We start from the raw sequence: 139869 nt of genomic DNA, 5'->3' as shown, positions 1-139869 counted from the left end.
CCTTTCCCCAGTGCTCTGCAAGCTCTCCAGGACAACATAGAATCTGGGGCTCTGTGCTTTCTTTCGTTCTGAACAAGTGTTACTGTTTTCTGCACAAAAGCGATTCTGCGAAGCAATGTGAACAGGCACAGAGAAGGTGCTAGCAGGGAATTCTCTGCCTGCCTTTCCCCAGTGCTCTGCAAGCTCTCCAGGACAACATAGAATCTGGGGCTCTGTGCTTTCTTACGTTCTGAACAAGTGTTAGTGTTTTCTGCACAAAAGCGATTCTTGCGAAGCAATGTGAACACTTCTGCTTCCCAGGCACAGAGAAGGTGCTAGCAAGGAATTCTCTGCCTGCCTTTCCCCAGTGCTCTGCAAGCTCTCCAGGACAACATAGAATCTGGGGCTCTGTGCTTTCTTTCCTTCTGAACAAGTGTTAGTGTTTTCTGCACAAAAGCGATTCTTGCGAAGCAATGTGAACACTTCTGCTTCCCAGGCACAGAGAAGGTGCTAGCAGGGAATTCTCTGCCTGCCTTTCCCCAGTGCTCTGCAAGCTCTCCAGGACAACATAGAATCTGTGGCTCTGTGCTTTCTTTAGTTCTGAACAAGTGTTACTGTTTTCTGCACAAAAGCGATTCTGCGAAGCAATGTGAACAGGCACAGAGAAGGTGCTATCAGGGAATTCTCTGCCTGCCTTTCCCCAGTGCTCTGCAAGCTCTCCAGGACAACATAGAATCTGGGGCTCTGTGCTTTCTTTCCTTCTGAACAAGTGTTACTGTTTTCTGCACAAAAGCGATTCTGCGAAGCAATGTGAACACTTCTGCTTCCCAGGCACAGAGAAGGTGCTAGCAGGGAATTCTCTGCCTGCCTTTCCCCAATGCTCTGCAAGCTCTCCAGGACAACATAAAATCTGGGGCTCTGTGCTTTCTTTCCTTCTGAACAAGTGTTACTGTTTTCTGCACAAAAGCGATTCTTGCGAAGCAATGTGAACACTTCTGCTTCCCAGGCACAGAGAAGGTGCTAGCAGGGAATTCTCTGCCTGACTTTCCCCAGTGCTCTGCAAGCTCTCCAGGACAACATAGAATCTGGGGCTCTGTGCTTTCTTTCGTTCTGAACAAGTGTTACTGTTTTCTGCACAAAAGCGATTCTGCGAAGCAATGTGAACAGGCACAGAGAAGGTGCTAGCAGGGAATTCTCTGCCTGCCTTTCCCCAGTGCTCTGCAAGCTCTCCAGGACAACATAAAATCTGGGGCTCTGTGCTTTCTTTCCTTCTGAACAAGTGTTACTGTTTTCTGCACAAAAGCGATTCTGCGAAGCAATGTGAACACTTCTGCTTCCCAGGCACAGAGAAGGTGCTAGCAAGGAATTCTCTGCCTGCCTTTCCCCAGTGCTCTGCAAGCTCTCCAGGACAACATAAAATCTGGGGCTCTGTGCTTTCTTTCCTTCTGAACAAGTGTTACTGTTTTCTGCACAAAAGCGATTCTGCGAAACAATGTGAACAGGTACAGAGAAGGTGCTATCAGGGAATTCTCTGCCTGCCTTTCCCCAGTGCTCTGCAAGCTCTCCAGGACAACATAGAATCTGGGGCTCTGTGCTTTCTTTCCTTCTGAACAAGTGTTAGTGTTTTCTGCACAAAAGCGATTCTTGCGAAGCAATGTGAACACTTCTGCTTCCCAGGCACAGAGAAGGTGCTAGCAGGGAATTCTCTGCCTGCCTTTCCCCAGTGCTCTGCAAGCTCTCCAGGACAACATAGAATCTGGGGCTCTGTGCTTTCTTTCCTTCTGAACAAGTGTTAGTCTTTTCTGCACAAAAGCGATTCTGCGAAGCAATGTGAACACTTCTGCTTCCCAGGCACAGAGAAGGTGCTAGCAGGGAATTCTCTGCCTGCCTTTCCCCAGTGCTCTGCAAGCTCTCAAGGACAACATAAAATCTGGGGCTCTGTGCTTTCTTTCCTTCTGAACAAGTGTTACTGTTTTCTGCACAAAAGCGATTCTTGCGAAGCAATGTGAACACTTCTGCTTCCCAGGCACAGAGAAGGTGCTAGCAAGGAATTCTCTGACTGCCTTTCCCCAGTGCTCTGCAAGCTCTCCAGGACAACATAAAATCTGGGGCTCTGTGCTTTCTTTCCTTCTGAACAAGTGTTACTGTTTTCTGCACAAAAGCGATTCTGCGAAGCAATGTGAACACTTCTGCTGCCCAGGCACAGAGAAGGTGCTATCAGGGAATTCTCTGCCTGCCTTTCCCCAGTGCTCTGCAAGCTCTCCAGGACAACATAGAATCTGGGGCTCTGTGCTTTCTTTCCTTCTGAACAAGTGTTACTGTTTTCTGCACAAAAGCGATTCTGCGAAGCAATGTGAACAGGCACAGAGAAGGTGCTATCAGGGAATTCTCTGCCTGCCTTTCCCCAGTGCTCTGCAAGCTCTCCAGGACAACATAAAATCTGGGGCTCTGTGCTTTCTTTCCTTCTGAACAAGTGTTACTGTTTTCTGCACAAAAGCGATTCTGCGAAGCAATGTGAACACTTCTGCTTCCCAGGCACAGAGAAGGTGCTAGCAAGGAATTCTCTGCCTGCCTTTCCCCAGTGCTCTGCAAGCTCTCCAGGACAACATAGAATCTGGGGCTCTGTGCTTTCTTTCGTTCTGAACAAGTGTTACTGTTTTCTGCACAAAAGCGATTCTGTGAAGCAATGTGAACAGGCACAGAGAAGGTGCTAGCAGGGAATTCTCTGCCTGCCTTTCCCCAGTGCTCTGCAAGCTCTCCAGGACAACATAGAATCTGGGGCTCTGTGCTTTCTTTCGTTCTGAACAAGTGTTAGTGTTTTCTGCACAAAAGCGATTCTTGCGAAGCAATGTGAACACTTCTGCTTCCCAGGCACAGAGAAGGTGCTAGCAGGGAATTCTCTGCCTGCCTTTCCCCAGTGCTCTGCAAGCTCTCCAGGACAACATAAAATCTGGGGCTCTGTGCTTTCTTTCGTTCTGAACAAGTGTTACTGTTTTCTGCACAAAAGCGATTCTGCGAAGCAATGTGAACACTTCTGCTTCCCAGGCACAGAGAAGGTGCTAGCAAGGAATTCTCTGCCTGCCTTTCCCCAGTGCTCTGCAAGCTCTCCAGGACAACATAGAATCTGGGGCTCTGTGCTTTCTTTCCTTCTGAACAAGTGTTAGTGTTTTCTGCACAAAAGCGATTCTTGCGAAGCAATGTGAACACTTCTGCTTCCCAGGCACAGAGAAGGTGCTAGCAGGGAATGCTCTGCCTGCCTTTCCCCAGTGCTCTGCAAGCTCTCCAGGACAACATAGAATCTGGGGCTCTGTGCTTTCTTTCGTTCTGAACAAGTGTTACTGTTTTCTGCACAAAAGCGATTCTTGCGAAGCAATGTGAACAGGCACAGAGAAGGTGCTATCAGGGAATTCTCTGCCTGCCTTTCCCCAGTGCTCTGCAAGCTCTCCAGGACAACATAGAATCTGGGGCTCTGTGCTTTCTTTCCTTCTGAACAAGTGTTAGTGTTTTCTGCACAAAAGCGATTCTGCGAAGCAATGTGAACACTTCTGCTTCCCAGGCACAGAGAAGGTGCTAGCAGGGAATTCTCTGCCTGCCTTTCCCCAGTGCTCTGCAAGCTCTCCAGGACAACATAAAATCTGGGGCTCTGTGCTTTCTTTCCTTCTGAACAAGTGTTAGTGTTTTCTGCACAAAAGCGATTCTTGCGAAGCAATGTGAACACTTCTGCTTCCCAGGCACAGAGAAGGTGCTAGCAAGGAATTCTCTGCCTGCCTTTCCCCAGTGCTCTGCAAGCTCTCCAGGACAACATAAAATCTGGGGCTCTGTGCTTTCTTTCCTTCTGAACAAGTGTTACTGTTTTCTGCACAAAAGCGATTCTGCGAAGCAATGTGAACACTTCTGCTTCCCAGGCACAGAGAAGGTGCTAGCAAGGAATTCTCTGCCTGCCTTTCCCCAGTGCTCTGCAAGCTCTCCAGGACAACATAAAATCTGGGGCTCTGTGCTTTCTTTCCTTCTGAACAAGTGTTAGTGTTTTCTGCACAAAAGCGATTCTTGCGAAGCAATGTGAACACTTCTGCTTCCCAGGCACAGAGAAGGTGCTAGCAGGGAATTCTCTGCCTGCCTTTCCCCAGTGCTCTGCAAGCTCTCCAGGACAACATAGAATCTGGGGCTCTGTGCTTTCTTTCGTTCTGAACAAGTGTTACTGTTTTCTGCACAAAAGCGATTCTTGCGAAGCAATGTGAACAGGCACAGAGAAGGTGCTAGCAGGGAATTCTCTGCCTGCCTTTCCCCAGTGCTCTGCAAGCTCTCCAGGACAACATAGAATCTGGGGCTCTGTGCTTTCTTTCCTTCTGAACAAGTGTTAGTGTTTTCTGCACAAAAGCGATTCTTGCGAAGCAATGTGAACACTTCTGCTTCCCAGGCACAGAGAAGGTGCTAGCAGGGAATTCTCTGCCTGCCTTTCCCCAGTGCTCTGCAAGCTCTCCAGGACAACATAGAATCTGTGGCTCTGTGCTTTCTTTAGTTCTGAACAAGTGTTACTGTTTTCTGCACAAAAGCGATTCTGCGAAGCAATGTGAACAGGCACAGAGAAGGTGCTATCAGGGAATTCTCTGCCTGCCTTTCCCCAGTGCTCTGCAAGCTCTCCAGGACAACATAGAATCTGGGGCTCTGTGCTTTCTTTCCTTCTGAACAAGTGTTAGTCTTTTCTGCACAAAAGCGATTCTGCGAAGCAATGTGAACACTTCTGCTTCCCAGGCACAGAGAAGGTGCTAGCAGGGAATTCTCTGCCTGCCTTTCCCCAGTGCTCTGCAAGCTCTCAAGGACAACATAAAATCTGGGGCTCTGTGCTTTCTTTCGTTCTGAACAAGTGTTACTGTTTTCTGCACAAAAGCGATTCTTGCGAAGCAATGTGAACACTTCTGCTTCCCAGGCACAGAGAAGGTGCTATCAGGGAATTCTCTTCCTGCCTTTCCCCAGTGCTCTGCAAGCCCTCCAGGACAACATAAAATCTGGGGCTCTGTGCTTTCTTTCCTTCTGAACAAGTGTTACTGTTTTCTGCACAAAAGCGATTCTGCGAAGCAATGTGAACACTTCTGCTTCCCAGGCACAGAGAAGGTGCTAGCAGGGAATTCTCTGCCTGCGTTTCCCCAGTGCTCTGCAAGCTCTCCAGGACAACATAAAATCTGGGGCTCTGTGCTTTCTTTCGTTCTGAACAAGTGTTACTGTTTTCTGCACAAAAGCGATTCTGCGAAACAATGTGAACAGGTACAGAGAAGGTGCTATCAGGGAATTCTCTGCCTGCCTTTCCCCAGTGCTCTGCAAGCTCTCCAGGACAACATAGAATCTGGGGCTCTGTGCTTTCTTTCCTTCTGAACAAGTGTTAGTGTTTTCTGCACAAAAGCGATTCTTGCGAAGCAATGTGAACACTTCTGCTTCCCAGGCACAGAGAAGGTGCTAGCAGGGAATTCTCTGCCTGCCTTTCCCCAGTGCTCTGCAAGCTCTCCAGGACAACATAGAATCTGGGGCTCTGTGCTTTCTTTCCTTCTGAACAAGTGTTAGTCTTTTCTGCACAAAAGCGATTCTGCGAAGCAATGTGAACACTTCTGCTTCCCAGGCACAGAGAAGGTGCTAGCAGGGAATTCTCTGCCTGCCTTTCCCCAGTGCTCTGCAAGCTCTCAAGGACAACATAAAATCTGGGGCTCTGTGCTTTCTTTCCTTCTGAACAAGTGTTACTGTTTTCTGCACAAAAGCGATTCTTGCGAAGCAATGTGAACACTTCTGCTTCCCAGGCACAGAGAAGGTGCTAGCAAGGAATTCTCTGACTGCCTTTCCCCAGTGCTCTGCAAGCTCTCCAGGACAACATAAAATCTGGGGCTCTGTGCTTTCTTTCCTTCTGAACAAGTGTTACTGTTTTCTGCACAAAAGCGATTCTGCGAAGCAATGTGAACACTTCTGCTGCCCAGGCACAGAGAAGGTGCTATCAGGGAATTCTCTGCCTGCCTTTCCCCAGTGCTCTGCAAGCTCTCCAGGACAACATAGAATCTGGGGCTCTGTGCTTTCTTTCCTTCTGAACAAGTGTTACTGTTTTCTGCACAAAAGCGATTCTGCGAAGCAATGTGAACAGGCACAGAGAAGGTGCTATCAGGGAATTCTCTGCCTGCCTTTCCCCAGTGCTCTGCAAGCTCTCCAGGACAACATAAAATCTGGGGCTCTGTGCTTTCTTTCCTTCTGAACAAGTGTTACTGTTTTCTGCACAAAAGCGATTCTGCGAAGCAATGTGAACACTTCTGCTTCCCAGGCACAGAGAAGGTGCTAGCAAGGAATTCTCTGCCTGCCTTTCCCCAGTGCTCTGCAAGCTCTCCAGGACAACATAGAATCTGGGGCTCTGTGCTTTCTTTCGTTCTGAACAAGTGTTACTGTTTTCTGCACAAAAGCGATTCTGTGAAGCAATGTGAACAGGCACAGAGAAGGTGCTAGCAGGGAATTCTCTGCCTGCCTTTCCCCAGTGCTCTGCAAGCTCTCCAGGACAACATAGAATCTGGGGCTCTGTGCTTTCTTTCGTTCTGAACAAGTGTTAGTGTTTTCTGCACAAAAGCGATTCTTGCGAAGCAATGTGAACACTTCTGCTTCCCAGGCACAGAGAAGGTGCTAGCAGGGAATTCTCTGCCTGCCTTTCCCCAGTGCTCTGCAAGCTCTCCAGGACAACATAAAATCTGGGGCTCTGTGCTTTCTTTCGTTCTGAACAAGTGTTACTGTTTTCTGCACAAAAGCGATTCTGCGAAGCAATGTGAACACTTCTGCTTCCCAGGCACAGAGAAGGTGCTAGCAAGGAATTCTCTGCCTGCCTTTCCCCAGTGCTCTGCAAGCTCTCCAGGACAACATAGAATCTGGGGCTCTGTGCTTTCTTTCCTTCTGAACAAGTGTTACTGTTTTCTGCACAAAAGCGATTCTTGCGAAGAAATGTGAACAGGCACAGAGAAGGTGCTAGCAAGGAATTCTCTGCCTGCCTTTCCCCAGTGCTCTGCAAGCTCTCCAGGACAACATAAAATCTGGGGCTCTGTGCTTTCTTTCCTTCTGAACAAGTGTTAGTGTTTTCTGCACAAAAGCGATTCTTGCGAAGCAATGTGAACACTTCTGCTTCCCAGGCACAGAGAAGGTGCTAGCAGGGAATGCTCTGCCTGCCTTTCCCCAGTGCTCTGCAAGCTCTCCAGGACAACATAGAATCTGGGGCTCTGTGCTTTCTTTCCTTCTGAACAAGTGTTACTGTTTTCTGCACAAAAGCGATTCTGCGAAGCAATGTGAACACTTCTGCTTCCCAGGCACAGAGAAGGTGCTAGCAGGGAATTCTCTGCCTGCCTTTCCCCAGTGCTCTGCAAGCTCTCCAGGACAACATAAAATCTGGGGCTCTGTGCTTTCTTTCCTTCTGAACAAGTGTTAGTGTTTTCTGCACAAAAGCGATTCTTGCGAAGCAATGTGAACACTTCTGCTTCCCAGGCACAGAGAAGGTGCTAGCAAGGAATTCTCTGCCTGCCTTTCCCCAGTGCTCTGCAAGCTCTCCAGGACAACATAAAATCTGGGGCTCTGTGCTTTCTTTCCTTCTGAACAAGTGTTACTGTTTTCTGCACAAAAGCGATTCTGCGAAGCAATGTGAACACTTCTGCTTCCCAGGCACAGAGAAGGTGCTAGCAAGGAATTCTCTGCCTGCCTTTCCCCAGTGCTCTGCAAGCTCTCCAGGACAACATAAAATCTGGGGCTCTGTGCTTTCTTTCCTTCTGAACAAGTGTTAGTGTTTTCTGCACAAAAGCGATTCTTGCGAAGCAATGTGAACACTTCTGCTTCCCAGGCACAGAGAAGGTGCTAGCAGGGAATTCTCTGCCTGCCTTTCCCCAGTGCTCTGCAAGCTCTCCAGGACAACATAGAATCTGGGGCTCTGTGCTTTCTTTCGTTCTGAACAAGTGTTACTGTTTTCTGCACAAAAGCGATTCTTGCGAAGCAATGTGAACAGGCACAGAGAAGGTGCTAGCAGGGAATTCTCTGCCTGCCTTTCCCCAGTGCTCTGCAAGCTCTCCAGGACAACATAGAATCTGGGGCTCTGTGCTTTCTTTCCTTCTGAACAAGTGTTAGTGTTTTCTGCACAAAAGCGATTCTTGCGAAGCAATGTGAACACTTCTGCTTCCCAGGCACAGAGAAGGTGCTAGCAGGGAATTCTCTGCCTGCCTTTCCCCAGTGCTCTGCAAGCTCTCCAGGACAACATAGAATCTGTGGCTCTGTGCTTTCTTTAGTTCTGAACAAGTGTTACTGTTTTCTGCACAAAAGCGATTCTGCGAAGCAATGTGAACAGGCACAGAGAAGGTGCTATCAGGGAATTCTCTGCCTGCCTTTCCCCAGTGCTCTGCAAGCTCTCCAGGACAACATAGAATCTGGGGCTCTGTGCTTTCTTTCCTTCTGAACAAGTGTTAGTCTTTTCTGCACAAAAGCGATTCTGCGAAGCAATGTGAACACTTCTGCTTCCCAGGCACAGAGAAGGTGCTAGCAGGGAATTCTCTGCCTGCCTTTCCCCAGTGCTCTGCAAGCTCTCAAGGACAACATAAAATCTGGGGCTCTGTGCTTTCTTTCGTTCTGAACAAGTGTTACTGTTTTCTGCACAAAAGCGATTCTTGCGAAGCAATGTGAACACTTCTGCTTCCCAGGCACAGAGAAGGTGCTATCAGGGAATTCTCTTCCTGCCTTTCCCCAGTGCTCTGCAAGCCCTCCAGGACAACATAAAATCTGGGGCTCTGTGCTTTCTTTCCTTCTGAACAAGTGTTACTGTTTTCTGCACAAAAGCGATTCTGCGAAGCAATGTGAACACTTCTGCTTCCCAGGCACAGAGAAGGTGCTAGCAGGGAATTCTCTGCCTGCCTTTCCCCAGTGCTCTGCAAGCTCTCCAGGACAACATAAAATCTGGGGCTCTGTGCTTTCTTTCGTTCTGAACAAGTGTTACTGTTTTCTGCACAAAAGCGATTCTGCGAAACAATGTGAACAGGTACAGAGAAGGTGCTATCAGGGAATTCTCTGCCTGCCTTTCCCCAGTGCTCTGCAAGCTCTCCAGGACAACATAGAATCTGGGGCTCTGTGCTTTCTTTCCTTCTGAACAAGTGTTAGTGTTTTCTGCACAAAAGCGATTCTTGCGAAGCAATGTGAACACTTCTGCTTCCCAGGCACAGAGAAGGTGCTAGCAGGGAATTCTCTGCCTGCCTTTCCCCAGTGCTCTGCAAGCTCTCCAGGACAACATAGAATCTGGGGCTCTGTGCTTTCTTTAGTTCTGAACAAGTGTTACTGTTTTCTGCACAAAAGCGATTCTGCGAAGCAATGTGAACAGGCACAGAGAAGGTGCTATCAGGGAATTCTCTGCCTGCCTTTCCCCAGTGCTCTGCAAGCTCTCCAGGACAACATAGAATCTGGGGCTCTGTGCTTTCTTTCGTTCTGAACAAGTGTTAGTGTTTTCTGCACAAAAGCGATTCTGCGAAGCAATGTGAACACTTCTGCTTCCCAGGCACAGAGAAGGTGCTAGCAGGGAATTCTCTGCCTGCCTTTCCCCAGTGCTCTGCAAGCTCTCCAGGACAACATAAAATCTGGGGCTCTGTGCTTTCTTTCCTTCTGAACAAGTGTTAGTGTTTTCTGCACAAAAGCGATTCTTGCGAAGCAATGTGAACACTTCTGCTTCCCAGGCACAGAGAAGGTGCTAGCAAGGAATTCTCTGCCTGCCTTTCCCCAGTGCTCTGCAAGCTCTCCAGGACAACATAAAATCTGGGGCTCTGTGCTTTCTTTCCTTCTGAACAAGTGTTACTGTTTTCTGCACAAAAGCGATTCTGCGAAGCAATGTGAACACTTCTGCTTCCCAGGCACAGAGAAGGTGCTAGCAGGGAATTCTCTGCCTGCCTTTCCCCAGTGCTCTGCAAGCTCTCCAGGACAACATAAAATCTGGGGCTCTGTGCTTTCTTTCCTTCTGAACAAGTGTTAGTGTTTTCTGCACAAAAGCGATTCTTGCGAAGCAATGTGAACACTTCTGCTTCCCAGGCACAGAGAAGGTGCTAGCAAGGAATTCTCTGCCTGCCTTTCCCCAGTGCTCTGCAAGCTCTCCAGGACAACATAAAATCTGGGGCTCTGTGCTTTCTTTCCTTCTGAACAAGTGTTACTGTTTTCTGCACAAAAGCGATTCTGCGAAGCAATGTGAACACTTCTGCTTCCCAGGCACAGAGAAGGTGCTAGCAAGGAATTCTCTGCCTGCCTTTCCCCAGTGCTCTGCAAGCTCTCCAGGACAACATAAAATCTGGGGCTCTGTGCTTTCTTTCCTTCTGAACAAGTGTTAGTGTTTTCTGCACAAAAGCGATTCTTGCGAAGCAATGTGAACACTTCTGCTTCCCAGGCACAGAGAAGGTGCTAGCAGGGAATTCTCTGCCTGCCTTTCCCCAGTGCTCTGCAAGCTCTCCAGGACAACATAGAATCTGGGGCTCTGTGCTTTCTTTCGTTCTGAACAAGTGTTACTGTTTTCTGCACAAAAGCGATTCTTGCGAAGCAATGTGAACAGGCACAGAGAAGGTGCTAGCAGGGAATTCTCTGCCTGCCTTTCCCCAGTGCTCTGCAAGCTCTCCAGGACAACATAGAATCTGGGGCTCTGTGCTTTCTTTCCTTCTGAACAAGTGTTAGTGTTTTCTGCACAAAAGCGATTCTTGCGAAGCAATGTGAACACTTCTGCTTCCCAGGCACAGAGAAGGTGCTAGCAGGGAATTCTCTGCCTGCCTTTCCCCAGTGCTCTGCAAGCTCTCCAGGACAACATAGAATCTGTGGCTCTGTGCTTTCTTTAGTTCTGAACAAGTGTTACTGTTTTCTGCACAAAAGCGATTCTGCGAAGCAATGTGAACAGGCACAGAGAAGGTGCTATCAGGGAATTCTCTGCCTGCCTTTCCCCAGTGCTCTGCAAGCTCTCCAGGACAACATAGAATCTGGGGCTCTGTGCTTTCTTTCCTTCTGAACAAGTGTTAGTCTTTTCTGCACAAAAGCGATTCTGCGAAGCAATGTGAACACTTCTGCTTCCCAGGCACAGAGAAGGTGCTAGCAGGGAATTCTCTGCCTGCCTTTCCCCAGTGCTCTGCAAGCTCTCAAGGACAACATAAAATCTGGGGCTCTGTGCTTTCTTTCGTTCTGAACAAGTGTTACTGTTTTCTGCACAAAAGCGATTCTTGCGAAGCAATGTGAACACTTCTGCTTCCCAGGCACAGAGAAGGTGCTATCAGGGAATTCTCTTCCTGCCTTTCCCCAGTGCTCTGCAAGCCCTCCAGGACAACATAAAATCTGGGGCTCTGTGCTTTCTTTCCTTCTGAACAAGTGTTACTGTTTTCTGCACAAAAGCGATTCTGCGAAGCAATGTGAACACTTCTGCTTCCCAGGCACAGAGAAGGTGCTAGCAGGGAATTCTCTGCCTGCCTTTCCCCAGTGCTCTGCAAGCTCTCCAGGACAACATAGAATCTGGGGCTCTGTGCTTTCTTTCCTTCTGAACAAGTGTTACTGTTTTCTGCACAAAAGCGATTCTGCGAAACAATGTGAACAGGTACAGAGAAGGTGCTATCAGGGAATTCTCTGCCTGCCTTTCCCCAGTGCTCTGCAAGCTCTCCAGGACAACATAGAATCTGGGGCTCTGTGCTTTCTTTCCTTCTGAACAAGTGTTAGTGTTTTCTGCACAAAAGCGATTCTTGCGAAGCAATGTGAACACTTCTGCTTCCCAGGCACAGAGAAGGTGCTAGCAGGGAATTCTCTGCCTGCCTTTCCCCAGTGCTCTGCAAGCTCTCCAGGACAACATAGAATCTGGGGCTCTGTGCTTTCTTTCGTTCTGAACAAGTGTTACTGTTTTCTGCACAAAAGCGATTCTGCGAAGCAATGTGAACAGGCACAGAGAAGGTGCTAGCAGGGAATTCTCTGCCTGCCTTTCCCCAGTGCTCTGCAAGCTCTCCAGGACAACATAGAATCTGGGGCTCTGTGCTTTCTTTCCTTCTGAACAAGTGTTAGTGTTTTCTGCACAAAAGCGATTCTGCGAAGCAATGTGAACACTTCTGCTTCCCAGGCACAGAGAAGGTGCTAGCAGGGAATTCTCTGCCTGCCTTTCCCCAGTGCTCTGCAAGCTCTCCAGGACAACATAAAATCTGGGGCTCTGTGCTTTCTTTCCTTCTGAACAAGTGTTAGTGTTTTCTGCACAAAAGCGATTCTTGCGAAGCAATGTGAACACTTCTGCTTCCCAGGCACAGAGAAGGTGCTAGCAAGGAATTCTCTGCCTGCCTTTCCCCAGTGCTCTGCAAGCTCTCCAGGACAACATAAAATCTGGGGCTCTGTGCTTTCTTTCCTTCTGAACAAGTGTTACTGTTTTCTGCACAAAAGCGATTCTGCGAAGCAATGTGAACACTTCTGCTTCCCAGGCACAGAGAATGTGCTAGCAAGGAATTCTCTGCCTGCCTTTCCCCAGTGCTCTGCAAGCTCTCCAGGACAACATAGAATCTGGGGCTCTGTGCTTTCTTTCCTTCTGAACAAGTGTTAGTGTTTTCTGCACAAAAGCGATTCTTGCGAAGCAATGTGAACACTTCTGCTTCCCAGGCACAGAGAAGGTGCTAGCAGGGAATTCTCTGCCTGCCTTTCCCCAGTGCTCTGCAAGCTCTCCAGGACAACATAGAATCTGTGGCTCTGTGCTTTCTTTAGTTCTGAACAAGTGTTACTGTTTTCTGCACAAAAGCGATTCTGCGAAGCAATGTGAACAGGCACAGAGAAGGTGCTATCAGGGAATTCTCTGCCTGCCTTTCCCCAGTGCTCTGCAAGCTCTCCAGGACAACATAGAATCTGGGGCTCTGTGCTTTCTTTCCTTCTGAACAAGTGTTAGTCTTTTCTGCACAAAAGCGATTCTGCGAAGCAATGTGAACACTTCTGCTTCCCAGGCACAGAGAAGGTGCTAGCAGGGAATTCTCTGCCTGCCTTTCCCCAGTGCTCTGCAAGCTCTCAAGGACAACATAAAATCTGGGGCTCTGTGCTTTCTTTCGTTCTGAACAAGTGTTACTGTTTTCTGCACAAAAGCGATTCTTGCGAAGCAATGTGAACACTTCTGCTTCCCAGGCACAGAGAAGGTGCTATCAGGGAATTCTCTTCCTGCCTTTCCCCAGTGCTCTGCAAGCCCTCCAGGACAACATAAAATCTGGGGCTCTGTGCTTTCTTTCCTTCTGAACAAGTGTTACTGTTTTCTGCACAAAAGCGATTCTGCGAAGCAATGTGAACACTTCTGCTTCCCAGGCACAGAGAAGGTGCTAGCAGGGAATTCTCTGCCTGCCTTTCCCCAGTGCTCTGCAAGCTCTCCAGGACAACATAAAATCTGGGGCTCTGTGCTTTCTTTCGTTCTGAACAAGTGTTACTGTTTTCTGCACAAAAGCGATTCTGCGAAACAATGTGAACAGGTACAGAGAAGGTGCTATCAGGGAATTCTCTGCCTGCCTTTCCCCAGTGCTCTGCAAGCTCTCCAGGACAACATAGAATCTGGGGCTCTGTGCTTTCTTTCCTTCTGAACAAGTGTTAGTGTTTTCTGCACAAAAGCGATTCTTGCGAAGCAATGTGAACACTTCTGCTTCCCAGGCACAGAGAAGGTGCTAGCAGGGAATTCTCTGCCTGCCTTTCCCCAGTGCTCTGCAAGCTCTCCAGGACAACATAGAATCTGGGGCTCTGTGCTTTCTTTCGTTCTGAACAAGTGTTACTGTTTTCTGCACAAAAGCGATTCTGCGAAGCAATGTGAACAGGCACAGAGAAGGTGCTAGCAGGGAATTCTCTGCCTGCCTTTCCCCAGTGCTCTGCAAGCTCTCCAGGACAACATAGAATCTGGGGCTCTGTGCTTTCTTACGTTCTGAACAAGTGTTTGTGTTTTCTGCACAAAAGCGATTCTGCGAAGCAATGTGAACACTTCTGCTTCCCAGGCACAGAGAAGGTGCTAGCAAGGAATTCTCTTCCTGCCTCTCCCCAGTGCTCTGCAAGCTCTCCAGGACAACATAGAATCTGGGGCTCTGTGCTTTCTTTCGTTCTGAACAAGTGTTAGTGTTTTCTGCACAAAAGCGATTCTTGCGAAGCAATGTGAACACTTCTGCTTCCCAGGCACAGAGAAGGTGCTATCAGGGAATTCTCTTCCTGCCTTTCCCCAGTGCTCTGCAAGCCCTCCAGGACAACATAAAATCTGGGGCTCTGTGCTTTCTTTCCTTCTGAACAAGTGTTACTGTTTTCTGCACAAAAGCGATTCTGCGAAGCAATGTGAACACTTCTGCTTCCCAGGCACAGAGAAGGTGCTAGCAGGGAATTCTCTGCCTGCCTTTCCCCAGTGCTCTGCAAGCTCTCCAGGACAACATAAAATCTGGGGCTCTGTGCTTTCTTTCGTTCTGAACAAGTGTTACTGTTTTCTGCACAAAAGCGATTCTGCGAAACAATGTGAACAGGTACAGAGAAGGTGCTATCAGGGAATTCTCTGCCTGCCTTTCCCCAGTGCTCTGCAAGCTCTCCAGGACAACATAGAATCTGGGGCTCTGTGCTTTCTTTCGTTCTGAACAAGTGTTAGTGTTTTCTGCACAAAAGCGATTCTTGCGAAGCAATGTGAACACTTCTGCTTCCCAGGCACAGAGAAGGTGCTAGCAGGGAATTCTCTGCCTGCCTTTCCCCAGTGCTCTGCAAGCTCTCCAGGACAACATAGAATCTGGGGCTCTGTGCTTTCTTTCGTTCTGAACAAGTGTTACTGTTTTCTGCACAAAAGCGATTCTGCGAAGCAATGTGAACAGGCACAGAGAAGGTGCTAGCAGGGAATTCTCTGCCTGCCTTTCCCCAGTGCTCTGCAAGCTCTCCAGGACAACATAGAATCTGGGGCTCTGTGCTTTCTTACGTTCTGAACAAGTGTTTGTGTTTTCTGCACAAAAGCGATTCTGCGAAGCAATGTGAACACTTCTGCTTCCCAGGCACAGAGAAGGTGCTAGCAAGGAATTCTCTTCCTGCCTCTCCCCAGTGCTCTGCAAGCTCTCCAGGACAACATAGAATCTGGGGCTCTGTGCTTTCTTTCGTTCTGAACAAGTGTTAGTGTTTTCTGCACAAAAGCGATTCTTGCGAAGCAATGTGAACACTTCTGCTTCCCAGGCACAGAGAAGGTGCTAGCAGGGAATTCTCTGCCTGCCTTTCCCCAGTGCTCTGCAAGCTCTCCAGGACAACATAGAATCTGGGGCTCTGTGCTTTCTTTCCTTCTGAACAAGTGTTACTGTTTTCTGCACAAAAGCGATTCTGCGAAGCAATGTGAACAGGCACAGAGAAGGTGCTATCAGGGAATTCTCTGCCTGCCTTTCCCCAGTGCTCTGCAAGCTCTCCAGGACAACATAGAATCTGGGGCTCTGTGCTTTCTTTCCTTCTGAACAAGTGTTAGTGTTTTCTGCACAAAAGCGATTCTGCGAAGCAATGTGAACACTTCTGCTTCCCAGGCACAGAGAAGGTGCTAGCAGGGAATTCTCTGCCTGCCTTTCCCCAATGCTCTGCAAGCTCTCCAGGACAACATAAAATCTGGGGCTCTGTGCTTTCTTTCCTTCTGAACAAGTGTTACTGTTTTCTGCACAAAAGCGATTCTTGCGAAGCAATGTGAACACTTCTGCTTCCCAGGCACAGAGAAGGTGCTAGCAGGGAATTCTCTGCCTGACTTTCCCCAGTGCTCTGCAAGCTCTCCAGGACAACATAGAATCTGGGGCTCTGTGCTTTCTTTCGTTCTGAACAAGTGTTAGTGTTTTCTGCACAAAAGCGATTCTGCGAAGCAATGTGAACAGGCACAGAGAAGGTGCTAGCAAGGAATTCTCTGCCTGCCTTTCCCCAGTGCTCTGCAAGCTCTCCAGGACAACATAAAATCTGGGGCTCTGTGCTTTCTTTCCTTCTGAACAAGTGTTAGTGTTTTCTGCACAAAAGCGATTCTGCGAAGCAATGTGAACACTTCTGCTTCCCAGGCACAGAGAAGGTGCTAGCAAGGAATTCTCTGCCTGCCTTTCCCCAGTGCTCTGCAAGCTCTCCAGGACAACATAAAATCTGGGGCTCTGTGCTTTCTTTCCTTCTGAACAAGTGTTAGTGTTTTCTGCACAAAAGCGATTCTTGCGAAGCAATGTGAACACTTCTGCTTCCCAGGCACAGAGAAGGTGCTAGCAGGGAATTCTCTGCCTGCCTTTCCCCAGTGCTCTGCAAGCTCTCCAGGACAACATAGAATCTGGGGCTCTGTGCTTTCTTTCGTTCTGAACAAGTGTTACTGTTTTCTGCACAAAAGCGATTCTTGCGAAGCAATGTGAACAGGCACAGAGAAGGTGCTAGCAGGGAATTCTCTGCCTGCCTTTCCCCAGTGCTCTGCAAGCTCTCCAGGACAACATAGAATCTGGGGCTCTGTGCTTTCTTTCCTTCTGAACAAGTGTTAGTGTTTTCTGCACAAAAGCGATTCTTGCGAAGCAATGTGAACACTTCTGCTTCCCAGGCACAGAGAAGGTGCTAGCAGGGAATTCTCTGCCTGCCTTTCCCCAGTGCTCTGCAAGCTCTCCAGGACAACATAGAATCTGTGGCTCTGTGCTTTCTTTAGTTCTGAACAAGTGTTACTGTTTTCTGCACAAAAGCGATTCTGCGAAGCAATGTGAACAGGCACAGAGAAGGTGCTATCAGGGAATTCTCTGCCTGCCTTTCCCCAGTGCTCTGCAAGCTCTCCAGGACAACATAGAATCTGGGGCTCTGTGCTTTCTTTCCTTCTGAACAAGTGTTAGTCTTTTCTGCACAAAAGCGATTCTGCGAAGCAATGTGAACACTTCTGCTTCCCAGGCACAGAGAAGGTGCTAGCAGGGAATTCTCTGCCTGCCTTTCCCCAGTGCTCTGCAAGCTCTCAAGGACAACATAAAATCTGGGGCTCTGTGCTTTCTTTCGTTCTGAACAAGTGTTACTGTTTTCTGCACAAAAGCGATTCTTGCGAAGCAATGTGAACACTTCTGCTTCCCAGGCACAGAGAAGGTGCTATCAGGGAATTCTCTTCCTGCCTTTCCCCAGTGCTCTGCAAGCCCTCCAGGACAACATAAAATCTGGGGCTCTGTGCTTTCTTTCCTTCTGAACAAGTGTTACTGTTTTCTGCACAAAAGCGATTCTGCGAAGCAATGTGAACACTTCTGCTTCCCAGGCACAGAGAAGGTGCTAGCAGGGAATTCTCTGCCTGCCTTTCCCCAGTGCTCTGCAAGCTCTCCAGGACAACATAAAATCTGGGGCTCTGTGCTTTCTTTCGTTCTGAACAAGTGTTACTGTTTTCTGCACAAAAGCGATTCTGCGAAACAATGTGAACAGGTACAGAGAAGGTGCTATCAGGGAATTCTCTGCCTGCCTTTCCCCAGTGCTCTGCAAGCTCTCCAGGACAACATAGAATCTGGGGCTCTGTGCTTTCTTTCCTTCTGAACAAGTGTTAGTGTTTTCTGCACAAAAGCGATTCTTGCGAAGCAATGTGAACACTTCTGCTTCCCAGGCACAGAGAAGGTGCTAGCAGGGAATTCTCTGCCTGCCTTTCCCCAGTGCTCTGCAAGCTCTCCAGGACAACATAGAATCTGGGGCTCTGTGCTTTCTTTCGTTCTGAACAAGTGTTACTGTTTTCTGCACAAAAGCGATTCTGCGAAGCAATGTGAACAGGCACAGAGAAGGTGCTAGCAGGGAATTCTCTGCCTGCCTTTCCCCAGTGCTCTGCAAGCTCTCCAGGACAACATAGAATCTGGGGCTCTGTGCTTTCTTTAGTTCTGAACAAGTGTTTGTGTTTTCTGCACAAAAGCGATTCTGCGAAGCAATGTGAACACTTCTGCTTCCCAGGCACAGAGAAGGTGCTAGCAAGGAATTCTCTTCCTGCCTCTCCCCAGTGCTCTGCAAGCTCTCCAGGACAACATAGAATCTGGGGCTCTGTGCTTTCTTTCGTTCTGAACAAGTGTTAGTGTTTTCTGCACAAAAGCGATTCTTGCGAAGCAATGTGAACACTTCTGCTTCCCAGGCACAGAGAAGGTGCTATCAGGGAATTCTCTTCCTGCCTTTCCCCAGTGCTCTGCAAGCCCTCCAGGACAACATAAAATCTGGGGCTCTGTGCTTTCTTTCCTTCTGAACAAGTGTTACTGTTTTCTGCACAAAAGCGATTCTGCGAAGCAATGTGAACACTTCTGCTTCCCAGGCACAGAGAAGGTGCTAGCAGGGAATTCTCTGCCTGCCTTTCCCCAGTGCTCTGCAAGCTCTCCAGGACAACATAAAATCTGGGGCTCTGTGCTTTCTTTCGTTCTGAACAAGTGTTACTGTTTTCTGCACAAAAGCGATTCTGCGAAACAATGTGAACAGGTACAGAGAAGGTGCTATCAGGGAATTCTCTGCCTGCCTTTCCCCAGTGCTCTGCAAGCTCTCCAGGACAACATAGAATCTGGGGCTCTGTGCTTTCTTTCCTTCTGAACAAGTGTTAGTGTTTTCTGCACAAAAGCGATTCTTGCGAAGCAATGTGAACACTTCTGCTTCCCAGGCACAGAGAAGGTGCTAGCAGGGAATTCTCTGCCTGCCTTTCCCCAGTGCTCTGCAAGCTCTCCAGGACAACATAGAATCTGGGGCTCTGTGCTTTCTTTCGTTCTGAACAAGTGTTACTGTTTTCTGCACAAAAGCGATTCTGCGAAGCAATGTGAACAGGCACAGAGAAGGTGCTATCAGGGAATTCTCTGCCTGCCTTTCCCCAGTGCTCTGCAAGCTCTCCAGGACAACATAGAATCTGGGGCTCTGTGCTTTCTTACGTTCTGAACAAGTGTTTGTGTTTTCTGCACAAAAGCGATTCTGCGAAGCAATGTGAACACTTCTGCTTCCCAGGCACAGAGAAGGTGCTAGCAAGGAATTCTCTTCCTGCCTCTCCCCAGTGCTCTGCAAGCTCTCCAGGACAACATAGAATCTGGGGCTCTGTGCTTTCTTTCCTTCTGAACAAGTGTTAGTGTTTTCTGCACAAAAGCGATTCTTGCGAAGCAATGTGAACACTTCTGCTTCCCAGGCACAGAGAAGGTGCTAGCAGGGAATTCTCTGCCTGCCTTTCCCCAGTGCTCTGCAAGCTCTCCAGGACAACATAAAATCTGGGGCTCTGTGCTTTCTTTCGTTCTGAACAAGTGTTACTGTTTTCTGCACAAAAGCGATTCTGCGAAACAATGTGAACAGGTACAGAGAAGGTGCTATCAGGGAATTCTCTGCCTGCCTTTCCCCAGTGCTCTGCAAGCTCTCCAGGACAACATAGAATCTGGGGCTCTGTGCTTTCTTTCCTTCTGAACAAGTGTTAGTGTTTTCTGCACAAAAGCGATTCTTGCGAAGCAATGTGAACACTTCTGCTTCCCAGGCACAGAGAAGGTGCTAGCAGGGAATTCTCTGCCTGCCTTTCCCCAGTGCTCTGCAAGCTCTCCAGGACAACATAGAATCTGGGGCTCTGTGCTTTCTTTCGTTCTGAACAAGTGTTACTGTTTTCTGCACAAAAGCGATTCTGCGAAGCAATGTGAACAGGCACAGAGAAGGTGCTAGCAGGGAATTCTCTGCCTGCCTTTCCCCAGTGCTCTGCAAGCTCTCCAGGACAACATAGAATCTGGGGCTCTGTGCTTTCTTACGTTCTGAACAAGTGTTTGTGTTTTCTGCACAAAAGCGATTCTGCGAAGCAATGTGAACACTTCTGCTTCCCAGGCACAGAGAAGGTGCTAGCAAGGAATTCTCTTCCTGCCTCTCCCCAGTGCTCTGCAAGCTCTCCAGGACAACATAGAATCTGGGGCTCTGTGCTTTCTTTCGTTCTGAACAAGTGTTAGTGTTTTCTGCACAAAAGCGATTCTTGCGAAGCAATGTGAACACTTCTGCTTCCCAGGCACAGAGAAGGTGCTATCAGGGAATTCTCTTCCTGCCTTTCCCCAGTGCTCTGCAAGCCCTCCAGGACAACATAAAATCTGGGGCTCTGTGCTTTCTTTCCTTCTGAACAAGTGTTACTGTTTTCTGCACAAAAGCGATTCTGCGAAGCAATGTGAACACTTCTGCTTCCCAGGCACAGAGAAGGTGCTAGCAGGGAATTCTCTGCCTGCCTTTCCCCAGTGCTCTGCAAGCTCTCCAGGACAACATAGAATCTGTGGCTCTGTGCTTTCTTTAGTTCTGAACAAGTGTTACTGTTTTCTGCACAAAAGCGATTCTGCGAAGCAATGTGAACAGGCACAGAGAAGGTGCTATCAGGGAATTCTCTGCCTGCCTTTCCCCAGTGCTCTGCAAGCTCTCCAGGACAACATAGAATCTGGGGCTCTGTGCTTTCTTTCCTTCTGAACAAGTGTTAGTGTTTTCTGCACAAAAGCGATTCTGCGAAGCAATGTGAACACTTCTGCTTCCCAGGCACAGAGAAGGTGCTAGCAGGGAATTCTCTGCCTGCCTTTCCCCAATGCTCTGCAAGCTCTCCAGGACAACATAAAATCTGGGGCTCTGTGCTTTCTTTCCTTCTGAACAAGTGTTACTGCTTTCTGCACAAAAGCGATTCTTGCGAAGCAATGTGAACACTTCTGCTTCCCAGGCACAGAGAAGGTGCTAGCAGGGAATTCTCTGCCTGACTTTCCCCAGTGCTCTGCAAGCTCTCCAGGACAACATAGAATCTGGGGCTCTGTGCTTTCTTTCGTTCTGAACAAGTGTTAGTGTTTTCTGCACAAAAGCGATTCTGCGAAGCAATGTGAACAGGCACAGAGAAGGTGCTAGCAGGGAATTCTCTGCCTGCCTTTCCCCAGTGCTCTGCAAGCTCTCCAGGACAACATAAAATCTGGGGCTCTGTGCTTTCTTTCCTTCTGAACAAGTGTTAGTGTTTTCTGCACAAAAGCGATTCTTGCGAAGCAATGTGAACACTTCTGCTTCCCAGGCACAGAGAAGGTGCTAGCAGGGAATTCTCTGCCTGCCTTTCCCCAGTGCTCTGCAAGCTCTCCAGGACAACATAGAATCTGGGGCTCTGTGCTTTCTTTCCTTCTGAACAAGTGTTACTGTTTTCTGCACAAAAGCGATTCTGCGAAGCAATGTGAACAGGCACAGAGAAGGTGCTCGCAGGGAATTCTCTGCCTGCCTTTCCCCAGTGCTCTGCAAGCTCTCCAGGACAACATAGAATCTGGGGCTCTGTGCTTTCTTTCGTTCTGAACAAGTGTTACTGTTTTCTGCACAAAAGCGATTCTGCGAAGCAATGTGAACACTTCTGCTTCCCAGGCACAGAGAAGGTGCTAGCAGGGAATTCTCTGCCTGCCTTTCCCCAGTGCTCTGCAAGCTCTCCAGGACAACATAGAATCTGGGGCTCTGTGCTTTCTTTCGTTCTGAAAAAGTGTTAGTGTTTTCTGCACAAAAGCGATTCTGCGAAGCAATGTGAACACTTCTGCTTCCCAGGCACAGAGAAGGTGCTTGCAGGGAATTCTCTGCCTGCCTTTCCCCAGTGCTCTGCAAGCTCTCCAGGACAACATAGAATCTGGGGCTCTGTGCTTTCTTTCGTTCTGAACAAGTGTTACTGTTTTCTGCACAAAAGCGATTCTTGCGAAGCAATGTGAACAAGCACAGAGAAGGTGCTATCAGGGAATTCTCTGCCTGCCTTTCCCCAGTGCTCTGCAAGCTCTCCAGGACAACATAGAATCTGGGGCTCTGTGCTTTCTTTCGTTCTGAACAAGTGTTACTGTTTTCTGCACAAAAGCGATTCTGCGAAGCAATGTGAACACTTCTGCTTCCCAGGCACAGAGAAGGTGCTAGCAGGGAATTCTCTGCCTGCCTTTCCCCAGTGCTCTGCAAGCTCTCCAGGACAACATAGAATCTGGGGCTCTGTGCTTTCTTTCGTTCTGAACAAGTGTTACTGTTTTCTGCACAAAAGCGATTCTTGCGAAGCAATGTGAACAGGCACAGAGAAGGTGCTATCAGGGAATTCTCTGCCTGCCTTTCCCCAGTGCTCTGCAAGCTCTCCAGGACAACATAGAATCTGGGGCTCTGTGCTTTCTTTCCTTCTGAACAAGTGTTAGTGTTTTCTGCACAAAAGCGATTCTGCGAAGCAATGTGAACACTTCTGCTTCCCAGGCACAGAGAAGGTGCTAGCAGGGAATTCTCTGCCTGCCTTTCCCCAGTGCTCTGCAAGCTCTCCAGGACAACATAAAATCTGGGGCTCTGTGCTTTCTTTCCTTCTGAACAAGTGTTAGTGTTTTCTGCACAAAAGCGATTCTTGCGAAGCAATGTGAACACTTCTGCTTCCCAGGCACAGAGAAGGTGCTAGCAAGGAATTCTCTGCCTGCCTTTCCCCAGTGCTCTGCAAGCTCTCCAGGACAACATAAAATCTGGGGCTCTGTGCTTTCTTTCCTTCTGAACAAGTGTTACTGTTTTCTGCACAAAAGCGATTCTGCGAAGCAATGTGAACACTTCTGCTTCCCAGGCACAGAGAAGGTGCTAGCAAGGAATTCTCTGCCTGCCTTTCCCCAGTGCTCTGCAAGCTCTCCAGGACAACATAAAATCTGGGGCTCTGTGCTTTCTTTCCTTCTGAACAAGTGTTAGTGTTTTCTGCACAAAAGCGATTCTTGCGAAGCAATGTGAACACTTCTGCTTCCCAGGCACAGAGAAGGTGCTAGCAGGGAATTCTCTGCCTGCCTTTCCCCAGTGCTCTGCAAGCTCTCCAGGACAACATAGAATCTGGGGCTCTGTGCTTTCTTTCGTTCTGAACAAGTGTTACTGTTTTCTGCACAAAAGCGATTCTTGCGAAGCAATGTGAACAGGCACAGAGAAGGTGCTAGCAGGGAATTCTCTGCCTGCCTTTCCCCAGTGCTCTGCAAGCTCTCCAGGACAACATAGAATCTGGGGCTCTGTGCTTTCTTTCCTTCTGAACAAGTGTTACTGTTTTCTGCACAAAAGCGATTCTTGCGAAGCAATGTGAACACTTCTGCTTCCCAGGCACAGAGAAGGTGCTAGCAGGGAATTCTCTGCCTGCCTTTCCCCAGTGCTCTGCAAGCTCTCCAGGACAACATAGAATCTGTGGCTCTGTGCTTTCTTTAGTTCTGAACAAGTGTTACTGTTTTCTGCACAAAAGCGATTCTGCGAAGCAATGTGAACAGGCACAGAGAAGGTGCTATCAGGGAATTCTCTGCCTGCCTTTCCCCAGTGCTCTGCAAGCTCTCCAGGACAACATAGAATCTGGGGCTCTGTGCTTTCTTTCCTTCTGAACAAGTGTTAGTCTTTTCTGCACAAAAGCGATTCTGCGAAGCAATGTGAACACTTCTGCTTCCCAGGCACAGAGAAGGTGCTAGCAGGGAATTCTCTGCCTGCCTTTCCCCAGTGCTCTGCAAGCTCTCAAGGACAACATAAAATCTGGGGCTCTGTGCTTTCTTTCGTTCTGAACAAGTGTTACTGTTTTCTGCACAAAAGCGATTCTTGCGAAGCAATGTGAACACTTCTGCTTCCCAGGCACAGAGAAGGTGCTATCAGGGAATTCTCTTCCTGCCTTTCCCCAGTGCTCTGCAAGCCCTCCAGGACAACATAAAATCTGGGGCTCTGTGCTTTCTTTCCTTCTGAACAAGTGTTACTGTTTTCTGCACAAAAGCGATTCTGCGAAGCAATGTGAACACTTCTGCTTCCCAGGCACAGAGAAGGTGCTAGCAGGGAATTCTCTGCCTGCCTTTCCCCAGTGCTCTGCAAGCTCTCCAGGACAACATAAAATCTGGGGCTCTGTGCTTTCTTTCGTTCTGAACAAGTGTTACTGTTTTCTGCACAAAAGCGATTCTGCGAAACAATGTGAACAGGTACAGAGAAGGTGCTATCAGGGAATTCTCTGCCTGCCTTTCCCCAGTGCTCTGCAAGCTCTCCAGGACAACATAGAATCTGGGGCTCTGTGCTTTCTTTCCTTCTGAACAAGTGTTAGTGTTTTCTGCACAAAAGCGATTCTTGCGAAGCAATGTGAACACTTCTGCTTCCCAGGCACAGAGAAGGTGCTTGCAGGGAATTCTCTGCCTGCCTTTCCCCAGTGCTCTGCAAGCTCTCCAGGACAACATAGAATCTGGGGCTCTGTGCTTTCTTTCGTTCTGAACAAGTGTTACTGTTTTCTGCACAAAAGCGATTCTGCGAAGCAATGTGAACAGGCACAGAGAAGGTGCTAGCAGGGAATTCTCTGCCTGCCTTTCCCCAGTGCTCTGCAAGCTCTCCAGGACAACATAGAATCTGGGGCTCTGTGCTTTCTTACGTTCTGAACAAGTGTTTGTGTTTTCTGCACAAAAGCGATTCTGCGAAGCAATGTGAACACTTCTGCTTCCCAGGCACAGAGAAGGTGCTAGCAAGGAATTCTCTTCCTGCCTCTCCCCAGTGCTCTGCAAGCTCTCCAGGACAACATAGAATCTGGGGCTCTGTGCTTTCTTTCGTTCTGAACAAGTGTTAGTGTTTTCTGCACAAAAGCGATTCTTGCGAAGCAATATGAACACTTCTGCTTCCCAGGCACAGAGAAGGTGCTAGCAGGGAATTCTCTGCCTGCCTTTCCCCAGTGCTCTGCAAGCTCTCCAGGACAACATAGAATCTGTGGCTCTGTGCTTTCTTTAGTTCTGAACAAGTGTTACTGTTTTCTGCACAAAAGCGATTCTGCGAAGCAATGTGAACAGGCACAGAGAAGGTGCTATCAGGGAATTCTCTGCCTGCCTTTCCCCAGTGCTCTGCAAGCTCTCCAGGACAACATAGAATCTGGGGCTCTGTGCTTTCTTTCCTTCTGAACAAGTGTTAGTGTTTTCTGCACAAAAGCGATTCTGCGAAGCAATGTGAACACTTCTGCTTCCCAGGCACAGAGAAGGTGCTAGCAGGGAATTCTCTGCCTGCCTTTCCCCAATGCTCTGCAAGCTCTCCAGGACAACATAAAATCTGGGGCTCTGTGCTTTCTTTCCTTCTGAACAAGTGTTAGTGTTTTCTGCACAAAAGCGATTCTTGCAAAGCAATGTGAACACTTCTGCTTCCCAGGCACAGAGAAGGTGCTATCAGGGAATTCTCTGCCTGCCTTTCCCCAGTGCTCTGCAAGCTCTCCAGGACAACATAGAATCTGGGGCTCTGTGCTTTCTTTCGTTCTGAACAAGTGTTACTGTTTTCTGCACAAAAGCGATTCTGCGAAGCAATGTGAACAGGCACAGAGAAGGTGCTAGCAGGGAATTCTCTGCCTGCCTTTCCCCAGTGCTCTGCAAGCTCTCCAGGACAACATAAAATCTGGGGCTCTGTGCTTTCTTTCCTTCTGAACAAGTGTTAGTGTTTTCTGCACAAAAGCGATTCTTGCGAAGCAATGTGAACACTTCTGCTTCCCAGGCACAGAGAAGGTGCTAGCAGGGAATTCTCTGCCTGCCTTTCCCCAGTGCTCTGCAAGCTCTCCAGGACAACATAGAATCTGGGGCTCTGTGCTTTCTTTCGTTCTGAACAACTGTTACTGTTTTCTGCACAAAAGCGATTCTGCGAAGCAATGTGAACAGGCACAGAGAAGGTGCTCGCAGGGAATTCTCTGCCTGCCTTTCCCCAGTGCTCTGCAAGCTCTCCAGGACAACATAGAATCTGGGGCTCTGTGCTTTCTTTCGTTCTGAACAAGTGTTACTGTTTTCTGCACAAAAGCGATTCTGCGAAGCAATGTGAACACTTCTGCTTCCCAGGCACAGAGAAGGTGCTAGCAGGGAATTCTCTGCCTGCCTTTCCCCAGTGCTCTGCAAGCTCTCCAGGACAACATAGAATCTGGGGCTCTGTGCTTTCTTTCGTTCTGAACAAGTGTTACTGTTTTCTGCACAAAAGCGATTCTTGCGAAGCAATGTGAACAGGCACAGAGAAGGTGCTATCAGGGAATTCTCTGCCTGCCTTTCCCCAGTGCTCTGCAAGCTCTCCAGGACAACATAGAATCTGGGGCTCTGTGCTTTCTTTCGTTCTGAACAAGTGTTACTGTTTTCTGCACAAAAGCGATTCTGCGAAGCAATGTGAACACTTCTGCTTCCCAGGCACAGAGAAGGTGCTAGCAGGGAATTCTCTGCCTGCCTTTCCCCAGTGCTCTGCAAGCTCTCCAGGACAACATAAAATCTGGGGCTCTGTGCTTTCTTTCGTTCTGAACAAGTGTTACTGTTTTCTGCACAAAAGCGATTCTTGCGAAGCAATGTGAACAGGCACAGAGAAGGTGCTATCAGGGAATTCTCTGCCTGCCTTTCCCCAGTGCTCTGCAAGCTCTCCAGGACAACATAGAATCTGGGGCTCTGTGCTTTCTTTCCTTCTGAACAAGTGTTAGTGTTTTCTGCACAAAAGCGATTCTGCGAAGCAATGTGAACACTTCTGCTTCCCAGGCACAGAGAAGGTGCTAGCAAGGAATTCTCTGCCTGCCTTTCCCCAGTGCTCTGCAAGCTCTCCAGGACAACATAGAATCTGGGGCTCTGTGCTTTCTTTCCTTCTGAACAAGTGTTACTGTTTTCTGCACAAAAGCGATTCTGCGAAGCAATGTGAACAGGCACAGAGAAGGTGCTATCAGGGAATTCTCTGCCTGCCTTTCCCCAGTGCTCTGCAAGCTCTCCAGGACAACATAGAATCTGGGGCTCTGTGCTTTCTTTCCTTCTGAACAAGTGTTAGTCTTTTCTGCACAAAAGCGATTCTGCGAAGCAATGTGAACACTTCTGCTTCCCAGGCACAGAGAAGGTGCTAGCAGGGAATTCTCTGCCTGCCTTTCCCCAGTGCTCTGCAAGCTCTCAAGGACAACATAAAATCTGGGGCTCTGTGCTTTCTTTCGTTCTGAACAAGTGTTACTGTTTTCTGCACAAAAGCGATTCTTGCGAAGCAATGTGAACACTTCTGCTTCCCAGGCACAGAGAAGGTGCTATCAGGGAATTCTCTTCCTGCCTTTCCCCAGTGCTCTGCAAGCCCTCCAGGACAACATAAAATCTGGGGCTCTGTGCTTTCTTTCCTTCTGAACAAGTGTTACTGTTTTCTGCACAAAAGCGATTCTGCGAAGCAATGTGAACACTTCTGCTTCCCAGGCACAGAGAAGGTGCTAGCAAGGAATTCTCTGCCTGCCTTTCCCCAGTGCTCTGCAAGCTCTCCAGGACAACATAAAATCTGGGGCTCTGTGCTTTCTTTCGTTCTGAACAAGTGTTACTGTTTTCTGCACAAAAGCGATTCTGCGAAACAATGTGAACAGGTACAGAGAAGGTGCTATCAGGGAATTCTCTGCCTGCCTTTCCCCAGTGCTCTGCAAGCTCTCCAGGACAACATAAAATCTGGGGCTCTGTGCTTTCTTTCCTTCTGAACAAGTGTTAGTGTTTTCTGCACAAAAGCGATTCTTGCGAAGCAATGTGAACACTTCTGCTTCCCAGGCACAGAGAAGGTGCTATCAGGGAATTCTCTGCCTGCCTTTCCCCAGTGCTCTGCAAGCTCTCCAGGACAACATAGAATCTGGGGCTCTGTGCTTTCTTTCGTTCTGAACAAGTGTTACTGTTTTCTGCACAAAAGCGATTCTGCGAAGCAATGTGAACACTTCTGCTTCCCAGGCACAGAGAAGGTGCTAGCAGGGAATTCTCTGCCTGCCTTTCCCCAGTGCTCTGCAAGCTCTCCAGGACAACATAGAATCTGGGGCTCTGTGCTTTCTTTCCTTCTGAACAAGTGTTAGTCTTTTCTGCACAAAAGCGATTCTGCGAAGCAATGTGAACACTTCTGCTTCCCAGGCACAGAGAAGGTGCTATCAGGGAATTCTCTGCCTGCCTTTCCCCAGTGCTCTGCAAGCTCTCCAGGACAACATAGAATCTGGGGCTCTGTGCTTTCTTTCGTTCTGAACAAGTGTTACTGTTTTCTGCACAAAAGCGATTCTGCGAAGCAATGTGAACACTTCTGCTTCCCAGGCACAGAGAAGGTGCTAGCAGGGAATTCTCTGCCTGCCTTTCCCCAGTGCTCTGCAAGCTCTCCAGGACAACATAAAATCTGGGGCTCTGTGCTTTCTTTCGTTCTGAACAAGTGTTACTGTTTTCTGCACAAAAGCGATTCTTGCGAAGCAATGTGAACAGGCACAGAGAAGGTGCTATCAGGGAATTCTCTGCCTGCCTTTCCCCAGTGCTCTGCAAGCTCTCCAGGACAACATAGAATCTGGGGCTCTGTGCTTTCTTTCCTTCTGAACAAGTGTTACTGTTTTCTGCACAAAAGCGATTCTGCGAAGCAATGTGAACACTTCTGCTTCCCAGGCACAGAGAAGGTGCTAGCAAGGAATTCTCTGCCTGCCTTTCCCCAGTGCTCTGCAAGCTCTCCAGGACAACATAGAATCTGGGGCTCTGTGCTTTCTTTCGTTCTGAACAAGTGTTACTGTTTTCTGCACAAAAGCGATTCTGCGAAGCAATGTGAACAGGCACAGAGAAGGTGCTATCAGGGAATTCTCTGCCTGCCTTTCCCCAGTGCTCTGCAAGCTCTCCAGGACAACATAGAATCTGGGGCTCTGTGCTTTCTTTCGTTCTGAACAACTGTTACTGTTTTCTGCACAAAAGCGATTCTTGCGAAGCAATGTGAACACTTCTGCTTCCCAGGCACAGAGAAGGTGCTAGCAGGGAATTCTCTGCCTGCCTTTCCCCAGTGCTCTGCAAGCTCTCCAGGACAACATAGAATCTGGGGCTCTGTGCTTTCTTTCGTTCTGAACAAGTGTTACTGTTTTCTGCACAAAAGCGATTCTGCGAAGCAATGTGAACAGGCACAGAGAAGGTGCTAGCAGGGAATTCTCTGCCTGCCTTTCCCCAATGCTCTGCAAGCTCTCCAGGACAACATAGAATCTGGGGCTCTGTGCTTTCTTTCCTTCTGAACAAGTGTTACTGTTTTCTGCACAAAAGCGATTCTTGCGAAGCAATGTGAACACTTCTGCTTCCCAGGCACAGAGAAGGTGCTATCAGGGAATTCTCTGCCTGCCTTTCCCCAGTGCTCTGCAAGCTCTCCAGGACAACATAGAATCTGGGGCTCTGTGCTTTCTTTCCTTCTGAACAAGTGTTACTGTTTTCTGCACAAAAGCGATTCTGCGAAGCAATGTGAACAGGCACAGAGAAGGTGCTAGCAGGGAATTCTCTGCCTGCCTTTCCCCAGTGCTCTGCAAGCTCTCCAGGACAACATAGAATCTGGGGCTCTGTGCTTTCTTTCCTTCTGAACAAGTGTTACTGTTTTCTGCACAAAAGCGATTCTGCGAAGCAATGTGAACAGGCACAGAGAAGGTGCTATCAGGGAATTCTCTGCCTGCCTTTCCCCAGTGCTCTGCAAGCTCTCCAGGACAACATAGAATCTGGGGCTCTGTGCTTTCTTTCGTTCTGAACAACTGTTACTGTTTTCTGCACAAAAGCGATTCTTGCGAAGCAATGTGAACACTTCTGCTTCCCAGGCACAGAGAAGGTGCTAGCAGGGAATTCTCTGCCTGCCTTTCCCCAGTGCTCTGCAAGCTCTCCAGGACAACATAGAATCTGGGGCTCTGTGCTTTCTTTCGTTCTGAACAAGTGTTAGTGTTTTCTGCACAAAAGCGATTCTGCGAAGCAATGTGAACACTTCTGCTTCCCAGGCACAGAGAAGGTGCTAGCAAGGAATTCTCTTCCTGCCTTTCCCCAGTGCTCTGCAAGCTCTCCAGGACAACATAGAATCTGGGGCTCTGTGCTTTCTTTCGTTCTGAACAAGTGTTAGTGTTTTCTGCACAAAAGCGATTCTGCGAAGCAATGTGAACACTTCTGCTTCCCAGGCACAGAGAAGGTGCTATCAGGGAATTCTCTGCCTGCCTTTCCCCAGTGCTCTGCAAGCTCTCCAGGACAACATAGAATCTGGGGCTCTGTGCTTTCTTTCGTTCTGAACAAGTGTTACTGTTTTCTGCACAAAAGCGATTCTTGCGAAGCAATGTGAACAGGCACAGAGAAGGTGCTATCAGGGAATTCTCTGCCTGCCTTTCCCCAGTGCTCTGCAAGCTCTCCAGGACAACATAGAATCTGGGGCTCTGTGCTTTCTTTCCTTCTGAACAAGTGTTACTGTTTTCTGCACAAAAGTGATTCTGCGAAGCAATGTGAACACTTCTGCTTCCCAGGCACAGAGAAGGTGCTAGCAGGGAATTCTCTGCCTGCCTTTCCCCAATGCTCTGCAAGCTCTCCAGGACAACATAAAATCTGGGGCTCTGTGCTTTCTTTCCTTCTGAACAAGTGTTACTGTTTTCTGCACAAAAGCGATTCTTGCGAAGCAATGTGAACACTTCTGCTTCCCAGGCACAGAGAAGGTGCTAGCAGGGAATTCTCTGCCTGCCTTTCCCCAGTGCTCTGCAAGCTCTCCAGGACAACATAGAATCTGGGGCTCTGTGCTTTCTTTCGTTCTGAACAACTGTTACTGTTTTCTGCACAAAAGCGATTCTGCGAAGCAATGTGAACACTTCTGCTTCCCAGGCACAGAGAAGGTGCTAGCAGGGAATTCTCTGCCTGCCTTTCCCCAGTGCTCTGCAAGCTCTCCAGGACAACATAGAATCTGGGGCTCTGTGCTTTCTTTCGTTCTGAACAAGTGTTAGTGTTTTCTGCACAAAAGCGATTCTGCGAAGCAATGTGAACACTTCTGCTTCCCAGGCACAGAGAAGGTGCTATCAGGGAATTCTCTGCCTGCCTTTCCCCAGTGCTCTGCAAGCTCTCCAGGACAACATAGAATCTGGGGCTCTGTGCTTTCTTTCGTTCTGAACAAGTGTTACTGTTTTCTGCACAAAAGCGATTCTTGCGAAGCAATGTGAACAGGCACAGAGAAGGTGCTATCAGGGAATTCTCTGCCTGCCTTTCCCCAGTGCTCTGCAAGCTCTCCAGGACAACATAAAATCTGGGGCTCTGTGCTTTCTTTCCTTCTGAACAAGTGTTACTGTTTTCTGCACAAAAGCGATTCTGCGAAGCAATGTGAACACTTCTGCTTCCCAGGCACAGAGAAGGTGCTAGCAAGGAATTCTCTGCCTGCCTTTCCCCAGTGCTCTGCAAGCTCTCCAGGACAACATAGAATCTGGGGCTCTGTGCTTTCTTTCCTTCTGAACAAGTGTTACTGTTTTCTGCACAAAAGCGATTCTGCGAAGCAATGTGAACAGGCACAGAGAAGGTGCTATCAGGGAATTCTCTGCCTGCCTTTCCCCAGTGCTCTGCAAGCTCTCCAGGACAACATAGAATCTGGGGCTCTGTGCTTTCTTTCGTTCTGAACAACTGTTACTGTTTTCTGCACAAAAGCGATTCTTGCGAAGCAATGTGAACACTTCTGCTTCCCAGGCACAGAGAAGGTGCTAGCAGGGAATTCTCTGCCTGCCTTTCCCCAGTGCTCTGCAAGCTCTCCAGGACAACATAGAATCTGGGGCTCTGTGCTTTCTTTCGTTCTGAACAAGTGTTACTGTTTTCTGCACAAAAGCGATTCTGCAAAGCAATGTGAACAGGCACAGAGAAGGTGCTAGCAGGGAATTCTCTGCCTGCCTTTCCCCAGTGCTCTGCAAGCTCTCCAGGACAACATAGAATCTGGGGCTCTGTGCTTTCTTTCGTTCTGAACAAGTGTTAGTGTTTTCTGCACAAAAGCGATTCTGCGAAGCAATGTGAACACTTCTGCTTCCCAGGCACAGAGAAGGTGCTAGCAAGGAATTCTCTTCCTGCCTTTCCCCAGTGCTCTGCAAGCTCTCCAGGACAACATAGAATCATAGAATCTGGGGCTCTGTGCTTTCTTTCGTTCTGAACAAGTGTTATTGTTTTCTGCACAAAAGCGATTCTGCGAAGCAATGTGAACACTTCTGCTTCCCAGGCACAGAGAAGGTGCTATCAGGGAATTCTCTGCCTGCCTTTCCCCAGTGCTCTGCAAGCTCTCCAGGACAACATAGAATCTGGGGCTCTGTGCTTTCTTTCGTTCTGAACAACTGTTACTGTTTTCTGCACAAAAGCGATTCTGCGAAGCAATGTGAACACTTCTGCTTCCCAGGCACAGAGAAGGTGCTAGCAGGGAATTCTCTGCCTGCCTTTCCCCAGTGCTCTGCAAGCTCTCCAGGACAACATAGAATCTGGGGCTCTGTGCTTTCTTTCGTTCTGAACAAGTGTTAGTGTTTTCTGCACAAAAGCGATTCTGCGAAGCAATGTGAACACTTCTGCTTCCCAGGCACAGAGAAGGTGCTATCAGGGAATTCTCTGCCTGCCTTTCCCCAGTGCTCTGCAAGCTCTCCAGGACAACATAGAATCTGGGGCTCTGTGCTTTCTTTCGTTCTGAACAAGTGTTACTGTTTTCTGCACAAAAGCGATTCTTGCGAAGCAATGTGAACAGGCACAGAGAAGGTGCTATCAGGGAATTCTCTGCCTGCCTTTCCCCAGTGCTCTGCAAGCTCTCCAGGACAACATAGAATCTGGGGCTCTGTGCTTTCTTTCCTTCTGAACAAGTGTTACTGTTTTCTGCACAAAAGCGATTCTGCGAAGCAATGTGAACACTTCTGCTTCCCAGGCACAGAGAAGGTGCTATCAGGGAATTCTCTGCCTGCCTTTCCCCAGTGCTCTGCAAGCTCTCCAGGACAACATAAAATCTGGGGCTCTGTGCTTTCTTTCCTTCTGAACAAGTGTTACTGTTTTCTGCACAAAAGCGATTCTGCGAAGCAATGTGAACAGGCACAGAGAAGGTGCTATCAGGGAATTCTCTGCCTGCCTTTCCCCAGTGCTCTGCAAGCTCTCCAGGACAACATAAAATCTGGGGCTCTGTGCTTTCTTTCCTTCTGAACAAGTGTTACTGTTTTCTGCACAAAAGCGATTCTGCGAAGCAATGTGAACACTTCTGCTTCCCAGGCACAGAGAAGGTGCTAGCAAGGAATTCTCTGCCTGCCTTTCCCCAGTGCTCTGCAAGCTCTCCAGGACAACATAGAATCTGGGGCTCTGTGCTTTCTTTCCTTCTGAACAAGTGTTACTGTTTTCTGCACAAAAGCGATTCTGCGAAGCAATGTGAACAGGCACAGAGAAGGTGCTAGCAGGGAATTCTCTGCCTGCCTTTCCCCAGTGCTCTGCAAGCTCTCCAGGACAACATAGAATCTGGGGCTCTGTGCTTTCTTACGTTCTGAACAAGTGTTTGTGTTTTCTGCACAAAAGCGATTCTGCGAAGCAATGTGAACACTTCTGCTTCCCAGGCACAGAGAAGGTGCTAGCAAGGAATTCTCTTCCTGCCTCTCCCCAGTGCTCTGCAAGCTCTCCAGGACAACATAAAATCTGGGGCTCTGTGCTTTCTTTCGTTCTGAACAACTGTTACTGTTTTCTGCACAAAAGCGATTCTTGCGAAGCAATGTGAACACTTCTGCTTCCCAGGCACAGAGAAGGTGCTAGCAGGGAATTCTCTGCCTGCCTTTCCCCAGTGCTCTGCAAGCTCTCCAGGACAACATAGAATCTGGGGCTCTGTGCTTTCTTTCGTTCTGAACAAGTGTTACTGTTTTCTGCACAAAAGCGATTCTGCAAAGCAATGTGAACAGGCACAGAGAAGGTGCTAGCAGGGAATTCTCTGCCTGCCTTTCCCCAGTGCTCTGCAAGCTCTCCAGGACAACATAGAATCTGGGGCTCTGTGCTTTCTTTCGTTCTGAACAAGTGTTAGTGTTTTCTGCACAAAAGCGATTCTGCGAAGCAATGTGAACACTTCTGCTTCCCAGGCACAGAGAAGGTGCTAGCAAGGAATTCTCTTCCTGCCTTTCACCAGTGCTCTGCAAGCTCTCCAGGACAACATAGAATCTGGGGCTCTGTGCTTTCTTTCGTTCTGAACAAGTGTTATTGTTTTCTGCACAAAAGCGATTCTGCGAAGGCATGTGAACACTTCTGCTTCCCAGGCACAGAGAAGGTGCTAGCAGGGAATTCTCTGCCTGCCTTTCCCCAGTGCTCTGCAAGCTCTCCAGGACAACATAGAATCTGGGGCTCTGTGCTTTCTTTCGTTCTGAACAAGTGTTACTGTTTTCTGCACAAAAGCGATTCTTGCGAAGCAATGTGAACAGGCACAGAGAAGGTGCTATCAGGGAATTCTCTGCCTGCCTTTCCCCAGTGCTCTGCAAGCTCTCCAGGACAACATAGAATCTGGGGCTCTGTGCTTTCTTTCCTTCTGAACAAGTGTTACTGTTTTCTGCACAAAAGCGATTCTGCGAAGCAATGTGAACACTTCTGCTTCCCAGGCACAGAGAAGGTGCTAGCAGGGAATTCTCTGCCTGCCTTTCCCCAATGCTCTGCAAGCTCTCCAGGACAACATAAAATCTGGGGCTCTGTGCTTTCTTTCCTTCTGAACAAGTGTTACTGTTTTCTGCACAAAAGCGATTCTTGCGAAGCAATGTGAACACTTCTGCTTCCCAGGCACAGAGAAGGTGCTAGCAGGGAATTCTCTGCCTGACTTTCCCCAGTGCTCTGCAAGCTCTCCAGGACAACATAGAATCTGGGGCTCTGTGCTTTCTTTCCTTCTGAACAAGTGTTACTGTTTTCTGCACAAAAGCGATTCTGCGAAGCAATGTGAACAGGCACAGAGAAGGTGCTAGCAGGGAATTCTCTGCCTGCCTTTCCCCAGTGCTCTGCAAGCTCTCCAGGACAACATAAAATCTGGGGCTCTGTGCTTTCTTTTGTTCTGAACAAGTGTTACTGTTTTCTGCACAAAAGCGATTCTTGCGAAGCAATGTGAACACTTCTGCTTCCCAGGCACAGAGAAGGTGCTAGCAAGGAATTCTCTTCCTGCCTTTCCCCAGTGCTCTGCAAGCTCTCCAGGACAACATAGAATCTGGGGCTCTGTGCTTTCTTTCGTTCTGAACAAGTGTTAGTGTTTTCTGCACAAAAGCGATTCTGCGAAGCAATGTGAACACTTCTGCTTCCCAGGCACAGAGAAGGTGCTATCAGGGAATTCTCTGCCTGCCTTTCCCCAGTGCTCTGCAAGCTCTCCAGGACAACATAAAATCTGGGGCTCTGTGCTTTCTTTCGTTCTGAACAAGTGTTACTGTTTTCTGCACAAAAGCGATTCTTGCGAAGCAATGTGAACAGGCACAGAGAAGGTGCTATCAGGGAATTCTCTGCCTGCCTTTCCCCAGTGCTCTGCAAGCTCTCCAGGACAACATAGAATCTGGGGCTCTGTGCTTTCTTTCCTTCTGAACAAGTGTTACTGTTTTCTGCACAAAAGCGATTCTGCGAAGCAATGTGAACACTTCTGCTTCCCAGGCACAGAGAAGGTGCTAGCAAGGAATTCTCTGCCTGCCTTTCCCCAGTGCTCTGCAAGCTCTCCAGGACAACATAGAATCTGGGGCTCTGTGCTTTCTTTCCTTCTGAACAAGTGTTACTGTTTTCTGCACAAAAGCGATTCTTGCGAAGCAATGTGAACACTTCTGCTTCCCAGGCACAGAGAAGGTGCTAGCAGGGAATTCTCTGCCTGCCTTTCCCCAGTGCTCTGCAAGCTCTCCAGGACAACATAGAATCTGGGGCTCTGTGCTTTCTTTCCTTCTGAACAAGTGTTACTGTTTTCTGCACAAAAGCGATTCTGCGAAGCAATGTGAACAGGCACAGAGAAGGTGCTAGCAGGGAATTCTCTGCCTGCCTTTCCCCAGTGCTCTGCAAGCTCTCCAGGACAACATAGAATCTGGGGCTCTGTGCTTTCTTTCGTTCTGAACAAGTGTTAGTGTTTTCTGCACAAAAGCGATTCTGCGAAGCAATGTGAACACTTCTGCTTCCTAGGCACAGAGAAGGTGCTAGCAAGGAATTCTCTTCCTGCCTTTCCCCAGTGCTCTGCAAGCTCTCCAGGACAACATAGAATCTGGGGCTCTGTGCTTTCTTTCGTTCTGAACAAGTGTTACTGTTTTCTGCACAAAAGCGATTCTGCGAAGCAATGTGAACACTTCTGCTTCCCAGGCACAGAGAAGGTGCTATCAGGGAATTCTCTGCCTGCCTTTCCCCAGTGCTCTGCAAGCTCTCCAGGACAACATAGAATCTGGGGCTCTGTGCTTTCTTTCGTTCTGAACAAGTGTTACTGTTTTCTGCACAAAAGCGATTCTTGCGAAGCAATGTGAACAGGCACAGAGAAGGTGCTATCAGGGAATTCTCTGCCTGCCTTTCCCCAGTGCTCTGCAAGCTCTCCAGGACAACATAGAATCTGGGGCTCTGTGCTTTCTTTCCTTCTGAACAAGTGTTACTGTTTTCTGCACAAAAGCGATTCTGCGAAGCAATGTGAACACTTCTGCTTCCCAGGCACAGAGAAGGTGCTAGCAGGGAATTCTCTGCCTGCCTTTCCCCAATGCTCTGCAAGCTCTCCAGGACAACATAAAATCTGGGGCTCTGTGCTTTCTTTCCTTCTGAACAAGTGTTACTGTTTTCTGCACAAAAGCGATTCTTGCGAAGCAATGTGAACACTTCTGCTTCCCAGGCACAGAGAAGGTGCTAGCAGGGAATTCTCTGCCTGACTTTCCCCAGTGCTCTGCAAGCTCTCCAGGACAACATAGAATCTGGGGCTCTGTGCTTTCTTTCGTTCTGAACAAGTGTTACTGTTTTCTGCACAAAAGCGATTCTGTGAAGCAATGTGAACAGGCACAGAGAAGGTGCTAGCAGGGAATTCTCTGCCTGCCTTTCCCCAGTGCTCTGCAAGCTCTCCAGGACAACATAAAATCTGTGGCTCTGTGCTTTCTTTCGTTCTGAACAAGTGTTACTGTTTTCTGCACAAAAGCGATTCTGCGAAGCAATGTGAACAGGCACAGAGAAGGTGCTAGCAGGGAATTCTCTGCCTGCCTTTCCCCAGTGCTCTGCAAGCTCTCCAGGACAACATAAAATCTGGGGCTCTGTGCTTTCTTTCGTTCTGAACAAGTGTTACTGTTTTCTGCACAAAAGCGATTCTTGCGAAGCAATGTGAACACTTCTGCTTCCCAGGCACAGAGAAGGTGCTAGCAAGGAATTCTCTTCCTGCCTTTCCCCAGTGCTCTGCAAGCTCTCCAGGACAACATAGAATCTGGGGCTCTGTGCTTTCTTTCCTTCTGAACAAGTGTTACTGTTTTCTGCACAAAAGCGATTCTGCGAAGCAATGTGAACACTTCTGCTTCCCAGGCACAGAGAAGGTGCTAGCAGGGAATTCTCTGCCTGCCTTTCCCCAGTGCTCTGCAAGCTCTCCAGGACAACATAGAATCTGGGGCTCTGTGCTTTCTTTCGTTCTGAACAAGTGTTAGTGTTTTCTGCACAAAAGCGATTCTGCGAAGCAATGTGAACACTTCTGCTTCCCAGGCACAGAGAAGGTGCTATCAGGGAATTCTCTGCCTGCCTTTCCCCAGTGCTCTGCAAGCTCTCCAGGACAACATAGAATCTGGGGCTCTGTGCTTTCTTTCGTTCTGAACAAGTGTTACTGTTTTCTGCACAAAAGCGATTCTTGCGAAGCAATGTGAACAGGCACAGAGAAGGTGCTATCAGGGAATTCTCTGCCTGCCTTTCCCCAGTGCTCTGCAAGCTCTCCAGGACAACATAGAATCTGGGGCTCTGTGCTTTCTTTCCTTCTGAACAAGTGTTACTGTTTTCTGCACAAAAGCGATTCTGCGAAGCAATGTGAACACTTCTGCTGCCCAGGCACAGAGAAGGTGCTATCAGGGAATTCTCTGCCTGCCTTTCCCCAGTGCTCTGCAAGCTCTCCAGGACAACATAAAATCTGGGGCTCTGTGCTTTCTTTCCTTCTGAACAAGTGTTACTGTTTTCTGCACAAAAGCGATTCTGCGAAGCAATGTGAACAGGCACAGAGAAGGTGCTATCAGGGAATTCTCTGCCTGCCTTTCCCCAGTGCTCTGCAAGCTCTCCAGGACAACATAAAATCTGGGGCTCTGTGCTTTCTTTCGTTCTGAACAACTGTTACTGTTTTCTGCACAAAAGCGATTCTTGCGAAGCAATGTGAACACTTCTGCTTCCCAGGCACAGAGAAGGTGCTAGCAGGGAATTCTCTGCCTGCCTTTCCCCAGTGCTCTGCAAGCTCTCCAGGACAACATAGAATCTGGGGCTCTGTGCTTTCTTTCGTTCTGAACAAGTGTTACTGTTTTCTGCACAAAAGCGATTCTGCAAAGCAATGTGAACAGGCACAGAGAAGGTGCTAGCAGGGAATTCTCTGCCTGCCTTTCCCCAGTGCTCTGCAAGCTCTCCAGGACAACATAGAATCTGGGGCTCTGTGCTTTCTTTCGTTCTGAACAAGTGTTAGTGTTTTCTGCACAAAAGCGATTCTGCGAAGCAATGTGAACACTTCTGCTTCCCAGGCACAGAGAAGGTGCTAGCAAGGAATTCTCTTCCTGCCTTTCCCCAGTGCTCTGCAAGCTCTCCAGGACAACATAGAATCTGGGGCTCTGTGCTTTCTTTCGTTCTGAACAAGTGTTATTGTTTTCTGCACAAAAGCGATTCTGCGAAGAAATGTGAACACTTCTGCTTCCCAGGCACAGAGAAGGTGCTATCAGGGAATTCTCTGCCTGCCTTTCCCCAGTGCTCTGCAAGCTCTCCAGGACAACATAGAATCTGGGGCTCTGTGCTTTCTTTCGTTCTGAACAAGTGTTACTGTTTTCTGCACAAAAGCGATTCTTGCGAAGCAATGTGAACAGGCACAGAGAAGGTGCTATCAGGGAATTCTCTGCCTGCCTTTCCCCAGTGCTCTGCAAGCTCTCCAGGACAACATAGAATCTGGGGCTCTGTGCTTTCTTTCCTTCTGAACAAGTGTTACTGTTTTCTGCACAAAAGCGATTCTGCGAAGCAATGTGAACACTTCTGCTTCCCAGGCACAGAGAAGGTGCTAGCAGGGAATTCTCTGCCTGCCTTTCCCCAATGCTCTGCAAGCTCTCCAGGACAACATAAAATCTGGGGCTCTGTGCTTTCTTTCCTTCTAAACAAGTGTTACTGTTTTCTGCACAAAAGCGATTCTTGCGAAGCAATGTGAACACTTCTGCTTCCCAGGCACAGAGAAGGTGCTAGCAGGGAATTCTCTGCCTGACTTTCCCCAGTGCTCTGCAAGCTCTCCAGGACAACATAGAATCTGGGGCTCTGTGCTTTCTTTCGTTCTGAACAAGTGTTACTGTTTTCTGCACAAAAGCGATTCTGCGAAGCAATGTGAACAGGCACAGAGAAGGTGCTAGCAGGGAATTCTCTGCCTGCCTTTCCCCAGTGCTCTGCAAGCTCTCCAGGACAACATAAAATCTGGGGCTCTGTGCTTTCTTTTGTTCTGAACAAGTGTTACTGTTTTCTGCACAAAAGCGATTCTTGCGAAGCAATGTGAACACTTCTGCTTCCCAGGCACAGAGAAGGTGCTAGCAAGGAATTCTCTTCCTGCCTTTCCCCAGTGCTCTGCAAGCTCTCCAGGACAACATAGAATCTGGGGCTCTGTGCTTTCTTTCGTTCTGAACAAGTGTTAGTGTTTTCTGCACAAAAGCGATTCTGCGAAGCAATGTGAACACTTCTGCTTCCCAGGCACAGAGAAGGTGCTATCAGGGAATTCTCTGCCTGCCTTTCCCCAGTGCTCTGCAAGCTCTCCAGGACAACATAAAATCTGGGGCTCTGTGCTTTCTTTCGTTCTGAACAAGTGTTACTGTTTTCTGCACAAAAGCGATTCTTGCGAAGCAATGTGAACAGGCACAGAGAAGGTGCTATCAGGGAATTCTCTGCCTGCCTTTCCCCAGTGCTCTGCAAGCTCTCCAGGACAACATAGAATCTGGGGCTCTGTGCTTTCTTTCCTTCTGAACAAGTGTTACTGTTTTCTGCACAAAAGCGATTCTGCGAAGCAATGTGAACACTTCTGCTTCCCAGGCACAGAGAAGGTGCTAGCAAGGAATTCTCTGCCTGCCTTTCCCCAGTGCTCTGCAAGCTCTCCAGGACAACATAGAATCTGGGGCTCTGTGCTTTCTTTCGTTCTGAACAAGTGTTACTGTTTTCTGCACAAAAGCGATTCTGCGAAGCAATGTGAACAGGCACAGAGAAGGTGCTAGCAGGGAATTCTCTGCCTGCCTTTCCCCAGTGCTCTGCAAGCTCTCCAGGACAACATAGAATCTGGGGCTCTGTGCTTTCTTTCGTTCTGAACAACTGTTACTGTTTTCTGCACAAAAGCGATTCTTGCGAAGCAATGTGAACACTTCTGCTTCCCAGGCACAGAGAAGGTGCTAGCAGGGAATTCTCTGCCTGCCTTTCCCCAGTGCTCTGCAAGCTCTCCAGGACAACATAGAATCTGGGGCTCTGTGCTTTCTTTCCTTCTGAACAAGTGTTACTGTTTTCTGCACAAAAGCGATTCTGCGAAGCAATGTGAACAGGCACAGAGAAGGTGCTAGCAGGGAATTCTCTGCCTGCCTTTCCCCAGTGCTCTGCAAGCTCTCCAGGACAACATAGAATCTGGGGCTCTGTGCTTTCTTTCGTTCTGAACAAGTGTTAGTGTTTTCTGCACAAAAGCGATTCTGCGAAGCAATGTGAACACTTCTGCTTCCTAGGCACAGAGAAGGTGCTAGCAAGGAATTCTCTTCCTGCCTTTCCCCAGTGCTCTGCAAGCTCTCCAGGACAACATAGAATCTGGGGCTCTGTGCTTTCTTTCGTTCTGAACAAGTGTTACTGTTTTCTGCACAAAAGCGATTCTGCGAAGCAATGTGAACACTTCTGCTTCCCAGGCACAGAGAAGGTGCTATCAGGGAATTCTCTGCCTGCCTTTCCCCAGTGCTCTGCAAGCTCTCCAGGACAACATAGAATCTGGGGCTCTGTGCTTTCTTTCGTTCTGAACAAGTGTTACTGTTTTCTGCACAAAAGCGATTCTTGCGAAGCAATGTGAACAGGCACAGAGAAGGTGCTATCAGGGAATTCTCTGCCTGCCTTTCCCCAGTGCTCTGCAAGCTCTCCAGGACAACATAGAATCTGGGGCTCTGTGCTTTCTTTCCTTCTGAACAAGTGTTACTGTTTTCTGCACAAAAGCGATTCTGCGAAGCAATGTGAACACTTCTGCTTCCCAGGCACAGAGAAGGTGCTAGCAGGGAATTCTCTGCCTGCCTTTCCCCAATGCTCTGCAAGCTCTCCAGGACAACATAAAATCTGGGGCTCTGTGCTTTCTTTCCTTCTGAACAAGTGTTACTGTTTTCTGCACAAAAGCGATTCTTGCGAAGCAATGTGAACACTTCTGCTTCCCAGGCACAGAGAAGGTGCTAGCAGGGAATTCTCTGCCTGACTTTCCCCAGTGCTCTGCAAGCTCTCCAGGACAACATAGAATCTGGGGCTCTGTGCTTTCTTTCGTTCTGAACAAGTGTTACTGTTTTCTGCACAAAAGCGATTCTGTGAAGCAATGTGAACAGGCACAGAGAAGGTGCTAGCAGGGAATTCTCTGCCTGCCTTTCCCCAGTGCTCTGCAAGCTCTCCAGGACAACATAAAATCTGGGGCTCTGTGCTTTCTTTCCTTCTGAACAAGTGTTACTGTTTTCTGCACAAAAGCGATTCTTGCGAAGCAATGTGAACACTTCTGCTTCCCAGGCACAGAGAAGGTGCTAGCAAGGAATTCTCTTCCTGCCTTTCCCCAGTGCTCTGCAAGCTCTCCAGGACAACATAGAATCTGGGGCTCTGTGCTTTCTTTCGTTCTGAACAAGTGTTACTGTTTTCTGCACAAAAGCGATTCTGCGAAGCAATGTGAACAGGCACAGAGAAGGTGCTATCAGGGAATTCTCTGCCTGCCTTTCCCCAGTGCTCTGCAAGCTCTCCAGGACAACATAGAATCTGGGGCTCTGTGCTTTCTTTCGTTCTGAACAAGTGTTAGTGTTTTCTGCACAAAAGCGATTCTGCGAAGCAATGTGAACACTTCTGCTTCTCAGGCACAGAGAAGGTGCTAGCAAGGAATTCTCTTCCTGCCTTTCCCCAGTGCTCTGCAAGCTCTCCAGGACAACATAGAATCTGGGGCTCTGTGCTTTCTTTCGTTCTGAACAAGTGTTACTGTTTTCTGCACAAAAGCGATTCTGCGAAGCAATGTGAACAGGCACAGAGAAGGTGCTATCAGGGAATTCTCTGCCTGCCTTTCCCCAGTGCTCTGCAAGCTCTCCAGGACAACATAAAATCTGGGGCTCTGTGCTTTCTTTCCTTCTGAACAAGTGTTACTGTTTTCTGCACAAAAGCGATTCTTGCGAAGCAATGTGAACACTTCTGCTTCCCAGGCACAGAGAAGGTGCTAGCAAGGAATGCTCTGCCTGCCTTTCCCCAGTGCTCTGCAAGCTCTCCAGGACAACATAGAATCTGTGGCTCTGTGCTTTCTTTAGTTCTGAACAAGTGTTACTGTTTTCTGCACAAAAGCGATTCTGCGAAGCAATGTGAACAGGCACAGAGAAGGTGCTAGCAGGGAATTCTCTGCCTGCCTTTCCCCAGTGCTCTGCAAGCTCTCCAGGACAACATAAAATCTGGGGCTCTGTGCTTTCTTTCGTTCTGAACAAGTGTTACTGTTTTCTGCACAAAAGCGATTCTTGCGAAGCAATGTGAACACTTCTGCTTCCCAGGCACAGAGAAGGTGCTAGCAAGGAATTCTCTTCCTGCCTTTCCCCAGTGCTCTGCAAGCTCTCCAGGACAACATAGAATCTGGGGCTCTGTGCTTTCTTTCCTTCTGAACAAGTGTTACTGTTTTCTGCACAAAAGCGATTCTGCGAAGCAATGTGAACAGGCACAGAGAAGGTGCTATCAGGGAATTCTCTGCCTGCCTTTCCCCAGTGCTCTGCAAGCTCTCCAGGACAACATAGAATCTGGGGCTCTGTGCTTTCTTTCGTTCTGAACAACTGTTACTGTTTTCTGCACAAAAGCGATTCTTGCGAAGCAATGTGAACACTTCTGCTTCCCAGGCACAGAGAAGGTGCTAGCAGGGAATTCTCTGCCTGCCTTTCCCCAGTGCTCTGCAAGCTCTCCAGGACAACATAGAATCTGGGGCTCTGTGCTTTCTTTCGTTCTGAACAAGTGTTACTGTTTTCTGCACAAAAGCGATTCTGCAAAGCAATGTGAACATGCACAGAGAAGGTGCTAGCAGGGAATTCTCTGCCTGCCTTTCCCCAGTGCTCTGCAAGCTCTCCAGGACAACATAGAATCTGGGGCTCTGTGCTTTCTTTCGTTCTGAACAAGTGTTACTGTTTTCTGCACAAAAGCGATTCTGCGAAGCAATGTGAACACTTCTGCTTCCCAGGCACAGAGAAGGTGCTAGCAAGGAATTCTCTTCCTGCCTTTCCCCAGTGCTCTGCAAGCTCTCCAGGACAACATAGAATCTGGGGCTCTGTGCTTTCTTTCGTTCTGAACAAGTGTTATTGTTTTCTGCACAAAAGCGATTCTGCGAAGCAATGTGAACACTTCTGCTTCCCAGGCACAGAGAAGGTGCTATCAGGGAATTCTCTGCCTGCCTTTCCCCAGTGCTCTGCAAGCTCTCCAGGACAACATAGAATCTGGGGCTCTGTGCTTTCTTTCGTTCTGAACAACTGTTACTGTTTTCTGCACAAAAGCGATTCTGCGAAGCAATGTGAACACTTCTGCTTCCCAGGCACAGAGAAGGTGCTAGCAGGGAATTCTCTGCCTGCCTTTCCCCAGTGCTCTGCAAGCTCTCCAGGACAACATAGAATCTGGGGCTCTGTGCTTTCTTTCGTTCTGAACAAGTGTTAGTGTTTTCTGCACAAAAGCGATTCTGCGAAGCAATGTGAACACTTCTGCTTCCCAGGCACAGAGAAGGTGCTATCAGGGAATTCTCTGCCTGCCTTTCCCCAGTGCTCTGCAAGCTCTCCAGGACAACATAGAATCTGGGGCTCTGTGCTTTCTTTCGTTCTGAACAAGTGTTACTGTTTTCTGCACAAAAGCGATTCTTGCGAAGCAATGTGAACAGGCACAGAGAAGGTGCTATCAGGGAATTCTCTGCCTGCCTTTCCCCAGTGCTCTGCAAGCTCTCCAGGACAACATAGAATCTGGGGCTCTGTGCTTTCTTTCCTTCTGAACAAGTGTTACTGTTTTCTGCACAAAAGCGATTCTGCGAAGCAATGTGAACACTTCTGCTGCCCAGGCACAGAGAAGGTGCTATCAGGGAATTCTCTGCCTGCCTTTCCCCAGTGCTCTGCAAGCTCTCCAGGACAACATAAAATCTGGGGCTCTGTGCTTTCTTTCCTTCTGAACAAGTGTTACTGTTTTCTGCACAAAAGCGATTCTGCGAAGCAATGTGAACAGGCACAGAGAAGGTGCTATCAGGGAATTCTCTGCCTGCCTTTCCCCAGTGCTCTGCAAGCTCTCCAGGACAACATAAAATCTGGGGCTCTGTGCTTTCTTTCCTTCTGAACAAGTGTTACTGTTTTCTGCACAAAAGCGATTCTGCGAAGCAATGTGAACACTTCTGCTTCCCAGGCACAGAGAAGGTGCTAGCAAGGAATTCTCTTCCTGCCTTTCCCCAGTGCTCTGCAAGCTCTCCAGGACAACATAGAATCTGGGGCTCTGTGCTTTCTTTCCTTCTGAACAAGTGTTACTGTTTTCTGCACAAAAGCGATTCTGCGAAGCAATGTGAACAGGCACAGAGAAGGTGCTATCAGGGAATTCTCTGCCTGCCTTTCCCCAGTGCTCTGCAAGCTCTCCAGGACAACATAGAATCTGGGGCTCTGTGCTTTCTTTCGTTCTGAACAACTGTTACTGTTTTCTGCACAAAAGCGATTCTTGCGAAGCAATGTGAACACTTCTGCTTCCCAGGCACAGAGAAGGTGCTAGCAGGGAATTCTCTGCCTGCCTTTCCCCAGTGCTCTGCAAGCTCTCCAGGACAACATAGAATCTGGGGCTCTGTGCTTTCTTTCGTTCTGAACAAGTGTTACTGTTTTCTGCACAAAAGCGATTCTGCAAAGCAATGTGAACAGGCACAGAGAAGGTGCTAGCAGGGAATTCTCTGACTGCCTTTCCCCAGTGCTCTGCAAGCTCTCCAGGACAACATAGAATCTGGGGCTCTGTGCTTTCTTTCGTTCTGAACAAGTGTTAGTGTTTTCTGCACAAAAGCGATTCTGCGAAGCAATGTGAAAACTTCTGCTTCCCAGGCACAGAGAAGGTGCTAGCAAGGAATTCTCTTCCTGCCTTTCCCCAGTGCTCTGCAAGCTCTCCAGGACAACATAGAATCTGGGGCTCTGTGCTTTCTTTCGTTCTGAACAAGTGTTATTGTTTTCTGCACAAAAGCGATTCTGCGAAGCAATGTGAACACTTCTGCTTCCCAGGCACAGAGAAGGTGCTATCAGGGAATTCTCTGCCTGCCTTTCCCCAGTGCTCTGCAAGCTCTCCAGGACAACATAGAATCTGGGGCTCTGTGCTTTCTTTCGTTCTGAACAAGTGTTACTGTTTTCTGCACAAAAGCGATTCTTGCGAAGCAATGTGAACAGGCACAGAGAAGGTGCTATCAGGGAATTCTCTGCCTGCCTTTCCCCAGTGCTCTGCAAGCTCTCCAGGACAACATAGAATCTGGGGCTCTGTGCTTTCTTTCGTTCTGAACAAGTGTTACTGTTTTCTGCACAAAAGCGATTCTGCGAAGCAATGTGAACACTTCTGCTTCCCAGGCACAGAGAAGGTGCTAGCAGGGAATTCTCTGCCTGCCTTTCCCCAATGCTCTGCAAGCTCTCCAGGACAACATAAAATCTGGGGCTCTGTGCTTTCTTTCCTTCTGAACAAGTGTTACTGTTTTCTGCACAAAAGCGATTCTTGCGAAGCAATGTGAACACTTCTGCTTCCCAGGCACAGAGAAGGTGCTAGCAGGGAATTCTCTGCCTGACTTTCCCCAGTGCTCTGCAAGCTCTCCAGGACAACATAGAATCTGGGGCTCTGTGCTTTCTTTCGTTCTGAACAAGTGTTAGTGTTTTCTGCACAAAAGCGATTCTGCGAAGCAATGTGAACAGGCACAGAGAAGGTGCTAGCAGGGAATTCTCTGCCTGCCTTTCCCCAGTGCTCTGCAAGCTCTCCAGGACAACATAAAATCTGGGGCTCTGTGCTTTCTTTTGTTCTGAACAAGTGTTACTGTTTTCTGCACAAAAGCGATTCTTGCGAAGCAATGTGAACACTTCTGCTTCCCAGGCACAGAGAAGGTGCTAGCAAGGAATTCTCTTCCTGCCTTTCCCCAGTGCTCTGCAAGCTCTCCAGGACAACATAGAATCTGGGGCTCTGTGCTTTCTTTCGTTCTGAACAAGTGTTAGTGTTTTCTGCACAAAAGCGATTCTGCGAAGCAATGTGAACACTTCTGCTTCCCAGGCACAGAGAAGGTGCTATCAGGGAATTCTCTGCCTGCCTTTCCCCAGTGCTCTGCAAGCTCTCCAGGACAACATAAAATCTGGGGCTCTGTGCTTTCTTTCGTTCTGAACAAGTGTTACTGTTTTCTGCACAAAAGCGATTCTTGCGAAGCAATGTGAACAGGCACAGAGAAGGTGCTATCAGGGAATTCTCTGCCTGCCTTTCCCCAGTGCTCTGCAAGCTCTCCAGGACAACATAGAATCTGGGGCTCTGTGCTTTCTTTCCTTCTGAACAAGTGTTACTGTTTTCTGCACAAAAGCGATTCTGCGAAGCAATGTGAACACTTCTGCTTCCCAGGCACAGAGAAGGTGCTAGCAAGGAATTCTCTGCCTGCCTTTCCCCAGTGCTCTGCAAGCTCTCCAGGACAACATAGAATCTGGGGCTCTGTGCTTTCTTTCGTTCTGAACAAGTGTTACTGTTTTCTGCACAAAAGCGATTCTGCGAAGCAATGTGAACAGGCACAGAGAAGGTGCTATCAGGGAATTCTCTGCCTGCCTTTCCCCAGTGCTCTGCAAGCTCTCCAGGACAACATAGAATCTGGGGCTCTGTGCTTTCTTTCGTTCTGAACAACTGTTACTGTTTTCTGCACAAAAGCGATTCTTGCGAAGCAATGTGAACACTTCTGCTTCCCAGGCACAGAGAAGGTGCTAGCAGGGAATTCTCTGCCTGCCTTTCCCCAGTGCTCTGCAAGCTCTCCAGGACAACATAGAATCTGGGGCTCTGTGCTTTCTTTCGTTCTGAACAAGTGTTACTGTTTTCTGCACAAAAGCGATTCTGCGAAGCAATGTGAACAGGCACAGAGAAGGTGCTAGCAGGGAATTCTCTGCCTGCCTTTCCCCAGTGCTCTGCAAGCTCTCCAGGACAACATAGAATCTGGGGCTCTGTGCTTTCTTTCGTTCTGAACAAGTGTTAGTGTTTTCTGCACAAAAGCGATTCTGCGAAGCAATGTGAACACTTCTGCTTCCCAGGCACAGAGAAGGTGCTATCAGGGAATTCTCTGCCTGCCTTTCCCCAGTGCTCTGCAAGCTCTCCAGGACAACATAGAATCTGGGGCTCTGTGCTTTCTTTCGTTCTGAACAAGTGTTACTGTTTTCTGCACAAAAGCGATTCTTGCGAAGCAATGTGAACAGGCACAGAGAAGGTGCTATCAGGGAATTCTCTGCCTGCCTTTCCCCAGTGCTCTGCAAGCTCTCCAGGACAACATAGAATCTGGGGCTCTGTGCTTTCTTTCCTTCTGAACAAGTGTTACTGTTTTCTGCACAAAAGCGATTCTGCGAAGCAATGTGAACACTTCTGCTTCCCAGGCACAGAGAAGGTGCTAGCAGGGAATTCTCTGCCTGCCTTTCCCCAATGCTCTGCAAGCTCTCCAGGACAACATAAAATCTGGGGCTCTGTGCTTTCTTTCGTTCTGAACAAGTGTTACTGTTTTCTGCACAAAAGCGATTCTTGCGAAGCAATGTGAACACTTCTGCTTCCCAGGCACAGAGAAGGTGCTATCAGGGAATTCTCTGCCTGCCTTTCCCCAGTGCTCTGCAAGCTCTCCAGGACAACATAGAATCTGGGGCTCTGTGCTTTCTTTCGTTCTGAACAAGTGTTACTGTTTTCTGCACAAAAGCGATTCTGTGAAGCAATGTGAACAGGCACAGAGAAGGTGCTAGCAGGGAATTCTCTGCCTGCCTTTCCCCAGTGCTCTGCAAGCTCTCCAGGACAACATAAAATCTGGGGCTCTGTGCTTTCTTTCGTTCTGAACAAGTGTTAGTGTTTTCTGCACAAAAGCGATTCTTGCGAAGCAATGTGAACACTTCTGCTTCCCAGGCACAGAGAAGGTGCTAGCAAGGAATTCTCTTCCTGCCTTTCCCCAGTGCTCTGCAAGCTCTCCAGGACAACATAGAATCTGGGGCTCTGTGCTTTCTTTCGTTCTGAACAAGTGTTACTGTTTTCTGCACAAAAGCGATTCTGCGAAGCAATGTGAACAGGCACAGAGAAGGTGCTATCAGGGAATTCTCTGCCTGCCTTTCCCCAGTGCTCTGCAAGCTCTCCAGGACAACATAGAATCTGGGGCTCTGTGCTTTCTTTCGTTCTGAACAAGTGTTAGTGTTTTCTGCACAAAAGCGATTCTGCGAAGCAATGTGAACACTTCTGCTTCTCAGGCACAGAGAAGGTGCTAGCAAGGAATTCTCTTCCTGCCTTTCCCCAGTGCTCTGCAAGCTCTCCAGGACAACATAGAATCTGGGGCTCTGTGCTTTCTTTCGTTCTGAACAAGTGTTACTGTTTTCTGCACAAAAGCGATTCTGCGAAGCAATGTGAACAGGCACAGAGAAGGTGCTATCAGGGAATTCTCTGCCTGCCTTTCCCCAGTGCTCTGCAAGCTCTCCAGGACAACATAGAATCTGGGGCTCTGTGCTTTCTTTAGTTCTGAACAAGTGTTACTGTTTTCTGCACAAAAGCGATTCTGCGAAGCAATGTGAACAGGCACAGAGAAGGTGCTAGCAGGGAATTCTCTGCCTGCCTTTCCCCAGTGCTCTGCAAGCTCTCCAGGACAACATAAAATCTGGGGCTCTGTGCTTTCTTTCGTTCTGAACAAGTGTTACTGTTTTCTGCACAAAAGCGATTCTTGCGAAGCAATGTGAACACTTCTGCTTCCCAGGCACAGAGAAGGTGCTAGCAAGGAATTCTCTTCCTGCCTTTCCCCAGTGCTCTGCAAGCTCTCCAGGACAACATAGAATCTGGGGCTCTGTGCTTTCTTTCCTTCTGAACAAGTGTTACTGTTTTCTGCACAAAAGCGATTCTGCGAAGCAATGTGAACAGGCACAGAGAAGGTGCTATCAGGGAATTCTCTGCCTGCCTTTCCCCAGTGCTCTGCAAGCTCTCCAGGACAACATAGAATCTGGGGCTCTGTGCTTTCTTTCGTTCTGAACAACTGTTACTGTTTTCTGCACAAAAGCGATTCTTGCGAAGCAATGTGAACACTTCTGCTTCCCAGGCACAGAGAAGGTGCTAGCAGGGAATTCTCTGCCTGCCTTTCCCCAGTGCTCTGCAAGCTCTCCAGGACAACATAGAATCTGGGGCTCTGTGCTTTCTTTCCTTCTGAACAAGTGTTACTGTTTTCTGCACAAAAGCGATTCTGCGAAGCAATGTGAACACTTCTGCTGCCCAGGCACAGAGAAGGTGCTAGCAGGGAATTCTCTGCCTGCCTTTCCCCAGTGCTCTGCAAGCTCTCCAGGACAACATAAAATCTGGGGCTCTGTGCTTTCTTTCCTTCTGAACAAGTGTTACTGTTTTCTGCACAAAAGCGATTCTGCGAAGCAATGTGAACAGGCACAGAGAAGGTGCTATCAGGGAATTCTCTGCCTGCCTTTCCCCAGTGCTCTGCAAGCTCTCCAGGACAACATAAAATCTGGGGCTCTGTGCTTTCTTTCCTTCTGAACAAGTGTTACTGTTTTCTGCACAAAAGCGATTCTGCGAAGCAATGTGAACACTTCTGCTTCCCAGGCACAGAGAAGGTGCTAGCAAGGAATTCTCTTCCTGCCTTTCCCCAGTGCTCTGCAAGCTCTCCAGGACAACATAGAATCTGGGGCTCTGTGCTTTCTTTCCTTCTGAACAAGTGTTACTGTTTTCTGCACAAAAGCGATTCTGCGAAGCAATGTGAACAGGCACAGAGAAGGTGCTATCAGGGAATTCTCTGCCTGCCTTTCCCCAGTGCTCTGCAAGCTCTCCAGGACAACATAGAATCTGGGGCTCTGTGCTTTCTTTCGTTCTGAACAACTGTTACTGTTTTCTGCACAAAAGCGATTCTTGCGAAGCAATGTGAACACTTCTGCTTCCCAGGCACAGAGAAGGTGCTAGCAGGGAATTCTCTGCCTGCCTTTCCCCAGTGCTCTGCAAGCTCTCCAGGACAACATAGAATCTGGGGCTCTGTGCTTTCTTTCGTTCTGAACAAGTGTTACTGTTTTCTGCACAAAAGCGATTCTGCAAAGCAATGTGAACAGGCACAGAGAAGGTGCTAGCAGGGAATTCTCTGCCTGCCTTTCCCCAGTGCTCTGCAAGCTCTCCAGGACAACATAGAATCTGGGGCTCTGTGCTTTCTTTCGTTCTGAACAAGTGTTAGTGTTTTCTGCACAAAAGCGATTCTGCGAAGCAATGTGAACACTTCTGCTTCCCAGGCACAGAGAAGGTGCTAGCAAGGAATTCTCTTCCTGCCTTTCCCCAGTGCTCTGCAAGCTCTCCAGGACAACATAGAATCTGGGGCTCTGTGCTTTCTTTCGTTCTGAACAAGTGTTATTGTTTTCTGCACAAAAGCGATTCTGCGAAGCAATGTGAACACTTCTGCTTCCCAGGCACAGAGAAGGTGCTATCAGGGAATTCTCTGCCTGCCTTTCCCCAGTGCTCTGCAAGCTCTCCAGGACAACATAGAATCTGGGGCTCTGTGCTTTCTTTCGTTCTGAACAAGTGTTACTGTTTTCTGCACAAAAGCGATTCTTGCGAAGCAATGTGAACAGGCACAGAGAAGGTGCTATCAGGGAATTCTCTGCCTGCCTTTCCCCAGTGCTCTGCAAGCTCTCCAGGACAACATAGAATCTGGGGCTCTGTGCTTTCTTTCCTTCTGAACAAGTGTTACTGTTTTCTGCACAAAAGCGATTCTGCGAAGCAATGTGAACACTTCTGCTTCCCAGGCACAGAGAAGGTGCTAGCAGGGAATTTTCTGCCTGCCTTTCCCCAATGCTCTGCAAGCTCTCCAGGACAACATAAAATCTGGGGCTCTGTGCTTTCTTTCCTTCTGAACAAGTGTTACTGTTTTCTGCACAAAAGCGATTCTTGCGAAGCAATGTGAACACTTCTGCTTCCCAGGCACAGAGAAGGTGCTAGCAGGGAATTCTCTGCCTGACTTTCCCCAGTGCTCTGCAAGCTCTCCAGGACAACATAGAATCTGGGGCTCTGTGCTTTCTTTCGTTCTGAACAAGTGTTACTGTTTTCTGCACAAAAGCGATTCTGCGAAGCAATGTGAACAGGCACAGAGAAGGTGCTATCAGGGAATTCTCTGCCTGCCTTTCCCCAGTGCTCTGCAAGCTCTCCAGGACAACATAAAATCTGGGGCTCTGTGCTTTCTTTCGTTCTGAACAAGTGTTACTGTTTTCTGCACAAAAGCGATTCTTGCGAAGCAATGTGAACACTTCTGCTTCCCAGGCACAGAGAAGGTGCTAGCAAGGAATTCTCTTCCTGCCTTTCCCCAGTGCTCTGCAAGCTCTCCAGGACAACATAGAATCTGGGGCTCTGTGCTTTCTTTCGTTCTGAACAAGTGTTAGTGTTTTCTGCACAAAAGCGATTCTGCGAAGCAATGTGAACACTTCTGCTTCCCAGGCACAGAGAAGGTGCTATCAGGGAATTCTCTGCCTGCCTTTCCCCAGTGCTCTGCAAGCTCTCCAGGACAACATAAAATCTGGGGCTCTGTGCTTTCTTTCGTTCTGAACAAGTGTTACTGTTTTCTGCACAAAAGCGATTCTTGCGAAGCAATGTGAACAGGCACAGAGAAGGTGCTATCAGGGAATTCTCTGCCTGCCTTTCCCCAGTGCTCTGCAAGCTCTCCAGGACAACATAGAATCTGGGGCTCTGTGCTTTCTTTCCTTCTGAACAAGTGTTACTGTTTTCTGCACAAAAGCGATTCTGCGAAGCAATGTGAACACTTCTGCTTCCCAGGCACAGAGAAGGTGCTAGCAAGGAATTCTCTGCCTGCCTTTCCCCAGTGCTCTGCAAGCTCTCCAGGACAACATAGAATCTGGGGCTCTGTGCTTTCTTTCGTTCTGAACAAGTGTTACTGTTTTCTGCACAAAAGCGATTCTGCGAAGCAATGTGAACAGGCACAGAGAAGGTGCTATCAGGGAATTCTCTGCCTGCCTTTCCCCAGTGCTCTGCAAGCTCTCCAGGACAACATAGAATCTGGGGCTCTGTGCTTTCTTTCGTTCTGAACAACTGTTACTGTTTTCTGCACAAAAGCGATTCTTGCGAAGCAATGTGATCATTTCTGCTTCCCAGGCACAGAGAAGGTGCTAGCAGGGAATTCTCTGCCTGCCTTTCCCCAGTGCTCTGCAAGCTCTCCAGGACAACATAGAATCTGGGGCTCTGTGCTTTCTTTCGTTCTGAACAAGTGTTACTGTTTTCTGCACAAAAGCGATTCTGCGAAGCAATGTGAACAGGCACAGAGAAGGTGCTAGCAGGGAATTCTCTGCCTGCCTTTCCCCAGTGCTCTGCAAGCTCTCCAGGACAACATAGAATCTGGGGCTCTGTGCTTTCTTTCGTTCTGAACAAGTGTTAGTGTTTTCTGCACAAAAGCGATTCTGCGAAGCAATGTGAACACTTCTTCTTCCTAGGCACAGAGAAGGTGCTAGCAAGGAATTCTCTTCCTGCCTTTCCCCAGTGCTCTGCAAGCTCTCCAGGACAACATAGAATCTGGGGCTCTGTGCTTTCTTTCGTTCTGAACAAGTGTTACTGTTTTCTGCACAAAAGCGATTCTGCGAAGCAATGTGAACACTTCTGCTTCCCAGGCACAGAGAAGGTGCTATCAGGGAATTCTCTGCCTGCCTTTCCCCAGTGCTCTGCAACCTCTCCAGGACAACATAGAATCTGGGGCTCTGTGCTTTCTTTCGTTCTGAACAAGTGTTACTGTTTTCTGCACAAAAGCGATTCTTGCGAAGCAATGTGAACAGGCACAGAGAAGGTGCTATCAGGGAATTCTCTGCCTGCCTTTCCCCAGTGCTCTGCAAGCTCTCCAGGACAACATAGAATCTGGGGCTCTGTGCTTTCTTTCCTTCTGAACAAGTGTTACTGTTTTCTGCACAAAAGCGATTCTGCGAAGCAATGTGAACACTTCTGCTTCCCAGGCACAGAGAAGGTGCTAGCAGGGAATTCTCTGCCTGCCTTTCCCCAATGCTCTGCAAGCTCTCCAGGACAACATAAAATCTGGGGCTCTGTGCTTTCTTTCCTTCTGAACAAGTGTTACTGTTTTCTGCACAAAAGCGATTCTTGCGAAGCAATGTGAACACTTCTGCTTCCCAGGCACAGAGAAGGTGCTAGCAGGGAATTCTCTGCCTGACTTTCCCCAGTGCTCTGCAAGCTCTCCAGGACAACATAGAATCTGGGGCTCTGTGCTTTCTTTCGTTCTGAACAAGTGTTACTGTTTTCTGCACAAAAGCGATTCTGTGAAGCAATGTGAACAGGCACAGAGAAGGTGCTAGCAGGGAATTCTCTGCCTGCCTTTCCCCAGTGGTCTGCAAGCTCTCCAGGACAACATAAAATCTGGGGCTCTGTGCTTTCTTTCGTTCTGAACAAGTGTTACTGTTTTCTGCACAAAAGCGATTCTTGCGAAGCAATGTGAACACTTCTGCTTCCCAGGCACAGAGAAGGTGCTAGCAAGGAATTCTCTTCCTGCCTTTCCCCAGTGCTCTGCAAGCTCTCCAGGACAACATAGAATCTGGGGCTCTGTGCTTTCTTTCGTTCTGAACAAGTGTTACTGTTTTCTGCACAAAAGCGATTCTGCGAAGCAATGTGAACAGGCACAGAGAAGGTGCTATCAGGGAATTCTCTGCCTGCCTTTCCCCAGTGCTCTGCAAGCTCTCCAGGACAACATAGAATCTGGGGCTCTGTGCTTTCTTTCGTTCTGAACAAGTGTTAGTGTTTTCTGCACAAAAGCGATTCTGCGAAGCAATGTGAACACTTCTGCTTCTCAGGCACAGAGAAGGTGCTAGCAAGGAATTCTCTTCCTGCCTTTCCCCAGTGCTCTGCAAGCTCTCCAGGACAACATAGAATCTGGGGCTCTGTGCTTTCTTTCGTTCTGAACAAGTGTTACTGTTTTCTGCACAAAAGCGATTCTGCGAAGCAATGTGAACAGGCACAGAGAAGGTGCTATCAGGGAATTCTCTGCCTGCCTTTCCCCAGTGCTCTGCAAGCTCTCCAGGACAACATAGAATCTGGGGCTCTGTGCTTTCTTTCCTTCTGAACAAGTGTTACTGTTTTCTGCACAAAAGCGATTCTGCGAAGCAATGTGAACACTTCTGCTTCCCAGGCACAGAGAAGGTGCTAGCAGGGAATTCTCTGCCTGCCTTTCCCCAATGCTCTGCAAGCTCTCCAGGACAACATAAAATCTGGGGCTCTGTGCTTTCTTTCCTTCTGAACAAGTGTTACTGTTTTCTGCACAAAAGCGATTCTTGCGAAGCAATGTGAACACTTCTGCTTCCCAGGCACAGAGAAGGTGCTAGCAAGGAATGCTCTGCCTGCCTTTCCCCAGTGCTCTGCAAGCTCTCCAGGACAACATAGAATCTGTGGCTCTGTGCTTTCTTTAGTTCTGAACAAGTGTTACTGTTTTCTGCACAAAAGCGATTCTGCGAAGCAATGTGAACAGGCACAGAGAAGGTGCTAGCAGGGAATTCTCTGCCTGCCTTTCCCCAGTGCTCTGCAAGCTCTCCAGGACAACATAAAATCTGGGGCTCTGTGCTTTCTTTCGTTCTGAACAAGTGTTACTGTTTTCTGCACAAAAGCGATTCTTGCGAAGCAATGTGAACACTTCTGCTTCCCAGGCACAGAGAAGGTGCTAGCAAGGAATTCTCTTCCTGCCTTTCCCCAGTGCTCTGCAAGCTCTCCAGGACAACATAGAATCTGGGGCTCTGTGCTTTCTTTCCTTCTGAACAAGTGTTACTGTTTTCTGCACAAAAGCGATTCTGCGAAGCAATGTGAACAGGCACAGAGAAGGTGCTATCAGGGAATTCTCTGCCTGCCTTTCCCCAGTGCTCTGCAAGCTCTCCAGGACAACATAGAATCTGGGGCTCTGTGCTTTCTTTCGTTCTGAACAACTGTTACTGTTTTCTGCACAAAAGCGATTCTTGCGAAGCAATGTGAACACTTCTGCTTCCCAGGCACAGAGAAGGTGCTAGCAGGGAATTCTCTGCCTGCCTTTCCCCAGTGCTCTGCAAGCTCTCCAGGACAACATAGAATCTGGGGCTCTGTGCTTTCTTTCCTTCTGAACAAGTGTTACTGTTTTCTGCACAAAAGCGATTCTGCGAAGCAATGTGAACACTTCTGCTGCCCAGGCACAGAGAAGGTGCTATCAGGGAATTCTCTGCCTGCCTTTCCCCAGTGCTCTGCAAGCTCTCCAGGACAACATAAAATCTGGGGCTCTGTGCTTTCTTTCCTTCTGAACAAGTGTTACTGTTTTCTGCACAAAAGCGATTCTGCGAAGCAATGTGAACAGGCACAGAGAAGGTGCTATCAGGGAATTCTCTGCCTGCCTTTCCCCAGTGCTCTGCAAGCTCTCCAGGACAACATAAAATCTGGGGCTCTGTGCTTTCTTTCCTTCTGAACAAGTGTTACTGTTTTCTGCACAAAAGCGATTCTGCGAAGCAATGTGAACACTTCTGCTTCCCAGGCACAGAGAAGGTGCTAGCAAGGAATTCTCTGCCTGCCTTTCCCCAGTGCTCTGCAAGCTCTCCAGGACAACATAGAATCTGGGGCTCTGTGCTTTCTTTCGTTCTGAACAAGTGTTACTGTTTTCTGCACAAAAGCGATTCTTGCGAAGCAATGTGAACAGGCACAGAGAAGGTGCTATCAGGGAATTCTCTGCCTGCCTTTCCCCAATGCTCTGCAAGCTCTCCAGGACAACATAGAATCTGGGGCTCTGTGCTTTCTTTCCTTCTGAACAAGTGTTACTGTTTTCTGCACAAAAGCGATTCTGCGAAGCAATGTGAACACTTCTGCTTCCCAGGCACAGAGAAGGTGCTATCAGGGAATTCTCTGCCTGCCTTTCCCCAGTGCTCTGCAAGCTCTCCAGGACAACATAAAATCTGGGGCTCTGTGCTTTCTTTCCTTCTGAACAAGTGTTACTGTTTTCTGCACAAAAGCGATTCTTGCGAAGCAATGTGAACACTTCTGCTTCCCAGGCACAGAGAAGGTGCTAGCAGGGAATTCTCTGCCTGACTTTCCCCAGTGCTCTGCAAGCTCTCCAGGACAACATAGAATCTGGGGCTCTGTGCTTTCTTTCGTTCTGAACAAGTGTTACTGTTTTCTGCACAAAAGCGATTCTGCGAAGCAATGTGAACAGGCACAGAGAAGGTGCTAGCAGGGAATTCTCTGCCTGCCTTTCCCCAGTGCTCTGCAAGCTCTCCAGGACAACATAAAATCTGGGGCTCTGTGCTTTCTTTCGTTCTGAACAAGTGTTACTGTTTTCTGCACAAAAGCGATTCTTGCGAAGCAATGTGAACACTTCTGCTTCCCAGGCACAGAGAAGGTGCTAGCAAGGAATTCTCTTCCTGCCTTTCCCCAGTGCTCTGCAAGCTCTCCAGGACAACATAGAATCTGGGGCTCTGTGCTTTCTTTCGTTCTGAACAAGTGTTAGTGTTTTCTGCACAAAAGCGATTCTGCGAAGCAATGTGAACACTTCTGCTTCCCAGGCACAGAGAAGGTGCTATCAGGGAATTCTCTGCCTGCCTTTCCCCAGTGCTCTGCAAGCTCTCCAGGACAACATAAAATCTGGGGCTCTGTGCTTTCTTTCGTTCTGAACAAGTGTTACTGTTTTCTGCACAAAAGCGATTCTTGCGAAGCAATGTGAACAGGCACAGAGAAGGTGCTATCAGGGAATTCTCTGCCTGCCTTTCCCCAGTGCTCTGCAAGCTCTCCAGGACAACATAGAATCTGGGGCTCTGTGCTTTCTTTCCTTCTGAACAAGTGTTACTGTTTTCTGCACAAAAGCGATTCTGCGAAGCAATGTGAACACTTCTGCTTCCCAGGCACAGAGAAGGTGCTAGCAAGGAATTCTCTGCCTGCCTTTCCCCAGTGCTCTGCAAGCTCTCCAGGACAACATAGAATCTGGGGCTCTGTGCTTTCTTTCGTTCTGAACAAGTGTTACTGTTTTCTGCACAAAAGCGATTCTGCGAAGCAATGTGAACAGGCACAGAGAAGGTGCTATCAGGGAATTCTCTGCCTGCCTTTCCCCAGTGCTCTGCAAGCTCTCCAGGACAACATAGAATCTGGGGCTCTGTGCTTTCTTTCGTTCTGAACAACTGTTACTGTTTTCTGCACAAAAGCGATTCTTGCGAAGCAATGTGATCATTTCTGCTTCCCAGGCACAGAGAAGGTGCTAGCAGGGAATTCTCTGCCTGCCTTTCCCCAGTGCTCTGCAAGCTCTCCAGGACAACATAGAATCTGGGGCTCTGTGCTTTCTTTCGTTCTGAACAAGTGTTACTGTTTTCTGCACAAAAGCGATTCTGCGAAGCAATGTGAACAGGCACAGAGAAGGTGCTAGCAGGGAATTCTCTGCCTGCCTTTCCCCAGTGCTCTGCAAGCTCTCCAGGACAACATAGAATCTGGGGCTCTGTGCTTTCTTTCGTTCTGAACAAGTGTTAGTGTTTTCTGCACAAAAGCGATTCTGCGAAGCAATGTGAACACTTCTGCTTCCTAGGCACAGAGAAGGTGCTAGCAAGGAATTCTCTTCCTGCCTTTCCCCAGTGCTCTGCAAGCTCTCCAGGACAACATAGAATCTGGGGCTCTGTGCTTTCTTTCGTTCTGAACAAGTGTTACTGTTTTCTGCACAAAAGCGATTCTGCGAAGCAATGTGAACACTTCTGCTTCCCAGGCACAGAGAAGGTGCTATCAGGGAATTCTCTGCCTGCCTTTCCCCAGTGCTCTGCAACCTCTCCAGGACAACATAGAATCTGGGGCTCTGTGCTTTCTTTCGTTCTGAACAAGTGTTACTGTTTTCTGCACAAAAGCGATTCTTGCGAAGCAATGTGAACAGGCACAGAGAAGGTGCTATCAGGGAATTCTCTGCCTGCCTTTCCCCAGTGCTCTGCAAGCTCTCCAGGACAACATAGAATCTGGGGCTCTGTGCTTTCTTTCCTTCTGAACAAGTGTTACTGTTTTCTGCACAAAAGCGATTCTGCGAAGCAATGTGAACACTTCTGCTTCCCAGGCACAGAGAAGGTGCTAGCAGGGAATTCTCTGCCTGCCTTTCCCCAATGCTCTGCAAGCTCTCCAGGACAACATAAAATCTGGGGCTCTGTGCTTTCTTTCCTTCTGAACAAGTGTTACTGTTTTCTGCACAAAAGCGATTCTTGCGAAGCAATGTGAACACTTCTGCTTCCCAGGCACAGAGAAGGTGCTAGCAGGGAATTCTCTGCCTGACTTTCCCCAGTGCTCTGCAAGCTCTCCAGGACAACATAGAATCTGGGGCTCTGTGCTTTCTTTCGTTCTGAACAAGTGTTACTGTTTTCTGCACAAAAGCGATTCTGTGAAGCAATGTGAACAGGCACAGAGAAGGTGCTAGCAGGGAATTCTCTGCCTGCCTTTCCCCAGTGGTCTGCAAGCTCTCCAGGACAACATAAAATCTGGGGCTCTGTGCTTTCTTTCGTTCTGAACAAGTGTTACTGTTTTCTGCACAAAAGCGATTCTTGCGAAGCAATGTGAACACTTCTGCTTCCCAGGCACAGAGAAGGTGCTAGCAAGGAATTCTCTTCCTGCCTTTCCCCAGTGCTCTGCAAGCTCTCCAGGACAACATAGAATCTGGGGCTCTGTGCTTTCTTTCGTTCTGAACAAGTGTTACTGTTTTCTGCACAAAAGCGATTCTGCGAAGCAATGTGAACAGGCACAGAGAAGGTGCTATCAGGGAATTCTCTGCCTGCCTTTCCCCAGTGCTCTGCAAGCTCTCCAGGACAACATAGAATCTGGGGCTCTGTGCTTTCTTTCGTTCTGAACAAGTGTTAGTGTTTTCTGCACAAAAGCGATTCTGCGAAGCAATGTGAACACTTCTGCTTCTCAGGCACAGAGAAGGTGCTAGCAAGGAATTCTCTTCCTGCCTTTCCCCAGTGCTCTGCAAGCTCTCCAGGACAACATAGAATCTGGGGCTCTGTGCTTTCTTTCGTTCTGAACAAGTGTTACTTTTTTCTGCACAAAAGCGATTCTTGCGAAGCAATGTGAACACTTCTGCTTCCCAGGCACAGAGAAGGTGCTACCTGCCTTTCCCCAGTGCTCTGCAAGCTCTCCAGGACAACATAGAATCTGTGGCTCTGTGCTTTCTTTAGTTCTGAACAAGTGTTACTGTTTTCTGCACAAAAGCGATTCTGCGAAGCAATGTGAACAGGCACAGAGAAGGTGCTAGCAGGGAATTCTCTGCCTGCCTTTCCCCAGTGCTCTGCAAGCTCTCCAGGACAACAAAAAATCTGGGGCTCTGTGCTTTCTTTCGTTCTGAACAAGTGTTACTGTTTTCTGCACAAAAGCGATTCTTGCGAAGCAATGTGAACACTTCTGCTTCCCAGGCACAGAGAAGGTGCTAGCAAGGAATTCTCTTCCTGCCTTTCCCCAGTGCTCTGCAAGCTCTCCAGGACAACATAGAATCTGGGGCTCTGTGCTTTCTTTCCTTCTGAACAAGTGTTACTGTTTTCTGCACAAAAGCGATTCTGCGAAGCAATGTGAACAGGCACAGAGAAGGTGCTATCAGGGAATTCTCTGCCTGCCTTTCCCCAGTGCTCTGCAAGCTCTCCAGGACAACATAGAATCTGGGGCTCTGTGCTTTCTTTCGTTCTGAACAACTGTTACTGTTTTCTGCACAAAAGCGATTCTGCGAAGCAATGTGAACACTTCTGCTTCCCAGGCACAGAGAAGGTGCTAGCAGGGAATTCTCTGCCTGCCTTTCCCCAGTGCTCTGCAAGCTCTCCAGGACAACATAGAATCTGGGGCTCTGTGCTTTCTTTCGTTCTGAACAAGTGTTACTGTTTTCTGCACAAAAGCGATTCTGCGAAGCAATGTGAACAGGCACAGAGAAGGTGCTATCAGGGAATTCTCTGCCTGCCTTTCCCCAGTGCTCTGCAAGCTCTCCAGGACAACATAGAATCTGGGGCTCTGTGCTTTCTTTCGTTCTGAACAACTGTTACTGTTTTCTGCACAAAAGCGATTCTTGCGAAGCAATGTGATCATTTCTGCTTCCCAGGCACAGAGAAGGTGCTAGCAGGGAATTCTCTGCCTGCCTTTCCCCAGTGCTCTGCAAGCTCTCCAGGACAACATAGAATCTGGGGCTCTGTGCTTTCTTTCGTTCTGAACAAGTGTTACTGTTTTCTGCACAAAAGCGATTCTGCGAAGCAATGTGAACAGGCACAGAGAAGGTGCTAGCAGGGAATTCTCTGCCTGCCTTTCCCCAGTGCTCTGCAAGCTCTCCAGGACAACATAGAATCTGGGGCTCTGTGCTTTCTTTCGTTCTGAACAAGTGTTAGTGTTTTCTGCACAAAAGCGATTCTGCGAAGCAATGTGAACACTTCTGCTTCCTAGGCACAGAGAAGGTGCTAGCAAGGAATTCTCTTCCTGCCTTTCCCCAGTGCTCTGCAAGCTCTCCAGGACAACATAGAATCTGGGGCTCTGTGCTTTCTTTCGTTCTGAACAAGTGTTACTGTTTTCTGCACAAAAGCGATTCTGCGAAGCAATGTGAACACTTCTGCTTCCCAGGCACAGAGAAGGTGCTATCAGGGAATTCTCTGCCTGCCTTTCCCCAGTGCTCTGCAACCTCTCCAGGACAACATAGAATCTGGGGCTCTGTGCTTTCTTTCGTTCTGAACAAGTGTTACTGTTTTCTGCACAAAAGCGATTCTTGCGAAGCAATGTGAACAGGCACAGAGAAGGTGCTATCAGGGAATTCTCTGCCTGCCTTTCCCCAGTGCTCTGCAAGCTCTCCAGGACAACATAGAATCTGGGGCTCTGTGCTTTCTTTCCTTCTGAACAAGTGTTACTGTTTTCTGCACAAAAGCGATTCTGCGAAGCAATGTGAACACTTCTGCTTCCCAGGCACAGAGAAGGTGCTAGCAGGGAATTCTCTGCCTGCCTTTCCCCAATGCTCTGCAAGCTCTCCAGGACAACATAAAATCTGGGGCTCTGTGCTTTCTTTCCTTCTGAACAAGTGTTACTGTTTTCTGCACAAAAGCGATTCTTGCGAAGCAATGTGAACACTTCTGCTTCCCAGGCACAGAGAAGGTGCTAGCAGGGAATTCTCTGCCTGACTTTCCCCAGTGCTCTGCAAGCTCTCCAGGACAACATAGAATCTGGGGCTCTGTGCTTTCTTTCGTTCTGAACAAGTGTTACTGTTTTCTGCACAAAAGCGATTCTGTGAAGCAATGTGAACAGGCACAGAGAAGGTGCTAGCAGGGAATTCTCTGCCTGCCTTTCCCCAGTGGTCTGCAAGCTCTCCAGGACAACATAAAATCTGGGGCTCTGTGCTTTCTTTCGTTCTGAACAAGTGTTACTGTTTTCTGCACAAAAGCGATTCTTGCGAAGCAATGTGAACACTTCTGCTTCCCAGGCACAGAGAAGGTGCTAGCAAGGAATTCTCTTCCTGCCTTTCCCCAGTGCTCTGCAAGCTCTCCAGGACAACATAGAATCTGGGGCTCTGTGCTTTCTTTCGTTCTGAACAAGTGTTACTGTTTTCTGCACAAAAGCGATTCTGCGAAGCAATGTGAACAGGCACAGAGAAGGTGCTATCAGGGAATTCTCTGCCTGCCTTTCCCCAGTGCTCTGCAAGCTCTCCAGGACAACATAGAATCTGGGGCTCTGTGCTTTCTTTCGTTCTGAACAAGTGTTAGTGTTTTCTGCACAAAAGCGATTCTGCGAAGCAATGTGAACACTTCTGCTTCTCAGGCACAGAGAAGGTGCTAGCAAGGAATTCTCTTCCTGCCTTTCCCCAGTGCTCTGCAAGCTCTCCAGGACAACATAGAATCTGGGGCTCTGTGCTTTCTTTCGTTCTGAACAAGTGTTACTTTTTTCTGCACAAAAGCGATTCTTGCGAAGCAATGTGAACACTTCTGCTTCCCAGGCACAGAGAAGGTGCTACCTGCCTTTCCCCAGTGCTCTGCAAGCTCTCCAGGACAACATAGAATCTGTGGCTCTGTGCTTTCTTTAGTTCTGAACAAGTGTTACTGTTTTCTGCACAAAAGCGATTCTGCGAAGCAATGTGAACAGGCACAGAGAAGGTGCTAGCAGGGAATTCTCTGCCTGCCTTTCCCCAGTGCTCTGCAAGCTCTCCAGGACAACATAAAATCTGGGGCTCTGTGCTTTCTTTCGTTCTGAACAAGTGTTACTGTTTTCTGCACAAAAGCGATTCTTGCGAAGCAATGTGAACACTTCTGCTTCCCAGGCACAGAGAAGGTGCTAGCAAGGAATTCTCTTCCTGCCTTTCCCCAGTGCTCTGCAAGCTCTCCAGGACAACATAGAATCTGGGGCTCTGTGCTTTCTTTCCTTCTGAACAAGTGTTACTGTTTTCTGCACAAAAGCGATTCTGCGAAGCAATGTGAACAGGCACAGAGAAGGTGCTATCAGGGAATTCTCTGCCTGCCTTTCCCCAGTGCTCTGCAAGCTCTCCAGGACAACATAGAATCTGGGGCTCTGTGCTTTCTTTCGTTCTGAACAACTGTTACTGTTTTCTGCACAAAAGCGATTCTTGCGAAGCAATGTGAACACTTCTGCTTCCCAGGCACAGAGAAGGTGCTAGCAGGGAATTCTCTGCCTGCCTTTCCCCAGTGCTCTGCAAGCTCTCCAGGACAACATAGAATCTGGGGCTCTGTGCTTTCTTTCGTTCTGAACAACTGTTACTGTTTTCTGCACAAAAGCGATTCTGCGAAGCAATGTGAACACTTCTGCTTCCCAGGCACAGAGAAGGTGCTAGCAAGGAATTCTCTTCCTGCCTTTCCCCAGTGCTCTGCAAGCTCTCCAGGACAACATAGAATCTGGGGCTCTGTGCTTTCTTTCGTTCTGAACAAGTGTTAGTGTTTTCTGCACAAAAGCGATTCTGCGAAGCAATGTGAACACTTCTGCTTCCCAGGCACAGAGAAGGTGCTATCAGGGAATTCTCTGCCTGCCTTTCCCCAGTGCTCTGCAAGCTCTCCAGGACAACATAGAATCTGGGGCTCTGTGCTTTCTTTCGTTCTGAACAAGTGTTACTGTTTTCTGCACAAAAGCGATTCTTGCGAAGCAATGTGAACAGGCACAGAGAAGGTGCTATCAGGGAATTCTCTGCCTGCCTTTCCCCAGTGCTCTGCAAGCTCTCCAGGACAACATAGAATCTGGGGCTCTGTGCTTTCTTTCGTTCTGAACAAGTGTTACTGTTTTCTGCACAAAAGCGATTCTGCGAAGCAAGGTGAACACTTCTGCTTCCCAGGCACAGAGAAGGTGCTAGCAGGGAATTCTCTGCCTGCCTTTCCCCAGTGCTCTGCAAGCTCTCCAGGACAACATAGAATCTGGGGCTCTGTGCTTTCTTTCGTTCTGAACAAGTGTTACTGTTTTCTGCACAAAAGCGATTCTGCGAAGCAATGTGAACAGGCACAGAGAAGGTGCTAGCAGGGAATTCTCTGCCTGCCTTTCCCCAGTGCTCTGCAAGCTCTCCAGGACAACATAAAATCTGGGGCTCTGTGCTTTCTTTCCTTCTGAACAAGTGTTACTGTTTTCTGCACAAAAGCGATTCTTGCGAAGCAATGTGAACACTTCTGCTTCCCAGGCACAGAGAAGGTGCTAGCAAGGAATGCTCTGCCTGCCTTTCCCCAGTGCTCTGCAAGCTCTCCAGGACAACATAGAATCTGTGGCTCTGTGCTTTCTTTAGTTCTGAACAAGTGTTACTGTTTTCTGCACAAAAGCGATTCTGCGAAGCAATGTGAACAGGCACAGAGAAGGTGCTAGCAGGGAATTCTCTGCCTGCCTTTCCCCAGTTCTCTGCAAGCTCTCCAGGACAACATAAAATCTGGGGCTCTGTGCTTTCTTTCGTTCTGAACAAGTGTTACTGTTTTCTGCACAAAAGCGATTCTTGCGAAGCAATGTGAACACTTCTGCTTCCCAGGCACAGAGAAGGTGCTAGCAAGGAATTCTCTTCCTGCCTTTCCCCAGTGCTCTGCAAGCTCTCCAGGACAACATAGAATCTGGGGCTCTGTGCTTTCTTTCCTTCTGAACAAGTGTTACTGTTTTCTGCACAAAAGCGATTCTGCGAAGCAATGTGAACAGGCACAGAGAAGGTGCTATCAGGGAATTCTCTGCCTGCCTTTCCCCAGTGCTCTGCAAGCTCTCCAGGACAACATAGAATCTGGGGCTCTGTGCTTTCTTTCGTTCTGAACAACTGTTACTGTTTTCTGCACAAAAGCGATTCTTGCGAAGCAATGTGAACACTTCTGCTTCCCAGGCACAGAGAAGGTGCTAGCAGGGAATTCTCTGCCTGCCTTTCCCCAGTGCTCTGCAAGCTCTCCAGGACAACATAGAATCTGGGGCTCTGTGCTTTCTTTCGTTCTGAACAAGTGTTAGTGTTTTCTGCACAAAAGCGATTCTGCGAAGCGATGTGAACACTTCTGCTTCCCAGGCACAGAGAAGGTGCTAGCAAGGAATTCTCTTCCTGCCTTTCCCCAGTGCTCTGCAAGCTCTCCAGGACAACATAGAATCTGGGGCTCTGTGCTTTCTTTCGTTCTGAACAAGTGTTAGTGTTTTCTGCACAAAAGCGATTCTGCGAAGCAATGTGAACACTTCTGCTTCCCAGGCACAGAGAAGGTGCTATCAGGGAATTCTCTGCCTGCCTTTCCCCAGTGCTCTGCAAGCTCTCCAGGACAACATAGAATCTGGGGCTCTGTGCTTTCTTTCGTTCTGAACAAGTGTTACTGTTTTCTGCACAAAAGCGATTCTTGCGAAGCAATGTGAACAGGCACAGAGAAGGTGCTATCAGGGAATTCTCTGCCTGCCTTTCCCCAGTGCTCTGCAAGCTCTCCAGGACAACATAGAATCTGGGGCTCTGTGCTTTCTTTCGTTCTGAACAAGTGTTACTGTTTTCTGCACAAAAGCGATTCTGCGAAGCAAGGTGAACACTTCTGCTTCCCAGGCACAGAGAAGGTGCTAGCAGGGAATTCTCTGCCTGCCTTTCCCCAGTGCTCTGCAAGCTCTCCAGGACAACATAGAATCTGGGGCTCTGTGCTTTCTTTCGTTCTGAACAAGTGTTACTGTTTTCTGCACAAAAGCGATTCTGCGAAGCAATGTGAACAGGCACAGAGAAGGTGCTAGCAGGGAATTCTCTGCCTGCCTTTCCCCAGTGCTCTGCAAGCTCTCCAGGACAACATAAAATCTGGGGCTCTGTGCTTTCTTTCCTTCTGAACAAGTGTTACTGTTTTCTGCACAAAAGCGATTCTTGCGAAGCAATGTGAACACTTCTGCTTCCCAGGCACAGAGAAGGTGCTAGCAAGGAATTCTCTTCCTGCCTTTCCCCAGTGCTCTGCAAGCTCTCCAGGACAACATAGAATCTGGGGCTCTGTGCTTTCTTTCGTTCTGAACAAGTGTTACTGTTTTCTGCACAAAAGCGATTCTGCGAAGCAATGTGAACAGGCACAGAGAAGGTGCTCGCAGGGAATTCTCTGCCTGCCTTTCCCCAGTGCTCTGCAAGCTCTCCAGGACAACATAGAATCTGGGGCTCTGTGCTTTCTTTCGTTCTGAACAACTGTTACTGTTTTCTGCACAAAAGCGATTCTGCGAAGCAATGTGAACACTTCTGCTTCCCAGGCACAGAGAAGGTGCTAGCAGGGAATTCTCTGCCTGCCTTTCCCCAGTGCTCTGCAAGCTCTCCAGGACAACATAGAATCTGGGGCTCTGTGCTTTCTTTCGTTCTGAACAAGTGTTACTGTTTTCTGCACAAAAGCGATTCTGCGAAGCAATGTGAACACTTCTGCTTCCCAGGCACAGAGAAGGTGCTATCAGGGAATTCTCTGCCTGCCTTTCCCCAGTGCTCTGCAAGCTCTCCAGGACAACATAGAATCTGGGGCTCTGTGCTTTCTTTCGTTCTGAACAAGTGTTACTGTTTTCTGCACAAAAGCGATTCTTGCGAAGCAATGTGAACAGGCACAGAGAAGGTGCTATCAGGGAATTCTCTGCCTGCCTTTCCCCAGTGCTCTGCAAGCTCTCCAGGACAACATAGAATCTGGGGCTCTGTGCTTTCTTTCCTTCTGAACAAGTGTTACTGTTTTCTGCACAAAAGCGATTCTGCGAAGCAATGTGAACACTTCTGCTTCCCAGGCACAGAGAAGGCGCTAGCAGGGAATTCTCTGCCTGCCTTTCCCCAATGCTCTGCAAGCTCTCCAGGACAACATAAAATCTGGGGCTCTGTGCTTTCTTTCCTTCTGAACAAGTGTTACTGTTTTCTGCACAAAAGCGATTCTTGCGAAGCAATGTGAACACTTCTGCTTCCCAGGCACAGAGAAGGTGCTAGCAGGGAATTCTCTGCCTGACTTTCCCCAGTGCTCTGCAAGCTCTCCAGGACAACATAGAATCTGGGGCTCTGTGCTTTCTTTCGTTCTGAACAAGTGTTACTGTTTTCTGCACAAAAGCGATTCTGCGAAGCAATGTGAACAGGCACAGAGAAGGTGCTAGCAGGGAATTCTCTGCCTGCCTTTCCCCAGTGCTCTGCAAGCTCTCCAGGACAACATAAAATCTGGGGCTCTGTGCTTTCTTTCCTTCTGAACAAGTGTTACTGTTTTCTGCACAAAAGCGATTCTTGCGAAGCAATGTGAACACTTCTGCTTCCCAGGCACAGAGAAGGTGCTAGCAAGGAATTCTCTTCCTGCCTTTCCCCAGTGCTCTGCAAGCTCTCCAGGACAACATAGAATCTGGGGCTCTGTGCTTTCTTTCGTTCTGAACAAGTGTTAGTGTTTTCTGCACAAAAGCGATTCTGCGAAGCAATGTGAACACTTCTGCTTCCCAGGCACAGAGAAGGTGCTAGCAGGGAATTCTCTGCCTGCCTTTCCCCAGTGCTCTGCAAGCTCTCCAGGACAACATAGAATCTGGGGCTCTGTGCTTTCTTTCCTTCTGAACAAGTGTTACTGTTTTCTGCACAAAAGCGATTCTGAGAAGCAATGTGAACACTTCTGCTTCCCAGGCACAGAGAAGGTGCTAGCAGGGAATTCTCTGCCTGCCTTTCCCCAGTGCTCTGCAAGCTCTCCAGGACAACATAAAATCTGGGGCTCTGTGCTTTCTTTCCTTCTGAACAAGTGTTACTGTTTTCTGCACAAAAGCGATTCTGCGAAGCAATGTGAACAGGCACAGAGAAGGTGCTATCAGGGAATTCTCTGCCTGCCTTTCCCCAGTGCTCTGCAAGCTCTCCAGGACAACATAAAATCTGGGGCTCTGTGCTTTCTTTCCTTCTGAACAAGTGTTACTGTTTTCTGCACAAAAGCGATTCTGCGAAGCAATGTGAACACTTCTGCTTCCCAGGCACAGAGAAGGTGCTAGCAGGGAATTCTCTGCCTGCCTTTCCCCAGTGCTCTGCAAGCTCTCCAGGACAACATAGAATCTGGGGCTCTGTGCTTTCTTTCGTTCTGAACAAGTGTTACTGTTTTCTGCACAAAAGCGATTCTGCGAAGCAATGTGAACAGGCACAGAGAAGGTGCTATCAGGGAATTCTCTGCCTGCCTTTCCCCAGTGCTCTGCAAGCTCTCCAGGACAACATAGAATCTGGGGCTCTGTGCTTTCTTTCGTTCTGAACGACTGTTACTGTTTTCTGCACAAAAGCGATTCTTGCGAAGCAATGTGAACACTTCTGCTTCCCAGGCACAGAGAAGGTGCTAGCAGGGAATTCTCTGCCTGCCTTTCCCCAGTGCTCTGCAAGCTCTCCAGGACAACATAGAATCTGGGGCTCTGTGCTTTCTTTCGTTCTGAACAAGTGTTACTGTTTTCTGCACAAAAGCGATTCTGCGAAGCAATGTGAACAGGCACAGAGAAGGTGCTATCAGGGAATTCTCTGCCTGCCTTTCCCCAGTGCTCTGCAAGCTCTCCAGGACAACATAGAATCTGGGGCTCTGTGCTTTCTTTCGTTCTGAACAAGTGTTAGTGTTTTCTGCACAAAAGCGATTCTGCGAAGCAATGTGAACACTTCTGCTTCCCAGGCACAGAGAAGGTGCTAGCAAGGAATTCTCTTCCTGCCTTTCCCCAGTGCTCTGCAAGCTCTCCAGGACAACATAGAATCTGGGGCTCTGTGCTTTCTTTCGTTCTGAACAAGTGTTATTGTTTTCTGCACAAAAGCGATTCTGCGAAGCAATGTGAACACTTCTGCTTCCCAGGCACAGAGAAGGTGCTATCAGGGAATTCTCTGCCTGCCTTTCCCCAGTGCTCTGCAAGCTCTCCAGGACAACATAGAATCTGGGGCTCTGTGCTTTCTTTCGTTCTGAACAAGTGTTACTGTTTTCTGCACAAAAGCGATTCTTGCGAAGCAATGTGAACAGGCACAGAGAAGGTGCTATCAGGGAATTCTCTGCCTGCCTTTCCCCAGTGCTCTGCAAGCTCTCCAGGACAACATAGAATCTGGGGCTCTGTGCTTTCTTTCCTTCTGAACAAGTGTTACTGTTTTCTGCACAAAAGCGATTCTGCGAAGCAATGTGAACACTTCTGCTTCCCAGGCACAGAGAAGGTGCTAGCAGGGAATTCTCTGCCTGCCTTTCCCCAGTGCTCTGCAAGCTCTCCAGGACAACATAGAATCTGGGGCTCTATGCTTTCTTTCGTTCTGAACAAGTGTTACTGTTTTCTGCACAAAAGCGATTCTTGCGAAGCAATGTGAACAGGCACAGAGAAGGTGCTATCAGGGAATTCTCTGCCTGCCTTTCCCCAGTGCTCTGCAAGCTCTCCAGGACAACATAGAATCTGGGGCTCTGTGCTTTCTTTCCTTCTGAACAAGTGTTACTGTTTTCTGCACAAAAGCGATTCTGCGAAGCAATGTGAACACTTCTGCTTCCCAGGCACAGAGAAGGTGCTAGCAGGGAATTCTCTGCCTGCCTTTCCCCAATGCTCTGCAAGCTCTCCAGGACAACATAAAATCTGGGGCTCTGTGCTTTCTTTCCTTCTGAACAAGTGTTACTGTTTTCTGCACAAAAGCGATTCTTGCGAAGCAATGTGAACACTTCTGCTTCCCAGGCACAGAGAAGGTGCTAGCAGGGAATTCTCTGCCTGACTTTCCCCAGTGCTCTGCAAGCTCTCCAGGACAACATAGAATCTGGGGCTCTGTGCTTTCTTTCGTTCTGAACAAGTGTTACTGTTTTCTGCACAAAAGCGATTCTGCGAAGCAATGTGAACAGGCACAGAGAAGGTGCTAGCAGGGAATTCTCTGCCTGCCTTTCCCCAGTGCTCTGCAAGCTCTCCAGGACAACATAAAATCTGGGGCTCTGTGCTTTCTTTCGTTCTGAACAAGTGTTACTGTTTTCTGCACAAAAGCGATTCTTGCGAAGCAATGTGAACACTTCTGCTTCCCAGGCACAGAGAAGGTGCTAGCAAGGAATTCTCTTCCTGCCTTTCCCCAGTGCTCTGCAAGCTCTCCAGGACAACATAGAATCTGGGGCTCTGTGCTTTCTTTCCTTCTGAACAAGTGTTACTGTTTTCTGCACAAAAGCGATTCTTGCGAAGCAATGTGAACAGGCACAGAGAAGGTGCTCGCAGGGAATTCTCTGCCTGCCTTTCCCCAGTGCTCTGCAAGCTCTCCAGGACAACATAGAATCTGGGGCTCTGTGCTTTCTTTCGTTCTGAACAACTGTTACTGTTTTCTGCACAAAAGCGATTCTGCGAAGCAATGTGAACACTTCTGCTTCCCAGGCACAGAGAAGGTGCTAGCAGGGAATTCTCTGCCTGCCTTTCCCCAGTGCTCTGCAAGCTCTCCAGGACAACATAGAATCTGGGGCTCTGTGCTTTCTTTCGTTCTGAACAAGTGTTACTGTTTTCTGCACAAAAGCGATTCTGCGAAGCAATGTGAACACTTCTGCTTCCCAGGCACAGAGAAGGTGCTATCAGGGAATTCTCTGCCTGCCTTTCCCCAGTGCTCTGCAAGCTCTCCAGGACAACATAGAATCTGGGGCTCTGTGCTTTCTTTCGTTCTGAACAAGTGTTACTGTTTTCTGCACAAAAGCGATTCTTGCGAAGCAATGTGAACAGGCACAGAGAAGGTGCTAGCAGGGAATTCTCTGCCTGCCTTTCCCCAGTGCTCTGCAAGCTCTCCAGGACAACATAGAATCTGGGGCTCTGTGCTTTCTTTCGTTCTGAACAAGTGTTAGTGTTTTCTGCACAAAAGCGATTCTGCGAAGCAATGTGAACACTTCTGCTTCCCAGGCACAGAGAAGGTGCTAGCAGGGAATTCTCTGCCTGCCTTTCCCCAGTGCTCTGCAAGCTCTCCAGGACAACATAAAATCTGGGGCTCTGTGCTTTCTTTCGTTCTGAACAAGTGTTACTGTTTTCTGCACAAAAGCGATTCTTGCAAAGCAATGTGAACAGGCACAGAGAAGGTGCTATCAGGGAATTCTCTGCCTGCCTTTCCCCAGTGCTCTGCAAGCTCTCCAGGACAACATAGAATCTGGGGCTCTGTGCTTTCTTTCCTTCTGAACAAGTGTTACTGTTTTCTGCACAAAAGCGATTCTGCGAAGCAATGTGAACACTTCTGCTTCCCAGGCACAGAGAAGGTGCTAGCAGGGAATTCTCTGCCTGCCTTTCCCCAATGCTCTGCAAGCTCTCCAGGACAACATAAAATCTGGGGCTCTGTGCTTTCTTTCCTTCTGAACAAGTGTTACTGTTTTCTGCACAAAAGCGATTCTTGCGAAGCAATGTGAACACTTCTGCTTCCCAGGCACAGAGAAGGTGCTAGCAGGGAATTCTCTGCCTGACTTTCCCCAGTGCTCTGCAAGCTCTCCAGGACAACATAGAATCTGGGGCTCTGTGCTTTCTTTCGTTCTGAACAAGTGTTACTGTTTTCTGCACAAAAGCGATTCTGCGAAGCAATGTGAACAGGCACAGAGAAGGTGCTATCAGGGAATTCTCTGCCTGCCTTTCCCCAGTGCTCTGCAAGCTCTCCAGGACAACATAAAATCTGGGGCTCTGTGCTTTCTTTCCTTCTGAACAAGTGTTACTGTTTTCTGCACAAAAGCGATTCTTGCGAAGCAATGTGAACACTTCTGCTTCCCAGGCACAGAGAAGGTGCTAGCAAGGAATTCTCTTCCTGCCTTTCCCCAGTGCTCTGCAAGCTCTCCAGGACAACATAAAATCTGGGGCTCTGTGCTTTCTTTCGTTCTGAACAAGTGTTACTGTTTTCTGCACAAAAGCGATTCTGCGAAGCAATGTGAACAGGCACAGAGAAGGTGCTAGCAGGGAATTCTCTGCATGCCTTTCCCCAGTGCTCTGCAAGCTCTCCAGGACAACATAGAATCTGGGGCTCTGTGCTTTCTTTCGTTCTGAACAAGTGTTAGTGTTTTCTGCACAAAAGCGATTCTGCGAAGCAATGTGAACACTTCTGCTTCCCAGGCACAGAGAAGGTGCTAGCAAGGAATTCTCTGCCTGCCTTTCCCCAGTGCTCTGCAAGCTCTCCAGGACAACATAGAATCTGGGGCTCTGTGCTTTCTTTCGTTCTGAACAAGTGTTACTGTTTTCTGCACAAAAGCGATTCTTGCGAAGCAATGTGAACAGGCACAGAGAAGGTGCTATCAGGGAATTCTCTGCCTGCCTTTCCCCAGTGCTCTGCAAGCTCTCCAGGACAACATAGAATCTGGGGCTCTGTGCTTTCTTTCCTTCTGAACAAGTGTTACTGTTTTCTGCACAAAAGCGATTCTGCGAAGCAATGTGAACACTTCTGCTTCCCAGGCACAGAGAAGGTGCTAGCAGGGAATTCTCTGCCTGCCTTTCCCCAATGCTCTGCAAGCTCTCCAGGACAACATAAAATCTGGGGCTCTGTGCTTTCTTTCCTTGTGAACAAGTGTTACTGTTTTCTGCACAAAAGCGATTCTTGCGAAGCAATGTGAACACTTCTGCTTCCCAGGCACAGAGAAGGTGCTAGCAGGGAATTCTCTGCCTGACTTTCCCCAGTGCTCTGCAAGCTCTCCAGGACAACATAGAATCTGGGGCTCTGTGCTTTCTTTCGTTCTGAACAAGTGTTACTGTTTTCTGCACAAAAGCGATTCTGCGAAGCAATGTGAACAGGCACAGAGAAGGTGCTAGCAGGGAATTCTCTGCCTGCCTTTCCCCAGTGCTCTGCAAGCTCTCCAGGACAACATAAAATCTGGGGCTCTGTGCTTTCTTTCCTTCTGAACAAGTGTTACTGTTTTCTGCACAAAAGCGATTCTTGCGAAGCAATGTGAACACTTCTGCTTCCCAGGCACAGAGAAGGTGCTAGCAAGGAATTCTCTTCCTGCCTTTCCCCAGTGCTCTGCAAGCTCTCCAGGACAACATAGAATCTGGGGCTCTGTGCTTTCTTTCCTTCTGAACAAGTGTTACTGTTTTCTGCACAAAAGCGATTCTGCGAAGCAATGTGAACAGGCACAGAGAAGGTGCTATCAGGGAATTCTCTGCCTGCCTTTCCCCAGTGCTCTGCAAGCTCTCCAGGACAACATAGAATCTGGGGCTCTGTGCTTTCTTTCGTTCTGAACAACTGTTACTGTTTTCTGCACAAAAGCGATTCTGCGAAGCAATGTGAACACTTCTGCTTCCCAGGCACAGAGAAGGTGCTATCAGGGAATTCTCTGCCTGCCTTTCCCCAGTGCTCTGCAAGCTCTCCAGGACAACATAGAATCTGGGGCTCTGTGCTTTCTTTCGTTCTGAACAAGTGTTACTGTTTTCTGCACAAAAGCGATTCTGCGAAGCAATGTGAACACTTCTGCTTCCCAGGCACAGAGAAGGTGCTTGCAGGGAATTCTCTGCCTGCCTTTCCCCAGTGCTCTGCAAGCTCTCCAGGACAACATAGAATCTGGGGCTCTGTGCTTTCTTTCGTTCTGAACAAGTGTTATTGTTTTCTGCACAAAAGCGATTCTTGCGAAGCAATGTGAACAGGCACAGAGAAGGTGCTATCAGGGAATTCTCTGCCTGCATTTCCCCAGTGCTCTGCAAGCTCTCCAGGACAACATAGAATCTGGGGCTCTGTGCTTTCTTTCCTTCTGAACAAGTGTTACTGTTTTCTGCACAAAAGCGATTCTGCGAAGCAATGTGAACACTTCTGCTGCCCAGGCACAGAGAAGGTGCTAGCAGGGAATTCTCTGCCTGCCTTTCCCCAGTGCTCTGCAAGCTCTCCAGGACAACATAAAATCTGGGGCTCTGTGCTTTCTTTCCTTCTGAACAAGTGTTACTGTTTTCTGCACAAAAGCGATTCTGCGAAGCAATGTGAACAGGCACAGAGAAGGTGCTATCAGGGAATTCTCTGCCTGCCTTTCCCCAGTGCTCTGCAAGCTCTCCAGGACAACATAAAATCTGGGGCTCTGTGCTTTCTTTCCTTCTGAACAAGTGTTACTGTTTTCTGCACAAAAGCGATTCTGCGAAGCAATGTGAACACTTCTGCTTCCCAGGCACAGAGAAGGTGCTAGCAAGGAATTCTCTGCCTGCCTTTCCCCAGTGCTCTGCAAGCTCTCCAGGACAACATAGAATCTGGGGCTCTGTGCTTTCTTTCCTTCTGAACAAGTGTTACTGTTTTCTGCACAAAAGCGATTCTGCGAAGCAATGTGAACAGGCACAGAGAAGGTGCTATCAGGGAATTCTCTGCCTGCCTTTCCCCAGTGCTCTGCAAGCTCTCCAGGACAACATAGAATCTGGGGCTCTGTGCTTTCTTTCGTTCTGAACAAGTGTTACTGTTTTCTGCACAAAAGCGATTCTTGCGAAGCAATGTGAACACTTCTGCTTCCCAGGCACAGAGAAGGTGCTAGCAGGGAATTCTCTGCCTGCCTTTCCCCAGTGCTCTGCAAGCTCTCCAGGACAACATAGAATCTGGGGCTCTGTGCTTTCTTTCGTTCTGAACAAGTGTTATTGTTTTCTGCACAAAAGCGATTCTGCGAAGCAATGTAAACACTTCTGCTTCCCAGGCACAGAGAAGGTGCTATCAGGGAATTCTCTGCCTGCCTTTCCCCAGTGCTCTGCAAGCTCTCCAGGACAACATAGAATCTGGGGCTCTGTGCTTTCTTTCGTTCTGAACAACTGTTACTGTTTTCTGCACAAAAGCGATTCTTGCGAAGCAATGTGAACAGGCACAGAGAAGGTGCTATCAGGGAATTCTCTGCCTGCCTTTCCCCAGTGCTCTGCAAGCTCTCCAGGACAACATAGAATCTGGGGCTCTGTGCTTTCTTTCCTTCTGAACAAGTGTTACTGTTTTCTGCACAAAAGCGATTCTGCGAAGCAATGTGAACACTTCTGCTTCCCAGGCACAGAGAAGGTGCTAGCAGGGAATTCTCTGCCTGCCTTTCCCCAATGCTCTGCAAGCTCTCCAGGACAACATAAAATCTGGGGCTCTGTGCTTTCTTTCGTTCTGAACAATTGTTACTGTTTTCTGCACAAAAGCGATTCTTGCGAAGCAATGTGAACACTTCTGCTTCCCAGGCACAGAGAAGGTGCTAGCAGGGAATTCTCTGCCTGCCTTTCCCCAGTGCTCTGCAAGCTCTCCAGGACAACATAAAATCTGGGGCTCTGTGCTTTCTTTCGTTCTGAACAAGTGTTACTGTTTTCTGCACAAAAGCGATTCTGCGAAGCAATGTGAACAGGCACAGAGAAGGTGCTAGCAGGGAATTCTCTGCCTGCCTTTCCCCAGTGCTCTGCAAGCTCTCCAGGACAACATAAAATCTGGGGCTCTGTGCTTTCTTTCGTTCTGAACAAGTGTTACTGTTTTCTGCACAAAAGCGATTCTTGCGAAGCAATGTGAACACTTCTGCTTCCCAGGCACAGAGAAGGTGCTAGCAAGGAATTCTCTTCCTGCCTTTCCCCAGTGCTCTGCAAGCTCTCCAGGACAACATAGAATCTGGGGCTCTGTGCTTTCTTTCGTTCTGAACAAGTGTTACTGTTTTCTGCACAAAAGCGATTCTGCGAAGCAATGTGAACAGGCACAGAGAAGGTGCTATCAGGGAATTCTCTGCCTGCCTTTCCCCAGTGCTCTGCAAGCTCTCCAGGACAACATAGAATCTGGGGCTCTGTGCTTTCTTTCGTTCTGAACAACTGTTACTGTTTTCTGCACAAAAGCGATTCTTGCGAAGCAATGTGAACACTTCTGCTTCCCAGGCACAGAGAAGGTGCTAGCAGGGAATTCTCTGCCTGCCTTTCCCCAGTGCTCTGCAAGCTCTCCAGGACAACATAGAATCTGGGGCTCTGTGCTTTCTTTCGTTCTGAACAAGTGTTACTGTTTTCTGCACAAAAGCGATTCTGCGAAGCAATGTGAACAGGCACAGAGAAGGTGCTAGCAGGGAATTCTCTGCCTGCCTTTCCCCAGTGCTCTGCAAGCTCTCCAGGACAACATAGAATCTGGGGCTCTGTGCTTTCTTACGTTCTGAACAAGTGTTAGTGTTTTCTGCACAAAAGCGATTCTGCGAAGCAATGTGAACACTTCTGCTTCCCAGGCACAGAGAAGGTGCTAGCAAGGAATTCTCTTCCTGCCTTTTCCAGTGCTCTGCAAGCTCTCCAGGACAACATAGAATCTGGGGCTCTGTGCTTTCTTTCGTTCTGAACAAGTGTTAGTGTTTTCTGCACAAAAGCGATTCTGCGAAGCAATGTGAACACTTCTGCTTCCCAGGCACAGAGAAGGTGCTAGCAGGGAATTCTCTGCCTGCCTTTCCCCAGTGCTCTGCAAGCTCTCCAGGACAACATAAAATCTGGGGCTCTGTGCTTTCTTTCGTTCTGAACAAGTGTTACTGTTTTCTGCACAAAAGCGATTCTTGCGAAGCAATGTGAACAGGCACAGAGAAGGTGCTATCAGGGAATTCTCTGCCTGCCTTTCCCCAGTGCTCTGCAAGCTCTCCAGGACAACATAGAATCTGGGGCTCTGTGCTTTCTTTCGTTCTGAACAACTGTTACTGTTTTCTGCACAAAAGCGATTCTGCGAAGCAATGTGAACACTTCTGCTTCCCAGGCACAGAGAAGGTGCTAGCAAGGAATTCTCTGCCTGCCTTTCCCCAGTGCTCTGCAAGCTCTCCAGGACAACATAGAATCTGGGGCTCTGTGCTTTCTTTCGTTCTGAACAAGTGTTACTGTTTTCTGCACAAAAGCGATTCTTGCGAAGCAATGTGAACAGGCACAGAGAAGGTGCTATCAGGGAATTCTCTGCCTGCCTTTCCCCAGTGCTCTGCAAGCTCTCCAGGACAACATAGAATCTGGGGCTCTGTGCTTTCTTTCCTTCTGAACAAGTGTTACTGTTTTCTGCACAAAAGCGATTCTGCGAAGCAATGTGAACACTTCTGCTTCCCAGGCACAGAGAAGGTGCTAGCAGGGAATTCTCTGCCTGCCTTTCCCCAATGCTCTGCAAGCTCTCCAGGACAACATAAAATCTGGGGCTCTGTGCTTTCTTTCCTTGTGAACAAGTGTTACTGTTTTCTGCACAAAAGCGATTCTTGCGAAGCAATGTGAACACTTCTGCTTCCCAGGCACAGAGAAGGTGCTAGCAGGGAATTCTCTGCCTGACTTTCCCCAGTGCTCTGCAAGCTCTCCAGGACAACATAGAATCTGGGGCTCTGTGCTTTCTTTCGTTCTGAACAAGTGTTACTGTTTTCTGCACAAAAGCGATTCTGCGAAGCAATGTGAACAGGCACAGAGAAGGTGCTATCAGGGAATTCTCTGCCTGCCTTTCCCCAGTGCTCTGCAAGCTCTCCAGGACAACATAAAATCTGGGGCTCTGTGCTTTCTTTCCTTCTGAACAAGTGTTACTGTTTTCTGCACAAAAGCGATTCTTGCGAAGCAATGTGAACACTTCTGCTTCCCAGGCACAGAGAAGGTGCTAGCAAGGAATTCTCTTCCTGCCTTTCCCCAGTGCTCTGCAAGCTCTCCAGGACAACATAGAATCTGGGGCTCTGTGCTTTCTTTCCTTCTGAACAAGTGTTACTGTTTTCTGCACAAAAGCGATTCTGCGAAGCAATGTGAACAGGCACAGAGAAGGTGCTCGCAGGGAATTCTCTGCCTGCCTTTCCCCAGTGCTCTGCAAGCTCTCCAGGACAACATAGAATCTGGGGCTCTGTGCTTTCTTTCGTTCTGAACAACTGTTACTGTTTTCTGCACAAAAGCGATTCTGCGAAGCAATGTGAACACTTCTGCTTCCCAGGCACAGAGAAGGTGCTAGCAGGGAATTCTCTGCCTGCCTTTCCCCAGTGCTCTGCAAGCTCTCCAGGACAACATAGAATCTGGGGCTCTGTGCTTTCTTTCGTTCTGAACAAGTGTTACTGTTTTCTGCACAAAAGCGATTCTGCGAAGCAATGTGAACACTTCTGCTTCCCAGGCACAGAGAAGGTGCTTGCAGGGAATTCTCTGCCTGCCTTTCCCCAGTGCTCTGCAAGCTCTCCAGGACAACATAGAATCTGGGGCTCTGTGCTTTCTTTCGTTCTGAACAAGTGTTATTGTTTTCTGCACAAAAGCGATTCTTGCGAAGCAATGTGAACAGGCACAGAGAAGGTGCTATCAGGGAATTCTCTGCCTGCATTTCCCCAGTGCTCTGCAAGCTCTCCAGGACAACATAGAATCTGGGGCTCTGTGCTTTCTTTCCTTCTGAACAAGTGTTACTGTTTTCTGCACAAAAGCGATTCTGCGAAGCAATGTGAACACTTCTGCTGCCCAGGCACAGAGAAGGTGCTATCAGGGAATTCTCTGCCTGCCTTTCCCCAGTGCTCTGCAAGCTCTCCAGGACAACATAAAATCTGGGGCTCTGTGCTTTCTTTCCTTCTGAACAAGTGTTACTGTTTTCTGCACAAAAGCGATTCTGCGAAGCAATGTGAACAGGCACAGAGAAGGTGCTATCAGGGAATTCTCTGCCTGCCTTTCCCCAGTGCTCTGCAAGCTCTCCAGGACAACATAAAATCTGGGGCTCTGTGCTTTCTTTCCTTCTGAACAAGTGTTACTGTTTTCTGCACAAAAGCGATTCTGCGAAGCAATGTGAACACTTCTGCTTCCCAGGCACAGAGAAGGTGCTAGCAAGGAATTCTCTGCCTGCCTTTCCCCAGTGCTCTGCAAGCTCTCCAGGACAACATAGAATCTGGGGCTCTGTGCTTTCTTTCCTTCTGAACAAGTGTTACTGTTTTCTGCACAAAAGCGATTCTGCGAAGCAATGTGAACAGGCACAGAGAAGGTGCTATCAGGGAATTCTCTGCCTGCCTTTCCCCAGTGCTCTGCAAGCTCTCCAGGACAACATAGAATCTGGGGCTCTGTGCTTTCTTTCGTTCTGAACAAGTGTTACTGTTTTCTGCACAAAAGCGATTCTTGCGAAGCAATGTGAACACTTCTGCTTCCCAGGCACAGAGAAGGTGCTAGCAGGGAATTCTCTGCCTGCCTTTCCCCAGTGCTCTGCAAGCTCTCCAGGACAACATAGAATCTGGGGCTCTGTGCTTTCTTTCGTTCTGAACAAGTGTTACTGTTTTCTGCACAAAAGCGATTCTTGCGAAGCAATGTGAACAGGCACAGAGAAGGTGCTATCAGGGAATTCTCTGCCTGCCTTTCCCCAGTGCTCTGCAAGCTCTCCAGGACAACATAGAATCTGGGGCTCTGTGCTTTCTTTCCTTCTGAACAAGTGTTACTGTTTTCTGCACAAAAGCGATTCTGCGAAGCAATGTGAACACTTCTGCTTCCCAGGCACAGAGAAGGTGCTAGCAGGGAATTCTCTGCCTGCCTTTCCCCAATGCTCTGCAAGCTCTCCAGGACAACATAGAATCTGGGGCTCTGTGCTTTCTTTCGTTCTGAACAATTGTTACTGTTTTCTGCACAAAAGCGATTCTTGCGAAGCAATGTGAACACTTCTGCTTCCCAGGCACAGAGAAGGTGCTAGCAGGGAATTCTCTGCCTGCCTTTCCCCAGTGCTCTGCAAGCTCTCCAGGACAACATAAAATCTGGGGCTCTGTGCTTTCTTTCGTTCTGAACAAGTGTTACTGTTTTCTGCACAAAAGCGATTCTTGCGAAGCAATGTGAACAGGCACAGAGAAGGTGCTAGCAGGGAATTCTCTGCCTGCCTTTCCCCAGTGCTCTGCAAGCTCTCCAGGACAACATAAAATCTGGGGCTCTGTGCTTTCTTTCGTTCTGAACAAGTGTTACTGTTTTCTGCACAAAAGCGATTCTTGCGAAGCAATGTGAACACTTCTGCTTCCCAGGCACAGAGAAGGTGCTAGCAAGGAATTCTCTTCCTGCCTTTCCCCAGTGCTCTGCAAGCTCTCCAGGACAACATAGAATCTGGGGCTCTGTGCTTTCTTTCGTTCTGAACAAGTGTTACTGTTTTCTGCACAAAAGCGATTCTGCGAAGCAATGTGAACAGGCACAGAGAAGGTGCTATCAGGGAATTCTCTGCCTGCCTTTCCCCAGTGCTCTGCAAGCTCTCCAGGACAACATAGAATCTGGGGCTCTGTGCTTTCTTTCGTTCTGAACAACTGTTACTGTTTTCTGCACAAAAGCGATTCTTGCGAAGCAATGTGAACACTTCTGCTTCCCAGGCACAGAGAAGGTGCTAGCAGGGAATTCTCTGCCTGCCTTTCCCCAGTGCTCTGCAAGCTCTCCAGGACAACATAGAATCTGGGGCTCTGTGCTTTCTTTCGTTCTGAACAAGTGTTACTGTTTTCTGCACAAAAGCGATTCTGCGAAGCAATGTGAACAGGCACAGAGAAGGTGCTAGCAGGGAATTCTCTGCCTGCCTTTCCCCAGTGCTCTGCAAGCTCTCCAGGACAACATAGAATCTGGGGCTCTGTGCTTTCTTTCGTTCTGAACAAGTGTTAGTGTTTTCTGCACAAAAGCGATTCTGCGAAGCAATGTGAACACTTCTGCTTCCCAGGCACAGAGAAGGTGCTAGCAGGGAATTCTCTGCCTGCCTTTCCCCAGTGCTCTGCAAGCTCTCCAGGACAACATAAAATCTGGGGCTCTGTGCTTTCTTTCGTTCTGAACAAGTGTTACTGTTTTCTGCACAAAAGCGATTCTTGCGAAGCAATGTGAACAGGCACAGAGAAGGTGCTATCAGGGAATTCTGTGCCTGCCTTTCCCCAGTGCTCTGCAAGCTCTCCAGGACAACATAGAATCTGGGGCTCTGTGCTTTCTTTCGTTCTGAACAACTGTTACTGTTTTCTGCACAAAAGCGATTCTGCGAAGCAATGTGAACACTTCTGCTTCCCAGGCACAGAGAAGGTGCTAGCAAGGAATTCTCTTCCTGCCTTTCCCCAGTGCTCTGCAAGCTCTCCAGGACAACATAGAATCTGGGGCTCTGTGCTTTCTTTCGTTCTGAACAAGTGTTAGTGTTTTCTGCACAAAAGCGATTCTGCGAAGCAATGTGAACACTTCTGCTTCCCAGGCACAGAGAAGGTGCTAGCAGGGAATTCTCTGCCTGCCTTTCCCCAGTGCTCTGCAAGCTCTCCAGGACAACATAGAATCTGGGGCTCTGTGCTTTCTTTCGTTCTGAACAAGTGTTACTGTTTTCTGCACAAAAGCGATTCTTGCGAAGCAATGTGAACAGGCACAGAGAAGGTGCTATCAGGGAATTCTCTGCCTGCCTTTCCCCAGTGCTCTGCAAGCTCTCCAGGACAACATATAATCTGGGGCTCTGTGCTTTCTTTCCTTCTGAACAAGTGTTACTGTTTTCTGCACAAAAGCGATTCTGCGAAGCAATGTGAACACTTCTGCTTCCCAGGCACAGAGAAGGTGCTAGCAGGGAATTCTCTGCCTGCCTTTCCCCAATGCTCTGCAAGCTCTCCAGGACAACATAAAATCTGGGGCTCTGTGCTTTCTTTCCTTCTGAACAAGTGTTACTGTTTTCTGCACAAAAGCGATTCTGTGAAGCAATGTGAACACTTCTGCTTCCCAGGCACAGAGAAGGTGCTATCAGGGAATTCTCTGCCTGACTTTCCCCAGTGCTCTGCAAGCTCTCCAGGACAACATAGAATCTGGGGCTCTGTGCTTTCTTTCGTTCTGAACAAGTGTTACTGTTTTCTGCACAAAAGCGATTCTGCGAAGCAATGTGAACAGGCACAGAGAAGGTGCTAGCAGGGAATTCTCTGCCTGCCTTTCCCCAGTGCTCTGCAAGCTCTCCAGGACAACATAAAATCTGGGGCTCTGTGCTTTCTTTCGTTCTGAACAAGTGTTACTGTTTTCTGCACAAAAGCGATTCTTGCGAAGCAATGTGAACAGGCACAGAGAAGGTGCTATCAGGGAATTCTCTGCCTGCCTTTCCCCAGTGCTCTGCAAGCTCTCCAGGACAACATAGAATCTGGGGCTCTGTGCTTTCTTTCGTTCTGAACAACTGTTACTGTTTTCTGCACAAAAGCGATTCTGCGAAGCAATGTGAACACTTCTGCTTCCCAGGCACAGAGAAGGTGCTAGCAAGGAATTCTCTGCCTGCCTTTCCCCAGTGCTCTGCAAGCTCTCCAGGACAACATAGAATCTGGGGCTCTGTGCTTTCTTTCGTTCTGAACAAGTGTTACTGTTTTCTGCACAAAAGCGATTCTTGCGAAGCAATGTGAACAGGCACAGAGAAGGTGCTATCAGGGAATTCTCTGCCTGCCTTTCCCCAGTGCTCTGCAAGCTCTCCAGGACAACATAGAATCTGGGGCTCTGTGCTTTCTTTCCTTCTGAACAAGTGTTACTGTTTTCTGCACAAAAGCGATTCTGCGAAGCAATGTGAACACTTCTGCTTCCCAGGCACAGAGAAGGTGCTAGCAGGGAATTCTCTGCCTGCCTTTCCCCAATGCTCTGCAAGCTCTCCAGGACAACATAAAATCTGGGGCTCTGTGCTTTCTTTCCTTGTGAACAAGTGTTACTGTTTTCTGCACAAAAGCGATTCTTGCGAAGCAATGTGAACACTTCTGCTTCCCAGGCACAGAGAAGGTGCTAGCAGGGAATTCTCTGCCTGACTTTCCCCAGTGCTCTGCAAGCTCTCCAGGACAACATAGAATCTGGGGCTCTGTGCTTTCTTTCGTTCTGAACAAGTGTTACTGTTTTCTGCACAAAAGCGATTCTGCGAAGCAATGTGAACAGGCACAGAGAAGGTGCTATCAGGGAATTCTCTGCCTGCCTTTCCCCAGTGCTCTGCAAGCTCTCCAGGACAACATAAAATCTGGGGCTCTGTGCTTTCTTTCCTTCTGAACAAGTGTTACTGTTTTCTGCACAAAAGCGATTCTTGCGAAGCAATGTGAACACTTCTGCTTCCCAGGCACAGAGAAGGTGCTAGCAAGGAATTCTCTTCCTGCCTTTCCCCAGTGCTCTGCAAGCTCTCCAGGACAACATAGAATCTGGGGCTCTGTGCTTTCTTTCCTTCTGAACAAGTGTTACTGTTTTCTGCACAAAAGCGATTCTGCGAAGCAATGTGAACAGGCACAGAGAAGGTGCTCGCAGGGAATTCTCTGCCTGCCTTTCCCCAGTGCTCTGCAAGCTCTCCAGGACAACATAGAATCTGGGGCTCTGTGCTTTCTTTCGTTCTGAACAACTGTTACTGTTTTCTGCACAAAAGCGATTCTGCGAAGCAATGTGAACACTTCTGCTTCCCAGGCACAGAGAAGGTGCTAGCAGGGAATTCTCTGCCTGCCTTTCCCCAGTGCTCTGCAAGCTCTCCAGGACAACATAGAATCTGGGGCTCTGTGCTTTCTTTCGTTCTGAACAAGTGTTACTGTTTTCTGCACAAAAGCGATTCTGCGAAGCAATGTGAACACTTCTGCTTCCCAGGCACAGAGAAGGTGCTTGCAGGGAATTCTCTGCCTGCCTTTCCCCAGTGCTCTGCAAGCTCTCCAGGACAACATAGAATCTGGGGCTCTGTGCTTTCTTTCGTTCTGAACAAGTGTTATTGTTTTCTGCACAAAAGCGATTCTTGCGAAGCAATGTGAACAGGCACAGAGAAGGTGCTATCAGGGAATTCTCTGCCTGCATTTCCCCAGTGCTCTGCAAGCTCTCCAGGACAACATAGAATCTGGGGCTCTGTGCTTTCTTTCCTTCTGAACAAGTGTTACTGTTTTCTGCACAAAAGCGATTCTGCGAAGCAATGTGAACACTTCTGCTGCCCAGGCACAGAGAAGGTGCTATCAGGGAATTCTCTGCCTGCCTTTCCCCAGTGCTCTGCAAGCTCTCCAGGACAACATAAAATCTGGGGCTCTGTGCTTTCTTTCCTTCTGAACAAGTGTTACTGTTTTCTGCACAAAAGCGATTCTGCGAAGCAATGTGAACAGGCACAGAGAAGGTGCTATCAGGGAATTCTCTGCCTGCCTTTCCCCAGTGCTCTGCAAGCTCTCCAGGACAACATAAAATCTGGGGCTCTGTGCTTTCTTTCCTTCTGAACAAGTGTTACTGTTTTCTGCACAAAAGCGATTCTGCGAAGCAATGTGAACACTTCTGCTTCCCAGGCACAGAGAAGGTGCTAGCAAGGAATTCTCTGCCTGCCTTTCCCCAGTGCTCTGCAAGCTCTCCAGGACAACATAGAATCTGGGGCTCTGTGCTTTCTTTCCTTCTGAACAAGTGTTACTGTTTTCTGCACAAAAGCGATTCTGCGAAGCAATGTGAACAGGCACAGAGAAGGTGCTATCAGGGAATTCTCTGCCTGCCTTTCCCCAGTGCTCTGCAAGCTCTCCAGGACAACATAGAATCTGGGGCTCTGTGCTTTCTTTCGTTCTGAACAAGTGTTACTGTTTTCTGCACAAAAGCGATTCTTGCGAAGCAATGTGAACACTTCTGCTTCCCAGGCACAGAGAAGGTGCTAGCAGGGAATTCTCTGCCTGCCTTTCCCCAGTGCTCTGCAAGCTCTCCAGGACAACATAGAATCTGGGGCTCTGTGCTTTCTTTCGTTCTGAACAAGTGTTACTGTTTTCTGCACAAAAGCGATTCTTGCGAAGCAATGTGAACAGGCACAGAGAAGGTGCTATCAGGGAATTCTCTGCCTGCCTTTCCCCAGTGCTCTGCAAGCTCTCCAGGACAACATAGAATCTGGGGCTCTGTGCTTTCTTTCCTTCTGAACAAGTGTTACTGTTTTCTGCACAAAAGCGATTCTGCGAAGCAATGTGAACACTTCTGCTTCCCAGGCACAGAGAAGGTGCTAGCAGGGAATTCTCTGCCTGCCTTTCCCCAATGCTCTGCAAGCTCTCCAGGACAACATAGAATCTGGGGCTCTGTGCTTTCTTTCGTTCTGAACAATTGTTACTGTTTTCTGCACAAAAGCGATTCTTGCGAAGCAATGTGAACACTTCTGCTTCCCAGGCACAGAGAAGGTGCTAGCAGGGAATTCTCTGCCTGCCTTTCCCCAGTGCTCTGCAAGCTCTCCAGGACAACATAAAATCTGGGGCTCTGTGCTTTCTTTCGTTCTGAACAAGTGTTACTGTTTTCTGCACAAAAGCGATTCTTGCGAAGCAATGTGAACAGGCACAGAGAAGGTGCTAGCAGGGAATTCTCTGCCTGCCTTTCCCCAGTGCTCTGCAAGCTCTCCAGGACAACATAAAATCTGGGGCTCTGTGCTTTCTTTCGTTCTGAACAAGTGTTACTGTTTTCTGCACAAAAGCGATTCTTGCGAAGCAATGTGAACACTTCTGCTTCCCAGGCACAGAGAAGGTGCTAGCAAGGAATTCTCTTCCTGCCTTTCCCCAGTGCTCTGCAAGCTCTCCAGGACAACATAGAATCTGGGGCTCTGTGCTTTCTTTCGTTCTGAACAAGTGTTACTGTTTTCTGCACAAAAGCGATTCTGCGAAGCAATGTGAACAGGCACAGAGAAGGTGCTATCAGGGAATTCTCTGCCTGCCTTTCCCCAGTGCTCTGCAAGCTCTCCAGGACAACATAGAATCTGGGGCTCTGTGCTTTCTTTCGTTCTGAACAACTGTTACTGTTTTCTGCACAAAAGCGATTCTTGCGAAGCAATGTGAACACTTCTGCTTCCCAGGCACAGAGAAGGTGCTAGCAGGGAATTCTCTGCCTGCCTTTCCCCAGTGCTCTGCAAGCTCTCCAGGACAACATAGAATCTGGGGCTCTGTGCTTTCTTTCGTTCTGAACAAGTGTTACTGTTTTCTGCACAAAAGCGATTCTGCGAAGCAATGTGAACAGGCACAGAGAAGGTGCTAGCAGGGAATTCTCTGCCTGCCTTTCCCCAGTGCTCTGCAAGCTCTCCAGGACAACATAGAATCTGGGGCTCTGTGCTTTCTTTCGTTCTGAACAAGTGTTAGTGTTTTCTGCACAAAAGCGATTCTGCGAAGCAATGTGAACACTTCTGCTTCCCAGGCACAGAGAAGGTGCTAGCAGGGAATTCTCTGCCTGCCTTTCCCCAGTGCTCTGCAAGCTCTCCAGGACAACATAAAATCTGGGGCTCTGTGCTTTCTTTCGTTCTGAACAAGTGTTACTGTTTTCTGCACAAAAGCGATTCTTGCGAAGCAATGTGAACAGGCACAGAGAAGGTGCTATCAGGGAATTCTGTGCCTGCCTTTCCCCAGTGCTCTGCAAGCTCTCCAGGACAACATAGAATCTGGGGCTCTGTGCTTTCTTTCGTTCTGAACAACTGTTACTGTTTTCTGCACAAAAGCGATTCTGCGAAGCAATGTGAACACTTCTGCTTCCCAGGCACAGAGAAGGTGCTAGCAAGGAATTCTCTTCCTGCCTTTCCCCAGTGCTCTGCAAGCTCTCCAGGACAACATAGAATCTGGGGCTCTGTGCTTTCTTTCGTTCTGAACAAGTGTTAGTGTTTTCTGCACAAAAGCGATTCTGCGAAGCAATGTGAACACTTCTGCTTCCCAGGCACAGAGAAGGTGCTAGCAGGGAATTCTCTGCCTGCCTTTCCCCAGTGCTCTGCAAGCTCTCCAGGACAACATAGAATCTGGGGCTCTGTGCTTTCTTTCGTTCTGAACAAGTGTTACTGTTTTCTGCACAAAAGCGATTCTTGCGAAGCAATGTGAACAGGCACAGAGAAGGTGCTATCAGGGAATTCTCTGCCTGCCTTTCCCCAGTGCTCTGCAAGCTCTCCAGGACAACATATAATCTGGGGCTCTGTGCTTTCTTTCCTTCTGAACAAGTGTTACTGTTTTCTGCACAAAAGCGATTCTGCGAAGCAATGTGAACACTTCTGCTTCCCAGGCACAGAGAAGGTGCTAGCAGGGAATTCTCTGCCTGCCTTTCCCCAATGCTCTGCAAGCTCTCCAGGACAACATAAAATCTGGGGCTCTGTGCTTTCTTTCCTTCTGAACAAGTGTTACTGTTTTCTGCACAAAAGCGATTCTGTGAAGCAATGTGAACACTTCTGCTTCCCAGGCACAGAGAAGGTGCTATCAGGGAATTCTCTGCCTGACTTTCCCCAGTGCTCTGCAAGCTCTCCAGGACAACATAGAATCTGGGGCTCTGTGCTTTCTTTCGTTCTGAACAAGTGTTACTGTTTTCTGCACAAAAGCGATTCTGCGAAGCAATGTGAACAGGCACAGAGAAGGTGCTAGCAGGGAATTCTCTGCCTGCCTTTCCCCAGTGCTCTGCAAGCTCTCCAGGACAACATAAAATCTGGGGCTCTGTGCTTTCTTTCGTTCTGAACAAGTGTTACTGTTTTCTGCACAAAAGCGATTCTTGCGAAGCAATGTGAACACTTCTGCTTCCCAGGCACAGAGAAGGTGCTAGCAAGGAATTCTCTTCCTGCCTTTCCCCAGTGCTCTGCAAGCTCTCCAGGACAACATAGAATCTGGGGCTCTGTGCTTTCTTTCCTTCTGAACAAGTGTTACTGTTTTCTGCACAAAAGCGATTCTGCGAAGCAATGTGAACAGGCACAGAGAAGGTGCTATCAGGGAATTCTCTGCCTGCCTTTCCCCAGTGCTCTGCAAGCTCTCCAGGACAACATAGAATCTGGGGCTCTGTGCTTTCTTTCGTTCTGAACAAGTGTTAGTGTTTTCTGCACAAAAGCGATTCTGCGAAGCAATGTGAACACTTCTGCTTCCCAGGCACAGAGAAGGTGCTAGCAGGGAATTCTCTGCCTGCCTTTCCCCAGTGCTCTGCAAGCTCTCCAGGACAACATAGAATCTGGGGCTCTGTGCTTTCTTTAGTTCTGAACAAGTGTTACTGTTTTCTGCACAAAAGCGATTCTTGCGAAGCAATGTAAACAGGCACAGAGAAGGTGCTATCAGGGAATTCTCTGCCTGCCTTTCCCCAGTGCTCTGCAAGCTCTCCAGGACAACATAGAATCTGGGGCTCTGTGCTTTCTTTCCTTCTGAACAAGTGTTAGTGTTTTCTGCACAAAAGCGATTCTTGCGAAGCAATGTGAACACTTCTGCTTCCCAGGCACAGAGAAGGTGCTAGCAGGGAATTCTCTGCCTGCCTTTCCCCAGTGCTCTGCAAGCTCTCCAGGACAACATAGAATCTGGGGCTCTGTGCTTTCTTTCGTTCTGAACAAGTGTTACTGTTTTCTGCACAAAAGCGATTCTTGCGAAGCAATGTGAACAGGCACAGAGAAGGTGCTAGCAGGGAATTCTCTGCCTGCCTTTCCCCAGTGCTCTGCAAGCTCTCCAGGACAACATAAAATCTGGGGCTCTGTGCTTTCTTTCGTTCTGAACAAGTGTTACTGTTTTCTGCACAAAAGCGATTCTTGCGAAGCAATGTGAACAGGCACAGAGAAGGTGCTAGCAGGGAATTCTCTGCCTGCCTTTCCCCAGTGCTCTGCAAGCTCTCCAGGACAACATAAAATCTGGGGCTCTGTGCTTTCTTTCCTTCTGAACAAGTGTTAGTGTTTTCTGCACAAAAGCGATTCTTGCGAAGCAATGTGAACACTTCTGCTTCCCAGGCACAGAGAAGGTGCTATCAGGGAATTCTCTGCCTGCCTTTCCCCAGTGCTCTGCAAGCTCTCCAGGACAACATAGAATCTGGGGCTCTGTGCTTTCTTTAGTTCTGAACAAGTGTTACTGTTTTCTGCACAAAAGCGATTCTTGCGAAGCAATGTGAACAGGCACAGAGAAGGTGCTATCAGGGAATTCTCTGCCTGCCTTTCCCCAGTGCTCTGCAAGCTCTCCAGGACAACATAAAATCTGGGGCTCTGTGCTTTCTTTCCTTCTGAACAAGTGTTACTGTTTTCTGCACAAAAGCGATTCTGCGAAGCAATGTGAACACTTCTGCTTCCCAGGCACAGAGAAGGTGCTAGCAGGGAATTCTCTGCCTGCCTTTCCCCAGTGCTCTGCAAGCTCTCCAGGACAACATAAAATCTGGGGCTCTGTGCTTTCTTTCCTTCTGAACAAGTGTTACTGTTTTCTGCACAAAAGCGATTCTGCGAAGCAATGTGAACACTTCTGCTTCCCAGGCACAGAGAAGGTGCTAGCAGGGAATTCTCTGCCTGCCTTTCCCCAGTGCTCTGCAAGCTCTCCAGGACAACATAGAATCTGGGGCTCTGTGCTTTCTTTCCTTCTGAACAAGTGTTACTGTTTTCTGCACAAAAGCGATTCTGCGAAACAATGTGAACAGGTACAGAGAAGGTGCTATCAGGGAATTCTCTGCCTGCCTTTCCCCAGTGCTCTGCAAGCTCTCCAGGACAACATAGAATCTGGGGCTCTGTGCTTTCTTTCGTTCTGAACAAGTGTTAGTGTTTTCTGCACAAAAGCGATTCTGCGAAGCAATGTGAACACTTCTGCTTCCCAGGCACAGAGAAGGTGCTATCAGGGAATTCTCTGCCTGCCTTTCCCCAGTGCTCTGCAAGCTCTCCAGGACAACATAGAATCTGGGGCTCTGTGCTTTCTTTCGTTCTGAACAAGTGTTACTGTTTTCTGCACAAAAGCGATTCTTGCGAAGCAATGTGAACAGGCACAGAGAAGGTGCTATCAGGGAATTCTCTGCCTGCCTTTCCCCAGTGCTCTGCAAGCTCTCCAGGACAACATAGAATCTGGGGCTCTGTGCTTTCTTTCCTTCTGAACAAGTGTTACTGTTTTCTGCACAAAAGCGATTCTGCGAAGCAATGTGAACAGGCACAGAGAAGGTGCTAGCAGGGAATTCTCTGCCTGCCTTTCCCCAGTGCTCTGCAAGCTCTCCAGGACAACATAAAATCTGGGGCTCTGTGCTTTCTTTCGTTCTGAACAAGTGTTAGTGTTTTCTGCACAAAAGCGATTCTTGCGAAGCAATGTGAACACTTCTGCTTCCCAGGCACAGAGAAGGTGCTAGCAGGGAATTCTCTGCCTGCCTTTCCCCAGTGCTCTGCAAGCTCTCCAGGACAACATAGAATCTGGGGCTCTGTGCTTTCTTTAGTTCTGAACAAGTGTTACTGTTTTCTGCACAAAAGCGATTCTTGCGAAGCAATGTAAACAGGCACAGAGAAGGTGCTATCAGGGAATTCTCTGCCTGCCTTTCCCCAGTGCTCTGCAAGCTCTCCAGGACAACATAGAATCTGGGGCTCTGTGCTTTCTTTCCTTCTGAACAAGTGTTAGTGTTTTCTGCACAAAAGCGATTCTTGCGAAGCAATGTGAACACTTCTGCTTCCCAGGCACAGAGAAGGTGCTAGCAGGGAATTCTCTGCCTGCCTTTCCCCAGTGCTCTGCAAGCTCTCCAGGACAACATAGAATCTGGGGCTCTGTGCTTTCTTTCGTTCTGAACAAGTGTTACTGTTTTCTGCACAAAAGCGATTCTTGCGAAGCAATGTGAACAGGCACAGAGAAGGTGCTAGCAGGGAATTCTCTGCCTGCCTTTCCCCAGTGCTCTGCAAGCTCTCCAGGACAACATAAAATCTGGGGCTCTGTGCTTTCTTTCGTTCTGAACAAGTGTTACTGTTTTCTGCACAAAAGCGATTCTTGCGAAGCAATGTGAACAGGCACAGAGAAGGTGCTAGCAGGGAATTCTCTGCCTGCCTTTCCCCAGTGCTCTGCAAGCTCTCCAGGACAACATAAAATCTGGGGCTCTGTGCTTTCTTTCGTTCTGAACAAGTGTTAGTGTTTTCTGCACAAAAGCGATTCTTGCGAAGCAATGTGAACACTTCTGCTTCCCAGGCACAGAGAAGGTGCTATCAGGGAATTCTCTGCCTGCCTTTCCCCAGTGCTCTGCAAGCTCTCCAGGACAACATAGAATCTGGGGCTCTGTGCTTTCTTTAGTTCTGAACAAGTGTTACTGTTTTCTGCACAAAAGCGATTCTTGCGAAGCAATGTGAACAGGCACAGAGAAGGTGCTATCAGGGAATTCTCTGCCTGCCTTTCCCCAGTGCTCTGCAAGCTCTCCAGGACAACATAAAATCTGGGGCTCTGTGCTTTCTTTCCTTCTGAACAAGTGTTACTGTTTTCTGCACAAAAGCGATTCTGCGAAGCAATGTGAACACTTCTGCTTCCCAGGCACAGAGAAGGTGCTAGCAGGGAATTCTCTGCCTGCCTTTCCCCAGTGCTCTGCAAGCTCTCCAGGACAACATAAAATCTGGGGCTCTGTGCTTTCTTTCCTTCTGAACAAGTGTTACTGTTTTCTGCACAAAAGCGATTCTGCGAAGCAATGTGAACACTTCTGCTTCCCAGGCACAGAGAAGGTGCTAGCAGGGAATTCTCTGCCTGCCTTTCCCCAGTGCTCTGCAAGCTCTCCAGGACAACATAGAATCTGGGGCTCTGTGCTTTCTTTCGTTCTGAACAAGTGTTAGTGTTTTCTGCACAAAAGCGATTCTGCGAAGCAATGTGAACACTTCTGCTTCCCAGGCACAGAGAAGGTGCTAGCAGGGAATTCTCTGCCTGCCTTTCCCCAGTGCTCTGCAAGCTCTCCAGGACAACATAAAATCTGGGGCTCTGTGCTTTCTTTCCTTCTGAACAAGTGTTACTGTTTTCTGCACAAAAGCGATTCTTGCGAAGCAATGTGAACACTTCTGCTTCCCAGGCACAGAGAAGGTGCTAGCAAGGAATTCTCTTCCTGCCTTTCCCCAGTGCTCTGCAAGCTCTCCAGGACAACATAAAATCTGGGGCTCTGTGCTTTCTTTCCTTCTGAACAAGTGTTACTGTTTTCTGCACAAAAGCGATTCTGCGAAGCAATGTGAACACTTCTGCTTCCCAGGCACAGAGAAGGTGCTATCAGGGAATTCTCTGCCTGCCTTTCCCCAGTGCTCTGCAAGCTCTCCAGGACAACATAAAATCTGGGGCTCTGTGCTTTCTTTCCTTCTGAACAAGTGTTACTGTTTTCTGCACAAAAGCGTTTCTGCGAAGCAATGTGAACAGGCACAGAGAAGGTGCTATCAGGGAATTCTCTGCCTGCCTTTCCCCAGTGCTCTGCAAGCTCTCCAGGACAACATAAAATCTGGGGCTCTGTGCTTTCTTTCCTTCTGAACAAGTGTTACTGTTTTCTGCACAAAAGCGATTCTGCGAAGCAATGTGAACAGGCACAGAGAAGGTGCTATCAGGGAATTCTCTGCCTGCCTTTCCCCAGTGCTCTGCAAGCTCTCCAGGACAACATAAAATCTGGGGCTCTGTGCTTTCTTTCCTTCTGAACAAGTGTTACTGTTTTCTGCACAAAAGCGATTCTGCGAAGCAATGTGAACACTTCTGCTTCCCAGGCACAGAGAAGGTGCTAGCAAGGAATTCTCTGCCTGCCTTTCCCCAGTGCTCTGCAAGCTCTCCAGGACAACATAGAATCTGGGGCTCTGTGCTTTCTTTCGTTCTGAACAAGTGTTACTGTTTTCTGCACAAAAGCGATTCTGCGAAGCAATGTGAACAGGCACAGAGAAGGTGCTAGCAGGGAATTCTCTGCCTGACTTTCCCCAGTGCTCTGCAAGCTCTCCAGGACAACATAGAATCTGGGGCTCTGTGCTTTCTTTCGTTCTGAACAAGTGTTACTGTTTTCTGCACAAAAGCGATTCTTGCGAAGCAATGTGAACACTTCTGCTTCCCAGGCACAGAGAAGGTGCTAGCAGGGAATTCTCTGCCTGCCTTTCCCCAGTGCTCTGCAAGCTCTCCAGGACAACATAAAATCTGGGGCTCTGTGCTTTCTTTCGTTCTGAACAAGTGTTACTGTTTTCTGCACAAAAGCGATTCTTGCGAAGCAATGTGAACAGGCACAGAGAAGGTGCTAGCAGGGAATTCTCTGCCTGCCTTTCCCCAGTGCTCTGCAAGCTCTCCAGGACAACATAAAATCTGGGGCTCTGTGCTTTCTTTCGTTCTGAACAAGTGTTACTGTTTTCTGCACAAAAGCGATTCTTGCGAAGCAATGTGAACAGGCACAGAGAAGGTGCTAGCAGGGAATTCTCTGCCTGCCTTTCCCCAGTGCTCTGCAAGCTCTCCAGGACAACATAAAATCTGGGGCTCTGTGCTTTCTTTCGTTCTGAACAAGTGTTAGTGTTTTCTGCACAAAAGCGATTCTTGCGAAGCAATGTGAACACTTCTGCTTCCAAGGCACAGAGAAGGTGCTATCAGGGAATTCTCTGCCTGCCTTTCCCCAGTGCTCTGCAAGCTCTCCAGGACAACATAGAATCTGGGGCTCTGTGCTTTCTTTAGTTCTGAACAAGTGTTACTGTTTTCTGCACAAAAGCGATTCTTGCGAAGCAATGTGAACAGGCACAGAGAAGGTGCTATCAGGGAATTCTCTGCCTGCCTTTCCCCAGTGCTCTGCAAGCTCTCCAGGACAACATAAAATCTGGGGCTCTGTGCTTTCTTTCCTTCTGAACAAGTGTTACTGTTTTCTGCACAAAAGCGATTCTGCGAAGCAATGTGAACACTTCTGCTTCCCAGGCACAGAGAAGGTGCTAGCAGGGAATTCTCTGCCTGCCTTTCCCCAGTGCTCTGCAAGCTCTCCAGGACAACATAAAATCTGGGGCTCTGTGCTTTCTTTCCTTCTGAACAAGTGTTACTGTTTTCTGCACAAAAGCGATTCTGCGAAGCAATGTGAACACTTCTGCTTCCCAGGCACAGAGAAGGTGCTAGCAAGGAATTCTCTGCCTGCCTTTCCCCAGTGCTCTGCAAGCTCTCCAGGACAACATAGAATCTGGGGCTCTGTGCTTTCTTTCCTTCTGAACAAGTGTTACTGTTTTCTGCACAAAAGCGATTCTGCGAAACAATGTGAACAGGTACAGAGAAGGTGCTATCAGGGAATTCTCTGCCTGCCTTTCCCCAGTGCTCTGCAAGCTCTCCAGGACAACATAGAATCTGGGGCTCTGTGCTTTCTTTCGTTCTGAACAAGTGTTACTGTTTTCTGCACAAAAGCGATTCTTGCGAAGCAATGTGAACACTTCTGCTTCCCAGGCACAGAGAAGGTGCTAGCAGGGAATTCTCTGCCTGCCTTTCCCCAGTGCTCTGCAAGCTCTCCAGGACAACATAGAATCTGGGGCTCTGTGCTTTCTTTCGTTCTGAACAAGTGTTAGTGTTTTCTGCACAAAAGCGATTCTGCGAAGCAATGTGAACACTTCTGCTTCCCAGGCACAGAGAAGGTGCTAGCAGGGAATTCTCTGCCTGCCTTTCCCCAGTGCTCTGCAAGCTCTCCAGGACAACATAAAATCTGGGGCTCTGTGCTTTCTTTCCTTCTGAACAAGTGTTACTGTTTTCTGCACAAAAGCGATTCTTGCGAAGCAATGTGAACACTTCTGCTTCCCAGGCACAGAGAAGGTGCTAGCAAGGAATTCTCTTCCTGCCTTTCCCCAGTGCTCTGCAAGCTCTCCAGGACAACATAAAATCTGGGGCTCTGTGCTTTCTTTCCTTCTGAACAAGTGTTACTGTTTTCTGCACAAAAGCGATTCTGCGAAGCAATGTGAACACTTCTGCTTCCCAGGCACAGAGAAGGTGCTATCAGGGAATTCTCTGCCTGTCTTTCCCCAGTGCTCTGCAAGCTCTCCAGGACAACATAAAATCTGGGGCTCTGTGCTTTCTTTCCTTCTGAACAAGTGTTAGTGTTTTCTGCACAAAAGCGATTCTTGCGAAGCAATGTGAACACTTCTGCTTCCCAGGCACAGAGAAGGTGCTAGCAGGGAATTCTCTGCCTGCCTTTCCCCAGTGCTCTGCAAGCTCTCCAGGACAACATAGAATCTGGGGCTCTGTGCTTTCTTTCGTTCTGAACAAGTGTTACTGTTTTCTGCACAAAAGCGATTCTTGCGAAGCAATGTGAACAGGCACAGAGAAGGTGCTAGCAGGGAATTCTCTGCCTGCCTTTCCCCAGTGCTCTGCAAGCTCTCCAGGACAACATAAAATCTGGGGCTCTGTGCTTTCTTTCGTTCTGAACAAGTGTTACTGTTTTCTGCACAAAAGCGATTCTTGCGAAGCAATGTGAACAGGCACAGAGAAGGTGCTAGCAGGGAATTCTCTGCCTGCCTTTCCCCAGTGCTCTGCAAGCTCTCCAGGACAACATAAAATCTGGGGCTCTGTGCTTTCTTTCGTTCTGAACAAGTGTTAGTGTTTTCTGCACAAAAGCGATTCTTGCGAAGCAATGTGAACACTTCTGCTTCCCAGGCACAGAGAAGGTGCTATCAGGGAATTCTCTGCCTGCCTTTCCCCAGTGCTCTGCAAGCTCTCCAGGACAACATAGAATCTGGGGCTCTGTGCTTTCTTTAGTTCTGAACAAGTGTTACTGTTTTCTGCACAAAAGCGATTCTTGCGAAGCAATGTGAACAGGCACAGAGAAGGTGCTATCAGGGAATTCTCTGCCTGCCTTTCCCCAGTGCTCTGCAAGCTCTCCAGGACAACATAAAATCTGGGGCTCTGTGCTTTCTTTCCTTCTGAACAAGTGTTACTGTTTTCTGCACAAAAGCGATTCTGCGAAGCAATGTGAACACTTCTGCTTCCCAGGCACAGAGAAGGTGCTAGCAGGGAATTCTCTGCCTGCCTTTCCCCAGTGCTCTGCAAGCTCTCCAGGACAACATAAAATCTGGGGCTCTGTGCTTTCTTTCCTTCTGAACAAGTGTTACTGTTTTCTGCACAAAAGCGATTCTGCGAAGCAATGTGAACACTTCTGCTTCCCAGGCACAGAGAAGGTGCTAGCAAGGAATTCTCTGCCTGCCTTTCCCCAGTGCTCTGCAAGCTCTCCAGGACAACATAGAATCTGGGGCTCTGTGCTTTCTTTCCTTCTGAACAAGTGTTACTGTTTTCTGCACAAAAGCGATTCTGCGAAACAATGTGAACAGGTACAGAGAAGGTGCTATCAGGGAATTCTCTGCCTGCCTTTCCCCAGTGCTCTGCAAGCTCTCCAGGACAACATAGAATCTGGGGCTCTGTGCTTTCTTTCCTTCTGAACAAGTGTTACTGTTTTCTGCACAAAAGCGATTCTTGCGAAGCAATGTGAACACTTCTGCTTCCCAGGCACAGAGAAGGTGCTAGCAGGGAATTCTCTGCCTGCCTTTCCCCAGTGCTCTGCAAGCTCTCCAGGACAACATAGAATCTGGGGCTCTGTGCTTTCTTTCGTTCTGAACAAGTGTTAGTGTTTTCTGCACAAAAGCGATTCTGCGAAGCAATGTGAACACTTCTGCTTCCCAGGCACAGAGAAGGTGCTAGCAGGGAATTCTCTGCCTGCCTTTCCCCAGTGCTCTGCAAGCTCTCCAGGACAACATAAAATCTGGGGCTCTGTGCTTTCTTTCCTTCTGAACAAGTGTTACTGTTTTCTGCACAAAAGCGATTCTTGCGAAGCAATGTGAACACTTCTGCTTCCCAGGCACAGAGAAGGTGCTAGCAAGGAATTCTCTTCCTGCCTTTCCCCAGTGCTCTGCAAGCTCTCCAGGACAACATAAAATCTGGGGCTCTGTGCTTTCTTTCCTTCTGAACAAGTGTTACTGTTTTCTGCACAAAAGCGATTCTGCGAAGCAATGTGAACACTTCTGCTTCCCAGGCACAGAGAAGGTGCTATCAGGGAATTCTCTGCCTGCCTTTCCCCAGTGCTCTGCAAGCTCTCCAGGACAACATAAAATCTGGGGCTCTGTGCTTTCTTTCCTTCTGAACAAGTGTTACTGTTTTCTGCACAAAAGCGTTTCTGCGAAGCAATGTGAACAGGCACAGAGAAGGTGCTATCAGGGAATTCTCTGCCTGCCTTTCCCCAGTGCTCTGCAAGCTCTCCAGGACAACATAAAATCTGGGGCTCTGTGCTTTCTTTCCTTCTGAACAAGTGTTACTGTTTTCTGCACAAAAGCGATTCTGCGAAGCAATGTGAACAGGCACAGAGAAGGTGCTATCAGGGAATTCTCTGCCTGCCTTTCCCCAGTGCTCTGCAAGCTCTCCAGGACAACATAAAATCTGGGGCTCTGTGCTTTCTTTCCTTCTGAACAAGTGTTACTGTTTTCTGCACAAAAGCGATTCTGCGAAGCAATGTGAACACTTCTGCTTCCCAGGCACAGAGAAGGTGCTAGCAAGGAATTCTCTGCCTGCCTTTCCCCAGTGCTCTGCAAGCTCTCCAGGACAACATAGAATCTGGGGCTCTGTGCTTTCTTTCGTTCTGAACAAGTGTTACTGTTTTCTGCACAAAAGCGATTCTGCGAAGCAATGTGAACAGGCACAGAGAAGGTGCTATCAGGGAATTCTCTGCCTGCCTTTCCCCAGTGCTCTGCAAGCTCTCCAGGACAACATAGAATCTGGGGCTCTGTGCTTTCTTTCGTTCTGAACAACTGTTACTGTTTTCTGCACAAAAGCGATTCTTGCGAAGCAATGTGAACACTTCTGCTTCCCAGGCACAGAGAAGGTGCTAGCAGGGAATTCTCTGCCTGCCTTTCCCCAGTGCTCTGCAAGCTCTCCAGGACAACATAGAATCTGGGGCTCTGTGCTTTCTTTCGTTCTGAACAAGTGTTACTGTTTTCTGCACAAAAGCGATTCTGCGAAGCAATGTGAACAGGCACAGAGAAGGTGCTAGCAGGGAATTCTCTGCCTGCCTTTCCCCAGTGCTCTGCAAGCTCTCCAGGACAACATAGAATCTGGGGCTCTGTGCTTTCTTTCGTTCTGAACAAGTGTTAGTGTTTTCTGCACAAAAGCGATTCTGCGAAGCAATGTGAACACTTCTGCTTCCCAGGCACAGAGAAGGTGCTAGCAAGGAATTCTCTTCCTGCCTTTCCCCAGTGCTCTGCAAGCTCTCCAGGACAACATAGAATCTGGGGCTCTGTGCTTTCTTTCGTTCTGAACAAGTGTTAGTGTTTTCTGCACAAAAGCGATTCTGCGAAGCAATGTGAACACTTCTGCTTCCCAGGCACAGAGAAGGTGCTAGCAGGGAATTCTCTGCCTGCCTTTCCCCAGTGCTCTGCAAGCTCTCCAGGACAACATAGAATCTGGGGCTCTGTGCTTTCTTTCGTTCTGAACAAGTGTTACTGTTTTCTGCACAAAAGCGATTCTGCGAAACAATGTGAACAGGTACAGAGAAGGTGCTATCAGGGAATTCTCTGCCTGCCTTTCCCCAGTGCTCTGCAAGCTCTCCAGGACAACATAGAATCTGGGGCTCTGTGCTTTCTTTCGTTCTGAACAAGTGTTACTGTTTTCTGCACAAAAGCGATTCTTGCGAAGCAATGTGAACACTTCTGCTTCCCAGGCACAGAGAAGGTGCTAGCAGGGAATTCTCTGCCTGCCTTTCCCCAGTGCTCTGCAAGCTCTCCAGGACAACATAGAATCTGGGGCTCTGTGCTTTCTTTCGTTCTGAACAAGTGTTAGTGTTTTCTGCACAAAAGCGATTCTGCGAAGCAATGTGAACACTTCTGCTTCCCAGGCACAGAGAAGGTGCTAGCAGGGAATTCTCTGCCTGCCTTTCCCCAGTGCTCTGCAAGCTCTCCAGGACAACATAGAATCTGGGGCTCTGTGCTTTCTTTCGTTCTGAACAAGTGTTACTGTTTTCTGCACAAAAGCGATTCTGCGAAACAATGTGAACAGGTACAGAGAAGGTGCTATCAGGGAATTCTCTGCCTGCCTTTCCCCAGTGCTCTGCAAGCTCTCCAGGACAACATAGAATCTGGGGCTCTGTGCTTTCTTTCGTTCTGAACAAGTGTTACTGTTTTCTGCACAAAAGCGATTCTTGCGAAGCAATGTGAACACTTCTGCTTCCCAGGCACAGAGAAGGTGCTAGCAGGGAATTCTCTGCCTGCCTTTCCCCAGTGCTCTGCAAGCTCTCCAGGACAACATAGAATCTGGGGCTCTGTGCTTTCTTTCGTTCTGAACAAGTGTTAGTGTTTTCTGCACAAAAGCGATTCTGCGAAGCAATGTGAACACTTCTGCTTCCCAGGCACAGAGAAGGTGCTAGCAGGGAATTCTCTGCCTGCCTTTCCCCAGTGCTCTGCAAGCTCTCCAGGACAACATAAAATCTGGGGCTCTGTGCTTTCTTTCCTTCTGAACAAGTGTTACTGTTTTCTGCACAAAAGCGATTCTTGCGAAGCAATGTGAACACTTCTGCTTCCCAGGCACAGAGAAGGTGCTAGCAAGGAATTCTCTTCCTGCCTTTCCCCAGTGCTCTGCAAGCTCTCCAGGACAACATAAAATCTGGGGCTCTGTGCTTTCTTTCCTTCTGAACAAGTGTTACTGTTTTCTGCACAAAAGCGATTCTGCGAAGCAATGTGAACACTTCTGCTTCCCAGGCACAGAGAAGGTGCTATCAGGGAATTCTCTGCCTGCCTTTCCCCAGTGCTCTGCAAGCTCTCCAGGACAACATAAAATCTGGGGCTCTGTGCTTTCTTTCCTTCTGAACAAGTGTTACTGTTTTCTGCACAAAAGCGTTTCTGCGAAGCAATGTGAACAGGCACAGAGAAGGTGCTAGCAGGGAATTCTCTGCCTGCCTTTCCCCAGTGCTCTGCAAGCTCTCCAGGACAACATAAAATCTGGGGCTCTGTGCTTTCTTTCCTTCTGAACAAGTGTTACTGTTTTCTGCACAAAAGCGATTCTGCGAAGCAATGTGAACACTTCTGCTTCCCAGGCACAGAGAAGGTGCTAGCAAGGAATTCTCTGCCTGCCTTTCCCCAGTGCTCTGCAAGCTCTCCAGGACAACATAGAATCTGGGGCTCTGTGCTTTCTTTCGTTCTGAACAAGTGTTACTGTTTTCTGCACAAAAGCGATTCTGCGAAGCAATGTGAACAGGCACAGAGAAGGTGCTATCAGGGAATTCTCTGCCTGCCTTTCCCCAGTGCTCTGCAAGCTCTCCAGGACAACATAGAATCTGGGGCTCTGTGCTTTCTTTCGTTCTGAACAAGTGTTACTGTTTTCTGCACAAAAGCGATTCTGCGAAGCAATGTGAACAGGCACAGAGAAGGTGCTAGCAGGGAATTCTCTGCCTGCCTTTCCCCAGTGCTCTGCAAGCTCTCCAGGACAACATAGAATCTGGGGCTCTGTGCTTTCTTTCGTTCTGAACAAGTGTTAGTGTTTTCTGCACAAAAGCGATTCTGCGAAGCAATGTGAACACTTCTGCTTCCCAGGCACAGAGAAGGTGCTAGCAAGGAATTCTCTTCCTGCCTTTCCCCAGTGCTCTGCAAGCTCTCCAGGACAACATAGAATCTGGGGCTCTGTGCTTTCTTTCGTTCTGAACAAGTGTTAGTGTTTTCTGCACAAAAGCGATTCTGCGAAGCAATGTGAACACTTCTGCTTCCCAGGCACAGAGAAGGTGCTATCAGGGAATTCTCTGCCTGCCTTTCCCCAGTGCTCTGCAAGCTCTCCAGGACAACATAGAATCTGGGGCTCTGTGCTTTCTTTCATTCTGAACAAGTGTTACTGTTTTCTGCACAAAAGCGATTCTTGCGAAGCAATGTGAACAGGCACAGAGAAGGTGCTATCAGGGAATTCTCTGCCTGCCTTTCCCCAGTGCTCTGCAAGCTCTCCAGGACAACATAGAATCTGGGGCTCTGTGCTTTCTTTCCTTCTGAACAAGTGTTACTGTTTTCTGCACAAAAGCGATTCTGCGAAGCAATGTGAACACTTCTGCTTCCCAGGCACAGAGAAGGTGCTAGCAGGGAATTCTCTGCCTGCCTTTCCCCAATGCTCTGCAAGCTCTCCAGGACAACATAAAATCTGGGGCTCTGTGCTTTCTTTCCTTCTGAACAAGTGTTAGTGTTTTCTGCACAAAAGCGATTCTTGCGAAGCAATGTGAACACTTCTGCTTCCCAGGCACAGAGAAGGTGCTAGCAGGGAATTCTCTGCCTGCCTTTCCCCAGTGCTCTGCAAGCTCTCCAGGACAACATAGAATCTGGGGCTCTGTGCTTTCTTTCGTTCTGAACAAGTGTTACTGTTTTCTGCACAAAAGCGATTCTGCGAAGCAATGTGAACAGGCACAGAGAAGGTGCTAGCAGGGAATTCTCTGCCTGCCTTTCCCCAGTGCTCTGCAAGCTCTCCAGGACAACATAAAATCTGGGGCTCTGTGCTTTCTTTCGTTCTGAACAAGTGTTAGTGTTTCCTGCACAAAAGCGATTCTGCGAAGCAATGTGAACACTTCTGCTTCCCAGGCACAGAGAAGGTGCTATCAGGGAATTCTCTGCCTGCCTTTCCCCAGTGCTCTGCAAGCTCTCCAGGACAACATAGAATCTGGGGCTCTGTGCTTTCTTTCGTTCTGAACAAGTGTTACTGTTTTCTGCACAAAAGCGATTCTTGCGAAGCAATGTGAACAGGCACAGAGAAGGTGCTAGCAGGGAATTCTCTGCCTGCCTTTCCCCAGTGCTCTGCAAGCTCTCCAGGACAACATAAAATCTGGGGCTCTGTGCTTTCTTTCGTTCTGAACAAGTGTTACTGTTTTCTGCACAAAAGCGATTCTTGCGAAGCAATGTGAACAGGCACAGAGAAGGTGCTATCAGGGAATTCTCTGCCTGCCTTTCCCCAGTGCTCTGCAAGCTCTCCAGGACAACATAGAATCTGGGGCTCTGTGCTTTCTTTCGTTCTGAACAAGTGTTACTGTTTTCTGCACAAAAGCGATTCTTGCGAAGCAATGTGAACACTTCTGCTTCCCAGGCACAGAGAAGGTGCTAGCAGGGAATTCTCTGCCTGCCTTTCCCCAGTGCTCTGCAAGCTCTCCAGGACAACATAGAATCTGGGGCTCTGTGCTTTCTTTCGTTCTGAACAAGTGTTAGTGTTTTCTGCACAAAAGCGATTCTGCGAAGCAATGTGAACACTTCTGCTTCCCAGGCACAGAGAAGGTGCTAGCAGGGAATTCTCTGCCTGCCTTTCCCCAGTGCTCTGCAAGCTCTCCAGGACAACATAAAATCTGGGGCTCTGTGCTTTCTTTCCTTCTGAACAAGTGTTACTGTTTTCTGCACAAAAGCGATTCTTGCGAAGCAATGTGAACACTTCTGCTTCCCAGGCACAGAGAAGGTGCTAGCAAGGAATTCTCTTCCTGCCTTTCCCCAGTGCTCTGCAAGCTCTCCAGGACAACATAAAATCTGGGGCTCTGTGCTTTCTTTCCTTCTGAACAAGTGTTACTGTTTTCTGCACAAAAGCGATTCTGCGAAGCAATGTGAACACTTCTGCTTCCCAGGCACAGAGAAGGTGCTATCAGGGAATTCTCTGCCTGCCTTTCCCCAGTGCTCTGCAAGCTCTCCAGGACAACATAAAATCTGGGGCTCTGTGCTTTCTTTCCTTCTGAACAAGTGTTACTGTTTTCTGCACAAAAGCGTTTCTGCGAAGCAATGTGAACAGGCACAGAGAAGGTGCTATCAGGGAATTCTCTGCCTGCCTTTCCCCAGTGCTCTGCAAGCTCTCCAGGACAACATAAAATCTGGGGCTCTGTGCTTTCTTTCCTTCTGAACAAGTGTTACTGTTTTCTGCACAAAAGCGATTCTGCGAAGCAATGTGAACAGGCACAGAGAAGGTGCTATCAGGGAATTCTCTGCCTGCCTTTCCCCAGTGCTCTGCAAGCTCTCCAGGACAACATAAAATCTGGGGCTCTGTGCTTTCTTTCCTTCTGAACAAGTGTTACTGTTTTCTGCACAAAAGCGATTCTGCGAAGCAATGTGAACACTTCTGCTTCCCAGGCACAGAGAAGGTGCTAGCAAGGAATTCTCTGCCTGCCTTTCCCCAGTGCTCTGCAAGCTCTCCAGGACAACATAGAATCTGGGGCTCTGTGCTTTCTTTCCTTCTGAACAAGTGTTACTGTTTTCTGCACAAAAGCGATTCTGCGAAGCAATGTGAACAGGCACAGAGAAGGTGCTATCAGGGAATTCTCTGCCTGCCTTTCCCCAGTGCTCTGCAAGCTCTCCAGGACAACATAGAATCTGGGGCTCTGTGCTTTCTTTCGTTCTGAACAACTGTTACTGTTTTCTGCACAAAAGCGATTCTTGCGAAGCAATGTGAACACTTCTGCTTCCCAGGCACAGAGAAGGTGCTAGCAGGGAATTCTCTGCCTGCCTTTCCCCAGTGCTCTGCAAGCTCTCCAGGACAACATAGAATCTGGGGCTCTGTGCTTTCTTTCGTTCTGAACAAGTGTTACTGTTTTCTGCACAAAAGCGATTCTGCGAAGCAATGTGAACAGGCACAGAGAAGGTGCTAGCAGGGAATTCTCTGCCTGCCTTTCCCCAGTGCTCTGCAAGCTCTCCAGGACAACATAGAATCTGGGGCTCTGTGCTTTCTTTCGTTCTGAACAAGTGTTAGTGTTTTCTGCACAAAAGCGATTCTGCGAAGCAATGTGAACACTTCTGCTTCCCAGGCACAGAGAAGGTGCTAGCAAGGAATTCTCTTCCTGCCTTTCCCCAGTGCTCTGCAAGCTCTCCAGGACAACATAGAATCTGGGGCTCTGTGCTTTCTTTCGTTCTGAACAAGTGTTAGTGTTTTCTGCACAAAAGCGATTCTGCGAAGCAATGTGAACACTTCTGCTTCCCAGGCACAGAGAAGGTGCTATCAGGGAATTCTCTGCCTGCCTTTCCCCAGTGCTCTGCAAGCTCTCCAGGACAACATAGAATCTGGGGCTCTGTGCTTTCTTTCATTCTGAACAAGTGTTACTGTTTTCTGCACAAAAGCGATTCTTGCGAAGCAATGTGAACAGGCACAGAGAAGGTGCTATCAGGGAATTCTCTGCCTGCCTTTCCCCAGTGCTCTGCAAGCTCTCCAGGACAACATAGAATCTGGGGCTCTGTGCTTTCTTTCCTTCTGAACAAGTGTTACTGTTTTCTGCACAAAAGCGATTCTGCGAAGCAATGTGAACACTTCTGCTTCCCAGGCACAGAGAAGGTGCTAGCAGGGAATTCTCTGCCTGCCTTTCCCCAATGCTCTGCAAGCTCTCCAGGACAACATAAAATCTGGGGCTCTGTGCTTTCTTTCCTTCTGAACAAGTGTTAGTGTTTTCTGCACAAAAGCGATTCTTGCGAAGCAATGTGAACACTTCTGCTTCCCAGGCACAGAGAAGGTGCTAGCAGGGAATTCTCTGCCTGACTTTCCCCAGTGCTCTGCAAGCTCTCCAGGACAACATAGAATCTGGGGCTCTGTGCTTTCTTTCGTTCTGAACAAGTGTTACTGTTTTCTGCACAAAAGCGATTCTGCGAAGCAATGTGAACAGGCACAGAGAAGGTGCTAGCAGGGAATTCTCTGCCTGCCTTTCCCCAGTGCTCTGCAAGCTCTCCAGGACAACATAAAATCTGGGGCTCTGTGCTTTCTTTCGTTCTGAACAAGTGTTAGTGTTTTCTGCACAAAAGCGATTCTGCGAAGCAATGTGAACACTTCTGCTTCCCAGGCACAGAGAAGGTGCTATCAGGGAATTCTCTGCCTGCCTTTCCCCAGTGCTCTGCAAGCTCTCCAGGACAACATAGAATCTGGGGCTCTGTGCTTTCTTTCGTTCTGAACAAGTGTTACTGTTTTCTGCACAAAAGCGATTCTTGCGAAGCAATGTGAACAGGCACAGAGAAGGTGCTATCAGGGAATTCTCTGCCTGCCTTTCCCCAGTGCTCTGCAAGCTCTCCAGGACAACATAGAATCTGGGGCTCTGTGCTTTCTTTCCTTCTGAACAAGTGTTACTGTTTTCTGCACAAAAGCGATTCTGCGAAGCAATGTGAACACTTCTGCTTCCCAGGCACAGAGAAGGTACTAGCAGGGAATTCTCTGCCTGCCTTTCCCCAATGCTCTGCAAGCTCTCCAGGACAACATAAAATCTGGGGCTCTGTGCTTTCTTTCCTTCTGAACAAGTGTTACTGTTTTCTGCACAAAAGCGATTCTTGCGAAGCAATGTGAACACTTCTGCTTCCCAGGCACAGAGAAGGTGCTAGCAGGGAATTCTCTGCCTGACTTTCCCCAGTGCTCTGCAAGCTCTCCAGGACAACATAGAATCTGGGGCTCTGTGCTTTCTTTCGTTCTGAACAAGTGTTACTGTTTTCTGCACAAAAGCGATTCTGCGAAGCAATGTGAACAGGCACAGAGAAGGTGCTAGCAGGGAATTCTCTGCCTGCCTTTCCCCAGTGCTCTGCAAGCTCTCCAGGACAACATAAAATCTGGGGCTCTGTGCTTTCTTTCGTTCTGAACAAGTGTTAGTGTTTTCTGCACAAAAGCGATTCTTGCGAAGCAATGTGAACACTTCTGCTTCCCAGGCACAGAGAAGGTGCTAGCAGGGAATTCTCTGCCTGCCTTTCCCCAGTGCTCTGCAAGCTCTCCAGGACAACATAGAATCTGGGGCTCTGTGCTTTCTTTAGTTCTGAACAAGTGTTACTGTTTTCTGCACAAAAGCGATTCTTGCGAAGCAATGTGAACAGGCACAGAGAAGGTGCTATCAGGGAATTCTCTGCCTGCCTTTCCCCAGTGCTCTGCAAGCTCTCCAGGACAACATAGAATCTGGGGCTCTGTGCTTTCTTTCCTTCTGAACAAGTGTTAGTCTTTTCTGCACAAAAGCGATTCTGAGAAGCAATGTGAACACTTCTGCTTCCCAGGCACAGAGAAGGTGCTAGCAGGGAATTCTCTGCCTGCCTTTCCCCAGTGCTCTGCAAGCTCTCCAGGACAACATAGAATCTGGGGCTCTGTGCTTTCTTTCGTTCTGAACAAGTGTTACTGTTTTCTGCACAAAAGCGATTCTTGCGAAGCAATGTGAACAGGCACAGAGAAGGTGCTAGCAGGGAATTCTCTGCCTGCCTTTCCCCAGTGCTCTGCAAGCTCTCCAGGACAACATAAAATCTGGGGCTCTGTGCTTTCTTTCGTTCTGAACAAGTGTTACTGTTTTCTGCACAAAAGCGATTCTTGCGAAGCAATGTGAACAGGCACAGAGAAGGTGCTAGCAGGGAATTCTCTGCCTGCCTTTCCCCAGTGCTCTGCAAGCTCTCCAGGACAACATAGAATCTGGGGCTCTGTGCTTTCTTTCGTTCTGAACAAGTGTTAGTGTTTTCTGCACAAAAGCGATTCTTGCGAAGCAATGTGAACACTTCTGCTTCCCAGGCACAGAGAAGGTGCTAGCAGGGAATTCTCTGCCTGCCTTTCCCCAGTGCTCTGCAAGCTCTCCAGGACAACATAGAATCTGGGGCTCTGTGCTTTCTTTAGTTCTGAACAAGTGTTACTGTTTTCTGCACAAAAGCGATTCTTGCGAAGCAATGTGAACAGGCACAGAGAAGGTGCTATCAGGGAATTCTCTGCCTGCCTTTCCCCAGTGCTCTGCAAGCTCTCCAGGACAACATAGAATCTGGGGCTCTGTGCTTTCTTTCCTTCTGAAGAAGTGTTAGTCTTTTCTGCACAAAAGCGATTCTGCGAAGCAATGTGAACACTTCTGCTTCCCAGGCACAGAGAAGGTGCTAGCAGGGAATTCTCTGCCTGCCTTTCCCCAGTGCTCTGCAAGCTCTCAAGGACAACATAAAATCTGGGGCTCTGTGCTTTCTTTCCTTCTGAACAAGTGTTACTGTTTTCTGCACAAAAGCGATTCTTGCGAAGCAATGTGAACACTTCTGCTTCCCAGGCACAGAGAAGGTGCTAGCAGGGAATTCTCTGCCTGCCTTTCCCCAGTGCTCTGCAAGCTCTCCAGGACAACATAAAATCTGGGGCTCTGTGCTTTCTTTCCTTCTGAACAAGTGTTACTGTTTTCTGCACAAAAGCGATTCTGTGAAGCAATGTGAACACTTCTGCTTCCCAGGCACAGAGAAGGTGCTAGCAAGGAATTCTCTGCCTGCCTTTCCCCAGTGCTCTGCAAGCTCTCCAGGACAACATAAAATCTGGGGCTCTGTGCTTTCTTTCGTTCTGAACAAGTGTTACTGTTTTCTGCACAAAAGCGATTCTGCGAAACAATGTGAACAGGTACAGAGAAGGTGCTATCAGGGAATTCTCTGCCTGCCTTTCCCCAGTGCTCTGCAAGCTCTCCAGGACAACATAGAATCTGGGGCTCTGTGCTTTCTTTCGTTCTGAACAAGTGTTACTGTTTTCTGCACAAAAGCGATTCTTGCGAAGCAATGTGAACACTTCTGCTTCCCAGGCACAGAGAAGGTGCTAGCAGGGAATTCTCTGCCTGCCTTTCCCCACTGCTCTGCAAGCTCTCCAGGACAACATAGAATCTGGGGCTCTGTGCTTTCTTTCGTTCTGAACAAGTGTTAGTGTTTTCTGCACAAAAGCGATTCTGCGAAGCAATGTGAACACTTCTGCTTCCCAGGCACAGAGAAGGTGCTAGCAGGGAATTCTCTGCCTGCCTTTCCCCAGTGCTCTGCAAGCTCTCCAGGACAACATAAAATCTGGGGCTCTGTGCTTTCTTTCCTTCTGAACAAGTGTTACTGTTTTCTGCACAAAAGCGATTCTTGCGAAGCAATGTGAACACTTCTGCTTCCCAGGCACAGAGAAGGTGCTAGCAGGGAATTCTCTGCCTGCCTTTCCCCAGTGCTCTGCAAGCTCTCCAGGACAACATAGAATCTGGGGCTCTGTGCTTTCTTTCGTTCTGAACAAGTGTTAGTGTTTTCTGCACAAAAGCGATTCTGCGAAGCAATGTGAACACTTCTGCTTCCCAGGCACAGAGAAGGTGCTAGCAGGGAATTCTCTGCCTGCCTTTCCCCAGTGCTCTGCAAGCTCTCCAGGACAACATAAAATCTGGGGCTCTGTGCTTTCTTTCCTTCTGAACAAGTGTTACTGTTTTCTGCACAAAAGCGATTCTTGCGAAGCAATGTGAACACTTCTGCTTCCCAGGCACAGAGAAGGTGCTAGCAAGGAATTCTCTTCCTGCCTTTCCCCAGTGCTCTGCAAGCTCTCCAGGACAACATAGAATCTGGGGCTCTGTGCTTTCTTTCCTTCTGAACAAGTGTTACTGTTTTCTGCACAAAAGCGATTCTGCGAAGCAATGTGAACACTTCTGCTTCCCAGGCACAGAGAAGGTGCTAGCAGGGAATTCTCTGCCTGCCTTTCCCCAGTGCTCTGCAAGCTCTCCAGGACAACATAAAATCTGGGGCTCTGTGCTTTCTTTCGTTCTGAACAAGTGTTACTGTTTTCTGCACAAAAGCGATTCTTGCGAAGCAATGTGAACACTTCTGCTTCCCAGGCACAGAGAAGGTGCTAGCAGGGAATTCTCTGCCTGCCTTTCCCCAGTGCTCTGCAAGCTCTCCAGGACAACATAGAATCTGGGGCTCTGTGCTTTCTTTAGTTCTGAACAAGTGTTACTGTTTTCTGCACAAAAGCGATTCTTGCGAAGCAATGTGAACAGGCACAGAGAAGGTGCTATCAGGGAATTCTCTGCCTGCCTTTCCCCAGTGCTCTGCAAGCTCTCCAGGACAACATAGAATCTGGGGCTCTGTGCTTTCTTTCCTTCTGAAGAAGTGTTAGTCTTTTCTGCACAAAAGCGATTCTGCGAAGCAATGTGAACACTTCTGCTTCCCAGGCACAGAGAAGGTGCTAGCAGGGAATTCTCTGCCTGCCTTTCCCCAGTGCTCTGCAATCTCTCCAGGACAACATAAAATCTGGGGCTCTGTGCTTTCTTTCCTTCTGAACAAGTGTTACTGTTTTCTGCACAAAAGCGATTCTTGCGAAGCAATGTGAACACTTCTGCTTCCCAGGCACAGAGAAGGTGCTAGCAGGGAATTCTCTGCCTGCCTTTCCCCAGTGCTCTGCAAGCTCTCCAGGACAACATAAAATCTGGGGCTCTGTGCTTTCTTTCCTTCTGAACAAGTGTTACTGTTTTCTGCACAAAAGCGATTCTGTGAAGCAATGTGAACACTTCTGCTTCCCAGGCACAGAGAAGGTGCTAGCAAGGAATTCTCTGCCTGCCTTTCCCCAGTGCTCTGCAAGCTCTCCAGGACAACATAAAATCTGGGGCTCTGTGCTTTCTTTCGTTCTGAACAAGTGTTACTGTTTTCTGCACAAAAGCGATTCTGCGAAACAATGTGAACAGGTACAGAGAAGGTGCTATCAGGGAATTCTCTGCCTGCCTTTCCCCAGTGCTCTGCAAGCTCTCCAGGACAACATAGAATCTGGGGCTCTGTGCTTTCTTTCGTTCTGAACAAGTGTTACTGTTTTCTGCACAAAAGCGATTCTTGCGAAGCAATGTGAACACTTCTGCTTCCCAGGCACAGAGAAGGTGCTAGCAGGGAATTCTCTGCCTGCCTTTCCCCAGTGCTCTGCAAGCTCTCCAGGACAACATAGAATCTGGGGCTCTGTGCTTTCTTTCCTTCTGAACAAGTGTTACTGTTTTCTGCACAAAAGCGATTCTGCGAAGCAATGTGAACACTTCTGCTTCCCAGGCACAGAGAAGGTGCTAGCAGGGAATTCTCTGCCTGCCTTTCCCCAGTGCTCTGCAAGCTCTCCAGGACAACATAAAATCTGGGGCTCTGTGCTTTCTTTCCTTCTGAACAAGTGTTACTGTTTTCTGCACAAAAGCGATTCTTGCGAAGCAATGTGAACACTTCTGCTTCCCAGGCACAGAGAAGGTGCTAGCAAGGAATTCTCTTCCTGCCTTTCCCCAGTGCTCTGCAAGCTCTCCAGGACAACATAGAATCTGGGGCTCTGTGCTTTCTTTCCTTCTGAACAAGTATTACTGTTTTCTGCACAAAAGCGATTCTGCGAAGCAATGTGAACACTTCTGCTTCCCAGGCACAGAGAAGGTGCTATCAGGGAATTCTCTGCCTGCCTTTCCCCAGTGCTCTGCAAGCTCTCCAGGACAACATAAAATCTGGGGCTCTGTGCTTTCTTTCCTTCTGAACAAGTGTTACTGTTTTCTGCACAAAAGCGATTCTGCGAAGCAATGTGAACAGGCACAGAGAAGGTGCTATCAGGGAATTCTCTGCCTGCCTTTCCCCAGTGCTCTGCAAGCTCTCCAGGACAACATAAAATCTGGGGCTCTGTGCTTTCTTTCCTTCTGAACAAGTGTTACTGTTTTCTGCACAAAAGCGATTCTGCGAAGCAATGTGAACAGGCACAGAGAAGGTGCTATCAGGGAATTCTCTGCCTGCCTTTCCCCAGTGCTCTGCAAGCTCTCCAGGACAACATAAAATCTGGGGCTCTGTGCTTTCTTTCCTTCTGAACAAGTGTTACTGTTTTCTGCACAAAAGCGATTCTGCAAAGCAAAGTGAACACTTCTGCTTCCCAGGCACAGAGAAGGTGCTAGCAAGGAATTCTCTGCCTGCCTTTCCCCAGTGCTCTGCAAGCTCTCCAGGACAACATAGAATCTGGGGCTCTGTGCTTTCTTTCGTTCTGAACAAGTGTTACTGTTTTCTGCACAAAAGCGATTCTGCGAAGCAATGTGAACAGGCACAGAGAAGGTGCTATCAGGGAATTCTCTGCCTGCCTTTCCCCAGTGCTCTGCAAGCTCTCCAGGACAACATAGAATCTGGGGCTCTGTGCTTTCTTTCGTTCTGAACAACTGTTACTGTTTTCTGCACAAAAGCGATTCTTGCGAAGCAATGTGAACACTTCTGCTTCCCAGGCACAGAGAAGGTGCTAGCAGGGAATTCTCTGCCTGACTTTCCCCAGTGCTCTGCAAGCTCTCCAGGACAACATAGAATCTGGGGCTCTGTGCTTTCTTTCGTTCTGAACAAGTGTTACTGTTTTCTGCACAAAAGCGATTCTGCGAAGCAATGTGAACAGGCACAGAGAAGGTGCTAGCAGGGAATTCTCTGCCTGCCTTTCCCCAGTGCTCTGCAAGCTCTCCAGGACAACATAAAATCTGGGGCTCTGTGCTTTCTTTCGTTCTGAACAAGTGCTAGTGTTTTCTGCACAAAAGCGATTCTGCGAAGCAATGTGAACACTTCTGCTTCCCAGGCACAGAGAAGGTGCTAGCAAGGAATTCTCTTCCTGCCTTTCCCCAGTGCTCTGCAAGCTCTCCAGGACAACATAGAATCTGGGGCTCTGTGCTTTCTTTCGTTCTGAACAAGTGTTAGTGTTTTCTGCACAAAAGCGATTCTTGCGAAGCAATGTGAACACTTCTGCTTCCCAGGCACAGAGAAGGTGCTATCAGGGAATTCTCTGACTGCCTTTCCCCAGTGCTCTGCAAGCTCTCCAGGACAACATAGAATCTGGGGCTCTGTGCTTTCTTTCGTTCTGAACAAGTGTTACTGTTTTCTGCACAAAAGCGATTCTTGCGAAGCAATGTGAACAGGCACAGAGAAGGTGCTATCAGGGAATTCTCTGCCTGCCTTTCCCCAGTGCTCTGCAAGCTCTCCAGGACAACATAGAATCTGGGGCTCTGTGCTTTCTTTCCTTCTGAACAAGTGTTACTGTTTTCTGCACAAAAGCGATTCTGCTAAGCAATGTGAACACTTCTGCTTCCCAGGCACAGAGAAGGTGCTAGCAGGGAATTCTCTGCCTGCCTTTCCCCAATGCTCTGCAAGCTCTCCAGGACAACATAAAATCTGGGGCTCTGTGCTTTCTTTCGTTCTGAACAAGTGTTACTGTTTTCTGCACAAAAGCGATTCTTGCGAAGCAATGTGAACACTTCTGCTTCCCAGGCACAGAGAAGGTGCTAGCAGGGAATTCTCTGCCTGACTTTCCCCAGTGCTCTGCAAGCTCTCCAGGACAACATAGAATCTGGGGCTCTGTGCTTTCTTTCGTTCTGAACAAGTGTTACTGTTTTCTGCACAAAAGCGATTCTGCGAAGCAATGTGAACAGGCACAGAGAAGGTGCTAGCAGGGAATTCTCTGCCTGCCTTTCCCCAGTGCTCTGCAAGCTCTCCAGGACAACATAAAATCTGGGGCTCTGTGCTTTCTTTCGTTCTGAACAAGTGTTACTGTTTTCTGCACAAAAGCGATTCTTGCGAAGCAATGTGAACACTTCTGCTTCCCAGGCACAGAGAAGGTGCTAGCAAGGAATTCTCTGCCTGCCTTTCCCCAGTGCTCTGCAAGCTCTCCAGGACAACATAGAATCTGGGGCTCTGTGCTTTCTTTAGTTCTGAACAAGTGTTACTGTTTTCTGCACAAAAGCGATTCTTGCGAAGCAATGTGAACAGGCACAGAGAAGGTGCTATCAGGGAATTCTCTGCCTGCCTTTCCCCAGTGCTCTGCAAGCTCTCCAGGACAACATAGAATCTGGGGCTCTGTGCTTTCTTTCCTTCTGAACAAGTGTTAGTCTTTTCTGCACAAAAGCGATTCTGAGAAGCAATGTGAACACTTCTGCTTCCCAGGCACAGAGAAGGTGCTAGCAGGGAATTCTCTGCCTGCCTTTCCCCAGTGCTCTGCAAGCTCTCCAGGACAACATAGAATCTGGGGCTCTGTGCTTTCTTTCGTTCTGAACAAGTGTTACTGTTTTCTGCACAAAAGCGATTCTTGCGAAGCAATGTGAACAGGCACAGAGAAGGTGTTAGCAGGGAATTCTCTGCCTGCCTTTCCCCAGTGCTCTGCAAGCTCTCCAGGACAACATAAAATCTGGGGCTCTGTGCTTTCTTTCGTTCTGAACAAGTGTTACTGTTTTCTGCACAAAAGCGATTCTTGCGAAGCAATGTGAACAGGCACAGAGAAGGTGCTAGCAGGGAATTCTCTGCCTGCCTTTCCCCAGTGCTCTGCAAGCTCTCCAGGACAACATAAAATCTGGGGCTCTGTGCTTTCTTTCGTTCTGAACAAGTGTTAGTGTTTTCTGCACAAAAGCGATTCTTGCGAAGCAATGTGAACACTTCTGCTTCCCAGGCACAGAGAAGGTGCTAGCAGGGAATTCTCTGCCTGCCTTTCCCCAGTGCTCTGCAAGCTCTCAAGGACAACATAAAATCTGGGGCTCTGTGCTTTCTTTCGTTCTGAACAAGTGTTACTGTTTTCTGCACAAAAGCGATTCTTGCGAAGCAATGTGAACACTTCTGCTTCCCAGGCACAGAGAAGGTGCTAGCAGGGAATTCTCTGCCTGCCTTTCCCCAGTGCTCTGCAAGCTCTCCAGGACAACATAAAATCTGGGGCTCTGTGCTTTCTTTCCTTCTGAACAAGTGTTACTGTTTTCTGCACAAAAGCGATTCTGCGAAGCAATGTGAACACTTCTGCTTCCCAGGCACAGAGAAGGTGCTAGCAAGGAATTCTCTGCCTGCCTTTCCCCAGTGCTCTGCAAGCTCTCCAGGACAACATAAAATCTGGGGCTCTGTGCTTTCTTTCGTTCTGAACAAGTGTTACTGTTTTCTGCACAAAAGCGATTCTGCGAAACAATGTGAACAGGTACAGAGAAGGTGCTATCAGGGAATTCTCTGCCTGCCTTTCCCCAGTGCTCTGCAAGCTCTCCAGGACAACATAGAATCTGGGGCTCTGTGCTTTCTTTAGTTCTGAACAAGTGTTACTGTTTTCTGCACAAAAGCGATTCTTGCGAAGCAATGTGAACACTTCTGCTTCCCAGGCACAGAGAAGGTGCTAGCAGGGAATTCTCTGCCTGCCTTTCCCCAGTGCTCTGCAAGCTCTCCAGGACAACATAGAATCTGGGGCTCTGTGCTTTCTTTCGTTCTGAACAAGTGTTAGTGTTTTCTGCACAAAAGCGATTCTGCGAAGCAATGTGAACACTTCTGCTTCCCAGGCACAGAGAAGGTGCTAGCAGGGAATTCTCTGCCTGCCTTTCCCCAGTGCTCTGCAAGCTCTCCAGGACAACATAAAATCTGGGGCTCTGTGCTTTCTTTCCTTCTGAACAAGTGTTACTGTTTTCTGCACAAAAGCGATTCTTGCGAAGCAATGTGAACACTTCTGCTTCCCAGGCACAGAGAAGGTGCTAGCAAGGAATTCTCTTCCTGCCTTTCCCCAGTGCTCTGCAAGCTCTCCAGGACAACATAAAATCTGGGGCTCTGTGCTTTCTTTCCTTCTGAACAAGTGTTACTGTTTTCTGCACAAAAGCGATTCTGCGAAGCAATGTGAACACTTCTGCTTCCCAGGCACAGAGAAGGTGCTATCAGGGAATTCTCTGCCTGCCTTTCCCCAGTGCTCTGCAAGCTCTCCAGGACAACATAAAATCTGGGGCTCTGTGCTTTCTTTCCTTCTGAACAAGTGTTACTGTTTTCTGCACAAAAGCGATTCTGCGAAGCAATGTGAACAGGCACAGAGAAGGTGCTAGCAGGGAATTCTCTGCCTGCCTTTCCCCAGTGCTCTGCAAGCTCTCCAGGACAACATAAAATCTGGGGCTCTGTGCTTTCTTTCCTTCTGAACAAGTGTTACTGTTTTCTGCACAAAAGCGATTCTGCGAAGCAATGTGAACAGGCACAGAGAAGGTGCTATCAGGGAATTCTCTGCCTGCCTTTCCCCAGTGCTCTGCAAGCTCTCCAGGACAACATAAAATCTGGGGCTCTGTGCTTTCTTTCCTTCTGAACAAGTGTTACTGTTTTCTGCACAAAAGCGATTCTGCGAAGCAAAGTGAACACTTCTGCTTCCCAGGCACAGAGAAGGTGCTAGCAAGGAATTCTCTGCCTGCCTTTCCCCAGTGCTCTGCAAGCTCTCCAGGACAACATAGAATCTGGGGCTCTGTGCTTTCTTTCGTTCTGAACAAGTGTTACTGTTTTCTGCACAAAAGCGATTCTGCGAAGCAATGTGAACAGGCACAGAGAAGGTGCTATCAGGGAATTCTCTGCCTGCCTTTCCCCAGTGCTCTGCAAGCTCTCCAGGACAACATAGAATCTGGGGCTCTGTGCTTTCTTTCGTTCTGAACAACTGTTACTGTTTTCTGCACAAAAGCGATTCTTGCGAAGCAATGTGAACACTTCTGCTTCCCAGGCACAGAGAAGGTGCTAGCAGGGAATTCTCTGCCTGCCTTTCCCCAGTGCTCTGCAAGCTCTCCAGGACAACATAGAATCTGGGGCTCTGTGCTTTCTTTCGTTCTGAACAAGTGTTACTGTTTTCTGCACAAAAGCGATTCTGCGAAGCAATGTGAACAGGCACAGAGAAGGTGCTAGCAGGGAATTCTCTGCCTGCCTTTCCCCAGTGCTCTGCAAGCTCTCCAGGACAACATAGAATCTGGGGCTCTGTGCTTTCTTTCGTTCTGAACAAGTGTTACTGTTTTCTGCACAAAAGCGATTCTGCGAAGCAATGTGAACACTTCTGCTTCCCAGGCACAGAGAAGGTGCTAGCAAGGAATTCTCTTCCTGCCTTTCCCCAGTGCTCTGCAAGCTCTCCAGGACAACATAGAATCTGGGGCTCTGTGCTTTCTTTCGTTCTGAACAAGTGTTAGTGTTTTCTGCACAAAAGCGATTCTGCGAAGCAATGTGAACACTTCTGCTTCCCAGGCACAGAGAAGGTGCTATCAGGGAATTCTCTGCCTGCCTTTCCCCAGTGCTCTGCAAGCTCTCCAGGACAACATAGAATCTGGGGCTCTGTGCTTTCTTTCGTTCTGAACAAGTGTTACTGTTTTCTGCACAAAAGCGATTCTTGCGAAGCAATGTGAACAGGCACAGAGAAGGTGCTATCAGGGAATTCTCTGCCTGCCTTTCCCCAGTGCTCTGCAAGCTCTCCAGGACAACATAGAATCTGGGGCTCTGTGCTTTCTTTCCTTCTGAACAAGTGTTACTGTTTTCTGCACAAAAGCGATTCTGCGAAGCAATGTGAACACTTCTGCTTCCCAGGCACAGAGAAGGTGCTAGCAGGGAATTCTCTGCCTGACTTTCCCCAGTGCTCTGCAAGCTCTCCAGGACAACATAGAATCTGGGGCTCTGTGCTTTCTTTCGTTCTGAACAAGTGTTACTGTTTTCTGCACAAAAGCGATTCTGCGAAGCAATGTGAACAGGCACAGAGAAGGTGCTAGCAGGGAATTCTCTGCCTGCCTTTCCCCAGTGCTCTGCAAGCTCTCCAGGACAACATAAAATCTGGGGCTCTGTGCTTTCTTTCGTTCTGAACAAGTGTTAGTGTTTTCTGCACAAAAGCGATTCTTGCGAAGCAATGTGAACACTTCTGCTTCCCAGGCACAGAGAAGGTGCTAGCAGGGAATTCTCTGCCTGCCTTTCCCCAGTGCTCTGCAAGCTCTCCAGGACAACATAGAATCTGGGGCTCTGTGCTTTCTTTCCTTCTGAACAACTGTTACTGTTTTCTGCACAAAAGCGATTCTTGCGAAGCAATGTGAACAGGCACAGAGAAGGTGCTATCAGGGAATTCTCTGCCTGCCTTTCCCCAGTGCTCTGCAAGCTCTCCAGGACAACATAGAATCTGGGGCTCTGTGCTTTCTTTCCTTCTGAACAAGTGTTAGTCTTTTCTGCACAAAAGCGATTCTGCGAAGCAATGTGAACACTTCTGCTTCCCAGGCACAGAGAAGGTGCTAGCAGGGAATTCTCTGCCTGCCTTTCCCCAGTGCTCTGCAAGCTCTCCAGGACAACATAAAATCTGGGGCTCTGTGCTTTCTTTCGTTCTGAACAAGTGTTACTTTTTTCTGCACAAAAGCGATTCTTGCGAAGCAATGTGAACACTTCTGCTTCCCAGGCACAGAGAAGGTGCTAGCAGGGAATTCTCTGCCTGACTTTCCCCAGTGCTCTGCAAGCTCTCCAGGACAACATAGAATCTGGGGCTCTGTGCTTTCTTTCGTTCTGAACAAGTGTTACTGTTTTCTGCACAAAAGCGATTCTGCGAAGCAATGTGAACACTTCTGCTTCCCAGGCACAGAGAAGGTGCTAGCAAGGAATTCTCTGCCTGCCTTTCCCCAGTGCTCTGCAAGCTCTCCAGGACAACATAAAATCTGGGGCTCTGTGCTTTCTTTCGTTCTGAACAAGTGTTACTGTTTTCTGCACAAAAGCGATTCTGCGAAACAATGTGAACAGGTACAGAGAAGGTGCTAGCAGGGAATTCTCTGCCTGCCTTTCCCCAGTGCTCTGCAAGCTCTCCAGGACAACATAGAATCTGGGGCTCTGTGCTTTCTTTCGTTCTGAACAAGTGTTAGTGTTTTCTGCACAAAAGCGATTCTTGCGAAGCAATGTGAACACTTCTGCTTCCCAGGCACAGAGAAGGTGCTAGCAGGGAATTCTCTGCCTGCCTTTCCCCAGTGCTCTGCAAGCTCTCCAGGACAACATAGAATCTGGGGCTCTGTGCTTTCTTTCGTTCTGAACAAGTGTTAGTGTTTTCTACACAAAAGCGATTCTGCGAAGCAATGTGAACACTTCTGCTTCCCAGGCACAGAGAAGGTGCTAGCAGGGAATTCTCTGCCTGCCTTTCCCCAGTGCTCTGCAAGCTCTCCAGGACAACATAAAATCTGGGGCTCTGTGCTTTCTTTCCTTCTGAACAAGTGTTAGTGTTTTCTGCACAAAAGCGATTCTTGCGAAGCAATGTGAACACTTCTGCTTCCCAGGCACAGAGAAGGTGCTAGCAAGGAATTCTCTGACTGCCTTTCCCCAGTGCTCTGCAAGCTCTCCAGGACAACATAAAATCTGGGGCTCTGTGCTTTCTTTCCTTCTGAACAAGTGTTACTGTTTTCTGCACAAAAGCGATTCTGCGAAGCAATGTGAACACTTCTGCTTCCCAGGCACAGAGAAGGTGCTATCAGGGAATTCTCTGCCTGCCTTTCCCCAGTGCTCTGCAAGCTCTCCAGGACAACATAAAATCTGGGGCTCTGTGCTTTCTTTCCTTCTGAACAAGTGTTACTGTTTTCTGCACAAAAGCGATTCTGCGAAGCAATGTGAACAGGCACAGAGAAGGTGCTATCAGGGAATTCTCTGCCTGCCTTTCCCCAGTGCTCTGCAAGCTCTCCAGGACAACATAGAATCTGGGGCTCTGTGCTTTCTTTCCTTCTGAACAAGTGTTAGTCTTTTCTGCACAAAAGCGATTCTGCGAAGCAATGTGAACACTTCTGCTTCCCAGGCACAGAGAAGGTGCTAGCAGGGAATTCTCTGCCTGCCTTTCCCCAGTGCTCTGCAAGCTCTCCAGGACAACATAAAATCTGGGGCTCTGTGCTTTCTTTCGTTCTGAACAAGTGTTACTTTTTTCTGCACAAAAGCGATTCTTGCGAAGCAATGTGAACACTTCTGCTTCCCAGGCACAGAGAAGGTGCTAGCAGGGAATTCTCTGCCTGACTTTCCCCAGTGCTCTGCAAGCTCTCCAGGACAACATAGAATCTGGGGCTCTGTGCTTTCTTTCGTTCTGAACAAGTGTTACTGTTTTCTGCACAAAAGCGATGCTGCGAAGCAATGTGAACACTTCTGCTTCCCAGGCACAGAGAAGGTGCTAGCAAGGAATTCTCTGCCTGCCTTTCCCCAGTGCTCTGCAAGCTCTCCAGGACAACATAAAATCTGGGGCTCTGTGCTTTCTTTCGTTCTGAACAAGTGTTACTGTTTTCTGCACAAAAGCGATTCTGCGAAACAATGTGAACAGGTACAGAGAAGGTGCTAGCAGGGAATTCTCTGCCTGCCTTTCCCCAGTGCTCTGCAAGCTCTCCAGGACAACATAGAATCTGGGGCTCTGTGCTTTCTTTCGTTCTGAACAAGTGTTAGTGTTTTCTGCACAAAAGCGATTCTTGCGAAGCAATGTGAACACTTCTGCTTCCCAGGCACAGAGAAGGTGCTAGCAGGGAATTCTCTGCCTGCCTTTCCCCAGTGCTCTGCAAGCTCTCCAGGACAACATAGAATCTGGGGCTCTGTGCTTTCTTTCGTTCTGAACAAGTGTTAGTGTTTTCTACACAAAAGCGATTCTGCGAAGCAATGTGAACACTTCTGCTTCCCAGGCACAGAGAAGGTGCTAGCAGGGAATTCTCTGCCTGCCTTTCCCCAGTGCTCTGCAAGCTCTCCAGGACAACATAAAATCTGGGGCTCTGTGCTTTCTTTCCTTCTGAACAAGTGTTACTGTTTTCTGCACAAAAGCGATTCTTGCGAAGCAATGTGAACACTTCTGCTTCCCAGGCACAGAGAAGGTGCTAGCAAGGAATTCTCTGACTGCCTTTCCCCAGTGCTCTGCAAGCTCTCCAGGACAACATAAAATCTGGGGCTCTGTGCTTTCTTTCGTTCTGAACAAGTGTTACTGTTTTCTGCACAAAAGCGATTCTGCGAAGCAATGTGAACACTTCTGCTTCCCAGGCACAGAGAAGGTGCTATCAGGGAATTCTCTGCCTACCTTTCCCCAGTGCTCTGCAAGCTCTCCAGGACAACATAAAATCTGGGGCTCTGTGCTTTCTTTCCTTCTGAACAAGTGTTACTGTTTTCTGCACAAAAGCGATTCTGCGAAGCAATGTGAACAGGCACAGAGAAGGTGCTATCAGGGAATTCTCTGCCTGCCTTTCCCCAGTGCTCTGCAAGCTCTCCAAGACAACATAAAATCTGGGGCTCTGTGCTTTCTTTCCTTCTGAACAAGTGTTACTGTTTTCTGCACAAAAGCGATTCTGCGAAGCAATGTGAACAGGCACAGAGAAGGTGCTATGAGGGAATTCTCTGCCTGCCTTTCCCCAGTGCTCTGCAAGCTCTCCAGGACAACATAGAATCTGTGGCTCTGTGCTTTCTTTCGTTCTGAACAACTGTTACTGTTTTCTGCACAAAAGCGATTCTTGCGAAGCAATGTGAACACTTCTGCTTCCCAGGCACAGAGAAGGTGCTAGCAGGGAATTCTCTGCCTGCCTTTCCCCAGTGCTCTGCAAGCTCTCCAGGACATCATAGAATCTGGGGCTCTGTGCTTTCTTTCGTTCTGAACAAGTGTTACTGTTTTCTGCACAAAAGCGATTCTGCGAAGCAATGTGAACAGGCACAGAGAAGGTGCTAGCAGGGAATTCTCTGCCTGCCTTTCCCCAGTGCTCTGCAAGCTCTCCAGGACAACATAGAATCTGGGGCTCTGTGCTTTCTTTCGTTCTGAACAAGTGTTAGTGTTTTCTGCACAAAAGCGATTCTGCGAAGCAATGTGAACACTTCTGCTTCCCAGGCACAGAGAAGGTGCTATCAGGGAATTCTCTGCCTGCCTTTCCCCAGTGCTCTGCAAGCTCTCCAGGACAACATAGAATCTGGGGCTCTGTGCTTTCTTTCGTTCTGAACAAGTGTTACTGTTTTCTGCACAAAAGCGATTCTTGCGAAGCAATGTGAACAGGCACAGAGAAGGTGCTATCAGGGAATTCTCTGCCTGCCTTTCCCCAGTGCTCTGCAAGCTCTCCAGGACAACATAGAATCTGGGGCTCTGTGCTTTCTTTCCTTCTGAACAAGTGTTACTGTTTTCTGCACAAAAGCGATTCTGCGAAGCAATGTGAACACTTCTGCTTCCCAGGCACAGAGAAGGTGCTAGCAGGGAATTCTCTGCCTGCCTTTCCCCAATGCTCTGCAAGCTCTCCAGGACAACATAAAATCTGCGGCTCTGTGCTTTCTTTCCTTCTGAACAAGTGTTACTGTTTTCTGCACAAAAGCGATTCTTGCGAAGCAATGTGAACACTTCTGCTTCCCAGGCACAGAGAAGGTGCTAGCAGGGAATTCTCTGCCTGACTTTCCCCAGTGCTCTGCAAGCTCTCCAGGACAACATAGAATCTGGGGCTCTGTGCTTTCTTTCGTTCTGAACAAGTGTTACTGTTTTCTGCACAAAAGCGATTCTGCGAAGCAATGTGAACAGGCACAGAGAAGGTGCTAGCAGGGAATTCTCTGCCTGCCTTTCCCCAGTGCTCTGCAAGCTCTCCAGGACAACATAGAATCTGGGGCTCTGTGCTTTCTTTCGTTCTGAACAAGTGTTAGTGTTTTCTGCACAAAAGCGATTCTTGCGATGCAATGTGAACACTTCTGCTTCCCAGGCACAGAGAAGGTGCTAGCAGGGAATTCTCTGCCTGCCTTTCCCCAGTGCTCTGCAAGCTCTCCAGGACAACATAGAATCTGGGGCTCTGTGCTTTCTTTCGTTCTGAACAAGTGTTACTTTTTTCTGCACAAAAGCGATTCTTGCGAAGCAATGTGAACACTTCTGCTTCCCAGGCACAGAGAAGGTGCTAGCAGGGAATTCTCTGCCTGACTTTCCCCAGTGCTCTGCAAGCTCTCCAGGACAACATAGAATCTGGGGCTCTGTGCTTTCTTTCGTTCTGAACAAGTGTTACTGTTTTCTGCACAAAAGCGATTCTGCGAAGCAATGTGAACACTTCTGCTTCCCAGGCACAGAGAAGGTGCTAGCAAGGAATTCTCTGCCTGCCTTTCCCCAGTGCTCTGCAAGCTCTCCAGGACAACATAAAATCTGGGGCTCTGTGCTTTCTTTCGTTCTGAACAAGTGTTACTGTTTTCTGCACAAAAGCGATTCTGCGAAACAATGTGAACAGGTACAGAGAAGGTGCTATCAGGGAATTCTCTGCCTGCCTTTCCCCAGTGCTCTGCAAGCTCTCCAGGACAACATAGAATCTGGGGCTCTGTGCTTTCTTTCGTTCTGAACAAGTGTTAGTGTTTTCTGCACAAAAGCGATTCTTGCGAAGCAATGTGAACACTTCTGCTTCCCAGGCACAGAGAAGGTGCTAGCAGGGAATTCTCTGCCTGCCTTTCCCCAGTGCTCTGCAAGCTCTCCAGGACAACATAGAATCTGGGGCTCTGTGCTTTCTTTCGTTCTGAACAAGTGTTAGTGTTTTCTACACAAAAGCGATTCTGCGAAGCAATGTGAACACTTCTGCTTCCCAGGCACAGAGAAGGTGCTAGCAGGGAATTCTCTGCCTGCCTTTCCCCAGTGCTCTGCAAGCTCTCCAGGACAACATAAAATCTGGGGCTCTGTGCTTTCTTTCCTTCTGAACAAGTGTTACTGTTTTCTGCACAAAAGCGATTCTGTGAAGCAATGTGAACAGGCACAGAGAAGGTGCTATCAGGGAATTCTCTGCCTGCCTTTCCCCAGTGCTCTGCAAGCTCTCCAGGACAACATAGAATCTGGGGCTCTGTGCTTTCTTTCCTTCTGAAGAAGTGTTAGTCTTTTCTGCACAAAAGCGATTCTGCGAAGCAATGTGAACACTTCTGCTTCCCAGGCACAGAGAAGGTGCTAGCAGGGAATTCTCTGCCTGCCTTTCCCCAGTGCTCTGCAATCTCTCCAGGACAACATAAAATCTGGGGCTCTGTGCTTTCTTTCCTTCTGAACAAGTGTTACTGTTTTCTGCACAAAAGCGATTCTTGCGAAGCAATGTGAACACTTCTGCTTCCCAGGCACAGAGAAGGTGCTAGCAGGGAATTCTCTGCCTGCCTTTCCCCAGTGCTCTGCAAGCTCTCCAGGACAACATAAAATCTGGGGCTCTGTGCTTTCTTTCCTTCTGAACAAGTGTTACTGTTTTCTGCACAAAAGCGATTCTTGCGAAGCAATGTGAACACTTCTGCTTCCCAGGCACAGAGAAGGTGCTAGCAAGGAATTCTCTGCCTGCCTTTCCCCAGTGCTCTGCAAGCTCTCCAGGACAACATAAAATCTGGGGCTCTGTGCTTTCTTTCGTTCTGAACAAGTGTTACTGTTTTCTGCACAAAAGCGATTCTGCGAAACAATGTGAACAGGTACAGAGAAGGTGCTATCAGGGAATTCTCTGCCTGCCTTTCCCCAGTGCTCTGCAAGCTCTCCAGGACAACATAGAATCTGGGGCTCTGTGCTTTCTTTCGTTCTGAACAAGTGTTACTGTTTTCTGCACAAAAGCGATTCTTGCGAAGCAATGTGAACACTTCTGCTTCCCAGGCACAGAGAAGGTGCTAGCAGGGAATTCTCTGCCTGCCTTTCCCCAGTGCTCTGCAAGCTCTCCAGGACAACATAGAATCTGGGGCTCTGTGCTTTCTTTCGTTCTGAACAAGTGTTACTGTTTTCTGCACAAAAGCGATTCTGCGAAGCAATGTGAACACTTCTGCTTCCCAGGCACAGAGAAGGTGCTAGCAGGGAATTCTCTGCCTGCCTTTCCCCAGTGCTCTGCAAGCTCTCCAGGACAACATAAAATCTGGGGCTCTGTGCTTTCTTTCCTTCTGAACAAGTGTTACTGTTTTCTGCACAAAAGCGATTCTTGCGAAGCAATGTGAACACTTCTGCTTCCCAGGCACAGAGAAGGTGCTAGCAAGGAATTCTCTTCCTGCCTTTCCCCAGTGCTCTGCAAGCTCTCCAGGACAACATAGAATCTGGGGCTCTGTGCTTTCTTTCCTTCTGAACAAGTATTACTGTTTTCTGCACAAAAGCGATTCTGCGAAGCAATGTGAACACTTCTGCTTCCCAGGCACAGAGAAGGTGCTATCAGGGAATTCTCTGCCTGCCTTTCCCCAGTGCTCTGCAAGCTCTCCAGGACAACATAAAATCTGGGGCTCTGTGCTTTCTTTCCTTCTGAACAAGTGTTACTGTTTTCTGCACAAAAGCGATTCTGCGAAGCAATGTGAACAGGCACAGAGAAGGTGCTATCAGGGAATTCTCTGCCTGCCTTTCCCCAGTGCTCTGCAAGCTCTCCAGGACAACATAAAATCTGGGGCTCTGTGCTTTCTTTCCTTCTGAACAAGTGTTACTGTTTTCTGCACAAAAGCGATTCTGCAAAGCAAAGTGAACACTTCTGCTTCCCAGGCACAGAGAAGGTGCTAGCAAGGAATTCTCTGCCTGCCTTTCCCCAGTGCTCTGCAAGCTCTCCAGGACAACATAGAATCTGGGGCTCTGTGCTTTCTTTCGTTCTGAACAAGTGTTACTGTTTTCTGCACAAAAGCGATTCTGCGAAGCAATGTGAACAGGCACAGAGAAGGTGCTATCAGGGAATTCTCTGCCTGCCTTTCCCCAGTGCTCTGCAAGCTCTCCAGGACAACATAGAATCTGGGGCTCTGTGCTTTCTTTCGTTCTGAACAACTGTTACTGTTTTCTGCACAAAAGCGATTCTTGCGAAGCAATGTGAACACTTCTGCTTCCCAGGCACAGAGAAGGTGCTAGCAGGGAATTCTCTGCCTGACTTTCCCCAGTGCTCTGCAAGCTCTCCAGGACAACATAGAATCTGGGGCTCTGTGCTTTCTTTCGTTCTGAACAAGTGTTACTGTTTTCTGCACAAAAGCGATTCTGCGAAGCAATGTGAACAGGCACAGAGAAGGTGCTAGCAGGGAATTCTCTGCCTGCCTTTCCCCAGTGCTCTGCAAGCTCTCCAGGACAACATAAAATCTGGGGCTCTGTGCTTTCTTTCGTTCTGAACAAGTGTTAGTGTTTTCTGCACAAAAGCGATTCTGCGAAGCAATGTGAACACTTCTGCTTCCCAGGCACAGAGAAGGTGCTAGCAAGGAATTCTCTTCCTGCCTTTCCCCAGTGCTCTGCAAGCTCTCCAGGACAACATAGAATCTGGGGCTCTGTGCTTTCTTTCGTTCTGAACAAGTGTTAGTGTTTTCTGCACAAAAGCGATTCTTGCGAAGCAATGTGAACACTTCTGCTTCCCAGGCACAGAGAAGGTGCTATCAGGGAATTCTCTGACTGCCTTTCCCCAGTGCTCTGCAAGCTCTCCAGGACAACATAGAATCTGGGGCTCTGTGCTTTCTTTCGTTCTGAACAAGTGTTACTGTTTTCTGCACAAAAGCGATTCTTGCGAAGCAATGTGAACAGGCACAGAGAAGGTGCTATCAGGGAATTCTCTGCCTGCCTTTCCCCAGTGCTCTGCAAGCTCTCCAGGACAACATAGAATCTGGGGCTCTGTGCTTTCTTTCCTTCTGAACAAGTGTTACTGTTTTCTGCACAAAAGCGATTCTGCTAAGCAATGTGAACACTTCTGCTTCCCAGGCACAGAGAAGGTGCTAGCAGGGAATTCTCTGCCTGCCTTTCCCCAATGCTCTGCAAGCTCTCCAGGACAACATAAAATCTGGGGCTCTGTGCTTTCTTTCGTTCTGAACAAGTGTTACTGTTTTCTGCACAAAAGCGATTCTTGCGAAGCAATGTGAACACTTCTGCTTCCCAGGCACAGAGAAGGTGCTAGCAGGGAATTCTCTGCCTGACTTTCCCCAGTGCTCTGCAAGCTCTCCAGGACAACATAGAATCTGGGGCTCTGTGCTTTCTTTCGTTCTGAACAAGTGTTACTGTTTTCTGCACAAAAGCGATTCTGCGAAGCAATGTGAACAGGCACAGAGAAGGTGCTAGCAGGGAATTCTCTGCCTGCCTTTCCCCAGTGCTCTGCAAGCTCTCCAGGACAACATAAAATCTGGGGCTCTGTGCTTTCTTTCGTTCTGAACAAGTGTTACTGTTTTCTGCACAAAAGCGATTCTTGCGAAGCAATGTGAACACTTCTGCTTCCCAGGCACAGAGAAGGTGCTAGCAAGGAATTCTCTGCCTGCCTTTCCCCAGTGCTCTGCAAGCTCTCCAGGACAACATAGAATCTGGGGCTCTGTGCTTTCTTTAGTTCTGAACAAGTGTTACTGTTTTCTGCACAAAAGCGATTCTTGCGAAGCAATGTGAACAGGCACAGAGAAGGTGCTATCAGGGAATTCTCTGCCTGCCTTTCCCCAGTGCTCTGCAAGCTCTCCAGGACAACATAGAATCTGGGGCTCTGTGCTTTCTTTCCTTCTGAACAAGTGTTAGTCTTTTCTGCACAAAAGCGATTCTGAGAAGCAATGTGAACACTTCTGCTTCCCAGGCACAGAGAAGGTGCTAGCAGGGAATTCTCTGCCTGCCTTTCCCCAGTGCTCTGCAAGCTCTCCAGGACAACATAGAATCTGGGGCTCTGTGCTTTCTTTCGTTCTGAACAAGTGTTACTGTTTTCTGCACAAAAGCGATTCTTGCGAAGCAATGTGAACAGGCACAGAGAAGGTGTTAGCAGGGAATTCTCTGCCTGCCTTTCCCCAGTGCTCTGCAAGCTCTCCAGGACAACATAAAATCTGGGGCTCTGTGCTTTCTTTCGTTCTGAACAAGTGTTACTGTTTTCTGCACAAAAGCGATTCTTGCGAAGCAATGTGAACAGGCACAGAGAAGGTGCTAGCAGGGAATTCTCTGCCTGCCTTTCCCCAGTGCTCTGCAAGCTCTCCAGGACAACATAAAATCTGGGGCTCTGTGCTTTCTTTCGTTCTGAACAAGTGTTAGTGTTTTCTGCACAAAAGCGATTCTTGCGAAGCAATGTGAACACTTCTGCTTCCCAGGCACAGAGAAGGTGCTAGCAGGGAATTCTCTGCCTGCCTTTCCCCAGTGCTCTGCAAGCTCTCAAGGACAACATAAAATCTGGGGCTCTGTGCTTTCTTTCGTTCTGAACAAGTGTTACTGTTTTCTGCACAAAAGCGATTCTTGCGAAGCAATGTGAACACTTCTGCTTCCCAGGCACAGAGAAGGTGCTAGCAGGGAATTCTCTGCCTGCCTTTCCCCAGTGCTCTGCAAGCTCTCCAGGACAACATAAAATCTGGGGCTCTGTGCTTTCTTTCCTTCTGAACAAGTGTTACTGTTTTCTGCACAAAAGCGATTCTGCGAAGCAATGTGAACACTTCTGCTTCCCAGGCACAGAGAAGGTGCTAGCAAGGAATTCTCTGCCTGCCTTTCCCCAGTGCTCTGCAAGCTCTCCAGGACAACATAAAATCTGGGGCTCTGTGCTTTCTTTCGTTCTGAACAAGTGTTACTGTTTTCTGCACAAAAGCGATTCTGCGAAACAATGTGAACAGGTACAGAGAAGGTGCTATCAGGGAATTCTCTGCCTGCCTTTCCCCAGTGCTCTGCAAGCTCTCCAGGACAACATAGAATCTGGGGCTCTGTGCTTTCTTTAGTTCTGAACAAGTGTTACTGTTTTCTGCACAAAAGCGATTCTTGCGAAGCAATGTGAACACTTCTGCTTCCCAGGCACAGAGAAGGTGCTAGCAGGGAATTCTCTGCCTGCCTTTCCCCAGTGCTCTGCAAGCTCTCCAGGACAACATAGAATCTGGGGCTCTGTGCTTTCTTTCGTTCTGAACAAGTGTTAGTGTTTTCTGCACAAAAGCGATTCTGCGAAGCAATGTGAACACTTCTGCTTCCCAGGCACAGAGAAGGTGCTAGCAGGGAATTCTCTGCCTGCCTTTCCCCAGTGCTCTGCAAGCTCTCCAGGACAACATAAAATCTGGGGCTCTGTGCTTTCTTTCCTTCTGAACAAGTGTTACTGTTTTCTGCACAAAAGCGATTCTTGCGAAGCAATGTGAACACTTCTGCTTCCCAGGCACAGAGAAGGTGCTAGCAAGGAATTCTCTTCCTGCCTTTCCCCAGTGCTCTGCAAGCTCTCCAGGACAACATAAAATCTGGGGCTCTGTGCTTTCTTTCCTTCTGAACAAGTGTTACTGTTTTCTGCACAAAAGCGATTCTGCGAAGCAATGTGAACACTTCTGCTTCCCAGGCACAGAGAAGGTGCTATCAGGGAATTCTCTGCCTGCCTTTCCCCAGTGCTCTGCAAGCTCTCCAGGACAACATAAAATCTGGGGCTCTGTGCTTTCTTTCCTTCTGAACAAGTGTTACTGTTTTCTGCACAAAAGCGATTCTGCGAAGCAATGTGAACAGGCACAGAGAAGGTGCTAGCAGGGAATTCTCTGCCTGCCTTTCCCCAGTGCTCTGCAAGCTCTCCAGGACAACATAAAATCTGGGGCTCTGTGCTTTCTTTCCTTCTGAACAAGTGTTACTGTTTTCTGCACAAAAGCGATTCTGCGAAGCAATGTGAACAGGCACAGAGAAGGTGCTATCAGGGAATTCTCTGCCTGCCTTTCCCCAGTGCTCTGCAAGCTCTCCAGGACAACATAAAATCTGGGGCTCTGTGCTTTCTTTCCTTCTGAACAAGTGTTACTGTTTTCTGCACAAAAGCGATTCTGCGAAGCAAAGTGAACACTTCTGCTTCCCAGGCACAGAGAAGGTGCTAGCAAGGAATTCTCTGCCTGCCTTTCCCCAGTGCTCTGCAAGCTCTCCAGGACAACATAGAATCTGGGGCTCTGTGCTTTCTTTCGTTCTGAACAAGTGTTACTGTTTTCTGCACAAAAGCGATTCTGCGAAGCAATGTGAACAGGCACAGAGAAGGTGCTATCAGGGAATTCTCTGCCTGCCTTTCCCCAGTGCTCTGCAAGCTCTCCAGGACAACATAGAATCTGGGGCTCTGTGCTTTCTTTCGTTCTGAACAACTGTTACTGTTTTCTGCACAAAAGCGATTCTTGCGAAGCAATGTGAACACTTCTGCTTCCCAGGCACAGAGAAGGTGCTAGCAGGGAATTCTCTGCCTGCCTTTCCCCAGTGCTCTGCAAGCTCTCCAGGACAACATAGAATCTGGGGCTCTGTGCTTTCTTTCGTTCTGAACAAGTGTTACTGTTTTCTGCACAAAAGCGATTCTGCGAAGCAATGTGAACAGGCACAGAGAAGGTGCTAGCAGGGAATTCTCTGCCTGCCTTTCCCCAGTGCTCTGCAAGCTCTCCAGGACAACATAGAATCTGGGGCTCTGTGCTTTCTTTCGTTCTGAACAAGTGTTACTGTTTTCTGCACAAAAGCGATTCTGCGAAGCAATGTGAACACTTCTGCTTCCCAGGCACAGAGAAGGTGCTAGCAAGGAATTCTCTTCCTGCCTTTCCCCAGTGCTCTGCAAGCTCTCCAGGACAACATAGAATCTGGGGCTCTGTGCTTTCTTTCGTTCTGAACAAGTGTTAGTGTTTTCTGCACAAAAGCGATTCTGCGAAGCAATGTGAACACTTCTGCTTCCCAGGCACAGAGAAGGTGCTATCAGGGAATTCTCTGCCTGCCTTTCCCCAGTGCTCTGCAAGCTCTCCAGGACAACATAGAATCTGGGGCTCTGTGCTTTCTTTCGTTCTGAACAAGTGTTACTGTTTTCTGCACAAAAGCGATTCTTGCGAAGCAATGTGAACAGGCACAGAGAAGGTGCTATCAGGGAATTCTCTGCCTGCCTTTCCCCAGTGCTCTGCAAGCTCTCCAGGACAACATAGAATCTGGGGCTCTGTGCTTTCTTTCCTTCTGAACAAGTGTTACTGTTTTCTGCACAAAAGCGATTCTGCGAAGCAATGTGAACACTTCTGCTTCCCAGGCACAGAGAAGGTGCTAGCAGGGAATTCTCTGCCTGACTTTCCCCAGTGCTCTGCAAGCTCTCCAGGACAACATAGAATCTGGGGCTCTGTGCTTTCTTTCGTTCTGAACAAGTGTTACTGTTTTCTGCACAAAAGCGATTCTGCGAAGCAATGTGAACAGGCACAGAGAAGGTGCTAGCAGGGAATTCTCTGCCTGCCTTTCCCCAGTGCTCTGCAAGCTCTCCAGGACAACATAAAATCTGGGGCTCTGTGCTTTCTTTCGTTCTGAACAAGTGTTAGTGTTTTCTGCACAAAAGCGATTCTTGCGAAGCAATGTGAACACTTCTGCTTCCCAGGCACAGAGAAGGTGCTAGCAGGGAATTCTCTGCCTGCCTTTCCCCAGTGCTCTGCAAGCTCTCCAGGACAACATAGAATCTGGGGCTCTGTGCTTTCTTTCCTTCTGAACAACTGTTACTGTTTTCTGCACAAAAGCGATTCTTGCGAAGCAATGTGAACAGGCACAGAGAAGGTGCTATCAGGGAATTCTCTGCCTGCCTTTCCCCAGTGCTCTGCAAGCTCTCCAGGACAACATAGAATCTGGGGCTCTGTGCTTTCTTTCCTTCTGAACAAGTGTTAGTCTTTTCTGCACAAAAGCGATTCTGCGAAGCAATGTGAACACTTCTGCTTCCCAGGCACAGAGAAGGTGCTAGCAGGGAATTCTCTGCCTGCCTTTCCCCAGTGCTCTGCAAGCTCTCCAGGACAACATAAAATCTGGGGCTCTGTGCTTTCTTTCGTTCTGAACAAGTGTTACTTTTTTCTGCACAAAAGCGATTCTTGCGAAGCAATGTGAACACTTCTGCTTCCCAGGCACAGAGAAGGTGCTAGCAGGGAATTCTCTGCCTGACTTTCCCCAGTGCTCTGCAAGCTCTCCAGGACAACATAGAATCTGGGGCTCTGTGCTTTCTTTCGTTCTGAACAAGTGTTACTGTTTTCTGCACAAAAGCGATTCTGCGAAGCAATGTGAACACTTCTGCTTCCCAGGCACAGAGAAGGTGCTAGCAAGGAATTCTCTGCCTGCCTTTCCCCAGTGCTCTGCAAGCTCTCCAGGACAACATAAAATCTGGGGCTCTGTGCTTTCTTTCCTTCTGAACAAGTGTTACTGTTTTCTGCACAAAAGCGATTCTGCGAAACAATGTGAACAGGTACAGAGAAGGTGCTAGCAGGGAATTCTCTGCCTGCCTTTCCCCAGTGCTCTGCAAGCTCTCCAGGACAACATAGAATCTGGGGCTCTGTGCTTTCTTTCGTTCTGAACAAGTGTTAGTGTTTTCTGCACAAAAGCGATTCTTGCGAAGCAATGTGAACACTTCTGCTTCCCAGGCACAGAGAAGGTGCTAGCAGGGAATTCTCTGCCTGCCTTTCCCCAGTGCTCTGCAAGCTCTCCAGGACAACATAGAATCTGGGGCTCTGTGCTTTCTTTCGTTCTGAACAAGTGTTAGTGTTTTCTACACAAAAGCGATTCTGCGAAGCAATGTGAACACTTCTGCTTCCCAGGCACAGAGAAGGTGCTAGCAGGGAATTCTCTGCCTGCCTTTCCCCAGTGCTCTGCAAGCTCTCCAGGACAACATAAAATCTGGGGCTCTGTGCTTTCTTTCCTTCTGAACAAGTGTTAGTGTTTTCTGCACAAAAGCGATTCTTGCGAAGCAATGTGAACACTTCTGCTTCCCAGGCACAGAGAAGGTGCTAGCAAGGAATTCTCTGACTGCCTTTCCCCAGTGCTCTGCAAGCTCTCCAGGACAACATAAAATCTGGGGCTCTGTGCTTTCTTTCCTTCTGAACAAGTGTTACTGTTTTCTGCACAAAAGCGATTCTGCGAAGCAATGTGAACACTTCTGCTTCCCAGGCACAGAGAAGGTGCTATCAGGGAATTCTCTGCCTGCCTTTCCCCAGTGCTCTGCAAGCTCTCCAGGACAACATAAAATCTGGGGCTCTGTGCTTTCTTTCCTTCTGAACAAGTGTTACTGTTTTCTGCACAAAAGCGATTCTGCGAAGCAATGTGAACAGGCACAGAGAAGGTGCTATCAGGGAATTCTCTGCCTGCCTTTCCCCAGTGCTCTGCAAGCTCTCCAGGACAACATAGAATCTGGGGCTCTGTGCTTTCTTTCCTTCTGAACAAGTGTTAGTCTTTTCTGCACAAAAGCGATTCTGCGAAGCAATGTGAACACTTCTGCTTCCCAGGCACAGAGAAGGTGCTAGCAGGGAATTCTCTGCCTGCCTTTCCCCAGTGCTCTGCAAGCTCTCCAGGACAACATAAAATCTGGGGCTCTGTGCTTTCTTTCGTTCTGAACAAGTGTTACTTTTTTCTGCACAAAAGCGATTCTTGCGAAGCAATGTGAACACTTCTGCTTCCCAGGCACAGAGAAGGTGCTAGCAGGGAATTCTCTGCCTGACTTTCCCCAGTGCTCTGCAAGCTCTCCAGGACAACATAGAATCTGGGGCTCTGTGCTTTCTTTCGTTCTGAACAAGTGTTACTGTTTTCTGCACAAAAGCGATGCTGCGAAGCAATGTGAACACTTCTGCTTCCCAGGCACAGAGAAGGTGCTAGCAAGGAATTCTCTGCCTGCCTTTCCCCAGTGCTCTGCAAGCTCTCCAGGACAACATAAAATCTGGGGCTCTGTGCTTTCTTTCGTTCTGAACAAGTGTTACTGTTTTCTGCACAAAAGCGATTCTGCGAAACAATGTGAACAGGTACAGAGAAGGTGCTAGCAGGGAATTCTCTGCCTGCCTTTCCCCAGTGCTCTGCAAGCTCTCCAGGACAACATAGAATCTGGGGCTCTGTGCTTTCTTTCGTTCTGAACAAGTGTTAGTGTTTTCTGCACAAAAGCGATTCTTGCGAAGCAATGTGAACACTTCTGCTTCCCAGGCACAGAGAAGGTGCTAGCAGGGAATTCTCTGCCTGCCTTTCCCCAGTGCTCTGCAAGCTCTCCAGGACAACATAGAATCTGGGGCTCTGTGCTTTCTTTCGTTCTGAACAAGTGTTAGTGTTTTCTACACAAAAGCGATTCTGCGAAGCAATGTGAACACTTCTGCTTCCCAGGCACAGAGAAGGTGCTAGCAGGGAATTCTCTGCCTGCCTTTCCCCAGTGCTCTGCAAGCTCTCCAGGACAACATAAAATCTGGGGCTCTGTGCTTTCTTTCCTTCTGAACAAGTGTTACTGTTTTCTGCACAAAAGCGATTCTTGCGAAGCAATGTGAACACTTCTGCTTCCCAGGCACAGAGAAGGTGCTAGCAAGGAATTCTCTGACTGCCTTTCCCCAGTGCTCTGCAAGCTCTCCAGGACAACATAAAATCTGGGGCTCTGTGCTTTCTTTCGTTCTGAACAAGTGTTACTGTTTTCTGCACAAAAGCGATTCTGCGAAGCAATGTGAACACTTCTGCTTCCCAGGCACAGAGAAGGTGCTATCAGGGAATTCTCTGCCTACCTTTCCCCAGTGCTCTGCAAGCTCTCCAGGACAACATAAAATCTGGGGCTCTGTGCTTTCTTTCCTTCTGAACAAGTGTTACTGTTTTCTGCACAAAAGCGATTCTGCGAAGCAATGTGAACAGGCACAGAGAAGGTGCTATCAGGGAATTCTCTGCCTGCCTTTCCCCAGTGCTCTGCAAGCTCTCCAAGACAACATAAAATCTGGGGCTCTGTGCTTTCTTTCCTTCTGAACAAGTGTTACTGTTTTCTGCACAAAAGCGATTCTGCGAAGCAATGTGAACAGGCACAGAGAAGGTGCTATGAGGGAATTCTCTGCCTGCCTTTCCCCAGTGCTCTGCAAGCTCTCCAGGACAACATAGAATCTGGGGCTCTGTGCTTTCTTTCGTTCTGAACAACTGTTACTGTTTTCTGCACAAAAGCGATTCTTGCGAAGCAATGTGAACACTTCTGCTTCCCAGGCACAGAGAAGGTGCTAGCAGGGAATTCTCTGCCTGCCTTTCCCCAGTGCTCTGCAAGCTCTCCAGGACATCATAGAATCTGGGGCTCTGTGCTTTCTTTCGTTCTGAACAAGTGTTACTGTTTTCTGCACAAAAGCGATTCTGCGAAGCAATGTGAACAGGCACAGAGAAGGTGCTAGCAGGGAATTCTCTGCCTGCCTTTCCCCAGTGCTCTGCAAGCTCTCCAGGACAACATAGAATCTGGGGCTCTGTGCTTTCTTTCGTTCTGAACAAGTGTTAGTGTTTTCTGCACAAAAGCGATTCTGCGAAGCAATGTGAACACTTCTGCTTCCCAGGCACAGAGAAGGTGCTATCAGGGAATTCTCTGCCTGCCTTTCCCCAGTGCTCTGCAAGCTCTCCAGGACAACATAGAATCTGGGGCTCTGTGCTTTCTTTCGTTCTGAACAAGTGTTACTGTTTTCTGCACAAAAGCGATTCTTGCGAAGCAATGTGAACAGGCACAGAGAAGGTGCTATCAGGGAATTCTCTGCCTGCCTTTCCCCAGTGCTCTGCAAGCTCTCCAGGACAACATAGAATCTGGGGCTCTGTGCTTTCTTTCCTTCTGAACAAGTGTTACTGTTTTCTGCACAAAAGCGATTCTGCGAAGCAATGTGAACACTTCTGCTTCCCAGGCACAGAGAAGGTGCTAGCAGGGAATTCTCTGCCTGCCTTTCCCCAATGCTCTGCAAGCTCTCCAGGACAACATAAAATCTGCGGCTCTGTGCTTTCTTTCCTTCTGAACAAGTGTTACTGTTTTCTGCACAAAAGCGATTCTTGCGAAGCAATGTGAACACTTCTGCTTCCCAGGCACAGAGAAGGTGCTAGCAGGGAATTCTCTGCCTGACTTTCCCCAGTGCTCTGCAAGCTCTCCAGGACAACATAGAATCTGGGGCTCTGTGCTTTCTTTCGTTCTGAACAAGTGTTACTGTTTTCTGCACAAAAGCGATTCTGCGAAGCAATGTGAACAGGCACAGAGAAGGTGCTAGCAGGGAATTCTCTGCCTGCCTTTCCCCAGTGCTCTGCAAGCTCTCCAGGACAACATAGAATCTGGGGCTCTGTGCTTTCTTTCGTTCTGAACAAGTGTTAGTGTTTTCTGCACAAAAGCGATTCTTGCGATGCAATGTGAACACTTCTGCTTCCCAGGCACAGAGAAGGTGCTAGCAGGGAATTCTCTGCCTGCCTTTCCCCAGTGCTCTGCAAGCTCTCCAGGACAACATAGAATCTGGGGCTCTGTGCTTTCTTTCGTTCTGAACAAGTGTTACTTTTTTCTGCACAAAAGCGATTCTTGCGAAGCAATGTGAACACTTCTGCTTCCCAGGCACAGAGAAGGTGCTAGCAGGGAATTCTCTGCCTGACTTTCCCCAGTGCTCTGCAAGCTCTCCAGGACAACATAGAATCTGGGGCTCTGTGCTTTCTTTCGTTCTGAACAAGTGTTACTGTTTTCTGCACAAAAGCGATTCTGCGAAGCAATGTGAACACTTCTGCTTCCCAGGCACAGAGAAGGTGCTAGCAAGGAATTCTCTGCCTGCCTTTCCCCAGTGCTCTGCAAGCTCTCCAGGACAACATAAAATCTGGGGCTCTGTGCTTTCTTTCGTTCTGAACAAGTGTTACTGTTTTCTGCACAAAAGCGATTCTGCGAAACAATGTGAACAGGTACAGAGAAGGTGCTATCAGGGAATTCTCTGCCTGCCTTTCCCCAGTGCTCTGCAAGCTCTCCAGGACAACATAGAATCTGGGGCTCTGTGCTTTCTTTCGTTCTGAACAAGTGTTAGTGTTTTCTGCACAAAAGCGATTCTTGCGAAGCAATGTGAACACTTCTGCTTCCCAGGCACAGAGAAGGTGCTAGCAGGGAATTCTCTGCCTGCCTTTCCCCAGTGCTCTGCAAGCTCTCCAGGACAACATAGAATCTGGGGCTCTGTGCTTTCTTTCGTTCTGAACAAGTGTTAGTGTTTTCTACACAAAAGCGATTCTGCGAAGCAATGTGAACACTTCTGCTTCCCAGGCACAGAGAAGGTGCTAGCAGGGAATTCTCTGCCTGCCTTTCCCCAGTGCTCTGCAAGCTCTCCAGGACAACATAAAATCTGGGGCTCTGTGCTTTCTTTCCTTCTGAACAAGTGTTACTGTTTTCTGCACAAAAGCGATTCTTGCGAAGCAATGTGAACACTTCTGCTTCCCAGGCACAGAGAAGGTGCTAGCAAGGAATTCTCTGACTGCCTTTCCCCAGTGCTCTGCAAGCTCTCCAGGACAACATAAAATCTGGGGCTCTGTGCTTTCTTTCCTTCTGAACAAGTGTTACTGTTTTCTGCACAAAAGCGATTCTGCGAAGCAATGTGAACACTTCTGCTTCCCAGGCACAGAGAAGGTGCTAGCAGGGAATTCTCTGCCTGCCTTTCCCCAGTGCTCTGCAAGCTCTCCAGGACAACATAAAATCTGGGGCTCTGTGCTTTCTTTCCTTCTGAACAAGTGTTACTGTTTTCTGCACAAAAGCGATTCTGCGAAGCAATGTGAACAGGCACAGAGAAGGTGCTATCAGGGAATTCTCTGCCTGCCTTTCCCCAGTGCTCTGCAAGCTCTCCAGGACAACATAAAATCTGGGGCTCTGTGCTTTCTTTCCTTCTGAACAAGTGTTAGTCTTTTCTGCACAAAAGCTATTCTGCGAAGCAATGTGAACACTTCTGCTTCCCAGGCACAGAGAAGGTGCTAGCAAGGAATTCTCTGCCTGCCTTTCCCCAGTGCTCTGCAAGCTCTCCAGGACAACATAGAATCTGGGGCTCTGTGCTTTCTTTCGTTCTGAACAAGTGTTACTGTTTTCTGCACAAAAGCGATTCTGCGAAGCAATGTGAACAGGCACAGAGAAGGTGCTATCAGGGAATTCTCTGCCTGCCTTTCCCCAGTGCTCTGCAAGCTCTCCAGGACAACATAGAATCTGGGGCTCTGTGCTTTCTTTCGTTCTGAACAACTGTTACTGTTTTCTGCACAAAAGCGATTCTTGCGAAGCAATGTGAACACTTCTGCTTCCCAGGCACAGAGAAGGTGCTAGCAGGGAATTCTCTGCCTGCCTTTCCCCAGTGCTCTGCAAGCTCTCCAGGACAACATAGAATCTGGGGCTCTGTGCTTTCTTTCGTTCTGAACAAGTGTTACTGTTTTCTGCACAAAAGCGATTCTGCGAAGCAATGTGAACAGGCACAGAGAAGGTGCTAGCAGGGAATTCTCTGCCTGCCTTTCCCCAGTGCTCTGCAAGCTCTCCAGGACAACATAGAATCTGGGGCTCTGTGCTTTCTTTCGTTCTGAACAAGTGTTAGTGTTTTCTGCACAAAAGCGATTCTGCGAAGCAATGTGAACACTTCTGCTTCCCAGGCACAGAGAAGGTGCTAGCAAGGAATTCTCTTCCTGCCTTTCCCCAGTGCTCTGCAAGCTCTCCAGGACAACATAGAATCTGGGGCTCTGTGCTTTCTTTCGTTCTGAACAAGTGTTAGTGTTTTCTGCACAAAAGCGATTCTTGCGAAGCAATGTGAACACTTCTGCTTCCCAGGCACAGAGAAGGTGCTATCAGGGAATTCTCTGCCTGCCTTTCCCCAGTGCTCTGCAAGCTCTCCAGGACAACATAGAATCTGGGGCTCTGTGCTTTCTTTCGTTCTGAACAAGTGTTAGTGTTTTCTGCACAAAAGCGATTCTGCGAAGCAATGTGAACACTTCTGCTTCCCAGGCACAGAGAAGGTGCTATCAGGGAATTCTCTGCCTGCCTTTCCCCAGTGCTCTGCAAGCTCTCCAGGACAACATAGAATCTGGGGCTCTGTGCTTTCTTTCGTTCTGAACAAGTGTTACTGTTTTCTGCACAAAAGCGATTCTTGCGAAGCAATGTGAACAGGCACAGAGAAGGTGCTATCAGGGAATTCTCTGCCTGCCTTTCCCCAGTGCTCTGCAAGCTCTCCAGGACAACATAGAATCTGGGGCTCTGTGCTTTCTTTCCTTCTGAACAAGTGTTACTGTTTTCTGCACAAAAGCGATTCTGCGAAGCAATGTGAACACTTCTGCTTCCCAGGCACAGAGAAGGTGCTAGCAGGGAATTCTCTGCCTGACTTTCCCCAGTGCTCTGCAAGCTCTCCAGGACAACATAGAATCTGGGGCTCTGTGCTTTCTTTCGTTCTGAACAAGTGTTACTGTTTTCTGCACAAAAGCGATTCTGCGAAGCAATGTGAACAGGCACAGAGAAGGTGCTAGCAGGGAATTCTCTGCCTGCCTTTCCCCAGTGCTCTGCAAGCTCTCCAGGACAACATAAAATCTGGGGCTCTGTGCTTTCTTTCGTTCTGAACAAGTGTTAGTGTTTTCTGCACAAAAGCGATTCTTGCGAAGCAATGTGAACACTTCTGCTTCCCAGGCACAGAGAAGGTGCTAGCAGGGAATTCTCTGCCTGCCTTTCCCCAGTGCTCTGCAAGCTCTCCAGGACAACATAGAATCTGGGGCTCTGTGCTTTCTTTCCTTCTGAACAACTGTTACTGTTTTCTGCACAAAAGCGATTCTTGCGAAGCAATGTGAACAGGCACAGAGAAGGTGCTATCAGGGAATTCTCTGCCTGCCTTTCCCCAGTGCTCTGCAAGCTCTCCAGGACAACATAGAATCTGGGGCTCTGTGCTTTCTTTCCTTCTGAACAAGTGTTAGTCTTTTCTGCACAAAAGCGATTCTGCGAAGCAATGTGAACACTTCTGCTTCCCAGGCACAGAGAAGGTGCTAGCAGGGAATTCTCTGCCTGCCTTTCCCCAGTGCTCTGCAAGCTCTCCAGGACAACATAAAATCTGGGGCTCTGTGCTTTCTTTCGTTCTGAACAAGTGTTACTTTTTTCTGCACAAAAGCGATTCTTGCGAAGCAATGTGAACACTTCTGCTTCCCAGGCACAGAGAAGGTGCTAGCAGGGAATTCTCTGCCTGACTTTCCCCAGTGCTCTGCAAGCTCTCCAGGACAACATAGAATCTGGGGCTCTGTGCTTTCTTTCGTTCTGAACAAGTGTTACTGTTTTCTGCACAAAAGCGATTCTGCGAAGCAATGTGAACACTTCTGCTTCCCAGGCACAGAGAAGGTGCTAGCAAGGAATTCTCTGCCTGCCTTTCCCCAGTGCTCTGCAAGCTCTCCAGGACAACATAAAATCTGGGGCTCTGTGCTTTCTTTCGTTCTGAACAAGTGTTACTGTTTTCTGCACAAAAGCGATTCTGCGAAACAATGTGAACAGGTACAGAGAAGGTGCTAGCAGGGAATTCTCTGCCTGCCTTTCCCCAGTGCTCTGCAAGCTCTCCAGGACAACATAGAATCTGGGGCTCTGTGCTTTCTTTCGTTCTGAACAAGTGTTAGTGTTTTCTGCACAAAAGCGATTCTTGCGAAGCAATGTGAACACTTCTGCTTCCCAGGCACAGAGAAGGTGCTAGCAGGGAATTCTCTGCCTGCCTTTCCCCAGTGCTCTGCAAGCTCTCCAGGACAACATAGAATCTGGGGCTCTGTGCTTTCTTTCGTTCTGAACAAGTGTTAGTGTTTTCTACACAAAAGCGATTCTGCGAAGCAATGTGAACACTTCTGCTTCCCAGGCACAGAGAAGGTGCTAGCAGGGAATTCTCTGCCTGCCTTTCCCCAGTGCTCTGCAAGCTCTCCAGGACAACATAAAATCTGGGGCTCTGTGCTTTCTTTCCTTCTGAACAAGTGTTAGTGTTTTCTGCACAAAAGCGATTCTTGCGAAGCAATGTGAACACTTCTGCTTCCCAGGCACAGAGAAGGTGCTAGCAAGGAATTCTCTGACTGCCTTTCCCCAGTGCTCTGCAAGCTCTCCAGGACAACATAAAATCTGGGGCTCTGTGCTTTCTTTCCTTCTGAACAAGTGTTACTGTTTTCTGCACAAAAGCGATTCTGCGAAGCAATGTGAACACTTCTGCTTCCCAGGCACAGAGAAGGTGCTATCAGGGAATTCTCTGCCTGCCTTTCCCCAGTGCTCTGCAAGCTCTCCAGGACAACATAAAATCTGGGGCTCTGTGCTTTCTTTCCTTCTGAACAAGTGTTACTGTTTTCTGCACAAAAGCGATTCTGCGAAGCAATGTGAACAGGCACAGAGAAGGTGCTATCAGGGAATTCTCTGCCTGCCTTTCCCCAGTGCTCTGCAAGCTCTCCAGGACAACATAGAATCTGGGGCTCTGTGCTTTCTTTCCTTCTGAACAAGTGTTAGTCTTTTCTGCACAAAAGCGATTCTGCGAAGCAATGTGAACACTTCTGCTTCCCAGGCACAGAGAAGGTGCTAGCAGGGAATTCTCTGCCTGCCTTTCCCCAGTGCTCTGCAAGCTCTCCAGGACAACATAAAATCTGGGGCTCTGTGCTTTCTTTCGTTCTGAACAAGTGTTACTTTTTTCTGCACAAAAGCGATTCTTGCGAAGCAATGTGAACACTTCTGCTTCCCAGGCACAGAGAAGGTGCTAGCAGGGAATTCTCTGCCTGACTTTCCCCAGTGCTCTGCAAGCTCTCCAGGACAACATAGAATCTGGGGCTCTGTGCTTTCTTTCGTTCTGAACAAGTGTTACTGTTTTCTGCACAAAAGCGATGCTGCGAAGCAATGTGAACACTTCTGCTTCCCAGGCACAGAGAAGGTGCTAGCAAGGAATTCTCTGCTTGCCTTTCCCCAGTGCTCTGCAAGCTCTCCAGGACAACATAAAATCTGGGGCTCTGTGCTTTCTTTCGTTCTGAACAAGTGTTACTGTTTTCTGCACAAAAGCGATTCTGCGAAACAATGTGAACAGGTACAGAGAAGGTGCTAGCAGGGAATTCTCTGCCTGCCTTTCCCCAGTGCTCTGCAAGCTCTCCAGGACAACATAGAATCTGGGGCTCTGTGCTTTCTTTCGTTCTGAACAAGTGTTAGTGTTTTCTGCACAAAAGCGATTCTTGCGAAGCAATGTGAACACTTCTGCTTCCCAGGCACAGAGAAGGTGCTAGCAGGGAATTCTCTGCCTGCCTTTCCCCAGTGCTCTGCAAGCTCTCCAGGACAACATAGAATCTGGGGCTCTGTGCTTTCTTTCGTTCTGAACAAGTGTTAGTGTTTTCTACACAAAAGCGATTCTGCGAAGCAATGTGAACACTTCTGCTTCCCAGGCACAGAGAAGGTGCTAGCAGGGAATTCTCTGCCTGCCTTTCCCCAGTGCTCTGCAAGCTCTCCAGGACAACATAAAATCTGGGGCTCTGTGCTTTCTTTCCTTCTGAACAAGTGTTACTGTTTTCTGCACAAAAGCGATTCTTGCGAAGCAATGTGAACACTTCTGCTTCCCAGGCACAGAGAAGGTGCTAGCAAGGAATTCTCTGACTGCCTTTCCCCAGTGCTCTGCAAGCTCTCCAGGACAACATAAAATCTGGGGCTCTGTGCTTTCTTTCGTTCTGAACAAGTGTTACTGTTTTCTGCACAAAAGCGATTCTGCGAAGCAATGTGAACACTTCTGCTTCCCAGGCACAGAGAAGGTGCTATCAGGGAATTCTCTGCCTACCTTTCCCCAGTGCTCTGCAAGCTCTCCAGGACAACATAAAATCTGGGGCTCTGTGCTTTCTTTCCTTCTGAACAAGTGTTACTGTTTTCTGCACAAAAGCGATTCTGCGAAGCAATGTGAACAGGCACAGAGAAGGTGCTATCAGGGAATTCTCTGCCTGCCTTTCCCCAGTGCTCTGCAAGCTCTCCAAGACAACATAAAATCTGGGGCTCTGTGCTTTCTTTCCTTCTGAACAAGTGTTACTGTTTTCTGCACAAAAGCGATTCTGCGAAGCAATGTGAACAGGCACAGAGAAGGTGCTATGAGGGAATTCTCTGCCTGCCTTTCCCC

The sequence above is a fragment of the Strix aluco genome, chromosome 19 (genome assembly GCF_031877795.1).
Source record: "Strix aluco isolate bStrAlu1 chromosome 19, bStrAlu1.hap1, whole genome shotgun sequence".
NCBI classification, from domain to species: Eukaryota; Metazoa; Chordata; class Aves; order Strigiformes; family Strigidae; genus Strix; species Strix aluco.
Note: the sequence above shows the minus strand (reverse complement) of the source record.